This window comes from Falco punctatus (genome assembly GCF_963210335.1).
Source record: "Falco punctatus genome assembly, chromosome: 4".
NCBI lineage: Eukaryota > Metazoa > Chordata > Aves > Falconiformes > Falconidae > Falco > Falco punctatus.
The window spans coordinates 88083378-88227556 of NC_137583.1; the positions used below are offsets into that span (position 1 = coordinate 88083378).

A 144179-nucleotide genomic window follows, 5' to 3' on the forward strand; every position below is an offset into this window, starting at 1 on the left:
GACGGAGCTTTGACCAAGCTGATGTAGTGGAAAGTGTCCCTGCCTATGGCAGAGGGATTGGACTGGATGATCTTTAAATGTCTTTTCCAACCCAAACCATGCCATGGTTCCCTGATTCTATAATGCCTGTGTCTCTGCGCACACAGTGATGTGCCTCTTTCAGTATTCCGTTTTGGGGGAGAGGGACTCTGTCAAGGTGCATTTCTTCCCTGGCCATACAGTGGGTGTGGATGAATTGCCTTAGACTAAATGGCTTAGTTAAATGTTGAATATTCTTTGCTTTATCTCATGTCCTAATTTTTAGTAGTTTAATCAATTATGCAAATTAAAGACTGTGCTCTTTATCTTCACTTGTTTCACTTGCTGCATTAGTTAACTGTCTGGACCTTTTTAATCTCTCTTTTGCAGCACTGGAAGGGAAGAAATTAAGTATGACATTTCACTTGTGTGGAGACAATGTTATGTATGGGTTTCAAGGCAAAAATAATTGTGTGTTTCTGTGAAAATGTGTAAATCAAGTGTTTCTGATGTACAAGACAGATCTTCATAAATCAGAGCATGTCAAAGTTACTCATAAAGATAGTGCTTTAAAGGAGTAAGAGCCACAGGGATGAAACTTAAATAGGAAATTGAACATTTTAGAAGCTGCATTTAACACCTTCTGTTTAGACTTTCAATTTGCATATACAAGAGGAACTCACTCAGAGAGACTTTCAGCATTACCTTATGAAGCCTAGGTAGACCTGCAATCCTCTTCCACTAGTTTTGTTTTATGAGTACTAGGAATCCCTGTGAGTTTTCCAGTGATTAAGCTGAGATATTACTTTGAATTTAAACAATAAATTCCTAAATCTGTTCAGTGGTGTACCTTAAAGGAAGCAATTGATTTCAGATAAAATTTTTGCTTCAAAGCAATAACAATATAGAGAAAAAAAGACACATTCAAAGTTATCATTGAATAATTTGGGATACTTTGTTAATGATTCTTCAAAATTGGGTTTATCTTACATTCAGGGCTACCTCTTTGAAAAAAAAAATAATTTTGCTTTAAATCTTACCTAAAATAGTTACCAGCTTGTTGTAACTGTACTTCTCTTGTGTAAGAGTGGCATCTGCTGGTAAGCTTCATGCAGAAGCTGAGCCACAGGATAACAGCCACCTTATTTTGGTTATTCTGCAGCTGACAGGGTCTACAGGGTTTAATTAATTTGTTTGTAGAGGTAACCACCACGTCCTATAGAAATTACAGTTGTGTGGGGTGTGTGCAGTGTGGAGAAGTTCTCTCCTTCAGATTCAATTTATAAAGACATGTCTTCAAGTTAATGGAGTGTGATTTTAAATTGATCGCTGATTTTGCACTGCAGTTCCACAGTCTGCTTTCAGTCTTAGCTAGGATGCAATTTTTCACTGAAAATATCCTCTGAACAAGTGCAATAGGACTTGAAAATGCCAACAGATATTCAATGGATGGTCTGACATTTTCAGAGTACCCGTGCCCAGTGATTATGTCTAATGGGTGCCTCTTGGTTCAAGGTGCAATAAATCCCACATATGTATATCATATATCAAAAAATATATATGGAGTACCACGATTTAAAAAAAAAAAAATATCCTTTTTTTTCTACTGAATGTCAATTCATCCTACACTGGCCAGCTGAAATGAAGAGTCTCACATCGTTAGACATGTAGGGAGGAATGCTAGAATGCTGTCTTAGGCACATTTTTGGTCATTTTGTAAATCTGACTTGATATACTCATCTGCTTCTTCAGACATCGTAACACTTACAGAAGTGGTTCAAGATCTACGAACATAATCATGTCATTTGGTGAATCACAGAGTTGAGGTGACAACAAAATCCTCTAGTTTTGCAGTGATTAACTTGTTCGTCAGACCCGAAGTTCCAGGATTTACAGACTTGATCCAGAGGTGGAAATGAAGTTTAAAGCATTTGCATCTTGCCATGTATAAGGTACCACAGTGAACAACTGCAAATGCAAATTACAGCTAGGTGCTGACAGGCCAGCTCTGAATTTGATAGCTTACCCATCACATGTGTGCACTCATTTTGACTTTGAAATAATGAGAAAAAATGAAAGATGATCAGATTCAGTTTCTGCAGGTACTGTTTTGTCAGGTTGACCTTGGGTGGTTGCCACCACTCACCCAGCTGCTCTGTCAGTCCCCCTCCTCAACAGATCATGTGGACAAAATAGGTGAAGAAGCTTTAGGGTTGAGCTAAAGGCAGGGATCAGTTACTGATTACCATCATGATCAAAACAGATTTGATTTGAGGAAAATTAATTTAATTTTATGTCAATTAAAATAGGTTTGAATAGCAAGAAGCAGGCAACATTTACCGTCATAATCAAAGTAGGCAAAACCTCTGGAGAGAAGGAAGGATGGAGGCTGATGACCACATGAGGGCTTATGACTGCAAAACAGTTTCAACTGCCTTCAATGCTGAAGGGGAGCCAAATGTGTCTACAAGCAAAGAACCTGGTCTACCTAACCTTAAACTATGCAAGACTACCAGGAAGAAGTGAGTCATTGTAATGGGTGAATCCCTGCTGCAGGGGACAGAGGCACCCATCTGCTGGCTTGACCAACAGTCTAGAGGCTGGGCAGAGTCCAGGATCTGGGATGTTGTGGAAGGACTGCCAAAGTTTGTCTGGCCCTCTGACTATGAGTCCCTGCTGTTATCCTGTGGAGGTACCAATGATACTGCAAGGGGAAATCTGGACAGTATCAAAAGTAAGTACAGAACTCTGGAAGTGGTAGTCAAGGGTATGGGCTACCCAGGTGGTTTTCTTGTCAATCCTGCCAGTGAGGGGAAAGGGTGTGAGGAGAAGGGCACTAACAAGGCAGGACAGTAGATGGCTGTGGAACTGGTGCTAGCAACAGGGGTTTGGTTTCTGTGACCATCGGTCTCTGTTTGCAGATCAGTGTCTGCTTAGGAGAGATGGGATTCACCTCAACAAGCAGAGCAAAGCTATATTTGCCAGTAGGATGGCTGAACTTGTAAGGAGGGAGGAGGGAGAGAGTAACCAGCAGTCCTGTGAGGGAGTGATGAACAAGATGGCTGAGAGCAAAGGGCATGGGGTGATTTGACAGACAGGGATCACAAAACCAACAAACCAGGTCTTAAGTGGGGTCACCTCCAGCACTTCTGTGTAGGCAAAGAAGTGTCTACAAGGCACCATTATGGAGAAATCCCCCAAACCCTCTCCAGGCCCCCAACATGCCTGGGTGCCTCTCTAGAGCAACTGTATGCAAATGGACACAGGATGGGGGATAAGCATGATGAGTTCCAGGCCTGTGTGCGGTGGCAGGGCTATGATCCTGTTGGGAACCCAGCAAGACACGGTGAGATGGTTCCCATGACTACTGGAGTGGGATATAGCAGAGATACAGGCTCCTGAGGAAGGACAGGATGGGAAAATGGAGGTGGGGAAAAGGGTGCCCTTTATGAGACAGGGCAGCTGGAGAGCATAGAGCTCTGTCTGGGGATGGAGCCGAGCAAGAGCTTACATGCTAGGAGAGAACAGGGAAAGGTGACATTACAGTGGGTGTCTGCAGGCCACCTAACTGGGAGTGAATGAGGTCCAACAGGAGCAGCCTCATGTTCACAGGTCCTGGTCCTCCTAAGTATTACGAGGAAAAATTCCTTCACTGAAAGTGTATGAAGCATTGGGACAGGCTGCCCAGGGACGTGGTGGAGTCACCATCCCTGGAGGTGTTTAAAAAAATGTGCAGATGTGGTGCTTTGGGAGGTGGTTTAGTGATGGACTTGGCAGTTCTGAGTTAACAGTTGGACTTGATCATCTCAAAGATCTTTTCCAACCTAAATGATGCTATGATTCTATACATTAAATTACAAAGCTAATGCAAATGAGATTGTGTGCATTTTGAATACCTTCCACCCCTTTTCCCTCTGTCCCAGGACAGAGTTGTTCCTTTTGCTGTTTATTTTAATGAAATGTGTAGTGCTTAACTGAAATAACATGAGGTCAGTAGTGGGGGGTTTGTTTCTTTTTTATTCCCTTCAGAATCACGTAATTTACCTACCAAAATGCTAACTTCTTTGTTATCATCTTCTTGCTTAACCTGCCATGACACATCATATTCAGAGTTTTTGTAGATTCACTTATACTCTTTCCTTATTTTGGAATTTATCCAGCTTTAACACTGAGGCAATATTTTGTGCGTAGTAACCTGAAGGTACAAAAGCTTCATTTCCTAAGTGTGCACATTTTGCGAATGTTAATAAAGGCATGGTCAGGTGAATATTAGTGATCATTTCAGCATGGATTAAGTAACTGGCTTGTATCTGCTAGTTACCACCTCTCAGTCAGCATTCGATGCTTTCTTAGTTGAACATTATATGTGGTCATGCTTACAGTCCTGTTCTGTTGAAATGTAAAGTGAAATCAGATTAATTTTAGCCTCCTTGATCACAGATAAAATATTTCCTTTGAAGAGGTAAAACATTAAGCACTGCATGGTGATGAATAAGTGAAGGGTAATGATGGAGGGTCAAGTGCCTGTGAAAGGCAAATCATAAATCATACATAGATTAAAAGATAAAGCCTCTGAGATCCTTTAAAGCTGCCTGAATATTAGATAAAGTCTAGGAACTGTTGAAACTGAAATTCTTGGCAAAACATCCAGTGATTAAAGTGAAACTGGAGCCTGTGGCTCCAGGCAAGTAGTGGCTCCGAGAAGACTGGTCACAAGCTCAGAGAGAGGTGGCAAGGAGTACAGAGATTGAGGGACAATGTGGTTCTGCAGAAGCCCTCTGAACAGCATGGATTATAATGGTATGGGGTTTTTCTATTACGATCTATAGCTTTGTGTTTGCTAGGTCTAGGTACATCCATTTTTAAGACCTATGGTCCTTCAAATGAAATGTATGTAATGGTACAAATCATAGAGTGGATTCTGATGTTGTACCTGTGTTCACCATGCACAAGAGAGTCTGAAGTCACTTGATTTTTGCTATAGCAAAAAGGTGAAAATGAGGTGATTAACTTGGCATCCACTGCCACACTCTGGCCGTGAGGAAGCATTACCATGAGCCAAGGCACCATTCCAAATAATTCCCAGTTTTCTAGGTTCTTCATTTTCAGATAACTTAAGTTTTTCCAGTAGTGATTTTAAACCTCTTGATTATCGATATGTGTTCTCTGCCTAAGTTCTAATTCAGACGGTGGAGTGTTTGTCTGGAAATTATGAATGTCTGTACTTATGATAGAATAACCCCAAGGCAGCTTTTTTTGCAGTGATGCTATGAAAATAATTTTCTCATTTTAGTGCTTATTTATGTGGGGAATATATGTACTCATAATTTTCTTGAAAAGAAATACAATCACTTCAATTTCAGAATTTCACTGATACATGATTCTTATTCAGGAGCTTCTTAGAGAAAGAATAATCTATGGTCTTTCTTAGGCATTTCAATAAAGATTAAAAAAAAAATCCTACGTGACTATGACTGCAGTTTTAGGTGCATTTCCAAAGGTCAAGACCAGATGAGGTCTGATGTCAGGAGGTTATATTTTTATTACAGAAATCAAGACTGTTTAATAGTATCCATTAATGGGAATATGTCTGGGCTTACGAAGTTTTCAATAGGTACAGACATTAACATTTTACAAAAATAACTTTGGCTGTAAAATTATTTCCTCTCAAAGCTGTCTCAGAGACTTGAGCACTCACATTTGCGGGTGCTAATTTAATTCATAAAGGACAGGACATCAGTTTAAAAGCCTTCATAAGCTTTCTTTTGGCCAAGATCTCTCCCTGCTCCTTGTCCCCATCCCTTGTAGGGAATACATGCAAAGAAGGTAAAAATTGCCTCTTTTCAGGAGAAGGTAAAATTGAGGCTGAAGGGCAAAATATAATAGAGGCCACGTGTGAGAGCAAATTAGGTGCCTGGCTCTCGTGTTGGAAGCCATCTCTTGGGTCTGGGTGTCTAGGCTCCCTACATGCTGGTGAAAATGTTAGGTGTTTCAATTTAAGCAATGAGAACATAGAGATTTTATACTGGGTGGTACACCGAGGTTGCTAATGTCACATGCATATCACAACGCGTGTTTCCAAAATAGCAGTAGCAATAGTAGTAGTAGTAGTAGTAATAATAATAATTTTAATAAAATTAAAATTATTAAAATAATAAAAATAATACAGCTTGAATGACTGCTGTAAAAAAATACTAGTTGACTTCTTTTTTTTAATTTGAAAACATTTAAAGTGATTTTTGCTTCCTATTGGAATTTTCTTGTTTCCTTCAGAGGGTGCTGTGCAATTGTTGATTCAAGCCTGGTGTTGGAAGCCTCTGGTAGAGAGGTTCTGCCCAGACAACCTGTGCTCAGTAATTTCTTCCTGAGTTACTAAGCTATCCCCTGAAAAAAATGCTTAACACCTGCTTCTCCTGGTGGAGCTGGGGGGAGAGAGGCACCTGCTGAGTGTTACATGGCTGCTGGGTGAAGAGGTTTGTATCAAACTCCTGCAGTGAAGACCCCAGTGTCTGGAAAATCTTGTTTCAGGAGTTTGTGTGGATCTAGAGCCCAATTCCATGTCTTGGCTCTGTTTTTGTCTCTGCAGTAAATTACTGAGGGGAAAGAATAAAGCAAATGGTTTCAGGATAAGAAGGTCTGTTTCCAGTTATGAGAAAGGCATAGAGCTATATTCTTCTTGCTAATTATGCTAGCATTAGATGAGCTTAATTTCTGATCTTATGAAGGGAATCAGCTGGGAGAGAGTCAGAACAAAGGCTTATCTCGGGGAGTTTCAGGCAGATTTCCAGAGTTGCGGTGAAAAGCATTTATGGGAAGAACGAGAGTTCAGGCAGCTCAGAAGATCTGTGGTGGAGAAGAGGTGCAGTGCCACGTCGATGGAGGCCGAGCCAGCAGACTTCATCCCTTGGCCTGCATGAATGCTCCAAACCTCACCCAGCAGAGGCCTGGTGGTTCGGAGCTAAATCCACGTCCCCTGACCCAGCCTCTTCGTTCTGCATTGGCCAGGGAGTCCATCAGATTGCTAGGCTTCTCTTTGCCTCAGAAAGAGAGAAGGATGCAAAAATTCTACTTAAAAGTCTTTTTCTCCTCATTGTCCAAGGCTTCAGTATTCAGAAATTAATACTGAAGCTACTTTGCACAGATACCTTTGGAAATATCAATTGACAGCGGCCCACATCAATCCTTAGATGATTTCACAGGCTGCAAAGGTGTTTTCAGATTAGTATATGTCCCATGTGCTCTGCTGATCACTTTTTCGAACAAAGAAACTGCCCTGTAGGTTCAGCTTCTACAGTTCTTAAACATCTGATTAACCTGAGCATACGAGCAATAATAAGCTAATAATGTAGTTCAAACGTGTGCAACAGAGTAAAATTCATAGTGCTTATGTTTTCATGTAAGACTTAATGTTTCTTCCTGGGATAATGAACCTGATATTTCAGTAACAAATATCTATTTTACTCCTGAAAGACATTAGTTTAACTAAGCATATGTCACAAATAAAAAATATTAGACTGAAAGAAAAAAGACCCATTACCTTTATCAAGATCTCAGTTAGGGCTTCTCACTATCTTAGTTAACTGAAGTGAAATTTCACATAATGATGTACAAAAGGAAAGATTTAAGAAATAGATTTTCTTAAAAGAAGCTGACATTATGTCATGGTCTAATGAGCCTCTGCTGTTGCTTGTAAACTTCTCATAAGCTGTAAAAACACATTAGAATTATTGTAAGACAAACTTTCTTCTGTTAAGATACTTAAAGCAGAGATTGACTTGCATCATGTTGTGGTTTTCCATTTTGATTCTATCAAATTTAATTAAAAAAAAATAGTACAGGTTTTCTTTTCTTGTGCAATACATAACAATATTTTGAAAAATAGCTTTTCCTAACAATCATGGTTTTAAAGGCCAAGTTTTCTCTTTACTGATTCTCACAGATCCTATGCTCAAGATTCAAATCAACCTGAATTTGTTGAAAGTTTCTGAAAGGCAGTAATATCTCAGATTTTTTTCCCCTTACTTTGTAGGTGCTTTCCTACATGTTTGTTTTGGTGGGTCTACGTTTTTTGAGATGAGCCTTATCACCATTAAGTTTCATATGCTTACTTATGTTTACTTGGATACCCAGAATTTTTTCAATTTGGACTGCCTTAGATTTTCCCATGCATTTAATGCAAATTATCTGGCTGATTTTGTAGGCAGTATTTAATTGAATGTATTCCTTGTCAAAGAAGGTGGAGACTTGTCATTCAGTGTTAGGCTAGCTTATATCACAGACTTGCATTTCATCTTCTCTGAAAATGTGATTCTGGAACCGTACACTGCTGTATAAATATTCTAGCCTTCTGATTCTTTGGAAAGACTTTTATTGCAACTTGCGTAACAATCTGTGAAACACATAAAAATTCACGGTTGTTTTACTCCAATTTATATTTGTATTTATTTATTTTACTAGGCAGAAGGGATGACAGTGCCTAAATGCCTACTCACTTCTATGCAAATTTCTGAATGACTGGAATAATCTTGTTTTCAAGGATTTTAATATCTCTGAAATACTAGTTTTTTAGTGGAGGCTAACAGACTTGCATGATGCTTTCAGAGCAGGCAGGGAGTCTTTCAGAAATCCAAGCTCCTTAGACTAGTTACGATCCAAGTAAGATTTAAACAAGGAAAAGTAAGCAGTTCAGTGCTGCTGGTCTCATTTGTATCTTTGCAAGGCTTTTTTGTTAAGCAAATGACAAATTTTGGGATTTATCACATGAACCCAAGCATGTTGCTGCTGCTTTGTCATCAGCAACGGGCTGAAAGGTTTGGGGTTTTTTAATTGTTTTCTGCATGTAGGATGGTTGCTTTAGTGGAGTAAAATGATACAGTTGTTTTTCTGATCCAGGCACTTAGAGATATCCTCTCTAATGGAAATGTTTCATGTCCAGTGGAGAAGCACTGGAAAATGCCAGAGGAAACCTACCACTTTTCCAACTTTATTGATACTTCTTATATTATCTTCTTATATATAATCCTCTATCTCTGATAACCCATGCTCCTTTAAGTAAGGGCTTTATCAAAATAAGCTCTCAAATAACCTGTAACCTCATCTAAACTTCAGAAAATCAGACACGGTGAAGATTTGGCCAAAAGACTTAAAGTTCAGGGAAAGGCAGAGGCAGCCGGTCAGTGGTCTGTTCTGCAATCTGAAACACTATGCTCTGTTATTGCCACTCTTCCCATGCAGTTATCATTGTTGAATGAAGCAGAATTTCTTTACACATAACTGCTGTTATACACATCATAATATGATACTGCTCAGTGTATGCAATACCTGGAAAAAGTACTGCTTACCCTTGCTATCATACATGAAACATGACCATTTCAAGCTTTGGTGTTTGCATATGAAGTCTATGGGAGATTGGCTCTTTAGTATAAGTAAGAAGTATAGCTATAAAATAAATTAAAAAATTGGGAGGGAGGAGAATTCAGAGAGACACCAAATTTCTGCTATAACTCATATACACGTTCATGTTTAACTTTAATGTTCTGAGAAAAAAGAAACATAAAAAGCTAATAGTGCCATATATTTCTTTAAATTTTGGTAATGGTTTCTTTAAAAACTGTAGTGAAACCAGATTATTCATATCTACAATTATCTTTGAAATTAAAAAAATAAATCAGAATGTCTGGACCATTGAAAGAGAGGAGGGGAAATGCTATAAATGAACCTCAGTAGATGAAAGCTGGGATATTATACTGAGGAGCTTAATTGTGCTGTCTTACCCGTCCCTAGCCACCTGCTTTTGAAGGTAATATCTTGGTCTAACTGAACCTTTCAACATGACTACCTTCAGTTTCCATCATTTTAGTTCATCTTCTCATACACTATTTCTCAGTACGTGCCAGGCTTTAAACACTGCAGTAACCCCATTGGATCTAATGGGAATGCTTTTGTCCTTTAAATTTAGTGCATGGTTAAATTTTCGGAGAATCAAGATGGATATGTTTGCACAGGAAGAGAATTACTTGTTTAGATTTTTAAAGGCAGCATTCAGAGTGCAAAAGGAACAACACGAAACACTGCACCTCTCATTAAGTTTTTTTGAGGCTGCAAAACCTGCTACAGTGGTATTATTCCACAATTTAATCTGAAGAAAATGCTAGATTTAGTTGTAAAGTCATGGAATCCTTTCATATTATTGCCCAGACAGTTGTATATAAAACTGTTGAGACCAAAGATTAATTATTTGCAGCACAGGCTCTTAAGTTATTAAAAACAGAGATAAGCTGAAGCCAAATCTGTTCCATTGCACTTTTAAATGTAGAGAACCATTGCTATGAGCAGAACTTATTTCCCTTATTTTTCTTTGTACAGCTATAAATAGGAAATGTGATTTCATCCATTTATAAATGAAGACCTTCATTACTCATTTGTGGGTTTTTTTATACACACAAGCTAAATTTGTTCTTTCATATGGTGCAGAATGAAGATCCCTGTCAACTGTAATTGCTGTATGTGGAAGACAAGTGCTACATTATTTTTCCCCAGTGGAGTGAATATTTGCTGTATTTAATATCATGAAATTTGATTTCCTCATGAGCTAATCAATAATCTGAGGCTAAATACTGCCATATCTTTCTCATTCTTCTTTGATGATAGGTTAAAATCCCAAAGTGCTTATTTCTTTTTCTGGGTATTGTTTTTTGCAGCAGGAGCTGCACACAGAAATGCTAAATGAACTGATGCTAACTGAGAGAAGACCTGAGATTCTTACCAACACAAGCACAAGGAACTGACAGGGACCTGCAGCCCAGCTCTGGGTCACCCACTGGTAGTTGTGCAGTAGAGCTTTAATCAAGAAGGATCCATGGAACATCCTGTCTTCATGTCCTGACATTGTGCAGCTATGGAATGTTTAAAATCAAGCAACAAGAAACAATAGCCACACCTGAAATGTGCCAGAGGAAGAGAACAAGAAAGGTCAGGTTTCAATAGAATAGCAAGGAAATTGGGGACTTCAGATACCAAAAGTGGTGATGGGCCAAGCCTGAGGTAGTGAGCCCGATCTATCTGCTAAGCCTCTGACAGATCCATCATCTTTAATCCTGTCTCCGGTTGCACGTGATTTCCACAGAAAAGTCCCTTCCCACCCACCCCTCCTCCCCCCGCCCAAGAAAATAAATCTAGAAATTATAATTATATTATAATAAATATAATTATAATCAAAGGAACGTTATAGGAGGGATCTTTTCTGAACTCTGCAGACAGCTGAAAAGCACATGATTAACATAGTCTAAATATGGTGCAAATGGGCAGTGACCCAGTTTTGTCTTGATCCCCTGGGCTATGCCAAGGTAAAAAGCAAATGTCTTTCAAAGGAAAATGCAAGTCCTATATTTGATAAAGATCTCCTGAGGAAGACCAGTCTTTTGGGATCCAGATGAATATTACTGGAACCACATGGTTTCCAGGATGGGTTGCTAAAAGTTAATTAAATGCTTACTTCTGGAGTGAAGCCTTTGGTGATGCTGAAGATTTGTAACTCCCTGGAATGTTCTCCTTCATACAATTATTACTTTAGATTTTTCTGTATCTACAGTCATCAAATGAGCCAATTCTTATGAAACTGAGCTATATTAGAGGGCTTCTTGGACCCAGTACTGAACATCATCACTTAAAAAAGATCTCGGAGGCATGTTCTCTTATCAATGTGTTTTTTCTTCCTGCTAGCAGCTTCATTCTGGTTTCTGTGTCATTTATTCTCTGAGGCAATTTTCTCATGGGACGTCCTGCAAAAAGTAGTGCTTAAGCTTCCTTCTCATCTCTGTAGTCTTGTCTAAAATGAGCTGCATCGAGAAGTGCTGGAAGAAACGGAGAATTACCATTGCTTTTCCCTAAGGCTGAGATTAAAGCCATTTTGCTTTATGTTGTTCCTTCCAAAGGCAGGAAATAAGGCCATGTTCCTCTGTAATTCTGCTTTCTGTTGACAAGAATTTTGGCTTTTTCCAATATAATTCAGAGACTTCTTTTTTTTTTTTTTCTGAAAAAGTTGGTGGACTAAAAGCTTATTAATTTAACAATAGGCCTGACTCAAACTAGTGGTGTTTGCCTGCCAGTCTGCAAATGTTCATGCAACAGAAGACTTTGCACATTAATACATATGTCAGTTTCAGTGGGTTTCCTTTTTTGCTCTTAAGTAAGTATAGTATTTAATTTCCTAGCTAAATCACTGCCTGTACTCTAAAATATTCCTGTAAATGCTTCATGCTTTGGTTTTGTGGTTGTTGTTGTTGGTTTGTTTTTTGTTTTTGTTTTGTTTTGTTTTTAAATTTTGGGCATTGGGAATGAAAATATAAAATGAAATTTTGCACATCTTTTTATGAAGATCCAGTTTCCAGTATCTAATGTGTGAAACATCATTCTGTACAGACTCGGTATACACCATAAAGTGTCTGGTTTAACAAGTTTCAGGAAAGCATCTCCCTTTCCCTGTAGTATTTGAGTTTAGCTCCTTGATTAAACAACACGACAGGGTTCAAGTGCTTAGGAATACATCACTACCTCCGTGCCCACAAGATGTCAGTGTGGATTCTTAATTCACTTCTACTGTTACTCTCTGCCTTATAACATTGCTGAAAATAATGGTGACAAACTTGGGCAACCCTTTCTGCAGACATTTCCTTCGAAGCTGAAAGAGGAAGGAACAACATAAAGCAAAATGGTTTTAATCTCAGCCTTAGGGAAAAAAGTAAAAATCCCATTATTGACCTGCATCTGATCTTTGCCATTTCAAGGGACTTTTGGATCAGGCTGTTGTTTCTGATCCTTCCTTGGAGAAGTACTCTGGATGTGTCTGTTGCCCAGCATGGCGGTGCAGCTGGACACTAACAGGGCTGGTGGGTTTTGAGCAATACAAGACATTGCTGAGGGTCAGCTATCCGGTTTGGAGCAGAAACAAGATGGTAGTCATGTGGAGTTGTAAAATCTCACTACAACTGCTCAGAGACACAGCTTGTTGGGCTAGGATCATTGCACTGCTAACGTAGCATAATGATTTTTTAACCTGGCGTGATATTTCTGCAGTGGCTTGCATTGCATCTTATGGGTGCTGACACGTGGTTGGGATTAATCGGTTATCGCAGTCTAACTAATGTTGTTTGGCAATAGGTGCTGCATGTTCATCTTCTTCTGTTTAAAGCCTATTAAGCTCCATGATTTTAATTCATATTGTTTACTATATCTTGCTATATACACATCCCTGTAGTGGGGGAAAAAGTCAGCAGAATTTGGTAAGCTTTCAGTGCCCAAAGAGCTGTTGCTTAAATCCCACTGAATTTCATCTGAGTTGCCAGCTTTTGCTGAGGAGAATTCAATTGACCTTAATACTATGGATATGTAGCACAATAAGAGGCATTTAATCAAGTCTCGCACTCCACTGCTTTGAAAGCCTGCTTGCAAACTCTGAAGAGATCCTGATAAACATTTTATTAGAATGCATTTTTAATCAAAATAGTTTATTTCATGCAGCTGGATATAGGAGCCTTTTACAACATTTCTTGCTTTAGACAAGTGAACTAAAGTGAACTGCTTAGTAGACTACTTTATAAACAATATTCTTTAAGTGAGAGTTGAAAAGAAACAATGGTTTTGAACCAAGATTATGACAGAACTGCAGAAAACATTTTCTAGCAGCATGCATAAAAAGAATGTGAGTGATGTGCCTTGCATAGCAGAATGTGGTTTTATTTCAAATATGTCTCCCAGGGTAAGGTAAACAGCAGGGAATCTACATCTATCAAAGCCAAAGCTGCTATTTCTAGGCAATTAAAAAGAAGTTTAAAAACGTATCCTTTGCCTATCATTAGGAAGATTACTCCCCCCCCCCCCCCCCCCCCCCCAGTAAATGTGGAAGTGAAATAATACAATAAAAATGTTAAAGAAGAATTCAGGCTGCAAATGTGAATATATATTTTAACTGTGTTTCATAAAATGTATTTTTCTTGTACTATTGCAGTACATCCAAAAACCCCAGTATGTTCAGTATGTTCTTTAGTCGAATTTTTCTATCACACCTTTCTGTGTAATTACACTTGTGGTCATCCTTAAACATAGCTTACTGTATTAGTGGATAAGCTGGGAACTAGAGGTGTGAGAGTCCAAAGGAACAGTGTGTGCTTCCCATGTTTATTACAATGTGAAAAGCAGCACTATTACTTAAAATAAGATGGTGAGATATTAGATCTCAGATATTTGTGTGGGAAAATTATTTGTAAATGTTAAGACAGTATACCATTGTTCACAACCAATAATATGACTCTTTGAAGTTAATTTATTTATTTATTTGTTTACTTATTATATGCCTGGCATGTTTTCAATACTTGCGTTACAGAAGCCTTCTCTCATATACTCTTTGTCAGGGACCTTAGGAGTAGATATGATGGAAATTTCCCAATCTGGGAACATATCTAGGTGTTCTTGTGGGTCCCACTGACTCAAATGAAAGAAGAATGATCTAGGATTTCAGCCCATGCAAACATCTTTTGTTTCGTGCAAACATTATAGAAGAAAATGTCAAGTGTAGAATATAATTCTTGTCAGTACCATGTGTTCTGTTTACTCAGCTGAATAATTAGTCTGCCTTTGGTATAGATTCAGTCTTTGGTACTGAACATTTGTTTCTTGCTATTTTGAAACAAGATCCCAATTCCTGAAAAACATGATTCTGTGACGATACTGTTTGATGGCCCTTTATCATATAGATAAGTTCCCTATCTTTGGCAGGTGTATGTGTATATACTGCCTTTGGCTCTTTTTGAGCACTGTTTCTTTTTTTAGTGGATGTTACCAAGTAGGACTCTCCCATCAGTAAAACCATTGTTAATTTTCAGATGTAAAGAACAATGGCAGCTCAGAGAAATAGCCTTTAGCTTCTACAGCAAATAAGAGTATTCTTTTAAGATGCTGATATCAACAGTACCCAACTGGACTACCACGTGTTGGTGGATGTTAGCAGGACTAAAAGACAGATATATACTATATCCTGTACCTTTAACCTGGTCAGAATATATTGTCACTCCAGTGAGATTTTGCCTTATTCATCACTGAAGGAATTGCTGAAGGAAGGTAATGTCTTGTTGGCTGCTTCCTTGGCTCTGGGCTTGCACACCAGTAGCTGAAGAAGCTTTGATGACCTGTATAAGGACAAAATGATCCTTTTTAATAGGTATGGAATCCACAACCAAAATGCTATTTTGAGTGATAAACCTTTCAATGCATGTGACCATATTTTGAGATGGTCGAATGACCGTGTTTGAGCAGTACTGAATCTTCCTACATTTTCCATCTGGTCTCTTAAGTAAAAGAAGTTAAGTCTTTTGTCACCCTCTTAAGTCCTTCCTAATAATGTGAACCCTTTGGACAGTTTCAATAAAATTTGACAGATGTGAAAGAACACCTCCAGGATAATTAAATTCCTTCAAGTGCCACAAAAGTTAAGAGAAGAAAGGGTCAAATCACTTCCCCTTACAAAGAAGGCAGCAAGTGTTGTCTCATGGAGGGGCAACACAGAGGGCATGAGCTGTTCAGGATGTTTCTGGAGTGCATTGCTGATAGCTTCCTGACACAGGTGACCAAGGACCTGATGACAGGAGATGGACCTTATTCCTGCAAAAAAAAAAAAAAAAAAAAAAAAAAAAAAAAGAACTTGCCAGGGATGTGAAGGCTGAGGGAAGCCTTGGCTGCAGACATCATGAGTTCAGGAGTGGATTTCAGGATCTGAAAAGGAGGGAACAAAGCAAAAATCAAGATCACAGGCTTTGACATCAGGAGAGAAGACTTTGGTCTGTTCAGGGATCTACTTAGAGGAATGCCATGGGAGGCAGTTCTGGAGGAAAAAGGACTACAGGAGAGGGAGAGCAGGTAGATTTTCACAGATTGTCTCTGCCAAGCTAAAAAAATGTCCAACCCCACATACAAGAGGACGACAGGAGGCCTGCGTAGATGAACAAGCAGCTCCTAGCTAAACTCGCACTAAAGAAGAAACACAGGCGGTCGAAGCTGCTTCAGGTAACTGTGGCAAGAATACATATAGAAACATGGTTCAAGTGTGCAGAGATGTGGAGTTAAGAAAGCCAAAGCTCACTTGGAACTTAATCTGAAGAGGGTGGGAAGTACCATGAGGTTGGCTTCTACAAGTACACTGGCAGCAAAAGGAAGACTAGGGACAATCCCAGCCCTTTGCTGGACTCAGTGGGGAAGCTAGTGACAAAGTGGGTGGAAAAGGCTGAAGCACTCAATGCCACCTTTGTTCAGTCCCTACCTGTAGGATTTGCCTTCAGGAATATTAGGTCCCTGCACCAGTGGGGAAACTCAAATCAGTTAGAATTTAGCCTGCTGTCTTGGTTTCAGCTGGGATAATTTTTTTCTTAGTAACTGGTTCAGTGCTGTGGATTTTTATGTAGTACGAGAACAATGTTGATACCGTGCCGATATTTTGGTTGTTGCCAAGCAGTGCTTACCCTAAGTTATGGACTTTTCAGTTTCCCGTGCTCTGCCAGTGCAGAGGTGCACCAGAAGCTGGGAGGGAGCAGAGCCAGGACAGCTGACCCACACTAGCCAAAGGGATATTCCATACCATAGAATGACATGCTTAGTATAAAAACTGGGCAGAATTGGCCAAGAAGCCAACTGCTTGGGGTCTGGCTGGGCACCAGTCAGTAGGTGGTGAGCAGCTATACTGTGTATCACTTATGTTTTGGGGGGTTTATTCCTCTTTCTTTGTTCTTTCCTTTTCATGATATTATTATTATTATTCTTCTAATTGTTGTTGTTGTTGTCATCATATTATATTATATTTCAATTATTAAACTGTTCTTATCTCAACCCATGGGTTTTACCATTTTTCTGATCCTCCTCCCCATCCCACCAGTGGGGTGGGGAGGTGCGTGAGCAGGTGCGTGGGACTTAGCTGCTGGCTGGGATTAAACCATGACAGTCATTTTTGGCACCAAACATGGGGCCCACTGGGTTGAGATGATGAAAAATCTGACAGGAATGTGTTAGAAAAATTTGCTATAAGCCTTAATTATATTAGTTTAGTAGTTGCTGGTCACAGTGTTGATTTATTTGCTCTCAGAGTTGTTGCGCTTGCTCTTAGAGTTGCGTTACATAACACCTTACTCGCTGTACATGTTCCCTATCGTGCTGTTATCATCTCTGGGGGCTGGGCTGAGTTTTTTATTCTGTTGTAATTTATAACACTCATTTATGATACAGTAAAGTTACTGGTCATGAGACTATTCTGGTAGTCAGCATTGCTGTCATCTCCATTCTTTGAGAGCCATCTATTGGAAACGATTAATAATTACACCTTTTAACTTTTCCGCTCAGAGCCAACCTATGGAGGAGACACCTTACACATTTCCCCCTTCCCTGCCAGACTAATTACAGTAGCGTGAGAATTTAAAAAATTTGAATATCCATGGGATGTTGTAACAACATGGCCCTATTGCTAGCAACCAGCATGTTGCTGACTGTGTCCCAGATCTTGTTTAAGGTTAAAAAACTGTTTAGGAATGCCACTCAGAGATTTACCTGGATAGTTATGAGTTGCAGGGTGCATGGGATAGTATGGAGAAGTAAGGACAGTGTTTTGGAACTTCACCTCTGAATAAGTGCAGAATTTAAAACTAATAAAATATTTGGAAAAAGTATGCTGTCACCCTGGCAATTCCAGAGACACAAATCACTGCTGTGTGCTGGGCCTGGCCATGCCTGCTGAGCATAAGAAGGTCTCTGGATGTGATGACAAAGCGACAGGCACTGCAGCTACCCCAACCCAGGTGACAGACACCATGACTACTCCAACCCTGCAACAGGCACTGCAGCTGAACCAGAGAACCAAGCCATGCCAGCATCAGCTGCTCCTATACACATGGAAAAATGGACAGGAAAGCCAGCTCGTTTAGTTGAAGGAGCACAAAGCAGAACAGAAGGAAGAGACAGAACACGAGGTAATGACTCAATCTGTCGCTGAGTGAGTGACAAGTTATCTGAAAATATTTCTGCCATTGTCCAGGTGAACACATTATCACCTGGCTGCTCCAATGCTGGGATAATGGGGCTAGCAGCCTGGAATTAGAGGGTAGGAAAGCCAAGCAGCTAGGATCACTTTCTAGGGAAGGGGCCATTGACAAGGCAATTAGAAAAGGGACACAAGTCCTTGGCCTCTGCTGGCCAATGTCATTGCTAATTATCTTTGAAAGGTCATGGTGATCAGGGAAGGTTTATGAGGACTTGAAGTAAGCAGATGCCACTCCTACTTTGAAGAAGAGCTAGGAGGATCTGAGGAACTATAGGCTGGTCAGCTTCACCATGACTCTATGGAAAGTGGTGGAGCAAATGATCCTGAAAACCATTTAAAAATTTATAAAGGACACGAAGGTGATTTGGCATTGTCAGTATGGGTTTTGCGAGGAGGAAATCATGTTTACCCAACTTGATTGCGTTCTATGAGTAAATGACTGGCTAGGTGGATGAGGGGGGAGGGCTGGATATAGTTTACTCTGGCTTTAGCAAAGCTTTTGACACTTTATCTCATAACATACTTGCAGGCAAAGTATGAAGCACAAACTAGATAAGTGAACAGTGAGGCAGACAGAAAACTGGGCTCAAAGGGTTATGATAGGCCATCTGGAGGCCAGTCAGTTGTAGTGTACCCCAGTGTTGATTATACGGCCAACAGCGTTTCAATATTTTCATTAATGACTTGGTTGATGGGACAGACAACACCCTGAGCAGGTTTTTAGATGATATCAAACTGGAGGGATACACCAGATACCATGATGATATATCAGTTGGTTTTGTAGGCATCAGAGGAACAGCAACAGGCTGAAGTAATGGTCCAACAGGAATCTCATAAAGCTTAACAAAGGGAAATGCAAAGTCCTGCATCTGGGGAGGAATAACCCCAGGCACTGGTGCACACTGGGGGCTGACCAGCTGCAAGGCAGCCTTACAGAGAAGGCTCTGGGTGTCTCAGTGAACATCAGGTTTAATATCAGCCAGCAATGTGCCCTTGTGGCAAGGAAGTCCAACAGCCTCCTCGGCTGCATTAGGAAGTGTTGCTAGCAAGTCAAAGGAGATTATTCCCTTCTACTGGTGAGGACACATCTGGAGCATTGTGTCCAGTTCTGGGCTTCCCAGTACAAGAGAGACATGGGCTCAGTGGAGCAAGTTGACTGAAGGGCCATGAAGATGATGAAGGGACTGGAGCACCTGCCATGAGAGAGCTGTGACTTCAGCCTGGAGAGGAGGTGAGATAAGTGAGATCTTATTAATGTGGATTGATAATCTTGTCAGAGGGAGTAAAGAAGATGGAGCCAGAGCCTTTTCAGTGGTATCCAGTGGATGGACAAGAGGTGATGCGCATAGATTGCATTGCAGAATTTCCATTAAATCTAAGGAAAAGCAAATACTGTGTGGGTAGTCAAGCACTGGAACAGGTGGCTCACAGAGGTTGCAGAATTCCCTGTGTGGATCTCATCACATCATCGGGTTTTAGAGATCTCCTATCTGACTTCAGGAATGAATCCCACTTAAGAACTAAGAACATAATCTTCACTCAGGTTCAATGTTATGCTAATGACTCCTCTGTTAGCAAAGGAATCACCCACCACTAGTCTTGGTAGCTATTTTGATTGCATCAAAACACTTTTTTTTTTTTTTTTGTTTTGTTTGTTTGTTTGTTTCAGGTTGAGACACCTGATCAGTTTCACTCTGAAATGAGATTTAGAAGTACTTTCTGTTTATTTTAGATGTGGACTGCTTTGGAGAAGACTGACTCCATGTTTGCAATTAAAACCTCAGGTCTCTACTGTTTAGTCTCTGAACATATAAAGATGCCGAATGCCTGCAAACATATCTCCAAATTTATGAGTTTATTTCTCTAGAAGTTCAAGCTCTTCATGCTCAGTAGTTCAGTCTTTAAAAAGATGGCCATGTGACCTCTCTAATTCAGAGTTCTTGCCTTTTGCTGAAATAGTAATGACATCAACCCTTAAAAACATACACTTGGTCTAAAAATAAAGTAAGTGTTTTGTCAATATTGTCTAAACAAACTCCATAGCATTATCTCAAGTTGTTATCTAGGAGAAGAATTTATCACACTAAACTCATCCATGATTTTGTTTTTCTGAGATTTTAATATGATCCCCTACATCTATAATATGTCTTGGGGACTTAGAGTTGATGCTATGATGGAAACATGGTCTTATCTGAGAGGAAAGGGCAGGATGATCTTGTCATTACAGTGCTGCCCAGAGCTGGAAGAAATTTGGGATTAATTCTGGTGTTCTTCTTAAGCTTTCTGTATGAACATTGGCTAGTTGTTTTGGGTGAAAATCACCATAATAACGCCAGAGCTGAAGTGGTACCAAATGCTTCTAACTCACTTCCCCTGCTAATTTCTGTGATCTTTATTCTCAAGATGGGGTAGAAATTCTTCTCTACTGTTCTCTGTCTTCCTGAATATTTAGACTGTAAGATATTTGGCTTATGGGTTGACTCTTAATGCATGTTTTTATCATATTTACAATGTGGCACCACTCTCTGGAGAGGGAATTTTAATAGTAATAACTACACATTAAAAGTCATCCTAACAACTTGAAGAGGGTGAACTGGAATGACATATTCAGTAATACTGCCAAGCTATATACCTTTCATCTAATCTAATTATAAAGATACTGTGCCTACACAAACAGTGACTGCATTAGTAAGGATTGAGTTAATTTATTGAAAGGTGCTGCAAAAGACTTCTGAAGTAATATTACCTTGCTCTGAATGTTAGAATAATAACAAACACAAAAGTCCTCGTTCAACCCATGTAGCTTTGAGACCCACTTAACAGATGCCAATAAGCCTGTTGGAAGGGTTTATATAAATCAACACAAACCAAAACAAAATCCATAAGATAACCCTCAAGCAATTAGTTAATTCTTGTTATTCCCTATTGTCTGGGCCAGGAGTTTAATCAGGCTTCTCAAGAGACAACTATAGTCTGTGTCTCTGAAAATCAGAGTGACATTGACGTTGTGTTATTGGAACAATAATATACCTCTTGCTGCTGTAAATGACTATTTAATATCCAAAAATTGGTCTGGTTTCTGAAAGATCAATGAGAAGTAGTTTCTCCTTTGTCACAGGGGAATTTATGATTATGCCTTAATCTTATTATAGCTCTCAAGAAATCAAATAAAGTCTTATTACAGCAACACAGTTGCACAGAGATAGTGTAGTTTAGGGTCGTAAATTTTAAGTCGGCATGTCCATTATAGATCTTTTATTCCAAGGAAGTATAATTCAGTTGTATTCATGGGCTCAGAGCTAAAGCTTGGCAAAGTGATCTTATCACTGTGGAGATTATTTCCAAATACAGCTCAAATTAAATACTTTTTTAGTGTGTGAATGATAAGATTCAGGAGAATATAACTTTACCTGTGGCAGATGTCTATATTTAGGTTTCTGTTCATTAAAAAGAGGAAAGTAAAAAAACTTTTTTTGCAATTCTGAGGAGAAGCTATGTTCAGGATAGTTGAATTCAGAGTATCTTTGAGCACCTAAAAAAAGGAGGGCTAATCCTGGTCCCACTGAAGTCTACTAAAGATTTTCTATTGACTTCAGAAGGTAGAGATTTTAAGCTCAATCATTATATGCTCACTTAGAAACAGAACTTCTTTTGTACTCTCAGTCTGGCTAACTGAGAATTTTCCTCAAGATTTGTTTTTGTTATTGTTGGTGTCAATAGTGCAAATTTTCTTGGAGAGGACAGATTGCCTAGCAAGATACAAGCAGAACCTTGTCCTATACCACTGAATTCACTAGCAAATGTTCTGTTGACCTCAATATCTAGAAAAACTGGTGTTTAAATATTAAAACCAAGATATGCACAGATAATAACAAGAAAAAAAAAAAAAGAACCAGGATTTTTCAGTGATTTGGGATTATCTAATATTTTTGATTTTCACTGCTGATCTAAATCATATATCAACATTTTTTAGGGTAAAAACCCCAATACTGAGCACTTGCAGATTTGGGAAAATGGGGGTGGGGGGTGGGAAGGTAGAGATAAACCCAAGCCAGATACATTTGCCATTTCCAAACACTTTTGGCAACAATTAGAAGAAAAGTTTGTGGTTAAAAGATTACATTGAAAAATCAGGTTTAGAGTTATAGAATGGACATGGTAAAGTGCCTTCCTGGAAAGAAAGCTAATTACAAATGACTCTGTATTTAGTATCCTTTTAGCTTTTAGATCAATAAAATTCAAGTTCAGTGTTTATTTTACAGTAACAGTCAAGTAACAAGGAAAACCAAGCAATATGCTAAGGACATTTAGTTTAAACATCTACTATTTACCTCACTAAGACAGCAAAGATGATTTTATATAGAATTATGCATTATTCTATTGATGTATTCATCTTTGGTTCACAGCATTCTTGGACAGCTCATACACGCTGACTAGTCCTACTGACTAGTAACAGAAAAGGGAAACTTAGAAGATCTTTCAGGAGATTTGATAGTGAAGTGCCTAAATCTCGTTAACTTTAATGTCTTTTTAGCATCCTGACTCATTTCAGAGGAGAAAAATCATAGTGCTTGTATTCTCCTAAACCCTTTGAATAGGTACTTCTAATCTGTAAATCTTGGCTTTAGATTTTTGATGAAAAAACTGATATTAAACATTTTTAATTTAGAATCATCCCCAAATAAGTCATAAAAATATCAGTCTAGAAGGACTAGAGTAAGACTATGGATTCTGCTCCCTGCCTCATTTGTGTAACATTAGCTGTATTGTACTTCACAAGGGGCATCTAACACTGTTGCAACACAATCAAACTAGTAGACTGTAACAAGGCTTTATGCCATATCCCCTTCCTCCAGAGGTCACACCACACTGCCCCTCCTCCATCTGATCCCCTCTCCCACCATCCTCAGGGCTATTTAACCACTTAGCAGGAATGAGCTACACCTGCACATCATCCATGTCAATCAACTCACTGCCGCTGAGGCAAGGCCACAGCTGCATGTTATCAATGCTAATCAACCCACTGCCTTCATTCCTCTACATAACCCATCCCTAAAGATCAATGACGCTTAAAGACCCCAAAACTCCCCAAGAATGCAATGCCTTGTTTATCCTTCTTATGCTTACAGAATCATAGAATGGTTTGGGTTGGAAGGGACCTTAAGGATCATTTAGTTCCAAACCCCTTGCTGTAGGCAGGGACACCTCCCACCAGCCCAGGTTGCTCCCAGCCCCGTCCAACCTGGCCTTGGGCACTGCCAGGGATGGGGCATCCACAGCTGTTTTGGGCAACCTGTGCCCGCACCTCACCAGCATCACAGGAAAGAATTCCTTCTTAATATCTAATCAAAATCTACTCTCTTTTAGTTTAAAACCATCCCCCCTTGATCTATTGCTACATGCCCTACTAAAAAGTCTGTCCTGATCTTTCTTATAAGCCCCCTTTAAGTATTGAAGGGCTGCTATCAGGTTTCCCCAGAGCCTTCTCTTCTGCACCCTGAACAACTCCAACTCGCTCATCCTGTCTTCATAAGAGAGGTGCTCCAGCCCTTTGATCATCTTTGTAATCCTCCTCTGGATTTGCTCCAACAGGTCCACGTCCTCCTTATGCTGGAGGCCCCAGAGCCAAATGCAGCACTGCAGGTGGGGTCTCAGAAGAGCAGAGCAGAGGGGGAGAATCACCTCCTTTGACCTGATGGCCATCTTCTTTTGATGCAGCCCAGGATATGGTTGGCTTTCTGGGCTGCAAGTGCACATTGCCAGGTCATGTTGTTTCTTGACAACCATCGCTCCCAAGTCTTTCCCCTCAAGGCTGCTCTCAATTTGTTCTCTGTCCAGCCTGTACTTGTGTTTGGGATTGCCTGGACCCATGTGCAGGACCTTGCACTTGGCCTTGTTGAACTTCATGAGGTTCGCATAGGCCCACCTCTCAAGCCTGTCAAGGTCCCTCTGGATGGCATCCCTGCCCTCCAGTGTGTCGACCGCACCACACTTCCTGAGGGTGCATCCAATCGCAGTGTCCATGTTGCCAACAAAGATGCTGAATATCTCTGGACCCAGCATGGACCCCTGAGGAATGTCACTTGTTCTCCACTTGGACTTTGAGACATTGACCACAACTTTTTGACTGTGACCATCAAGCCAATTCCTTACCCATCAATTGGTTGACTCGAGAAATCCATGCCTCTCCAGTTTAGAGGCAAGGATGTCATGTGGCATACTGTCACAAGCTTTGCACAATTCCAGGTAAATGATGTCAATCACTCTTCCCTCATTCATCAGCACTGGAAACCCGTCATAGAAGGCCACCAGATTTGTCAGGCATCATGTACCCTTAGTGAAGCCATGTTGGCTGTCACCAGTCACCCCCTTATTTTCCATGTGCCTTAACATAGTTCCCAGAAGGATCCAAGTTGAGACTGACCAGCCTGTAGTTTCCCAGGTCTTCTTCATTTCCATTTTTTAAAATGGGGATTATGTTTCTTTTCCAGTCCATGGGAACTTTGCTTGACTGCCATGACTTCTCACATATGATGGATAGTGACTTGACCATTTCATCTGCCAATTCCCTCAGGACCCATGGATGCATCTCATCAGGTCCCATGGACTTATGCACCTTCAGGTTCCTTAGGTGGTCCCCAACCTGATCTTCACTTAGAGTGGGTGGTTCTTCATTGTCCCAGTCCCTGCCTTTCTCTTCTGCAACTTGGGTGGTGTGGCTGGAGGACTTGATAGTGAAGACTGAGGCAAAAAAGTCATGAGTAGCTCAGTTTTCTCCATGTCCCAGGTAACCAGGTCTCCCGTTTCCTTTCAGAGATGGCCCATGTTTTCCCTAGTCTTCCTTTTATCACTGACATACCTATAGAAGTTTTTCTTGTTGCCCTTGATGTCCCTGGCCAGACTTAATTCTCTTTGGCTTTGTTTTTTCTAATTTGATCCCTCACTGTTTGGACATTTTTCTGTATTCCTCCCAGGCTACCTTACTTACCTTACTTCCACCCTCTGTATGCTTCCTTTTTGTGTCTTATTTTGTCCAGGAGCTCCTTGTTCATCCATGCAGCCTCCTGGCATTTTTGCCTGACTTCCTTTTTGTGGGTTGCATTGCTCCTGAGCTTGGAGGAGGTGATCCTTGAATACTAACCAGCTTTCCTTGGTGCCTCTTCCCTCCAGGGCTCTATCCCATGGTACTCTACCAAGAAGATCCCTGAAGAGGCCAAAGTCAGCTCACCTGAAGCCCCAGGGTAGTGAACTTGCTGTGTACCATCCTTGCTGCCTTAAGGATCTTGAAATGCACCATTTTATGGTCACTGCAACAAAGGCTGTTCTTGAGCTTCACGTTGCCCACCAACCCCTCTTTGTTGGTGAGAACAAGGTCCAACATAGCACTTCTACTCATTGACTCCTCTATCACTTGAAGAAGGAAGGTATCATCTATGTATTCCAAGGACCTCCTGGATTGCTAATGCCCTGTTGTGTTGTCCCTCCAACAGATATCGAGGTGGCTGACATACCCCATGAGGACCAGGGCATGTTACGGTGAGGCAGCTCCAATCTGCCTATAGATGGCCTCATCTGCTCTGTTTTCCTTGTCAGGGGGCCTGTAGCACATCCCCACTATAATGTAACCTGCCCTTGCCCTCCGTTTGATACTGACCCATACACCCTCAGTAGGCTCCTCATCTATCCCCAGGCAGAGGTCCATGCACTCCAGCTGACTGTTGACATAAAGGGCGACACTTCCTCCTCTTTTCCCCTGCCCGCCCTTCCTAAAGAGCTTCTATCCTTCCCTTCATATCCTTATATTCCTGACAGGAAATCTGAATATTTCCTTGTGAATTTGACACTCCTCAACAACACAGAGAACAGACAATGCCACTCTTCTAGTAAGAGTTGTATAGAAACACATAAAAAACTGTTCTATTTTAATGACCCCTCCATTCCTTTCCCATCTCCACATTGAATTTTGAACAAATGAGAACATTTTGTAATTCAGTCCTTGTCCCCAGCTATCATTTTCTAGCTCTCTCTCTATAAAGGACTGAAGGCAGTGGGTCAATTAACATTGATAATATGCAGCTGTGGACTTGCTATGAAGGCAGTGGGTTGATTGACATGGATGATGTGCAGCTGTAGCTCGTTCCTGCAAAGTGGTTAAATAACACTGAGGATTGTAGGGGAGGGAGTCCCTGGATGAAAGGGGCTGGATGAAGCAGAGACAAGGAGCAGTGTGGTCTGGCCTCTGGAGGATGGCTAAACAGCATGGACAATAGAATCTGCCCAATGGTAAAGCCTTGTTGCAGACTACTAGTTTTGTTTGTGCTGTGACAGCTCTCTACTTGTCCAAAACTTGGCATGATACCAGCAGAGGCTTTGCCAAAGCTCTAGTGGCTTAAAGGTTTTTGTGTGTCCTATTGATATGTTTGTGTATACATATGTATTTGCTTTTTATACTGTTTGCATATTTTGCAACATTATTGCTTGGTTCTTGCTCAGCTTCCCATTTAAAACAATATCATTATTTCCCCTAAAGAAGTGTTATCTGACAGTTGTTTACCTGACTATTTTCTCTTTAGTAAGATAGGCTTTTTATCTTTAATGATATAGAAGTGTCTTCTTTTTTTTTTTTTTTTTCTGGGCAATCTTTATTTTTCCAGTTTAAGAAAATCTTTTTCTAAGCCTGTTCTTCAGATTCCTGATAGTCATTCTCAGCTTAGTATCTTCAGTTTTAAAAAGGATATTCTTTTTCACCATCCAAGTTTTCAATAAAGGTACTGAGAAGTGCCACATTTAGGGATTTCTAGAATAATGATGACCAGTAATCATTATAAGTAAGGGATGTTTTTCAACCAGTTTTGTACTTTTTTGTAACCTCTGTAATACTCCATTGCGTTGTTCACAGAAAGTCATATGAAACAGTCAAGAGCCTTAACAGAAGGCAAGGTATTTGGGTTAAATTGCTTTTCCTCTCACAGGAGGAACTGGATATTGTATTTGACAAACTCATATAAACTTGCTGCTCATCCTCTTGTAATCTACTAGATGGTTCTCAACTTGCCTGGCAAACTTTCCAGGGCCATCAAGATGCTGCCATTGTAAAAGTAGTTGCAGCTGTATGGCAACAGAGGAGCAGCTCCGAAGTTATTCTGGAGGCCAGATTAACATGGCCATTATTTAGGTCACATATAAGGAGACCCCACTATGCACTAAAGAGACATTGGAGTGCTGCAACAGTGACTGGGACGTGGCACATCTGCTCCTGCCTCTTCCATCAACCCTTGCAGCAAGGTCATGGCATTGGGCTCCATGTCACTTGATGGAAACACAGATGGGGTTTGTAGATATTCATCTCTTTGCAGACCTGAGCAGTGCTCCTCCCAGAAAAGTTGCAAGCTGCCCTCATCCTGAAGGCACTCTCTGTGCCATCATCCTCATTTCTGCCTGCCCCAGCCTGCTGTGTAGGTGCCTCTCCCACATGAGCACATTCTCTAAGGAAGGACCATATGCTCCTGTCTTCAATGGCTTCCCTCCCTGTTGAGATACCATTAAGAAAGATTAATCACTTTCTTTTGTTGAGCCATGTTTTTTTGAATAATTATAACTTAAAATTCACCCACAATAAGCTGAGAACAAACAAGTACAGCAGTTCCATCACTGGCACAGCCCACGAGGACAGTATGGGAAAGGGTTGTGTTGGCTTTCATGCTTCTCTTAGAACTGCACATGCAGCTTTGGCGCAAAATCAGGCATTATCAGACCACTCAAAACTAGGGTGAGCCTGTCTTAGAGCTTTGTGTCTAAATGCCATATGATGGATTTTCATTATGCAACCTGTAGTACAAGGAAAGCTGTAGCCCAGAAAAACTAAGGTCTGCACAAGCATTTTTTTTCCCCATAATATGAAGAATTAATAGTGGTCATTTCCCCTGTGCTTGACTTTAAATAGTATATCTTAATAAAATCTTCTTGGTCAATGTATAGTCATTGTCCAAATTTAAAAAGTGGAAAACCTTTCTTAAACATGGTGATGGTTTAAAAATGAATTATCTCAGTGTTTGAGTTTTGAATATTTCACTGTTTCCCCCTAGTATTTTGGAGAAGGGTGTGAAGGGAAGAAAGCTTTATGCTGTTTTATAAAATACTTGCTCCATCAGTCAGCATTCCTTTTAAAATGAAATGAAAAGAGATTAATCTCCTTTACATTCTTTCAGAATAAAGACAACACCTAGTGATTCTTCAGCATTAACCAAAACTAGCACCACTGTTCCCATGCTGTCTGTGAGTGGACCACAGCAGTTCATCACTGGCTGCAGTACAGTCTCTTTTTTTTCTATAATTTCACAGGAAGAGCCCTTGGTAACTCAGTAAAGTCTGAACTAAAGACTTACAGAACAATTCACGTTGCCTCCAGCCTGTGCTGCTCCTGCCTTTGCAAGGTTCACAAACAAAAAGCCTCTGTCTTTATATCACTGTTGATAGTTGACAGCGTTTTACTTTATCTTTAGCACTTGTCATACTATATGAGCATCCTGCTTTCACCTTCTGCACCAGCACCCAGTTAAGTACTGGCCGTTATGGAGACCTTCCCACCTGTATCTCAGGTCAGTGATTGTGGTATGACATGGTCTAGGAAAAGAAGTTGATTCTTTTGATGTCATGAAAAGGAAGTTTGTCCATTATTTAAGACACCTGGTAGGATTCTCTTCAGTGCTACTAATTCCTGTATTAGTCCTCCAGTAAGCTGTTAACAGCAGTACCCAATATTCTTCTTGCCATTGGTATTTTCACCAGTTAGGTAAAGCTGAGTAGTCACTAGTGTTTGTGCAGGATATTTTATATGGAAATTTCTTTTTTCTCTTTTCAATTTTTTCTTTTCTTTTCTTTTTTTTTCCAACCCAGAAAGAAATGTTAACAGTAGGAGTTGTGAGGTAGGCATGTGAGGGTTTTGCATTTGAGAAGGCAGAGCAGCCAGGTAAATTTATAGGATCCCTTTAAGTTTCCAAATCCTGTTGGAAACAGCTGGGACAGGAGCTCTGCTTCAGGAAAGTCAAAGAAAAGGGGTGGGGAGGATAGTGGAGTCCCTCTCCTTTTTCCCAAGGGGTAAAGGTTAAGTCACCCTGGAGGAAATGTCCCATCAGTTTGAAACACTAATGTGGTTACACAGCCTTAGGAGATATGTCAGACTTCAGTGCAATCTGAATAAGGATGTGGATTTGATAGCACTTATTAAAAGACCCTAACCTCTAAACAGAAAAGAAGGGGTTTGATCCTACTTATAGCAAAACTCATGCTACAGTGGTTTTAAAAGATATACTAGTGTCTGTATGTTGTGAACATAGCTTGGTAACTCTCAAGTACTTGCTGCATTTTTATTTGGGGGTCAATGGGGAGAAAAGGAACCAACCAGACAAGCATTTACTGCTTCACAGATTTTAAGGTGAGAAAGGATCATCACAGTCTACTCTGATCTGTAGCACAAACCCTTTTTTAGTGCCTTGTTTTCATACATACTGAGCTTAAAATAATGAAAATAATGCTTAGAGCTTATAAAGGAAAGCAATAAGCACATGAAATCTCCACTGCATAGCTTCACATAATGCATTGTATGTTTATTATTTATTCAATCAAGTTGATGGGCAGAAAACTGCCACCATGATCTGAAAATGTTCATCCTAAAGAAAAAATTAGTTTGAGGCTCTGAGCAAAACATCTGCTGTTGGGAATATGGGAAGGGCATACAGACACAGAGCTGCTATCAATCCATCCTTCCCTCCTTCCATTCATCAATCCACCCACCAGATTCCTTTGACATATACACTATTTCTTTTCATTGGAAGTTAGGTGGCTTGTGGAACCCACCAGCTGACTCGGGGACCAGTGTAATCAAACCTTCATAGCCAGTACAGCAGAGAATGGCTAAATAATGTAGGGACACAGCCCAGTTACATTTTTCTGATGTTTTTCCACTGTTCGTTTTTGGTTGGGTTTTTTTTCAGTATATGTTGTCAAATACAGTGAGATGTAGGACTTGCATAAGATGTGGCAATGAGATTCTTATTTTTAAAAAATTTAGTCTTGTAGATAAAAATAATTAGTTGTGGAATCATAATAATGCTTTTTAGCTTCATGCATGTGAGTGAATGTCTGATTAGCTACTCACTGCTACTTCTTACTGAGCTCCTTCAGCTTTAAGCAAAGACAGCCATGTCCTTTAGAAAGTACAGTGGAAAACATGTTTTCATTAGATTATTGTTACTGCCAACTGAATGGCTTCAACATCACTGGTTGACTACTAGGCTGCTAAATCATCTCAAAGAATTCAGAAGAAGTTAATGTTTTGTGAGGTTGGGTAAGACTAAGCTAGAATAAAGGTGAAATGACGAGTGAACTAAGGTGGATTCTTAGCTTTTCATGACAAATATTTCCTTAATCAATTAAAAAGATTGCTTCAAAATAGAATTTCTTCCCCAGTGCCTCATTTGATAACTTTCTGTAATTGTTCTCTAATTTCTTTAATTCTCTATTTCATTACTGAGTGAGGTATAAACTGCATTCATTGAACATTACTTGCTGCTATGGAAGACAAAGATTTTTTCCATAAAATCCATTGGTTACATGCTTTAAAGTAGTTTTGAATTAGCTTAAAATTATCAGTGTTACTTCATAATAATGAAGATGACATTAGACAGGGTTACGATAAACATTTTTAAATTCAGGGAGCTTTTGAATAATGAAAGCCAGTATCAGCTGAAGGGCATGTTGCTAGCTGTCAAGGGAATCAAAGCAGATCCTATTTCTAGTTCAGATATCTCATTTAGATGACTGAGTGAAAGTGAGACAACTTCAGTCTGGAGAGTCTTGAGTACAGAGGAATGGATGGGTAGGAAAAATGTAGATAGTCTACAGCAATGAGGTTGAGTTAAGCATTTTTTAAACTTACCAAAATAGATTTTAAAAGTATTTTTCAGATGTCTTCACTAGTTTTTCTAATGTTTTGCTTTTTCCCTAAGGCATTAGAGGAGCAATATTAGAAGTACAAAGTATTAACCCTTTAAAGGTGTGTTGGGTAGATGCTGACAAGAATATTGTTTTATTCTTGGCTGATATCCTGTTGCTTACTTAGAAAATATCTAGTTTATCAAGAATATTGAATCTAATAAGCTGAAAATTGTTGGGAAGATATTATCTTTATTTTTCCTGATTTATGATGTTTTTAGATCTCCTTTTCTCACAATTTAGAAATTAATGAAAACACTGAGAAGTCTATTAACTTTCTAGGGAATGGACTGTGGTTCCTTAATTCACACCAGTGAGTAGTTTCTTCAGATGACTTGCTAAAAATGCACTCAGCGGATAAAGGAATTATTTATGAGTATAGGTTGCTGAGATGTGAGGGAAAAAAAGGGATTCATTGCCTGTTTCTATCCTCACAGAACTACCCAGAGATAACCAGCTAGCTAGTTTCACTCAAAAGTGTGGCAATGTCCCAGACTGCTCTAGTCATCTGGGTTTGGTTGAGTTAGTGCTGTGGATCACAGGGAAACAGCTCAGTATAATAGTAAACATTCTGTTAAATTTGGGAAATATTTCCCATATAAGAATTTTTTCTAGTCCTCTATAGTTTTTTACCAAATCAACCAGAGAAGTGTTTGCTTTGAAATGAACCCTTCATCACAGATTTAGACTAAGGGTAGCAGGCAGAACATTTAGGTGAACTTGCTTTGAATGCATGATTCCTTGCAAGATCTTCATACTGCTTTTGTCAACTCTGTCAATAAGTAATTGTTGAATGTAATGTTGGGTCTCTATGAATCTTTATGATGTCATTTCTATTTATCAAATCGCCATGCATAGTTAGTATTCAGACAGGACAGACATACTCCTCTTTTCCATGGGTGAAATTCCACAGCCAGGTAATTCACGCCCCTACTACAGATTTTAAAAGCGTTTCAGCAAGTATAAACTTTCTGGAGAGCAGAAGGGACTGAGCAAACATCTCAGTTTGCAGGTCTTATAGATTCACATATTTGCTGCACTGATATTGGCGCTCTTCACAGTCATGATTCATCTTCAAAATGGATTTGTTGCTCGGGGGTTTCAAGGACTGAGATTGAGCTCCAGTGAAGATTGACTGCTATTGGCTGCAGCTTATCACTGTCTAAATTGCGTGAATAATCATCACTTTTTATTCTTTAACATTATCTTCTTTGAAAACTACTCATTTGGTTTTTAAATCTCTTTGGGGACAGCCCTATGAAATGGAGATGCCATCTGTCATCCTGTCTGAGACCATCCCTGCAAATGCAATGCCATCATTGTGTTACTGTCACAATCAGAGAACATAATATGTTGATGGGATAATTGCCTTGAATGCCATCAGCTTCCGCTTTGAAGGTAACAGATTCCAGGGCTAAATTAGTATTTAAACACAATTGTTCTTTTGTCTCTTGTATTACTTTCTCTTCACAGCCTGCCCCTCTATAAAAGGGATACAAATGCAAACAATTTAACATTAATTAATTTCATAATGGTTTGACATACATTTTTTCTAGCTTTATGGAGGTTTAGAAAGGCATGAAGTGGTGGCAGCACTATTGAACCTGTACACCTGTATGAGGCATTTCCTCAGTTTGCTTAGAGTTTGGAAGGAAGGACCTATCCAGAAGATGATTCAGCCCATCTAAAATATGGATTACCAGAAGAGCACGTCTCACCACTAATTGCAAAGGAAATTAAGGAATATTCCTAATTTAGCTGCCCTGGGTGGGGCAAATCCAGAATGGAGAGTCTGGCTTATGGGAGGAGGGGGAAACTTATTCTGTGACCCTTACTATTATGACACCACATTTTGAAACAGTCTTTCTTCATCCCTCTTTCCTCTTTATTATTTTGGTGCAAACTTAAAATGCACTCTGGTTCTAAAACAGCAAGTAGAAGAGATTAAATCCCTGTAACGGTAACAAAAATGTATTTATCTTTACTGAGTTCAAGCTCAGTTTAATGCAGCTCTGAGTGGCTTTCCATGAATTTACTGGTATCAGATAAGCATCTCAACTGCACTGCAGAGGAGCCGCCTTTTGCAGTTAGTCAGGCAACCATCATGATGGTTGTGGTTTCAGGGAAAAATTCCTGAATTATTAGTAGAATTTTTCATGGGCAATGATAATGCTGTATGGTATTTACTTTCCACATTTAGAATCAGTGAAATAAGTAAGCACACAAGAGATGCTGCTGGTCAAGTTTGTTTTGCAGTGCAAAATGCTAGAACAGTTTGGCAATAGACGGCTGATTCTGATTAGTACTTTTGTTTTATATCCAGTTGCTGTAGATTCTTTAGAATAAGACCCCTCTAGGTCCTAGAGATGTTGTGAGGCTTCCATGAAACATTGATGGGAACAACATAAATTAATAGATGGATATAGATCAACACAGAAGGAAGTGTTGCCCCCTTTGCAGGTATACATAGAGTAAGGAAAATTCGCTGTAAAACCAAAATACCTTAGAAAGCCAAAATTATTTTCATTGTGAGAAGGTGTTTTCACTCCAGCCTGGTGTCAGGCAAGCCATCTCTGATTTAAAAACTCTGGGGTTGTCTTTAAGAGGCACAAGGGTCCAAACTAATATATCTGGTGAGCAATACTTACTCATTAGAGTTTGGCATTGTGCTCAGTGCAGTTGATGCACTTGGTCTGCATTGTGGCTGTTGTGGAGTGCCTTCAGATCTGTCTGTTATGCCATGTAAACCTTGCTAATTGATGTGTGGTAGCTCCACAACTTCTGAGCACCAAGTCGGAGGCTTAAGTAAGGTCCAACTTTCTGTAAGCAAATAACCCAGATTTTTTCTGAAAGATTTTGCCCCTTGAAGCTTCAACCAGGTGCACAACTTTCTCAGAGAGTGTTTTCTTAAACATTTTTAAGGAGAATGTGGCTGGGAAACATCAGCTACATTTTAAATGAGTCTCTTTTATAAGCGCAATAGGCTTCTGATCTACAGACTGTGGTGGTGAGCCACCAGTAATTTGATGAAGGTATGGAAAGTTGTCAGCACATTCCTGCTCCCTGTTGCTAGGGAAACCACTCTGTGGGTATCTATGCTCACAGTGCCTCTCTTCCTTTGCAATTTCATTGCATAGTGAAATTATAACTGAATATTTTATATTGTTAGCCACACTATGATTAAAAAAAATATACTAAAACTGCATGGGTAAACTGAATTAAAATAATGATATAAATTTTCTTCACTGTTTTTAGGGGATTTCCCAAGTAAAACATCCCCAATTTTGCTATGAGTAAAGTTGATGCCATGTTTGATTTTTATCAGAACCTGGAGAACTAATCTATTTTTATTCTGCTTTTTGTGATTCAGCTTTTATTTGATTTTTGCACATGGGTCATTAAAAATAAAGTATAAATGCTGGCAAATAATGTCAGAAATGAGTTGTGGAGATAATTTTGGTGTAAGTACGTGTAACTTGTAAAAGGTAAAGTAAATGTTTTATCATGTTGTACTTTCTGTAGCAATAGTTTATTAGCTAAAAATAAATGCTTACATTTACATACTAAAATAGTCACCACTTTTTAAACCTGTAAAGACATTACAGCAGTATCAGAAGAGTCGGGGAGCCCAGGATGTGCAATACATTGGCAGGAAGGCTGTAAAAAATTATGCTATACAATGACATAATATTAACCAAGAGACTGCTTTGAGGGCTCTAGCATTTTTTTAGTCTTCAGAAGCATTTGTCTTTACAATCATGGTTGTTCTTTTAGTGTGCTATAAGATACATATTAACCTTCTGTATTCTTATATATAATTTTCTGCACTGCAAAAAAGCAATCTAACATTCTTTTCTTTCTCCATTTTGTTTTGAATGCACTCTTCCTTCAGAGTTCTTTAGAAGATTTGGCACCCTTAATCTGAATCAATAAATTCCTACTACTGAAGCTGAGTATATAAAGTTCAGCTATTGCTAATATAAAGTCTCCATTTGGATTAATGATAAATGTCATGCTTTGACAGTGGTTTCAGAGAGATTTGTAGACAGGAGGTGTAGGAATTTCTGATCCCTTTTTGCAATCTGAAAAGTAGTGAGCTGTAGATTTTTTTTAAGGATATACATTTGTTTTCTGCCATTTCTTGCCAAAGGCTTTTCTGCCTCAGTCCTGCCTCTGTCCTCCTACTGGCTTCTTAACCCAGTTCACTTTTCAAAGTCCACTTTGTGGGTTTGCCATATCATTCCTAGTTTCCTTCTTAATTAATTGCCATTCAGGGCTTTGTTCATTCTCCTTCTCTTTTAAAACCTCAGCTCCTTGTTGCTGGCTTCCCCTCTTCTCATCCATCTTGCCCTGTCAGTGTCTGACCTCCCTCCTATCCTACCTAGCAGCTTTTCCTGCCATGAATTCCCATCTTTTAGCCCCTTATTTTCTTTTTCATACCACCAGCCTGTCTGTACCACACCCTTAGTCCTTTCCTAGTATCTGAAATAAATTACTTCCTCCTGTGGACCTGCCTGAGTGTTGATGAAGCATCTAATTCCCTTGCAGCCAGGCGCAGTTGTTGCGGAGAAGGGCCCCGGCTTCCCTCAGCAGTACTATCATCTCTTATATTTCCTTTTCCCTGGTACAATCCCTGCAGCCCTCTTTAACTGCCCCTAACCTTTTGTTTTCTCCTGATGATGTTTTCTGTCTTGATGCTTCAAAATGTCAATTCTGATAACATATTCTATTCCCATTTTTTACAGTGGGAAACATCTGACTCCTTGCTGAATTTATGAAGGCTCCTTCTAGGGTGGGTTAGCCCAGAGTAGGCCAAGAGTGGAAGACCCTTGTATCTATTATTTCTTGACCAGTGCCTCGTGTCTGATGAAGGCAAGAACCATTCCTGGTCAGAAGCAAGGTAGGTTAAAGGAACTGGAACTTTTAAGAAATGGTACAAAGGGCTAAAGTCCCTTTTCTAATCCCTGGTAAACAGCTTGCTGAATGTTTTTCTCAGTGATAAGTGACGTTGAACATGCTCTTTCTCCCTGAGAAATGGACTCTATTTTAGGGAAGAAAAGGATTCCACATGCCACAACGGACTCTTAGTACAGAATGAGAAAACACAGCAGAAAATCTTTGGGGCAGGAATTGGAACTGGAGAGGGTTTGCTCACAAGGTATTAAAATCCCAAAAACTAAAAAGGGCCAACAACTGAATTTTTGCTACTCAGTGATGCTGGGTTTCCAAACAATTAAAGTTAGCGTTTTATATTTATGCAAATGTATGTTTTACTAAAGTGAACAGCTGGGTGCTATTGCTTTTAGTTTCTGACAGATGCCAAAGGAGGTCAGTTACAGAGTTTGAGCTGATTCATGTGGGGTGAGTACTAGAACTAAGTCCTCTGTACAGAGTGCTTAGATTATGGGGCCATATGTAACTTTAAGAGGATTTGATCCTCTTTGCAGTAGGAGCTGCTGTTTTAATTGTCCACAGTCCAGGCCGGCAGCATGATTAATGTGCAAATAAAAGTGTGCAAATGGGGTGCTGGTGGGAGTGTGTGTATTTGTGTGGTTGGCTGGTTGAGGTTTTTGTTTGTGTTTTATTTTTTACCTACACATGTGGAATCACTTGACTTAAAATTTTGGAAGTTGTTGAAATCAAACTTGTGACAGGGAAATCTCCATTAAGATCTTCATCAACATTCACACAAATGCATAAGTTGTCCTGCCAATATGAAGATTTTACTCTCTTTTTGAGGAAGAGGGGGAACTTCAAGAGATGAAAATGTGGGGATTTTTATGGTATTTTCCCATGGATGTACATTTTGTTGAAAGAAATCAATGCTGGAAGCTCAGCCCTTGAGATCCATACCAAGAATGACTCAAAATTATTTTCTTCTCTTTAGAGAACTGTTGCCAGTATTGCCCTTTTATTGGGTCTCTTCTAAAACATTTCTGTATGACTTCTTGTTACTTCTTCTTCCTCTAAGAGGAGAAACGGAATAAAATGCTCTAGGTATGGTTACTAGTTGATCCACAGCATTAACTGGGAAAAGAATTGCCTTACAGCTGTTTTTGTCTGCACTTACAGTCCTCTTCCCTGTGGTAGTCCCCAGGCTGTAGTGAGTACCAAAGAGTCAAATCCGTTACAGCAAATGCTACTTTCTGTAATCTGGAGTCCTAACAGTGTTTTTTTTAGCATACCAGGCTAAGAGATCTCAGTTTCAGTGTTCCTTCCTAAGGGGTATTTCCTTGTGAGATTCCAGAAAGGTAGATCTTGGAAGCTGTCTGTCTCCTCTGCTGGGAGGCATGAATGAGTATACTTAAGGTATTGGTGGGATGCCAAATAAACTGCATGAGAGAATCTGGTCAAAAGACATGTAGGCATAGGAAATGTATATTGAGACATATATCCTTTCCTCCTGCTTCTGTTCATAGCTACACTTCATTGAATGCACATTGGGATCACTCTGATCCAAGGATTGTGACCCTCAAAATCTTGGCCATGTTATTCATATGCTGGCTGGCATTGGACAAATAATTTCTTTATGCCTCAGTCTAACACAAAAAATGACAATTCTGTCTTTCCTTATGTTGTCGTTTAAATCCAGCCAGCAATGCAGCACCACACAACCATTCTCTCATCCCTCCCATGGTGGGATGGGAGAGAGAACTGGAGAAGTGAGAAAACTTGTGGGCTGAGATAAATAGTTTAAGAATAAAGACAGGTAAAGCAGAAGCCATGCATGCAAGCAAAGCAAAAGGTGGGGTTCACGCATCACCTCCCATGGGCACCAGGGGCTCAGCCCCCCTCCTGGCAGCAGGGCTCCCACATGCCCAGCAGGGGCTTGGGAAGGCAAATGCCATCACTCTGAATGTCCCCCCCTTCCCTCTTCTTCCCCCAGCTTTATATGCTGAGGATGAAGTCATACGGTATGGGATGTCCGTGTGGTCAGTTGGGGGCAGCTGTTCCAGCTGTGTCCCCTCCCAGCTTATTGTGCCCCCCAGCCTGCTTGCTGTGGGATGGGGTGAGGAGCAGAGAAGGCCTTGATGCTGTGCAAGCACCCCTCAACAATAACTGAAACATTCCTGAATTACCAACACTGTTTTCAGCACAAATCCAAAGCATAGTCCCATACCAGCTACCATGAAGAAAATTAACTACCCTAGCCAAAACCAGTGCACCTTATAAAATGTTTTGGGCCAAGAGAGAAAAAAACTGATAGTAAGAGAGATATTGATGTTGTCATTATGCTTCCCATAAGTTAATCATGCTCCTGTAGTTATGCAAAAGAATTTCTTGCTCTCTGAGGTGTTTCACATAATCTGCTTTGGTCAGATCTGTTTGTCTTTACAATGTTACAGTTCCTTCTCATCTAATATGGCTCAAGATGCCTGAGAGACTCGTGGAAATGGTGCAGTGATAATGTTGGTGGTGAGAGCTGGACAAATGCTGCTTCTGTAGTCCAGTATGATTTATTTGAAAACAACCACATCCTGAGGTCTAAAAAAGTGCAAGGTCAGAGCCAACTGAACCAGGCTCTCAGCAGGTATATATGCTTGTAATTCTGCTTAAAGCAAGCTGTCCCAAAGTCTCCTTAACTAGCTTATTGAATGAGCAAGATATATAGCTGGATATAGGGCGTACTTCTCCCTGTTCTCAGTATTATCAGTCAAATTTATATTTCTTCTTGCATCTTTGCTGAAATACTGGTGCTCTTGAATTGTATGTGGTATGGTCCTAAGAAAGTCTGCAAGACTAGTTGCCTCTGCACAGGTAACATTTAGGTTTACCAGTTTTTATCTTCATTTCTTATTCTAACATTGTTTTATTAATGAATCAATAATTTACTCTGTGGCATAAGCCATTAGCAATTACAGAAGAGTTGTTATAAGAAAAGTACTTCTGAATGTTTTTGTCTATTGGTGGCAAATATGATTGAAATTTCCTATTGTAGCATCTGCTTATTCTGTTGTAAAAATGCATCAATTTGATGTTCAGCAACTGCAATTCACAAAATCAGGACGTGTTTTCTTGATTGGTACAGACTACTAACCATTAGCAAGAAAGTTTGAGAAAAGCATTAGGCAATAGTTGGAAGAGAGTTTGGTTTGCCTTTGAGTACTATTAAGCTAAACATGAGATTGATTTTTTAAGGCTTGCTGGGCAAACCTTGTCTCTTCTTGTCACTGTATTTACTTCACGTTTACTTTCTCGTGCTATTTTTGTTTCTTTGCTCTCATTTAATGCCATCGTGCTGCCTCACCTAATGAAACGAGCTAACAACGTGGCAAGAGAACTTTCTTATCTAATTTACATCAAGCTGCATTAGGATTCTGGTTACAAATGTCTTAACAGTTTTGGAGAATGAGGTGTCAGAGTAATCCTCACAGGGGCTGAGTAACCAAACATAATTATTAATGAGTGTAAGACTGCTATTGTAGCATAAATGTTTGTGTGCATAATTTCAGGGTACACTGTACATAATCAGATGTTCAGGATTATTTCTATTTCAATGAGTTTCTTCTTCCTTAACATACAGATAAGAAAGACAGGAAGTTCTTTAAGAACATGAAATAGCAGAAGTCTGCTGTACCAGAACATATTTCACTGGAATAGAGCTATTTTCTGTGAATTGAAGGCAGGGGGAAGTCTATGGAGATAATTAGATGTATTATTATTGTCATGAATGAATCAATATCTGTAATGGCCTCTGCCCTTCTCAATACAGTTTTCAAATTTCAAAGGAGATTATACAGGCAAGGGCAGAAAATATCCCTAATTCATTCATGATGCAAGTTATTGATTATGGAGACTTCAGGCTAGGAACAAATCTGAGCAAACTGCAGCTGAACTGGAGCATAGGGGGCAATGTTAGATTAGATATGATGATTTTTCAGAAAGGCTGGCTCTCAACAAGCATGTTAAAATACTTCCCTGGGGAGGTATTAACCTCTTTTCTCCTCATTTTCAATAATTTTTAGTGTATGTTAGGCGTGATGGTTCTGAAGAATATGTTAATTTTTGCAGCAATTAAAAATAAAGGAAAGAGTAAGAAGAGAAATACACTGAGCAGATAATAAACTAATACTGTATTAACTTCCATGGTCTTTTTTGGGTTTGGCCCTGTTAAAAACTCTGCTGTAGTAATTACCCAGTTGTAGAGAAGCTAGATTAAGTCTAAGAAAGGGATTTGATTGAAAATTATCTTTTTCTGCCCTAACTTCCAAAAGCACACAACTACAAACTATATCAATTGTTGTCCAATTAGCCAGTATCAAAAACTGAAATACCTTTTCACAAGATATATGTAATGTTGTTAAGTAGCTTGTTTTTAAACTCATTTGATTATGGATACTTGGACAGTGTTGGGTTTTGGTTTCTGGTGGGGCCCAAAAACTTGTGTAGAGACAAAACCAGTTGATAGATTTAAATATAGTATAAATTAGAAAAGACATCTTTGCCTATGTGGAATTTTTGTACATGGTTGGATGTTATTTTTCTTTTAATTTTTAGAAGGGAAAGTTGTTTTGATTACTAAAAATGTTCCAGGGAGCTGTGAGGGGTGGGGTGGGAAATCAAACCCTCCTTTTTAAGCAATTTTTTTGCCAAGAATGTCCTGTATTTTCTGACGTAACTACTAAATCTGTACTTACACATTTGTAGAATACTAGATTACTCTTTTTCTCAGTATTAAGCAGTCAGGCACTGACAAAGTTATGCCAGCTAGCATGGGAGCAGGTGCAGAATATGTTGATAAAGGTGATTTGGAAGGGGTGGGTAAGCATGTACATAGGGCTAGACAGCGGCCAGAGACATGTGAAAGAGGTCTAGGGCAAGGGACTGAGGTATGTGGGGCTTGGCCCACTACAATAACAAAGAGACACTGGATTTGGCTTGAAAATAAACAACTTTTTTTTTAAAAAAAAAGATATTTATCATAAGCTATTACAATCACAAGTTCAGTTATTTGCAGTAGAAAATTGATTTGCTTATACTTCACTGGATCTGTTATTTGACCTACAGTTTGTCATTATGTTCACATCAATGATAATTGTATCAAGACTGATGGCCATTATCAGACTAACATAGGAGGAACAGGAGTATGTTTGTATGTGTGAGTTTATAAACACTATGCAAAATATATTCTTTTAGGACTGTGAGAGGGGAAAAAAAGGAAATGTGTTTTAGGGTAGTTATTTTGAATGTTTCAGGAATCTATAACCAGTGCTACCAAAATCTCAAAACACATCACAGTCCATAAGATCTTCTACGTAGACTCAGGAAGTTTCATATCACAGTGTGATATTTCTTACAGTGAAAAATAGTATGAGATTTTGGTGGTTTTCTACAGTGACTTTTGTTTCTTGTGCTGAGTGGCTTAGCATTACTTGCAAAATTAAGGATTAGTTTGTATTATGCTAGTGCTCCTGATGAAAAGCTCCTGAGTTGGAAAAGAGAAGGTAAGAATGGTGAAGCTTTTCTTCTCTGCAGTGTTTTCCTCCTTTCAGTTCTTTATAACGCTGTTGAAGAAGTTGAGTGCCCACCTGTAGCTCCCCAAGCTTTGGCTTCCCTGCTCCTCTGTTCTGGGAGTGACTGACCCAATGTAGGTGAATGATAAAACTGCTTTTGAATCAGATCAGATAGACAAAAGACCAAAGACAGCAATACCACATCGTGAATAGTTTGGGCTTGGCAGTAAGATACCATGGTCTAGAAGAAAGACTGTGTGATCTGAGGCCAGTACCTTGCTCCTTCCATATATGAACCTTAAAATAGACACCTAGTAGGGTCTATTAAGAATTCAAAGAATGGCTGTTACAGTTCCCCAAATCAAGAGCTGCTGCTGTTAAGAGATGCTTAATGGTACCATGGAAAACTGCACAGTGTGAAATTTGTTGTCCTGGTTTTCATATGGGAAAATACTGTGTTTTGGCAAATACTAGTGTGCGTAATATTGATTTAAATGGCAATATATCATCTTTTGCTCAGTCTTCTGTTCTTTTATAAAAATATCGTGTATACTAATCAACTGATTACAAAAAAACTGTAGTGATGAAGGAAGAATGTAGCAAAGAATTTCTAATGTCTTGGCAGTCAGGACTCATCTGTTTGAGAATGTGATTTACACCATATTTAATTTGGGGAACTGGGTCTGAGATGCATGTCTATGCATCTGGTTCTACTTATTTACCACCTTCTAGTTCTACCTAGTTTCATTACCTAATTTTATTGCAGATGAACCAGCTCTGATGTTAAAAATTACATAAAAGAAAGTTACTATGCTGTCATATCCAATCAAGTGCATTCCTTGAGAAATTTATTCCCATTCTACATGTTCTGAACTAAAAGTCTGCATGGTAGTTCCACGTAATCTTTAATTAGTACTGCTAAGCATGAGCCATCTTTCTGTCACTTCTTGATGGCGCTTTAGTCTCCTTACTTATTTAATCTCCTAAAACCTTAACGTAGTTCTGTTTCAGGCAACTTCTAGTAAAAATCAGGTAGAATGATAAACTAATGCACTAAAATTTATCTAATCCATTGGCAAATTTTCAGCAAGGGTAGTGAATACAGAGCAGCAACAGTAGAGCAATCACACCTCAAAAGACTATGCTGATAAGTGTGAATATCAAGAGCTTATGATACACATAGAAAGGTATTTTCAAAAGCTTAAAACCAAGTCCAAATTGTGGTTTTGATTCTGAAAAGTAACTATTATAAAACTAGGCAGATGTATGGATTTTAATGGAATTAAATCACAATAGTAAATCAATTTTGGAATTTTCATATTTTGGGATGTAAAGAGCTCTCAAAATCATATTATCCTAGGTTATTTGTATAACCATTATTAGTGTTTTCTCTGAAGAGCACAAAAGCAGTGCTCTGAGCCAGCTGTTACGCTGCCCAACCACCCAGTCTGAGGGTTTTCTCATGCTAAAACCCTCTGTAAGCTAAGCTGCAAATTGAGAGGCATTTTTCAACCACCAAAGTCTTTTCTATTTTTGTCCCTTTTAAGCTCTTTAACCTTCTACTGCCTTAATTCCAACCAATAAAAATAAGCTTGATTGACACAACCAGCTTTAATTTGGCGGGGGGTGGGGGGCAGAGAAAGGGAGCAATTTCTAGATAATCTGCAAACTCACTGTAGTAAATTGGCAGTTACTGTGGCAAATGGTGTTAGCAAAAAAAAAAAAAAAGGGAGAAATATTGCAGTGTGATCTCACTCACTCAAGGCATTTGTTCATCTTTCTCCAGGAAGAAAAAGGGGTTAAGCTTAAAATAAAAATAACCTTTTCCTGGTCAGGTAGACTAGCTGAGGTACCCCTGGATATGAGTTTGTTTATTGTCTGGAAATTATTGGCATAGGAACCAGTTTCAAATGTTGGAAAAAAATAGCAGAAAGCTGAGCCCAACAACCATGATTTAAATAAAACTTCTCTGCACTTGGATAGCATTCATTTTAATTTGTTCAGTTCAAGAGCATTAAATCTTTAACTGATCAAGACTCTGCTAGGCTGTACTTAATGTAAACTAGTGATTTTGATTTTCTTAGAGCTGAAGATTTCTACTCGACTTTGTTTAAAAATGTAATTGTATTTTGAAATTAAAACCAAATCTTAAAAGCTCTGACATGCTTTCAAAAGCCTCTTTATGTGTTCTTCAAACTTAAATATCTTTTTTTGGGGGGGAGGGGGAGACAAAATTGAAAAGGAAGAAATCACTGAATTGCCATTATCTTTTTATTTTCTTAGTCCGCTTTAGTTTTAATCCTTATTGACATACTCAGACAGCAATATGACACAGGTTTGGATGCTTGAGTGGAAAGGTAAAATTCAACTGGAAATTAATTCTAGAGAAACTGAAAGTATAACTACATATAAATACAGATATGCTGTATCAGGGATTTAAGCATGAGCAAAATCAATTTGAAAAATGTTTGAAGTATTCTTTACACCAGAGAATCATCTAATTCTCTATCTGAATGATTTTTATTTTTTTATAAAGGAGGAGTGAAAGGGATGCAGAGGAAAAAGGAGATACTTATTCACAGCACACATGCATTTTATTTTTTCTTCTCACAGAGTAAAAATAATACTAATGATTGCTGTGACCATTGTCTGCATTGAAATTGGGCTCTGGAGTCCCAGTCATGGATCAGGATCCAGTAGTCACTGGACACATGAAGCATTTTTTTATTCTCAAATTGCATACTTTGTCTCATTATCTGCAGTTGAAGTCAGTGGAAGTACACCAGTGAAAAATCTGGCTCCATGTGATGCCAAAGATACCATATTGTGTTCATCGTGTTGCCATAGAGTCACAGAATCCTAGGGCAGCCCAGGCTGGAAAGGACTTGAAAGATCATCTTGTACAACCTTTCATGGGACAGGGAGCCCAGGTGAGAGGTGTATTTCCCAGCCTAATGCTTGATGCTCTGCAGCATGTGTTGGTCCAGTCATACTGCCTGCTAGCTATTAGTCAAAAGATTGATAACAGCAGGATGGACACTTAGAGAAACAGGGTGGAAAACAGCAGGATGCCACAGAGAAGTGAAATATGTTTTTGACAATTAATTTAAATGAAAAGCTCAAGAGTTTAATGGGAGATGCACTCTTTCAACATCTGCTACTTCAACTATCGGTTTCAGCTCTGTATATAAAAGCATCTAGTGGCAAAGACTTTCTTCAGAATCAAACCATCCGCGGTAAAGAGCAGTGCAAGGCATATTTTTTTTAAGTGGGAATGTCTAGTCTGACAACATGATGTCACCTACTAAAAGGACAAATATCTAGCAATTATCAATAGTGTTTGGAATTGAATAGGGAACATTTATCTTGCAGAATATTAATAAAACCATAAGGACTGAGAGAACATGGTGGTATACAAATACAAAAGTACTGATCAGAGAAGGGGAGAAAGTATAAATTAAAAAATCCATACTGATAATCAGATTTACACCATTGAAGCTATTCTCAAATGTAGGATTTTCTAAAAAGTATCAAACTAAAAATTAGAACAGCACAGATTTGGGGAAAAAATGAAGGTTTAGTTTTGTCATTTAAAACTAAAGATTTTTTTATTTTAGTTGTAAATGTTAAAAGAAGATTGTCATTTGAACAATTTTCATTTGTATTCACAGTAATGTTTTAAAACATCACAGAATTCAATTAAATTTATTTTGAATGAGTAACCATTCTTAAAAAAAAAATCCACAAAATGTTTAATCCTATGAAGAGTGGCAAAAATTAAGCAAACATTCTTTCCATATAATTGAAATGGATTTTCCAAAGGTTATGACAAAGAGCAAACTGCCAGTCTCTGACGGTTGGCTCTCATGTACTGACACTGCTCCTCTCCACCCACTCAGCTGGTGCCTTGAAGGAACACACTTGGTCCCATTGCAAGTTTGTTCTTCAAGGAGGTGGGCAGTGAAACACATGCTGTTTCAAGACACGAACAGAGCAATAGTCTTTACAAGATGTATCAATTAAGGGTGCCTGCTACCATAAAATAATCAAGATCTGATCACAACTAAAACCACCCTGTAAGGACCTTAATTACAGTGCTTTCCTGATGTTACTTGATGTTATGCAGCTCCTTGATAAGGCTGGGATATGACCTTAAATTATTTTCTGCTCTTCAGTCTCCCACCTCACCAGTCATTCACCATAACCTCTTAGATGCTCTGCAGAAAACAGATTTTTTTTCTATCTAATCAGGGGTTTATCAGATCTGCCATAGACTGTTGACTGTCAGTTTGCCATTCTTACCCACTTGTTACAGTTTAAGGAACATCTTCAAATTAGCTTTTGTTCTAATTCGGGTTTTTTTTTTTCAAGTATACATGATCCTTTATATGCATATACATATGTTTGATATTAATATTTGCTTTCTACCTCTAACCTTTGTATCCTCACTCTAGGCTTCCTAGGTGGGTTGCATCACTTAGGGTGTGACTGATTTCTGCTTCTTGGGTTAAGGGACAACAAGATGCATCAGTGGGTCTATTTCATCATCCAGGTGGATCACTAAGTTTTTGTAAAGATACAGAACATTAAAAGCTGGTTTTCTTCATATTATTTTAGCAGACGTGTTGTGAAGCTGCCCAGCTGATCTTCAGATGTATTGTTAGGAAGTGGCTGTAAAAAGTAATGTTGTTTGGTTTATAAACAAATTAACTTTACCTTGAATTCTATACAGTGAGTTGTCTAGGACCATAAGATCCTTGGCTGCTGTTGTTTTGTATTAGAAGGGATATTCAGGTATGCTTGCTGATGGGAAGGATATTCTTAAAGCCAAAATTTATCAATAGGAAAAAATTTTCATATAATTAAACTTGCCTAAGAATCAGACTTGCTACTGGCAGACAAATTTACTGATAGACATTAACTGTACGCTAATTTATCCTCACTAAAGATTTTTGGTGATGATAATTAAGAAGTCAAAACAGGCTTTCAACTCTTCATCTGCACAAAAGCTTTAATGGATGTGTTTTCAGACCATTATGGTGTGTTATTAATATGAGTCAGAATACATAGACTTTATTCATAGGAAATAACACTTTATTCTCAAAGCCATCTCCACTAGACATGGCAGATTATTTAGGGTGCTGCAAGATATGAAGCACTGTGTCTGAAAAATCAGTGACCTATTTAAAATCAAAAATATAATACCTAAGCCAGGTCAATGGCATAAATTGCATAAAATTTAGTTAATCCTATTACAAGAATCACTAGCTTGCTTTCTTAATCTAGACCCTTATAGTCTTTACATCACTTTCGCTGTAACTCTGCGGTATGCAGTGTTTATACTTATGCAGATAACGCATATTAGTAAGATCTGTCATTAGGCGGTAATACAGCAAATGGAGCTGATTGATAAGGCCACCTGTTATTAAGATTGCCTGACATTTCCTGTTCTGATTGCTAAACCTTTTTTATTATTATTTTTTACAAGTTTAGCTATTTTGGAATCTGGAATTACCATTACCCCAGAAATAATTCACCTGGGAAGTCTTCAAATGCAGTGAGCACATAGTATTATCGTTGACTGGCATGTTCACTGTAAAGAAACAGAAGAAACTGCATGCATGAGGAGTTGGGAAAAAAAAGTAGGGGGAAAAAAGTCATTATTTGCATGGCAGCCAGATGCTTCTTCCCCTTTTCTCCAGGTTTGCGTTCCTGTATTTTAATATTAAAGATAAGATTTTAAGCACTGAATAAACATCTAATTATGGGGTTGTCTTAATTCAGAATTAAACCTATGTATTTTAACAGAACTCAGTGTAAGGCATTCTTTATAGATATTTCAGAAACTGATCCCAAGAATGGAGAACTCTTAATGCTACTTAAACGCAGTAATAAGGGGATACAATTAAGAAGATAATGTGTTCAATCTGCAGTAATTTTCTATCAAGATTTTTTTTTCAATGTGAAAAAGTAAAAGAAGTTGTGGATAGTCATTAAAATTTTGACTGGACAATTCTTTAGAGAATGTTGCATAGGAGGCAAATGAATGCACAATTGAACAATCTTTTTCTACCTCTAATTTCTCTGGGTCTTTCACCTTCATGCTAAGTGAAGAAATTTTAAATTAATCTATTTTTGCCTCCCAATTACCCTTTTTCAATTTCCTTATGCTAATGCATCTTCAGATATTACAGCTTCCAAATGGAGAAGACTATTACCAATGGATGGCTACGAAGTCTGTAGTTGACAGGGTCTGCACCCTTTGGTTAACGCTTTACTCTTCAGTGTCGCAGCACTGAAGAACAGGGATTTTTAGGGTTTTGGAGAAGCTGAAGTGGCAGGACTGTTTTGTACAGTTAAGCTCTGTTAATTTCAGCACTTCCTTGGCTAACTGAAAATGTCTCTGGCTGAGCAATAATGCTAGGTTTCAATAGATGGAATTGTGACCGCCACGATACAAATAAAAACACCTTCCTTTGAAGTCATAACATCAGATTATTTCTAGCTGAACAAAATGATCTGTGAAGCTGCTGTGGTGCTTGATTCTGATGTAGAACTCCAGGAGTTTAAAAGGGTCCATCTCATAATGGCCATGAATTATTCAGACCCTGGGATTAGTCAGGCATGCAACACAGTATGTCCTAAAATGTCTTTTTCAAGCTAAAATGGATATTAGTGATGAATTTTCCCCTAGGATATGTGTTACCATCAAGATTTACTGAGATTGCCACTCGAATGATCAGACTTGAACTACCACAGCCAAAAAGCTTTCTACATGCATAACTTGCACATCAGTGTTCCCAGCTAAATGACAAGGCAAACCCCAAGTTATATTGTTTACAGGTAGGGCTTTCCAACATTTTTGCTCTTTTTGCTTCTCTGGTGTCTTTTATTAATGACAGTTTTCTTCTCTCTCCTATTGTAAGTATATAAACAATTATTTTATAGGCTTTCAACAAGATTTCTCACCAAGTTGATTGTTTTCTGGTTACCTCCTTGAACTTTCCAGAAAAATCTGTTTTTTCCCCATGTGCAAATTTGCCTCCACTTAGCTTTCTTTCATACACCAAGATCTTTATAAATATAGATATATATACTCATCAGAGTGTGCGTATTTGAATGAAGGAGAGAAGTGAGAAGGTAACTGTGAAACTCTGAAACTGTGAAAACATGTATGTAAGAAATATTTAAAAGACAGACTAACCTTTTTGGACCTAAAAAGGAATCCTTCTCAATCCCAGCATTGTTCATAGCCCAAATTAAGCTAATCAATTAAGCTCATGAAAATAAAACTGAACAGTATTATTTGAATTGCACAAAAGGATTAGTTTGTGTCTTGGGTGGTTCACATTTAATTGCATCTATTCAGCAGTGGGTTTATGTATCCTGTAAGGCAACGTGCTATTTTTGCTTAGCTCTACGTGCAACTTGAGACCAAGATCAGGACTTGATTTGGAAAAGCGTTGTGGCTGTCTCATTTTAGGCAATTTTGATGACATTCTACACAGTGTGTACTTTAAGATTTGTCAAGGTATTTTTTTTTAATATTTATTTAAAATGATGTTTGGTGTGTTTTTCCAGGTAGAAAATATATTCAGTGCAAAAGCCACCTTTCCTAGTTCATAAAAGTGACATTCTGCTGAGATACAGAAAATATTTCTCTTTACTGATTGTGATAGTAGTGAAAGTTCGAAGTGGGTGATAGCATAGTAAGATTTTCCTCTGTATCAAACATAGGGATATAAGCATGACATAATACATGTTCTTGAATATATTCAGCATAATAAAAGCTGTGAGGAGGCTATTCTCAGTAACGGAACACGTTAAGTTTGTTGAAAATTACAGTTTGTGTTGATTTCCTCACAAAAATTTGTTCGTGGGCTTGTAAATCAAGACACAACAATAATTTTTTTTAGTTCTAGCATTTGTGTTTACAGACTTGCTTGAGAGAATTAAAGTAACCTCTCTTACCCCCGGTAACTTCCGCAAGGCACGTAAAAGTTCAAAAAATGCTCTGACCTGGAAAACACAATATATTCCCAGGAGTATATCTAAAGATTTAATTTATTTCTGAAACTATAGAAATCTTCTTGCAGTTCATGCAGGAACTAGCAGCAATTGTTCCTTTTGTTTAAATGAATCACTGTTTTTCTTTATCCTAAAATACTGAAATGGTAAAATACTCTGGTTCCCTATCACATAAAAACGTGAATACCCAAAGCTGTAGAGGTCCACAGAAATACCGATGACTCTAGCCAAACAATGCAATGGAGAGAAATGCAGGTTTGGCACGACAGTGGAAGCCTTGAAATGGGGTGACACAAGAGGCAGCACAGGTGGGGTGACAAGAAACAAGACACAGGCTGACACAGGGAACTTCACAGCTACGAACAACTCACCAGTAGTCAATGAAAGAAATGCAGGCCTGGAGCTGAGCAAAACCCGTTTCAGGGGTACAAAGAGAACAAAATAAAAACCTCTACTGCACATTAAATGCATCATAAATAGTAAATCCATATGTGATGTGAACTTGCCAGCCAAAAAAGAAAGAGCATGGTGCCCGAGTATGCTGGCAAACACTGAAAGCAACCCTAAGCAGACTGCATGTTGAGGGAGAAAGAGCCATCAGCATCCCCAGCAAGGCCCTTGAGATGCTGATAACATGCTGTACCTGCCAACTTGCTGTACGCTCCACCTGCTCAGGCAGGCTGAAGCTGTGCTTCCAGCCCTACTCAGACCGGTGCTCTTAACCTTGTGAGCAGGGCGCAGGGAAGGACAGGCTTTGCTATGTTCATATTATTAATTTAATTAACACTAAATAAAAGGGAATATACTGTGAAGTATAAAAAGTTTATTATGGATGAGAATTTTTATGAATAATGATGTTGTGTGTTCATTATCTCGTATATTCATTTTCTGTAATATTTAGGCCTTTAGTAGTAGCAGTAGTAATAATAATGTTGTTGTCATTATTGTTATTATTTTATTGGATTGCAATTACACTAGGTTCTTGCCTTTATGTGGTACGTTTCTTTTTCACCCATAAGAAGATTTTGAGTGTAACAAAAGCACACATCTTAATGTTTCAGTATCTTTTCCTTTGTCATGTGAGTTCTGATCATCCTCATCCTGTAGTGAGTGTATTCCCAATAGAAAAATTGTGGTTTAAGTCTTAAACCCATTGTTCACCCTGAAATGTTCATCGCTTATCTCATGTTGAATGACTAATTGTACAAATGGATAACCAACTGTAAAGAGCAATCTTCCTTGGGGCAGCCAAAGGATACCATTACAGATAGTCTTCCTGGTAGCTGTCTCTACTTTTAGCAAGACAAAATGTGGATGGACAATTTAAATTGAGAACAACTTGGAGATATCAAGCGGTTCCTAAGAGCTTAGTTTACCTAATAAGCCAGAAAATGCAAATAAAGTGAGCCAGATCCATCTATTTTAGTACTGGAAATGTACAAGACTCCCTTAAAGTGTTTTCTGTTCCTTCAGGCAAAGCTATACATCAGAGGATCTTTTATGTGTCTTTGTTCATTGGTGTTCCTCTCCATTAGACAAAAAAGACACTCTTCTGGCATCTTGATTAAGGCCTTCACTTAGCAGTCCAACTTTGTAAATCGGGTAAGCTACTGAATAGGGGTGGACAAAGCATAGATGCAAAAATCATCAAGTAAAGTGAAGCTTTATATCCAATCAATGGCATTAAAGCTGCTGTGTTACAGCATTGAATTATTTTTCAAAAATTCTAAATTAAGATTAGAAACAGAGACACGTTTATGCTTAATAAATTACACATTTGCTTGACACCTCTTCATTTCATCCCACATTTACTGTTCCCTCTTCTTTACAAATTGATGGGTCTTAAGTAGGTTGGGTGGCTGAGGAGGCCAGCTGCAATATGCTGTACACTGATTTATTTAAATTAATAATCTGAACATAGCAAACCCACTCAGGCACTCTTGCATGATTGAATGCATGGGGGGGCAGGTGGGGGGGGGAAGGTTCCAGGCTGGAGAAGAGGTTATCAGAGGTCATACAGAGAGCTCTGCAGGGTCTGTAAATAAGCCCACTACCCACTGCTTTCTGTTGTGGCTTTTAAGAGTAGTGAAAATGTGTTTTACAAAGCTTCTTTATTTGGCATTTAATTTATGATCTCTGCTGTGTTTACAGCCACAGCTGTCTGTAGCCGTGACTCCTCCTCCTATTTATGATGAATCTTTTCTTGCTAATTTCATTATATTTACTCTTGTGTTAAATATAACCTTGGCTAATTGTACTCCTAAATAAATTTTAAATCATAAAAGATTTACATACAAGTCTACAAAACCATCAGTGAAGATGCAGAAGCAGTCAGCTCTCCTCTTTGAGAGTTTTCTGGAGGCGGCTTGAGAATAACTGTGAAGGTTGAGTAGTTTCAATGATATTTTGGTTGACTTTGCAACCTGTCAGCTAAAGATTTGCTGGTAACTTATTCACTTCAGCACTGGTCCTTTTCAGAAATGTATACCTATGTCTTGGCATGTATCTAAATTTTTCTTCAGTGAAAACTTTTTTCCAAGCTTTTTTGCAGTGATGGAAAATTCTGCAGAAATTCTCTCTACAGAAAGCTTATTCAGTTGCTTTGTTGTCCTTACTTTGTTTGTAATGTAAACTCTGTTCATGATATCAGAATGTCCTGTACTTTCAACTCCCTGTTTCTTACTCATATAGGGATAGAAAAATGGTAGTTTTCTCTGTTGCTGTGAAGGAGAATGCTATAAGAACAACTCCTTAGGACAGGAGGAGTTCAACAACTTATCATATTTGTTCTAGGGTAAACAGCTCTGTTCTTCAGCCTTTTCTCATACACAGCCATTCCTGTTCTCTCCTAGACTCCTTATAGTTTCACACCTTTTCTGAGTCCAAGAGAACTGCATAACTGTTACTCAACCATGTGCTACCTGTTTTCTTGTGGTGCTTACTACAGAATCTTGATCTTGTCCTTACTGAATAGTGGTATATCTTTTTCCATACAGTTTATCTAGCCTGGCAAGATTCAGTTTTTGTCCTCATTCCCATTGCACTGCCAGTCCTTTCTGGCATGATGATCACTGTATGGGAGGCTGAGATTTTCTTTGTGGTTGACAGTCTTTGTTTCTAGACTTACAGATATCCAGAAAAGAACTTTATGTTAAAGTGATTATGAATACATGAAATCTTTAATAAATATGTAGTAGCACAAATTTATCTGGAAATCTGTGAGATTTCAAGGGGTGTCTTCCCTGTGCATGGGGAAAAGTGGCTCAGGGTGTTGGTCCCTGCCATATTATCCATGAAATACAGTTTTATTGTTGATTCTGATATTAGACAGGTACCTTGTAACCCAGATTGCTTCAATTTATCTGTTGGAGGGGGACATGAGAATGACTTCTTTTGTAATGTGCTTTCAAACAAACTGACAGAGCTATGTAAAAATGAACAACTGTTGTTGTATGTTAGTATGATTGATATGGTAACGTTAGTCTGATTAATCACTTTCAATAGCCCCCATTTTCACCGTCTAGCTATTTCCAACCCCCCCAAAAAAGACTCAGACCAACAAGGAATGATAACTCTCTCAATACCCTCCCAAGGATGTGCCTTCTCTTCTGTACCTTTTGCGCTGGAGAAGTAGGACACCAGTCTGAATCTGGACACCGCAATCTGTTTTCATGTCCTTCAGTGATCTTTGACAATCACTCAGAAATAAAGCAACATGGAGTACTTTGTGTAAAGAAAGAGGGAAGGAAATTCTGGGAAGATTATTGGGATTTTTTTTTTAGTGTGCACAGGCACTAAAATTAATTTGCTGGCATAGGGTGAAAAAAATGAGTCTGAATAGTGCAGCTGATTATGTTTTAGTTTGGCTGTAAATATTTCAAATTACATCATAATACTGGAAAAAATGCAATTTGTGAAATGTCTTTAGTCCAGTTAGTTTTAGGTTTTGTTTAAAAATTTTAACTCACAGCAAGATGTATATTGTTTGTGGTAAGTGAAACATCTGTGCAAGAACATCACCTCAGCCTTATGCATCCTTGTGTTTAGATATTCCGTGTTTCTCTGCTGACCGTATAGCCACAAAATGCATAGGCAGGAATCTGTTGGAAGAGGTGTAATATCATGGAGTGTTTGGTTTCTGCATCTTCACTGTTGAGGTGGGGGAAACCTTCTCATCAGATCATCTTTAAATTTTAACCTAGCCAGAAGCACACAGACTTTTATAGATTAAATCCAGCATTGTAACTGGAGATCTGTAGGTTCCTAAGAAGCAAATCAAATTCCTTTTGAAATTAGCTAGAAAGTATTGAGGGACACTTGCAAAACCGAAGAGCAAAAGCTGAGGTTTTGACCTGATTGTCACCACACAGCAACCTAAACAAGCTGTGCTGCTGGCAAGCCATCTGTTGACATTACTGTACTGAACATGAGCAGCTAAAAATGTAATTATACGAGGGAGTGATGACAGCATTTTATTCATAATATATCCATCAAATGTATAATTCTCAGTCTAATGTATTTCTCTTTTTTTTTTTTTTTTTTTTTCCCCTGCGGTGGTATGTTAGACCAACTACCTACCCTTTTGCTTTCTGGGAAGGCAAGCTGACCCTTCAGAAGATGGCTAGGGAAAAGCCACGGGCAACTGAAAATGAGTTGCAGAGTGACTGAGGGCTCTTAAGGAAGTTGCATGGTCTAATTCCCTCCTGAGTCCTGGTGTCAGGGTGCTGCAAGGGGTGGGGGGGTCCCAGGGGCCAGGAGCATGGCACAGCGCAGGGTCTGGACAGCCAGAGCCCATCCCACCAATCCGACCAGCAGCAGGGCAACCAGGGAGCGGATTCCCACATTGCTGATCCGCTCTGGGACTTGTGATGGTAAGTCGAAAGGGAGCTGAACAGTTGGGTGACAAATTCTGCTGATGTTACACAGTTATTTAATCACAGCTGAAACAGAGTGTGCGGAGTGGCAGCAGGTTTGCATGGTAGTTATGACTCAGTTCAGTTGCAAAACATGGATGTCTTGTGCCATTTGAGACATCCACACGTAGCTGGTACATTTCCGTGTGACTTTGGGAGCTCTGTATCCTTCCAAACAGGCAGCTGGAGGCAAAGCATCTCCAAGGTTGCTGTGCACCTCTATTTTATCAACTAGTAGTAAAGGCATAGTTATATACAATGAAAAAATACTAAAAAAAGTATGTGGAAATGGTTTCTAGATGAGTTACTACCCCTCAGGAGAGAGATTTTTAAATCATAGCAAATTTTAGCTATATGTGAAAGTATTTTTGGTAGGTAATTGAGGAAAAAAAATAGGAAGTATCATCCTTTTCTGTAGACACCTTACTTCTTCAATACTTTGTGCAATTTTGGTCAATTATCTTAAATCAGATATATTAGCTGAAGAAGAAAAACAAAATAACAGAGGAGGGTGGTCAGGACAAATAAAGATCAAACCCTGTATCTTTACCAGTGGAGGTGAAATAAATTAGGACTCATGCTTTGGAAAAGAAAAAGTTGAGGAAGGACAGAGATTTTGAATGGCACTGAAGAATTAAAGAGGGAATGATTTTTTACTAATCCCCGCATACCACAGGAACTAGGATACTTCCAGGGAATTCTTCTAAATTTTGAGACAGACAGACGGAAGCAATTTTTCATACAACATATACAATAATTTATTTCTGGAGTTCATTTGTCACAAAGATTAAAATTATCAATGGTTTGAAAAAGGAGTGAGACAAGATCTTAGAGGAGGAAATTCTTCAAATTCTTCTCCATGAGAAACAATGGTGTCAGCATCACTCTGGCTGAGGAGTTTCCAATCCATTGATTAATGGGTGCTGGGAAGGTAAAGGAAAACGTTTGCTCCATGCTTCCCTTGTTTTCACATCTTGATTTTTTTGGTTTGTTTTGTTTTTTGTTGTATTTTTTTCTCCTAAGAATCTCACCTGGGCCATCAGACACAAAGTGTCTAAAAGACATCCTTTGCCTTATCCAGAATAACCATTTTTATATTACAAGGAAGAAATTCTTGTGCAGCTGTTTCAGTTTCATTTGCAGTCCTAGAAAACAAACTTGTTGCTGTTTTCTAGTTTGTATGATGTAGGTGTGCAGCAGGAGGACAGCTCCCCCGTGCTGCTGATAGAGCTTGGCCGGGCCGGGGGCCAAGACTTGGAAATTAATTCCTTCCAGCAATGAAGAGTCACCAGTAACCCCATTATACTTCTTTCAGGGCATAAAGCTAGTAGATCTAATTTTGTATCTTGCAACTTGAATATACATATAGAAATGGAAACATACGGTAACTAATTTTGCATGCATATGATTCTTTGCAGACTGGCTGGGGAGAAAAAAAATATTCAAAATCCATGTGATAAATGCTATTTATATTGCTTATCCATTTGTTCAGAAAGTGTGGTGAGAAGGATGATACAATAATCTAGAAAAAATAGATGGAAGCCAGGTGTTGTTTTTGCAACATGTTTCTAGTCATCTCTTTTTCTTAGAGAGGGGGAATAGCTGCATCATCATTGACTGTAAAAGCCAAGTAAGGCCCTTGTTATTCTTACTGCTATGACAGTTGTGACAGTGAAAAGCAATGGTTGCTCCTGGGGTAGAGCTCTTGGTTAATGTCTGGATTCTTCAACTATTTGACAACATTCCTATTCTATAATGGGAGCATTACTCTTTAGTCTGGAGCCTGGTTTGCTTGGGTTCAACCATCTCCAACACATCATTATGTGGTAGGAAACTGAAAATTCCTAAGAGATACTTTTGCATACAATTTTCATCACACTGACATGTACACTATAATCATAGAAACACAGAATCATTTAGGTTGGAAAAGACCCTTAAGATCATTAAGTCCAACTGTTAACCTAACACTGCCAAGTCCAACACTAAACCATGTCCCTAAGCACCAGTCTACATGTCTTTCAAATATCTCCAGGGATGGTGACTCAACCACTTCCCTGGGTAGCCCGTTCCAATGCTTGACCACCTCTTTCAGTTAAGAAATTTTTCCTAATATCCAATCTAAACCTCCTCTGGTGCAACTTAAGGCTGTTTCCTCTTGTTGTAATCACTTCTTATCTGGGAGAAGAGACCAACACCCACCTCACTACAACCTTCTGTCAGGCAGCTGTAGAGAGCAATAAGGTCCCCCCTGAGCCTCCTCCCCTCCAGGCTAAACACCCCCAGTTCCCTCAGCTGCTCCTAATCAGACTTGTGCTCCAGACCCTTCTCCAGCTCCGTTGTCTGTCTCTGGACATGCTCATGTATTTCTTGTAGTGAGGGGCTCAAAACTGAACCCAGGATTTAAGGTGTAGCCTCACCAGTGTGAGTACAGTGGATCACTGCCCTGGTCCTGCTGGCCATACTGTTTCGGGTACAAGCCAGGATGCTGTTGGCTGCCTTGGCCACCTGGGCATGCTGCTGGCTCATGTTCAGCTGTGTGGCAACCGATACCCCGTGGTCCTTTCCCACCGGGCAGATTTCCAGCCACTCTTCCCCAAGCCTGTAGCATTGTGCGGGGCTGTTGTGACCCGTGTGCAGGACTCAGCACTGAGCCTACTTATACAACTGGCCTTGGCCCATTGACACATACAGTCCAGATCCCTCTGTAGAGCCTTCCTGCCCTCACGCAGATCAACATTTCTGCCCAACTGGGTGGAAGGAGCAAGAGTTACTGCTTTCAGATCACATGGCACAGGATAACCAGGTGATCAGGTCCAGTCAGGATCAGTTTATGAAAGGCAGGTCCTGCTCGACTAACCTGACCTCCTTCTATGACACACTTAGTGGCTAAGGGAAAGGCTGTGGATGTATACATATAGAAACATTTTTTATTGTCTTTGACTGCAGTAACCAAATTAAGTTCTAGTTGGGCTTTGGCTCTTCTAATTTTCTCACTGTATAGCTCACATCATCCTTATAGTCCTCCTGAGTTGCCTGCCCCTTCTTCCAAAGGTCATAAACTCTCCTTTTTTCTCTGAGTTCCAGCCAAAGCTCTCTGTTCAACCAGGCAGACCTTTTTCCCTATGGGCTAGTCTTTTTGGCACATAGGAATGGCCTGTTCCTGCTCCTTTAAGTTTTCCTTCTTGAAGAATGTCCAGTGTTCCTGGACCCCTTGGCCCTTCAGGACTGCCTTTTGGAGATTCATCCGGAGGTTCTTCCAAAAGAAGGTTTTATTACACCATTTTCCTATTTCCTCTGTTTCTGTGCTAATATAAAATTAAATAGACTTGCAATGGTGTGAAAATAAAAATATTTAGCTGATTTTCAAGATGAGCGATCAGCTTCAGCAGGTTATTCACAAGCACCTCGGCTGCGCATGCACAGATGATCACAGTGGTGATCTTGTTAGTCAACTGTCCGTCTACACCACTTTCTGGAGATGCCCTTCTTCCTATCAAATAAATACGTGTCATCTCTGATATAAATCTGGGCAAATCAGCCAGGTGGCAGAGCTGCCTGGGACAACACAGGGGCCTGTGGAAACAGCTGTGCAGAATTGCAAAGGATTATCAGTCACTAGTGTCTAGGAAGGCTTATATTTTGGCATATGTTATTTTGGATCTTTAGGCAATTCTTCTCATTATTCTTTTGATGTGTGATCTAGCCTTTAGCGTAAATGTGATGGCTTTTTTGAGCTACAAAAAAACCTAGAATGTCTTAATATGAGGGTTTTTTTCCTGAATTTCATAGAGATCAGTGCATCATACTAGTAATTAAAAAAAACCCCACCTGACAGTGTTTCCAAACAACAATACTCTATTCCATATAAAAGCAAAATTCATGTTCATTTTGGATAATTTTTTAGTCTCAGCAAAAAAAAGAACAACTCGGAGGTTAAAAAATTTAGCACATTTTCTTTTACAAATTTATCCAACTGCTAGCTGTAGTTAGATACCATAAAAATAAAAAATAAAAAAAAGCAAAATCTGTACCAAATTGCAGAACATTTGCATGTAGCAATTTTAGGTTCTTTAAAAAAAAAAAATGAGAAAGCTAAAAACATGCCTTGTAAAGGGGATTAACAGAAGGATTAACTGTGAAGATTAAATTTAGCTTTCCATCAGTGACCTAAAATAGTATCTCATAATTTAAATAATTTCTCTTAAAAAGGAGGCAGAGAGAGCGAAAAAGAGAGAGAACACTTTTTTTTTTTTTACTTTGATTTGTTTGCATCTCTAAGGACTTGGATCTAGTTTAGGTTACTAGAGAAATTAATTAGACAATCTTAGCATGCTCCCCAGTGGACAATAACTCTCCTGTACTATTTAGCAAATACTTAGTTCAAAGGAAGGCAGGTATAAATGCTTTTGGAAGCTGAATCACTTCTCAAATTTCCCAGGAGACTTAACCTCAAAACTGGCCTGACTGGTAGTTCTGAAGAGTAAATTTTTTTTCATCCTTTCACAACCTGACAATCTTGAATAATCGTGGTTGAAAATCATTTTGTGTCATCTTCTGTTTGGACTAAGAGCTCATTAAAATTACATTTCTGCCTCCTGGGAGGGCAAGACCTTTCATACTGAGTTTCAACAGGTGCTTTTCAGATTTCTCCAAGGAGAGTTTGTGTACAGCCCCTGAACACTGTACCTGAACTGTGTAGTGTCAAAATCATTTAAGCTGCATGTCTCTGCATGGACTGTGGGAAATGCATTAGCAGAAATTTATGAGCCATTTAAACCCAGGACATGCTGTAAATCTTATGAAGGAAATGATTTATCAACCTGGTGTCTGGATCAGAGAAGTCTGAATTTTCAGCATTGTGTCTGAATTAATCTGAACCAAATATGTAACCTCTTTGAAGTTCACCTATCATAAACTGTATACAGCATTACAGTGCAACTGCAGCATGCTGGAGGGAACATGTGTTCCAGCCTGTGAAATGGCAAATTTAAGAACGCTGCCTGTTTTCAGGAACAACTCTGTATTTATTGCATTATCAAAGAGGTACGGACCCTGAAAATTACTCTGGGTTTTCAATTCAGTTCTTTTACATTTTCCCAAATGTAGGGTAACTGGGCCAAAACCCAAGAAAGATACTGTAGCAACTGCTTTCTACCTAACTACCTTTCCCCTACAGTAAGTTTGTTTTGCAAGATGTTCCCAAGAAAAAATACTTTTTGTCATGCCAAAATCTTCTTAATATTAAAAATTCTGCATTGAAAAAGTATACATTTTTGTGGGGAGGAAAAATCCAAATAATGTCCAAAGCCTTGTATTTTTCCTTTTTCGTGATACATTTATTCATTTATTTATTTATTTATTTATTTAATCCATTAAAAAGAGAATACAGAGAAAGCGTACATTGATTAGGTTCCTGGACTCCCAGCTATGCATTTTTTGCAGAAGGTAACATGGAAGATTTTCCCAGCTATACAGATTTCAGTAAGTTGTGAGTAGTGGAAAAAAGATAACTGAGGATGAAAAGTGGAGGAGTATATGGTTAATGTGATCCATCACCTGCTATGGCCATAATGTGATGCTTGTATGCAACAGCCATAACATTAGCACATGTACAATGTGGCTAAAAAGCTGGTGTGCTTACAAGCTGATCAGCACATGTTTAGATTTTTGTGTTTTCTGGATCACATACTAATCCCTTTTATGTTAAGACAATGCTTAAACAGAGCTTTTTATTAGCTTATAAAACTGCAGCAAGAACATTCAACATGAAAGAGATATTAATTTGGTTTCAATTGTCCTCAGAACAGACCAATCCTTTCTGGTAATGTTTCTATGAATAGCTGAATATTCATCTCAAATGTAAGTATTTTTCTTTCTTTTGTCTTACATCATGGAGTTAACATGTCAGCAGAAATTACAGCGATCAATCACTATAGCCTTACTTAAACTCTTACTGTCTCAAGTCTTGCTCTGCTTGTGGGATCCTGTTTTATCACTGCTATTCTGTGTTTATGACCACACAAAATCACTGCATCACTGCATGGCTCTGATCTGCTTCTCTGCTCAATCCCTTTTTATCTGAAATAAGAATTATATTGAGTATAGCGTTTGGGATTTTGTGAGACATTGGCTATTATTTGCGTGACCTACTTGTAGTATTTATCTGCTGTTAATGGTATTACTGAAACCATAATTAATTGCAGATTTTTGATTCACCGTTGATAGTTGGCTTTTCAGGTCCTAGTACTCACTACGGTTCCATGAATTGGCACTCTGACAGTTTTTCAATAGTGCTGTATCCTGCCTTTGCAATAGAGAAGCTGGGCACAGACAATATAATTGAGCAGCCCCAGATTATATCCTAAATTAATGATCAAGGCAGAAACCTTACCCTCTAGAATTCTAGTTAAGTGTTGGCCTTCAATGTCAACTATCATATAATGACCAAACACATGTGGTTCATGTCATCTCAGCCAGACAATCATCATAGTAAACAATAATATCTAGAGGGGACAGAGTACTTATGACTAATCAGTCACTTAGTGACATCAGGTCAAAAATGATTAAAAAAAAAAAAAAAGTAACACAAGGACATGGCTAATTATGTAAGTGGTATGACTGTGTGTGCATGCAGACTTTTAAATATATGCAGGCAATGTATATGTATTGAGAAAAAATGTTACTATTAGTGTATTGCTGTGAGTATTGCTACCCACTAAAATTTCCTGGGTCTGTTTTTTCCACCTAAGTTATTTCAGTGTATTTCCTGACACAGTGTCTGTCAAAAGAGAAAGAAATAGGAAATTTTAGACTCTAACCAAAGTAGAAGTACACAGAGAACATCCTGGTTATTTTTGAAAGTACATACATGAGGATGCTGTCCCCTTAGCAATACCTCTAGTGTAACTGAAAATAATTCAGGGGAAATTCTAAATGAATTAAGTCAAGGGCTGAAATTATCTTACTAGTATTTTCAAGTATACTTGGAAGTCTTAGGTATAATTTCAGTGTAAAAGTCACAGAATGAAGTTATTAAAATTTCCATTCCACCTTGTCAGTGCCTACCTTTTCATCAGCTGGGTTCCTCCAGACTTGTTCTGCTGTCCTTAGAAGCTTGTCAGTCTTCAAGCCTATCTATTGCTTGTACCCATTCTGTTTCTGGAAATCAGGCAGTGCTGTACCTAAAGGGCTCCAGTTGGCAAGTCTGGTTGGAGCATCCCTGATGTATCTCTGCAAGTTTGGAGCTGACATGAAACAGTAGCACTTTTATCCAAAAGCAGGGCCAGAGAGGCAATGCATCAGGTTTGTTGGGGAGGAGGTTGGATTTTCATGTGGCATAGTGAGAGTTTTGAGTCTGGCTTGAGTAGTAAGGTCATGGCAAAAGAGAATTAGAAAGCCCTTGAGCCAGGAAGTGTGTTTGCAGCCAGTGGTGAGAATCACCTCCTGCAGGAAAGGCAATTTGGTTCCAGTAACATTTCCATGAAGTCATTCTATATGTATTCAACAGCTTTCATCTAAAATGCATAAAGAGTGCTTGCAGCAAACCTGGTATCTGTCTTTGCGTTTCTGTAACACGTGTGCTAAGGTATACAGGTGGGGTTTATCTACCAAGGGATGGGAAAGTAGGAGGACCTTAATCCTATCTCCTGCTTTTCCATGTAGCACTGAAGTCATTAGTATTCCCAGTACTTTTAGAGAAGGCTTATTTATGTGCTGGGAACACTGGTACTGTCTCTTTTTTTTCAGAAGTATGCTGGGTTAAGGTTTCTCACAAACAGAAATGCTATGGCCTGGTACAAACCTTCTCATGACCCAGTACTGCAGAGAGATGTTCCAGCTATGACATGCAAACACTGTGGCTGCAATTTAATAATCTCATGCATGTACCCATATCGCGTTAGCAGCTATTTAGAATGAACTATGAGTCTTTCCTTTAAGTGTACCTGACTGGCATTTCTTTCATAGCTGAAGGCAACGAGGGTTTTGAAAATCAGTGGAGGTGTGTACAAAAAAGTTTGAACATTAGAATTCACAATATAAAAGTTCAATATGTTGTGTTCTGGCTCTTAGCTAACTCCATGAGTTGGGTCTGATTTCTTTTAAAACTATACCTGCTTCTTTCGGTAACTGCTTGCCCATCCAGGCCTGGGTGTATCTTCATATGAGATCGCATGAGGTGAAATAATACTCAGCCTCATATTTTGTTAAAAGTTGCATTATTATTTTTTTTAAAAAGGTGTCTATCAAAGCAATATATTATGTGCTTTTTACTGTCTACAATAATTGATTGCCTGTACTCTGGAAGCTATATTCTCTCTTTCTGGACACTGTATATTTATTAGACACTCAGAGAGTTAGCGGTGCCTGCAGAAGATAATGCTTCTGTGTTGCTTGTACTAAATTGGATCCTCGGGTCTTGTACAGTAGTTGCTGACCAGTAACAAAATTATTAAACTATTAGCATATCACTAAGTTTTAAATCTCTCATCATGTTTAATACAGCTATAATAACAGCCTGTGCCTTTCTACTGTTCATTTCTGACAGAATCCTTCAAAAATTGTTCTCAAAAGGCTACTCTGTCTGCTGTCTGCTGCACCAGCCTTGTTTACAAGGCTGTCTACCTCAGCTATCATGTATTAATTGAGAAAATGATGCTAGGCCCCATTGGCATCATATTCAGAATAAAAAAACCCATGTGTCCCTATTGTATAAGGGAACAGATTTCTAGTACATTACTGCAGGAAGAAAATAAAAAAGAAAGGTTGTCAAATGCAATATTATTGATGCCTGAGCTTCTGTCAGAAATATTAGCAAGGTCATAGTGAAATAGAAGTAAATGTGTTATGGCTAAGTCAAAGGGATCCAGATAGTCAGCTGCTAAGGTGTGTTAACAGACATGATATTTCAGGAAGTTCACCGCAGAATGCCACACCAGAAAGCTGCAAGCCTGCGTTTACCCAATATGACAACAAAATTCTCTTTGTGGCTCACTGCACACAGGGCACAGCTACGTAACACACTGCTAAGCAGGTCTATGACAACAGTTTGTATATAAGCCACATATAGTACTTGTCAAAAGCTAAGAAAGCACTGAGGAATCTAAGTTACACATGTGTGCAGGCAATACTGTTCAATGCATGGGCTGCTTGTTATAGTATACAAAATATTTAAACCTTCAAGAAATCTTCCTTAAACGTTCTGGAAATCCTTAGTGTGCTTTCCCAAGCAGGTTGGTAGATGCATGGTAGGACAGACAACAGAAGAAGTGATGTCTGTAACACCATCCAAGTAAAAATTTTGATCCATCAAGGGTTCATTTGATATTAAAAAGAAGGAAAATGGTAAGTGAATATAACTGAAGATTAAAAAATTAGCAAAGTTAACTATAATTGCACTGGTTTCCATAGGGTAAAAAGCATGTGTAAAATATGAGCATTTTCCAAACAAAACCAAAGCCTAAAGCCTCAAAGGGTTATAAACAAGATACCTTTGAAGGAAGCGCACATTACACATAGCTGGGTGTATGCCACAATCACTTTTGTATTGGTTTTCCTTATAGCCTGTTGCTTCCAGCCCATTATGTTAAGACTAAAGAGGTGAAGAAGTTTTTTCATTCTTCTGCTTTTCACATCTGTCAGGTGGTAGAGTCAGAGTGTGAATCAGGTGAACTTAGCAAATACTACTTGCATGGAAACAATGAATCAGAAGAAAAAAGTCTCCAGAGAGACTCCTGGGAACTCTGCATGTGCTTACAGAGCCCTGGTGATGCAAAGTGCTTCTTGTCAGTCTGCAAGACAGTGGGGTTGGAGTTACTGCAGGATCTTTGAGGGCAGACACCCCTCCACAGGCACAGCTGAAGACTCCTTGGCAAGAAGTAGATGAAAGACACCTGCCAGTGGAATACGTGGGTGAAGCTAAGGTTTATTTTATTGTAGCATTTCGGTATATAAAGGGGACTTAAAAGAAAGGGTGGTGAAAGATGTTTTACAAAGGCCTGTAGTGATGGGGCAAGAGGTGACTGTTTTAAACTGAAAGAGGGTAGATTTAGATTGGGCATAAGGAGGAATTTTTTTACAATGAGAGTGATGAGACAGTGGAACAGGCTGCCCAGTTGTGGATGTTGTGGATGCCCCATCATTGGAAATGTTCAAGGTCAGACTGGATGGGGCTTTGAGCAACTTGATCTAGTGGAAGGTGTCCCTGCCCATGGCAGGAGGGTCGGACTAGATGATCTTTAAAGGTCCCTTCCAACATAAACCTGCTATGGTTCTATGATTCTATGATTTTCCTCTGGTGCAAAACCCAGATCATTATGAATAACACTATGTTGTCTCATGTAGGCATACTCATGCAATTGCATCCTCAGGGCTTTACTTAAACAGTCCTTTCTCAAGTTTCACTTTCATTAGTTTCATTGGGATTTATGGATTCTGAATGCTTTTCCAGCCTTGAGTAGTGCTAGCTTTGGCTGAAAAAGAACAAAAAGATATGAAAGTCTTACAGCTTTACCCCTAAAGGAATTTAATATTTAATGACAAGTAGTTTGTTTTTATGTTGACTGGGTGTTATAGATGTTGTGAACTCAGGATGAAAATAAAACCTTTAAGCACATCAAAGATGAAAGACAAAATTGACCAAGTTACAAGCTTCATTTTTATGCGTCTCATAATGCTCAGCTTTTGTTAGCTGTCCCCCTCTCAGCTACTCTGTGTCTGACACAGATATTTTATGTAGATGTCATGTATTGCCCAGCTTTTCAGAATACATGCTTAAGAGGAACACAGTATCACTGTCTTTGTTCTGGAGTATATTCCAGAGTAATCTGCTATGGAGATTCATTATGTTATTTGAGGACTGTGGATGCACACAGGGCAGAAGGTCATCTTGGGGAATGGTCAAAGTTTGGTCTTTAAATAAGACTCTAATAAATGTGAATTCAACCTCCAAATTGTTGATGACTTTTGATGAATCTAGTCAAACAGTAGGATCTGGAAGCTATTATTTACAGAATTGCTGAAGGTTTCTGAAAAGGAGGTATCGCCCTTTTCTTGCCCTTTTTATTACATTTAAACTCTCTCTGGACAATTAAAAAAGAGGCAGGGCTGGTCAGGACTGAGAACTGCATAGAGGAAATAATCTAGAATCATGACAGATCGAATTGAAACATAGATTTTACAATTGTACTTTAAATGCTCTCTGTTTCTGTCAGGCATCAACTTAATCAGGCATCAGCTTAATCAGGCATCTTCTCCGTCCACAGCGCATTCAACATTACGATACACTATAAGCTATTTTTAATGTAGTTATTGATAGTATTGGGAAAATCACAGTAGTTTTTCTTTCCTTTTTTTTTTTTTTTTTTTTAAGAGTAAGCTGAATTAGACCAATAATGAATAAATTTGAAAATTTTAACCTTAAAGTTGGGTTTCATTTTATAGATCAGATACTCATTTCACTTCAAGCAATGAACCATATAGGTTATGTTTTTACTTTCTGATTTGCAGTTGAAAAAGCATTTTATCTTGTAACACAACATGCATACGTAAGCAGTGATACAAAGGACAAAAGGTAAAAGATCAGGTAATGTAGTGAAAATTATGTCCTCAGTACTACACTATTTTTCTAAGTGCTATTGTTACCATGAAAGTGAACAGAAATTTGCTTGACTAGCGAGAAACTGTTAGGGGAATATTTAGAACACTAATCCAAGCGCCCAATCCTCCAGGACTGATTTAGAAAGGTACTTGTGAAGTGAGTAGTCTATTGACCTCAGCAAAGATGACCGTATTGGAAATAAAGCACATGTTTTGCTGCAGCAGACACATAGTGCATAGAATGGAGTTTGCAAGTTGCTGTTGAGGAATAATCAAGCAGCCTGGGATCAATACCTATGCCACTACAGTTCCAGTGCCAGATACTTTAAATTCAGGTCAGCAGTGTCTTTATACATCCTGCCTGTTTAATTATAATTTGAAAATTGCTCATGCATCACTATTTTCTGACTCTACAGAACCATAGCTTAATCATGTTAGCAACTGTCTTTGATTTCTCTTTTATAATGGGTACAATTTTGCATGATAGGACAGTTAAATCAGCTTAGATTGCTGGTTGGTTTAGCTGTTGTCACCATATTATCCTTAATGTAGACGTAGTTTTAAAATTGTATCTGCGTGTCCTTGTGCAAGTGTGCATTGGTTCCTCCCATCTTTTCTCAGATGAGAATATTTTCTGTTGGCACATTCAGAGGCACAAAGATTCTATTGACTACATTATGACATTGCTAAAAAAATATCCATTATTGGGAATACTACAGAGAGGAGATATGTGTATTAGAGAAATCACTTTTGAAAAATGTTTCTTTTTTACAGAAGTCTTGTGTATGTGTGTGGACAATGACTACATATATGTACTCATTTTTTGTTGATAACAGGAATATGCTAAGTGTTTAATCACTAGGGAAATAATGCAATATCTGTGGGCAGTTTATTAATGTAATTTTTTTGCATCCCACACCTCTGCTTCTTATGGCTAGGCCAACTGAGTATTCTGTGTCGCTATTACTGCATTAACTCTATTACATCTTTCTACAACAGTCAAGCAAGGCTGCTGGTAATATTTAATGTATTATTTTGTTTACGCGTCCCTCTTACAATGAGGTGTCCCTCTTATGCATGTGTAGAAGAAAAACTAAATGTGTATTACTTTTGAAGAAAGATACAGTTAAAAGTCATTTTAAGAAATGCATTTGTTTTCAGAAGAAGGGGCATAATCAGCCTTAATGGTTCAATGAGGCAGAAGTCATTGGTCGGGGAGATTTTTGGGAAGGGAAGCTACGCATTATTAATTTTCTAGTCTATTTTACTTCCAGAATTTATGTGTAATCTATCAGCATCACATTATTTGTGCTTGTTGAACTTTGATGCTGGAGACTCAGATTGGTCATTGATAGAATGGAAGGGCTCCTTGGGGAGTGGAAGCGCATAGCATGCGTGTGATTGCTTTTCAAGACATAGCTGGGAGCAGTTAAGTCAATCTGAAGTTGCTGCTTAGCATCTTATTAACTAAACGGTCAGAAAGGAGTAATAAAGCATATTTCATAAACCTAAAGTTTAAATTAGAGGCCACTCTTGTGTGTTGCTGCAGGATTCAGGTTACATGTGTAGATTAGTCTGATGCTCTTCTCCTGACTAAGGAGAAGTTGTGCCAGTCTTTTTTTCTGAACTGCAGTGTTTTCCCTAAGGATGCAGGCCAATATTTTAGGCCATGTTTTATCTTTTCCTGGAGAACATGTTGTTTCCATAGGTTATTTTCCCCTAGAGCTAAAATCTGAGTATCTCGTGCAAGGTGTAAAGGTTTATTTGACAATGTACTTAATTTTAGGAAGGAATGCATACAAGTCATATAGCATTTACTCAGTTGCGATTTCTAATGTTATTTGAAATAATCCAGGAGGATCCACATGAAGAATACACCCTGTAGCAATGACAAACAACGCAGGATGTATCTTCAAGTAGGAATTAATTTCCATGTTGCTCCTCATGGATGGAAAATAATGAGCTATATTTAATAAAGCTCTTTGACAAATAAAATAATAGAAGTAGTCATATCATTTTATGGAGTTTTGTTTTGGTTTTGAGTAGTTGGATTTTTTTGTGGGTTTTTTTTGTTGTTGTTTTGGGTTTTTTTGTTTTGACTCTTTTGTTTGTTTGCTCATTATTATGTCTGTTATTCCACCAGTTTTCCAGCTTTCCTACACAATCTGGCCTTGGAATTCCATATTGATTAACTAATCCGTTTCTGAGAGGCTACAGTCTACAATGTGGTTCAGGTATTATTTTTTAGTAATTTTTTTTTTAAAAAATTGACTTTGCTCAGTACGTTTCTTTTTAAACTTTGCTTAGATACAATCCCAGCTGATACTGATAAGCAAAATAAGACAAAGTCTTTGTGACTTTGGAGAACTAAATCAGAATCAAAAGATACCACATAAGATTTCACGATAGGCCAAAACAAGAGGCCCTTTGGGTCCTTAACTTAACTGGGTCTACGCCAGGATTATCACACTGTGCTATGACATCCTGACTGTCCCTGTACTTAAATAGATTTTAGAAAAAGTTTTGTTTTTTGTTCTTACACAGTACAAGCAAGGGAAACAGCATGATCTCCTCACTTCCACTACTATGTCCTCCTTTACCACCTTCCCAAATGCATTTTTTCTATATTTGTATTGATGGGCATTTAGAATTAGTTAATGAATTAGCAACCGAGAGCAAGAAGTTAATTGTAAGCATGTATTTTGAGGTTATTTTTTATCCCATTGAAAACTCATTAAGAATCTCACCACTAATGTCTTGCAGTAGAATCCTAATTACTCAGAATAACATCACTAGCATATCATATTAATCATGAAACACATACGTAATCAAAAAAATGTAAATGAAAGTGGATATTTAAGGTCAGCCTTCATTCCTGTAATCACTTATGTACCATGATTATGGTGTTTGTTTACTCTGGAATTATGCTTGGTTTCTACAGATGTAAAAGGAAAAGCCTGTGGATTGTTTTTTTCCCATAACTTCTATTTCCAATTTACACAGACAAAGAGTAAATATCGTTAATGCTCTGTGGCTGTAGTAAGATTTCATGCCCCATATATCCAGTTGTATCCTGTAGGCATTTCTCACCATCATCACCTCCTGCTACAACACAGAACCAGAAGCCTCCACAAAGCTGGATAAAGTGCAACACCTTTTGGAGAGACTCAGCCTGTCTCTGCCTCCTTAGGGGTGGTCATGCTGCGGGCAGAATTGCTGAAGCCCTCTTTTCCCTGATATTCAGCTTCTGTCCCCATTCTGAGCACCCTGGGAGAAGTTTAGGTAAAGCAGGAGCTGCAAGGTACTGTGTCCTTGCTCCACGTAGGCTCCACCTGAGACAATTAAGGCCTTGTGATGTACATCTGAGATGCAGAATAGCTTTCACCCACATGAAAAGACCAGCATTAGAGCATGTGTTAAAACATTAATACCTGGTATATTTAAAATATTTATATTTTTTTAAAAAAAATCTTTTCCCCCACATTGGTTTATAGGTTAAAATTATACTGAGGAGTGTGGTTAATGAAGTTTAAGCCAAGCTAAGAGCTCCAGAACCAGCCTTAACCCAAGGAATATTTAAACAATTCTACTAATAACAATTAATAAGATGCTTTATGCAACACACACACATATGCACACTCCAAAAAAAAGTGTGCTGGCTTATGCAGGCAGAAAAAAATTACTAAAATCTGTTTGAAAGTTCCATATATGCATGGGTTATGATGGACTGTCAAAAGGAATAATTTCCAGGGAGCCCTCCAGGTAAGAGAGAGTAGTTGGGGATGCTGAAGTTGCCTCAGGGTGCAATTGCTTTTCTCAGAGCCTCTATACTTGCAGAGAATCTTTCTTCAACAGCCCATCTGAGACCCATAAATTCTATTATGTTGATGAGGCTCATTTATCCTGACACCAGTATTCACCTGTGCTATGAAACTACAGAAATCCAAGGTATTTTAAAGGCCAAGGATAAGAAAAACAGAAGATATTTCATTTGACAGAATTATACCTTTTCCATTTTTGAAGGTTGCTGTATGTATATTATGGGAAGTTCTCCAGAGGTTAATTTTTTGTTCAGGAATTTGTTCAAGACCTATATAAAATGGATTCTGCAATTATTAATCACAGCAAGAAGCAGATATTCATTGAGAGGGGTTCTTTGGAATCTCATGAGACCACTGAAACAAGTTTGTGGGTGAATATCATCCACTGGAAAACTAATAGCTTGCAGAATTTTATTCATAGCCCATGAAACTGCTCTTATTACTAATTAAATGGGGCCTTTTTTAGGTACATATTAGAGGTGTGGGATTTTGGCCATGTTGAGAATGTGCAAGGAATTTATGGTAAGGTTTAAGCTGAACTAAGATAATTTTAATAATGTGAACATACATGTGCTTGGGTCTATTAAAAAATAATCTCAACATGGTATTAAATATGTTAGGCTTTTTCAGTATTTAGGTTTTGAAAACATTTCCATTCCTAGAAACTGGAAGACAACTTTGAAATAAGAGCCATTATTCTGAAACGGGAGGCTAAAAAGGAGGAGGTACTTGCTTTGGTTCAAAATTACCTACAGAACAGAGCAAAGCATTGCTGAAGACATAATTAAATCAAACATGTTAACATCTTTGGGATTTTTTGTCCAAGAATATTTGCAATGTTTGATCTGATTTCTTACAAAAATCTCTGTTCAACAAAACTCTCTTTTTCAGCAGTCTTACTGTTTGTGAAAAAGTCATCCAGTTCTGGTGCATCTTCCTCATACAGCTTTCCTTTCAGACAAGGACTGAAGGCCTGGTTCTCAAATAGGATAAAAGTTCAGAATCAGATTTCCCAAAGTGGTTACCTATTTAACAATGGCAAAATTGTGTTCAAGCAAGAATAGACAATGTTTCTGAAACATAGTTTTCTATAACTAAATTGGCTAAGCAGAAACTATTGCCACCATTTGCTTTCTGAAGTATCCGTGTAGTTGCCAGTTTATGCTGACTTGGGGAAATTCCACTGTCAGCCATGCAGTCCTTAAGCATCCTGCACAGCTTGTGAGACCTCCTTAAACCTCACAGCTTTGCATCCCTGCAATTTTTGTGGCACACATGTTAAGTTTGCCTCCTGCAGAAAAAGACTTTCATGAGAATAAACACATCTTTTGGATGAAATAAGTCCAGCTGGTTTTGCGTGTTGTTTTTAAATAGCCCCAAGGACTACCTAGGACTGTGCTTGTACAGAGAACAGTCCTGTCATAGCAGTGGAAGTGGTGCAAAGAAACAAGGATTTCTTCTTTAGTCTGCATCTGAATCATCTTGGGTCACTTTAAAACATTGTTTTTCTATGTTGCTTTTGAAAATGTGTGTAGTTTAGGACAGTGGTCTCCATGTTTTTTTGCTCATACATCCCTATGAGCACCCCCAATATAAGTATATTTATTTATTAATTATACACATGCACTACTGTACTGATACATCATGTACATTTTAGAACATACATAACAATATAAATTTAAAAGGATGAGATAAATATTAACTAAACACTATTTACAATTTTTACTTACTTATTTATTAATGGTACAACAAATATTTTCCTCTGACACCCCAATGGATTGTCTTGCACATTCCCTAGGTTGTGTGCACCCAACTTTGGAGATCACTGATCTAGGACATGAAAGAGAGCCAAGGCAAAATTTAGACTGGGGTCTTAAAGCTTTGTGACTTCTCATGTTCCCAGGTTTTCCAGCCCCACTAAGGATTCTGTGATGGCTTCTCCTTGCTAATGTTGCATCAGGGGAGCAGTATAGACAGAGTTTTAAAGCATCATAGTGTGACATTGGACTTGGTTAAATGTCTTTAGCACTCTTAATGCAAAATAAGAATATCCACATAGGGAATTGTGGAATTGCTACAGCATTTTAAATTCAGAATCTCACTAATTTCCCAGTAGTCTCCCCTTATGTAAGGCACTATTTTCTTCCAGTTTGAGCTCCTAATTTTCTCATGCTTCTGAGAAAGTGCCAACTGTAGTTGATGAAATACAGTTCTTTGCTCCCAATGCTTTCCATTTTTTTCCTTAATGCACCTTTCTAATCTATAATAATGAAAAGCACATTAGAAACAATGACTTAGGCTCTAGATGTTGTATACTTGATGTTACAAGTCACACAGGTTCTTTCAGGTTCTGATATGCTCTCAGTCCAGGTTGATACTGAATTTCATTAACCAATTGAGTGAGCATGCAAAATCATATAGTGATTTTATAGCAAAATAGGCAGTCCCTGTCATCTCCTCTGAAGGAGATGCTCCTTTAAACAATTAAAAGAAAATTTTTCTAAACACGAGGACAAGAAGAAGGTTGAGAAGATTATCTGTCAGCATCTGGAATGCACATAGCATGCATTATTTTAGACAAATTACATATTGTGTGCGAAGGATTATAGTTACTATAGTAACAAAATGTGCTTTGATTACTTAAATATTGTACGCTATAAATCTTTGTGAGGAATTCTCTTATTACAAGACCTATCCCACGCTGAGTTTCACTGCACTAAAATGGAGAGGAAGGGGTGCTTCCATGAGCATTTGGGTATGCTGTCCTTAGACATTATCTAACCCTCCCATCATCATCACTCAATACTCCATCTAAAGCAGGAGATCTATGATCAAAGCTATCAAACTGAAACTATTTGCAAGAGTTAAACAAAACCACAAACAACAAACCAGTCATGACCTGATTCTTACAGATATAGACAAAACTTCATCCTTGGTCCCTTAATAATATTACCCTCCTTTTTAATCTCTCATTGTGAGATTTTGGCTCTAGCTTCTTTATTGTACAGCACCAGAATTAAAGAATGAATGATTCAAATACATATTTTATGTTGTTCTAATAATGTACACTTGATTATACTATAAGACAGTTCAAAATCATGTAGAAATCAATGAGTTTGTTGTTTTGTATAGAGGGTCTGTATATTTTGTATGTAATTTTTGTCTGATTTTTCCTTCTGGATCCATTTCAGTTCCTGAAAATCAAGTCAAACTCTCTTTTAAGTTAGAAAAAAAAAAAATCATTTTGATTTCAAAGGCAGTTGGTTCTGCTGTAATGATGAATTTGGTCAGCTTTCAGGGCACATACAGCCCTGATCTAATGGACATGGAGACTGCATGGATCAATAGTTTCGATATGCTCAGGAAACTGGAACTCCAGGGAATCCTTAAAAAAGTAACAGCCTTTCTGCCCACGCAGAACTGTGTACCTTTGTATGTTAAAACCTGATACACACTGCCAAAATAATAATGCCAAATTTCAAATCATATTGGTATAAGAATTTCAGTGTTTGCAGCTGAATGCTTTGATTAACTGCAAAATAGTACATGCACTGTTTTTGTAATCTGTCCCATAAAGGCAAATATTTTGATATGTATGTGTATACATTTGCAAGAATTAACAAAGCAAACCATTTATGGTTCCTTTATTTTTCTTAATTGAAATGCTTCAGGAGATTAAACAACCCTTGCATAACCTCTTCACCTGTTAGTATTGCAACAAACTGCTTGCCCCACAGATAAACTGTAACTAACAGCTTTTTCATGGCTTGAAAGTTGACTTGCCTAGCATAACTGTGGTGTTTTGGCAAGGCTGGCATGTATCCAATAGCCCTGCCAAAAGGAACAAGGCTAAAGGAAGTGCTGAAAGTTAGAGTTTCCTGAATGAGAGGAAATTTTTACATTTTAGAAACCGGATCCTACAGTGCTGACAAAATTAAATGTCACTTCTAGGCTAAGATCTATCTCAAATGTGAGTTGAACATATATTTTTGTGAGGGTAGTAGGGGTTCTTCTAAATTGGGCTGGAAGAAAAAACGGACCTTCAAATGAGTGTGTGTGTGTGTTGAAAATGGGTGGGAGGGGAAAGGGTAAAAGCAACCAAGAAATTCCTAGAAAGTGTGAGGAAAGGGAGGAAGGATGCATGGGCCGATTATGGAATCTTCCATTCCTGAGGCAATTTAGGCATGCAGGAGTACTTGGTTCCTTTAACTATGTGCAAATGCTGATTTTGAATAGACTCTGTAGCCTCTGCGGTGTGGATGTGACTTGGCCTGAGAAACTCAGGGGCACTGAGGTCCTACCAAATACTGTTTAAATACAGCCTTATGGGTTCTGAGGTTTGTAACAATGACAGACTGCAAAAAATCTTGTGCTCCCTAGTTTGCATGGAGGTGAAAAGAACACTCTCATATGACCCTGCTTCTATTGCCCATCCTCATGTTCCATTTTTTTATTTTTCTGGAGCTGAGGCTTGATGTCCAGACTCACTTTTCTGACTTTCTGCCTCAGATAAATCTTTCTCTGAGGGTCATTTTCTTGTTGGTTTGTTGTTTTTTTTTATTTCTCCCGAAGAAGAACCAAGTAAAGTTAAAAAATAAAAACTTTAGGACTTGGCTTCTGGTGTTTTCTAAATATATTATTAACAGTTCTGTTAATACTCCTAATTGGGTGCTTAAAGTGGTCTGACATACTCCATGAAAGCCCACATGGAGAAAAAAAACTCTTTAGAGACTTGAGATGCCTCATCTTGTTTGTTTGAAACTTAATTTTGATTTGGCAGCCTATCTCTTCACTGCTGAAAGATTGTGTGTGCAGTTGTGATATACTATATTTAATGTGTGTTACATGGATACATTTCTGCAGAGGTTTGGTTGTATCGTGGTGATACCATGTCTTAAACTACCATAAGGGCTGAATCTCATTTTACTGAACTCTTCTACTGTAGTATACAGGGCATGGTCTTATAGATTAATAGAGAAAAGGGGGGGGGGGAAATGACAGCAAACAAAATATAAAAATTACTTTGTCCTGACTTAGGGAAGTCTATTCATGATTTAAAGGTGATATTCCCAAAACAAGGTGCTTGTTATTTGGATGGGTATTACATTTTTGTATTTGAATGTTTCTAGCAATGTGTGGTAAGGAAGTCTGGTATCTGCAGAGGAACCAGGAGCTCACATCACACTTGTAGTCTCACACACATTAACAAGGGAAAGGGTTTCTTCAGTAACACAAATGCCTCATAAGGGCTCTCAGTTACCATGCATAAAGTGAAAATGTCATTCTGTGTGTGCATCAACAGGCCAGTGTACATTGTGTATTTATTATATGTAGTGTACCATATCATAAAGCATACAACAATGTGCATTTATTGTGCATTACAGGAATGACTGTAATATTTAAAACTTTTGAGATTGTTTTTTAAATACATGATAAATCAGTGGAAGAGGCCAAACACACAAACCTTTAACAAATGTAATGTCATCACAAGATGTAATCTCAGTGAGACCCCCAGGGAACCTATTAGTGGTAGTGCACAAAGGGCACCCATCACTCTGGAGTGTGGGAGGGTTAATTCTGGGCACTTTGGGAGTGAGGTTTGGCATTGGTTGAAAGGACCATGGTAGATATGTGTTCCAAAGAACACACAACACCCCTTGGTCCCTGGCCTCCATAAACTCCACCAGTAGTACTTTTTATAAACAAAGACAGGTAATTGTCTACTCATCTATTGCCTATCATTTGCAAGCTGGTTTCTCAATATTCCCATGTAGGAAGACACAGTAAGGGAGAGGTCCTTCCAAGAGTCTGCTCAGTGCAGAAGCCACTCATGATTGCTGGGAACTGCCTGCTAGTGTTGCCTTTCTCCAGCAGGCCACAGGAAAAGCTAAAATGATTGACTGCATAGTCTCTCTTAAGCTTAAACCTAAGTGTAAGGCATGATTTGATTGGTCATTATTATTCAGTGTCTCCTGTCTTTTTGAAGGAGATAAAAATTGGCAGTTGCTCTTATTTTAAATATTAAATCCTTTTTGAATAAAGTTGTTCAGTTAAATGGCCAAGTTCCTACCCAGGAGTAATCTGTAATAAGCACTCTGCTGAGAAACAAAACCATGGCACGTTTCCATTTGTGAAGGGTTTGCAGCATCTATTATAAATCAGACACTACCAACATTGAGGAGGTTAGCTTTTCCATTTTCGGAGTCTTTTTGAAATATTTAAGAATAACTTCTTAGGAAAAGTGGATTGCGCTGCCTGTTAGCGTTAGCTCCCTAAATTTAGTGCATGCTCTTACCATTGAAATCTCCACACCTACTACACACTTCCACTAGCTCTTATTGCTTACTGCTGAAGTCTAGCATCCACTGACAGCTTGTCCAGCAGCTTGAAGACTCTCTGGAGTTGTAAAGTGTATTTTAAATACATCAGGACTGAATATTACGGTCAGCAGTCATCATTTAGGGATAAGGCAGATACCAAACTTCAGGCTGAAAACGCAAAGATGTCCTTCTCAGTCTCCATGTGACCAGGATTGTCACAGTGTCTAGTAGTTTAAAAAAAAAAAAAAAATCTCCCTAGAATATTTCAATGGATTTCTAGCATTACCCTGTCTGTTTAAAAGGCTATTTGTTTACAGCATCTCAAGGAAGATATCTCAGTGTTTGTTGCTAATGGGATTAGGTAGCCGAGATTTGCCCATAGAGGAAGAGTTGTAAGCTTTTTAAAGCTGTTGTGCAACCATCTGTGAGCCCCTCTAGCAAATCTGGGTCTTCTGTAGTATTCAAATTACTGGGTCAATTTTTAAATACAGGTGTGTTCACTGAGCATAAAAGCTGAGGAACTCTTAGCTGAGGAAATCTCTTCCCTTCTTCACATGTCAAAAACTGATTTGGTGACTTCATTTTCCACCATAACATCCATGCATTTAAATATCTGTGCTTTCTATTTTAAAAATAGACAACCAGGAGGGAAAAGGACAGTTGATGCACTAATGGTAGTGAGAAGTCGAGCTTTAACATCACATGCTTTTCCTTTTTTGTGGGTTTGTGGTGTTTGTTTTTTCTGTTTTCCTCCTCTCTTTCCAGACTCCTGCCCATCTTTGTAAGTTTAGAAGATGTAAGAATCATGCTTAAGTAAAATAAAGAGCAATAAATAGGAGCGAATTATTGCAGTTGAGCCTGGAAGTTCTTTTTTTGAGATTTTTTGCATGTGGATGTCTGTGTACAAGTACATTTCTGTGTGTCACCTCAGGGTAACTTAGAGATGAGCATAGCAGATGCATAGCAGGACTTCACACAGACATTTAAACAGAAAAATTGTTTGGTAACTGTTCAACAGCCTTAAAAGTGAAGAAGCTCAATTTGACACATCAAAGCAATTGGCAGCATTTTCCTTCATGTATTTGCTGCTAACTCATGGGAAGAACTGCCTCCACTGAACTGTTGCAGTCTCGGATAGACTGCATTTATTGAGATAAATGGTAGTGATGAGTGGTGTTTCTCAGGGGCTGGGACTGGCACTGGCACTGTTTAACATCTTTGTTGGTGACATGGACAGTGGGATTGAGTGCACCCTCAGCAAGATTGCTGATGATACCAAGCTGCGTGGTGCAGTTGACACACTGGAGGGTAGGGATGCCATCCAGTAGGATCTTGACAGGCTTGAGAGGTGGGCCTGTGTGAACCTCCTGAGGTTCAACAAGGCCAAGTACAAGGTCCATGCATCCCTTCCAACCAAAACCACTCTATGATTCTATGATTCTATGATTCTGTGTCTTAGGGTAAGCTTGTGACATGGCCTGCAAAGACGCTTAGACTTGCCCATGGGTTGGGGCAATACCAAACACAAGTACAAGCTGGGTGGGGAATGGATTAAGAGCAGCTGTGAAGGAGGAGGACTTGGGGGTGTTGGTTGCCAAGAAGCAAAACATGACATGGCAATGTGTATTTGCAGCCCAGAAAGCCAACCGTATACTGGGTTGCATCAAAAGAAGATGGCCAGCAGGTCAAAGGAGGTGATTCTCCCCCTCTGCTCTGCTCTCCTGAGACCCCACCTGCAGTGCTGCATTCAGCTCTAGGTCCCCAACATGAGGACATGGACCTGTTGAAATGAGTCTAGAGGAGGACCACAAAGATGATAGGAGGGCTGGAGCACCTCTCTTACAAAGACAGGCTGAGAGAGTTGGGGTTGTTCAGGGTGCAGAAGAGAAGGCTCCAGGGAGACCCCAGAGCACCTTCCAGTACCTAAAGAGGACCTACAAGAAAGCTGGACTGACTTTTTACTTGGGTATGTAGTGATAGGACAAGGGGGAATGGCTTTACACTGACAGAGGGTAGATTTAGATTAGGTATTAGAAAGAAATTCTTCACTATCAGGGTGGTGAGGCACTGGTGTGGGTTGCCCAGCTGTGACTGCCCCATCCCTGGAATTGTTCAAGGACAGGCTGGATGGGGCTTTGGGCAACCTGGATCTAGTGGAAGGTGTCCCTGCCCATGGCAAGGGGATTGGAACTAGATGGTCTTTAAGGTCCCTTCCAACCCAAACTATTTTGTGATTCTATGATTCTATGACTTAGAGTAGGCTTGTGACATGGCCCTGCACAGACACTCATGCTGCCCATCAGTGACCTAGTTCAGGCATTCTCAATAAAACAAATTTAGGTATCTTTCCACTATGTCTTGCAGGCAGACTTCCAGAGTAGGCTAAGAGAGACGCTGTGGAAAATGTGGAAAATTTGTATAATTCAACCAGTTGACATTATTTGATAAAAGAAACACAAAGATCTTCCAGAAGGTTAGAACTGAGATAGCTGTAATGCCAAAAGAGCACTGCCACATATGGGCCCTAGCCTTATAAATCAGCAGCTGGTAGCTTTTTGCTGTCAATTATCTAAAATTCAATATGCTACTATATGAAAAAGAATGTTTTCTTCTGAGGCTCTTGAACACATATTGCTCCTCCTGCTTGGAAAGAAGCACCCAGAAGTGTGTGTTAAGTTTAACATGCATTAATTCATAATCCATTATTTTAGTATCAATGAATGCATGTATTGAGAAAAAGTATAATGAGAGTTGAAAAAAAAAAAAAAAGATGAGGATGAGATCCACATTTTCTGCTTTTCCATTTTCTTCCTTGACTGTATTTCCTCTCTCTGCCTCAGAGCCTTTACTACAACCACATCTTTCATTTCTTCTGCTTCCCTCCACATCTCAGGTTCACGTGGACGGCTTCTCCCTGTTTCTTCAGCTGTGCCACAGTCCAATAGCTTAATTTGTCCTACTCATAATTTTCGGGGGAACCTCATACCCCATGTTGCCCCGCTCCAGCCTGACTCCTGCCCCATCCACCTAGCCCTTCTCTCTCAGGCTCCACATCACCTTAGTAAACCATATCTTATTTTCTTTACTTTTTTGTGTTACCCTCTTCTTTTTTGAGATTAAATAACACATTTTTTTCCATTTTCCTTTTTAGAATGAGATTTCAAACCTTTGCTATACATATGTGTGTATACACACACACACACAGAGATATAGATATAGATAGCTATAGCTATATACACACACACACATATTTTTTTTATTTATCAGGTCTTTGCTCCTGGACCTTAACAGCTTAAATGGGTGGCTCTGGAACACCTGTTCTCTAGAGGCAGACCCTGGCATTTAGCAGTTCCTTTGCTCAATGTACCATTTAAAGTAAGGTGAGTAAGTAGGACTTTCATATGCACACCATCTGTGTTTCCCTCCTCTCTGGTCAAAAAATCCCAACCATTTTCCACCTGCCCTCTCCAGCATAAAGTGATCTTAACTTCTTTTTCAGAACCAAGGAGAATTAACTCCTCCAGTGGTTTGTAGAAAATTTTGCACCTGTATTTTAAGAATCATTCAATGTATATTTGTACTTATTTTCATATTTATGCCATAATTTACCCTATAATACTCTTGGAAGAGTAGGTTCCATTTCACACAACCTTCAGAACTGTGTTCATTATAAATTCTGTTCTTACATTCAGCTTTAATGGTGTTATGCAGTCTTACAGTTAAATTCTGAATTTATGCTATTAATGAATCCTTTTTAATTAACTAATGTAAAAATTCAAATATATCTTATAAAAAAGAAATACACATTGCTCAGAATCTGAAAGTGATTTCTGGAAAATGGTTGTTCCTGTCACTTTTCCTCTTGACAAAATACTAACAGAGTCTCATAAGACAAAAAGAAGATCTTTCTGCCAGATTTCAACACCTACTGCAAATAATGGAAGTATGAAGAGAATAAAAAGAAAAAACAGGCAGAAAGAACTCCGGGTATGGTAAAAAACTGATCACCTTAATCTATATTTCAGCATCCCTTCTTTCCTCTCTTATGACAGTGATCCCCCTTCTTGCAGTGTGGGTTTTGGGTTTTATGTATAGTATGGCCTATGATAAATGTAACATACGGTACATATAAGTACATGCACGAGTGTGCCACATATACTTCCTGTACTATATATGTATGTAGCACATAGTATGACCCAATATAATTTTATAGTACTGACTGTGACTGATGTTTTCAGGCCTTCTCAGTAGGTAGAAAGCAAACAGATGCACATACTACATGCATCTGCATGAAAACTAGCATTTTGCAGTAGGGATACAGGAAGAATTAGGACAAACCCTGACCGTGCTACTAACACACAGTAGCCACCTTTAAAATGGTAAGTGCTATAGAAGATCCACAGTGCCTGTCGTGTTCTGCAACCACATTTTCATAGCTTAGTTCTTGCATTTAGTAGCCTTCTTACTCACCTTGCCTTTTCAGCAGTCTGGAGTAAGACGTGCAAGCAAATGTATGACAATAAATATTGTCAGACCAGAAAAATGGTTCCTCTCACCAGGATTAGAACTTCCGAGGCAAGATTTTATAGTGACTTAGCTGCTGAAGGAAAGTGGGGAAGAGATACATTCTTCTCTGATAACAGAAAGGCACCTGTTAACTATCTGAGAAACTCAGTAAGGTCTATAAACTATCTCAAGTAGATGTTGGTGTGTCTCAGTAGCACACATCCATGTAGGCAATCACGGCACTCATAGGAGTTCAGTTCTCTGCTAAAGCAAAGACACTGGCGCTTTGAAGTAAGCAACCTGGAAAGCTGGCAACTATCTGGAACAGTAAAGAAATAGTCCCCCTGAGAAATGAACGGGGATCGGATTTAGGAAGGCAGTGAACTGACACCAGACAGAAATGAAATGAAAGAATGCCTCAGCCTGGGGTTCAGTTGGAATTTCAGCGTAGATCTCTTGGATCCTGGCACACTTGCATGACAACTATGCCTTACATAAAAATTACCACTCCTTGCAGTCCCACTGTTGAAGCATCAAAATGGATTCTGCATAACACTTCTTAGATCTATTCTCTTGCGAGAGCACATTGAATGAAGGTATAGAGAGGAAAAAGGACATTCCCAGGATCTGGTTACCCCTTAATATTGGTTCACAGGTGATGAAGTCTAACACACAGCTGACATGATAACGCATGAGACTCAGGAGGTACCTGCATTAACAAGCCAATGCTCTGTTAAAATAAAACCCCCATTTTTTATTTTTTCCACATTTTTTTTTCAGTAAACACATATAATTAGTTAAAAAAGAAGAAAATTGAGTGAAAAATAACAAATGGACTTTGAATGCAGAGGGAAATGATGACAGTTTTCATATTAAGTTGCCTGTTACTTCCCATAATTAAAGCATCATGAAAACTTTTCTCATTTATATATAAACAGAATACATCACACTTCTAATGAGAAACGGGAAGCTATCTCTAGTGCCAAACTGAACAAATTGGCTTTGATTTTCAAAACCACTGAAGAGACTCAGAAGCCTAATTAAAATGAATAGAAACAAGACATCCACCTCAGTGTGTGGCTCTAAAAAAGTCCCTCCACCTATTTGAATTTATTTTCTAAGAAACCATGAATTCCAGTACTTCAGAGAAGAACCTAATTCACTCTCTAGGCAATTCATAGGAGTCAAATCTAAAAGGCTATATCTACATTTATGAAAACGAAAGTGAGCCATAACATATTTTTGAACACTGGCATGCAGTTGTCCCTTACTGTTAAATTACTGGCATATGCCCCAGCAAGGTTCTGGTCCAGGCTAGCCTGAGTCGCCAAAACAATTTCCAGGCAGGGTCGGGGGAATAGCATGATCCTTGTTAGTCAAGGCTCTGCCCATTTGGTGGGCTTTCTCTGGCCCAGGTGTCAAGCATTATCCTGTTAAACTGTTGGCCCATATATATACCAGCAAGCCACACTTCAACCTCCTCTTCCCCATCCAAGTGCTTGAAACCTTGGGTTTTTTGAGGGTTGGTGAGGAAGGTTTGCAAATGATGAATGTCCTAAGTAGTTGTATGCTGTGCTAGTGTGAACATGCTTCTGTGTATTCTGCTAAGGCTAGACTAAAGGTGGTCTCAGAGGTTGTCAAAGGCTGTCTGGCACCAACACAAGCAGTGGAAGAGCAAGCAGGAGAGGTGCCAGGAGCCACTGGATTTGGGACTGTGGCAGGAGCTGCATGGGACATGCAGGATCACCTAGCAATCCCCATGGAGGCTGAAGGACTTGGGGAGAAGGGGCTGAATGTGATACCTACAACAAAATGGGTTATGTGAGGTATTGCACATGAAGCAGTAGTGAGAAGAGTGTGGCATGTGTACTGGTTTAGAAAAACAACGAGTAGGAAGATGCAAAGGCCTGCAGGATGAATTTGAGTCAGGGCTTTGCCCACTACCTTGCAGTTGGTATATGACCACTGTGTCTTCGAGGAAGGAGAGTTCAAGTGTGTAAATGCAGGCCGTGTCATGCCATGTGGCCTCAGGCTAAAAAAGTATTCCTAGACCCATTTCTGTTACTCAGGCAGATGTAACAAAAGCCACTTAGGAGGATAAATCAAGAACCACAGTAGAACTCTTTGGTGAAGCAAGAAGACCAATGCTGGTCCACAGGATGACAGGAAGGTCATAACAATGTAAAAATTATGCGTGGAAAGAGGGAACATATATGAAAGGAAAATGAAGACAGAAAAACAGAATGAACAATAGAATGAAGGGAGAGAGGAAGAAGAGGGAAGGAAATAGAGGCAGAGAAAGGAATTAAAGGCAAGTGCATATTTCCAGGTTAATCAGCTTTAGTTTATTTAGTCATGTGCATTTATTATATTTCCTTGGTACATGGCCTACTTTCTTATTTAGAGAGAAGGGAATGACAAAATACTGTGCAGCAGGGATTTGCACATTACTTCATCCATTACTGGGCATGTTATTGTTTCTCAGAGGTTTATGCATTTTTTAAAACAGCATGCCCCAGCAGCAGGAAATTCAGTATTTAAATTTTAAACAGAAGGTTTGAGTGAACTTAGGCCTCTGCAGTCTTGACACTTTCTTGTTCCTCTCTGTATACAAGCTCAGTCTGCTGTGCCTGGGTCAGGAACCAAACGGGAGATTTTCAGAAAAACATCGAGGGAGAATGAAGATATTAAAGGATGTTGTCATGCTGTTGAAGAACGTTTTCATGCTTTTTCTGAAACTGCTTACAGTACCATCTCTCAGTGATCATTGTGCTGTCATTAGGGTTAAAAAGCTTGACTGTAATTCTCTCACAGAAGGGGCATCTGGCTGTAATTCAGGAGACTGGATTTCTACTATAGCTTCTCTGTGTGACCATTAGAAGGGAGCTAATTGCTCTGCAGCTTAGGACCAGTGGATAATAATCGGTGAATACAGTTGGAAAATGTATTGATATATACTTACAACAAGTGTTTTAGATGTGCTGAGTATTATTTGCATAGTAAAATATTTTTCAGAGTACCTTGGACCCTTTTGGCAGAAAATAAATGACAGTCATAAGACAAATACTGTCCACAGATCTATCTTCCCTTAACATTTGAATGTTTGTATCATTTTACCCTTTAGTTCCTTAAAAATAATATGGTTTATGACACAGGGGTCAAATATCATCCCAGAGGTAACCCATGTTTCAGAGATGAGTGAAGCTATCCATGGCTTTACAGCAGTTCCTGGAATCCTTCCGAATCAGAGTGAGTTGACAGCACACAGTATGTAACAGCACTTCTCACCTTTTTTAAGAGGTTTTAGAACAATAACTAAAGTGATAAGATGAATGCCAATAAATTAATCAAATTAACTTAGCAGTTAGCAGGTTTAAAATTAAAGACACTGGCATTTCACACAGAGTATGACTGAAATGTGGCACAAGGGATTGTGTGTGCTAAAACTTCCCCGGGATTGATGGACAGAATCAAGGAAGAAAAACCTATGGTTCTGTGAAGCAGCCCGAGGTGAGCTGTAGAACTTCTTTTTAAGTAGCTGTTCAGTCTCTTTGATTCCGAGATACATTTCTGTGAAACTGTGTCAGAATGCAGTATCTATTTTAAATACGAGGTTCATTTTCCTTCTGTACCATTTTCTTTGCTGCCCTGAAAAATCCAAAAGATAATGCTACAAAGATAAGAGTAGAAATTCCCTAATGTAGTGAATTTTAAAATTCTTGTGGAATATTTGCTTCAGACAAGTAGCTAGGTCTTGTCAAAATCCTGCCCTTTTTTTTTTTTTCAACAGCTGGAATGGGAGGAGGTGGGGATTAAGCCAAGCTTTTGATTACTTGATAGGAGCTGAGAAAATCAGCCAGGATGATCATCTTAGAATGGAAACTGTAGTATATAAAAGAAACAGTCTTTCACTAGCTGCTAGTTTCCTTGCCCACATAACAAGACTCTGCCTCTGTGCTGTGGGTGAAGAGAGATGCCATAGTTCAGAATAGATGTTCTGCCATTAAATGTAGGGAAAAAGATATTTCTGTTTTCTTACTCTAAGCCCTCTGATTACAAGTAAATTAATTTTGATGCTTCTCTCTTCTTCTTGTCCCTTTTCTAAAAAGCAGTTACCTTCAAGTCTCCTTACCAAGAAAATGAGCCTCTTAATGCTCACTGTAGTGTTTCCAAGAGGTGAAGCGCAGCAAAAATCTGATGCTACTAGAAATAGTACCATGGACTGTTCAGACTGAGAGATGCTTCTGATATATACATCTTACTTGTTGTTGCCCAAACATAGTAGGATGATGAGAATCTGGTGAAGAGAGCTTTACCAAGCTTGTGACTTTAAAGCACCTCCCACTCAGCAAACTTTTATGGAGCTTGCTTTAATTCCCATTGAGATTGTTGGAACATGGTCTACCACACATTTACAGAAGAGAGGCCTGAGTAAAGAAGTACAAACCAGGATAATAAAGAACTTGAATTCCCCATAAGTATTTATATCTATTACATCTGTCCTATCAGTGTTATTTATAGCAAAAAATATTTTTAACAGAAATGTATTTATGTCAGGATGAAACTAAGGGCGAGTAAAGATTTTGTATGAGTAGATTTGCCAACTAGCATGTCTTTGGATCAGTATAGATGAATTTGAGTGCATGCAGAGAAACAGTTTTGACAATACAAAGACAGAAAATCTAAAATCAGTGTTTTCTAAACAAAATTATTTTTTTTTTCTTTAAAGAGTCTGTTGGAGCAACATTTTGGTGTTTAGATAAAAGTTAAGACAAAAAGCTGAACAAAAGAAACTTTTACTATTTTGGATAGAGAAACAGAACATGTTTTTGATCTTTCTCAAGTGAAATAGTTTTCAAATTTTTCACAAAGTGGCTGGTACAGTAAAGGAAAGTCAGCGCAAGGATTTTCTTCAAGGATGTAGTCTGAAATGAATGTAATTAAAAAAAGGAGAAAAAGCACCTATTTGCTATATGATAAATTAAGACATATAAGAGAACTTAAGAATAGACAGATTTACTGGTTTTGTTAAATGGGTCAACCGAAAAAAAACACCAAACCCAAGCACAAAAATCTGTTAGAATTAAATATGTGCCATGTTAAGTTGCTGTGTATATCTTGGCTCCATAAACAGAGGTCATCACTGCCAAAAAAAGGGTACAAGTGCTTTCATTAACTTTAAAATTAATCATGCATGGTAACTACAGATGTGTAAAAATTGTCAAATAAAATAATTTTTATGAAATGTTTACCTAGCCCCCATCTTACCTACTTCTTACTGATTTTTTTGAAGAAATCTACATTGGTTACTACCGTGGTTTAAAATAGTTTTATATTAAAAATACCTTTTCCACAGCATACTGTATTCTCCACAGCTGCACAGAAGAGGTATTTCATCAATGTAAAATTTAAAATATATTGCTAATTCAGATATATGTTATATTTTTGTATAATTTAAAAGATGTTATATACAGCATATAAGGAAACGATTGTGAAGAGTTGCTGTCACATGTTAGGTATTTAGTATTGTTTTCTTCACTTGCTGTATATTTTAGTAGACTGAGGGAAAGAATACAGCATTTAAAAAATACCCCCAGTCTGTTGGGAATGCTGGTGGATTCCCAAACATCTAAATAAAATGTATTCCGTATGAAGAATTGGTAATATATTATCACATAGTATTCTGTAGAATTGAAAATTGAAAAATAAAAATGTTGACCACAGAAATGAGCTTTGTTCTAACTATGATTTGGGAGAATGTATTTTGGTCTATATGCTCCTGATACCATCTTTCCCAAAATAGGATTTCCCATTTGCTTTAAAATAATTGTTCAGATTATTTGAGGTTTTTTCAGCTAAATCATAAACGCTGATTAACATTACAGGAATCCTCAGGTAGATGCCCTGGGCATTGTATTATTCCCTGTACATGGATAGATCTCTGATGCTGTAAAGAATTTTAGGCAGGAATGTGTTCATATATTAATAAAAATTATCTCCCCTGAATACTAACATGAAACTAATAACCTGGGTCTCCAGATTTCCATGCAGTTTGATATGTACTTGATTCAGCTGGGTACAGAAAAAGTCACATTTTAAAAGATTTTTTCAAAAATGTGCTTCATTCTTATGCTTGTGAGAAAGAAGTGATAATATTAGCTATTTATCTGGCAAATCATAAAAAAAAAAAAAAAAAAGATGTTTCTTTCATGGTCAGTAATTATGTAATTAATATGTAATTAATATGATTAAGGGAAAATTTTAATAAAAAATTCAGGAAGCTTCCAATAAAAGTTGTTGTCACTAGGTACATGTAGCTATTTCTAAAATATTTTTTTACACAGAAAATATGAAGAATAGGTACAATTTGAATACTTGTAGACTTAATAATAAAATATTTACTTTTTAATATAATTATTATTTAAATGCTGTCTGATAAATGTTGAAACTCAGCTATTGAAGGGTTGCTATGTGCTGTACTAAGCCACAGGCAGAATCATTGTATTACTGTTAGCAGGTAGATTACTAGAATAGCTACTTATCTTTGAAATTTGTCATTGTCTGTTGACAGTAATGAATGGAAATATGCTGAACCACTCTAGACTGGACTCTAGCCATGCTGGCAGAATTTCTTCATGTCTGCTTCCAGCCCTAAACTTCCCGTCTCCAGCTCTAACTCCCACCTCTTCACCCCAGGAAGGGTGGAAAATTCCCTGACTCTCACTTTTGAACCAACTAGGTAAGCTCTTCAGTCCTCATTTTGACTTAATTTTAAAAAACAGAATTTTGTGTGTATAAAATGTATCCCTTAAATGTTGCTTTTTTAGGGTCCTTTTCTCCCATTAAACCTTAAAGAGATTTTTATTTTCCTCAATATTCACCTTTTTCTTGTTAATCTTGTGATTGCTCTAAATTTTCTTGATGGCCTACTTCTTCATTCTCTCTGTCCAAACCACAGACCATCAAACCTGTGAAGCTACAATTCCTCCTAGTGGCCACAACCATTTTTTGTTCTCCTTGTGGGACCACCATGCGGTTAATAAATATTTCAATTGCAGTGTTGTAAAAGAGGGATGGAGATGAAGCAAAAGATCTTTCCATGCCCTCTTGCAGATCCCATGGTCTTATACCTGGCCCCAGTGGCTCTAGTTTAACCCTTCTGGGTGGCAGATCTATTGGAGAAGAAGATGGCAATTTCAAGGTACAAAGCCAGTTCCAGGGGTGGGTCACTGATCCAGTCACACAGCAAACAATTTCTCCCCTACCCCACCACCTGGCAAACTCCAAATCCTCTGGGCCCTTCTCTGGGGAAGAGTGTTCTTCAAATTACTACTACCCCACCAGAGAGCTCATCTAGAATTAATGGGCATTGGTTGAAATTTCTTAGGGTTTGTGAAAATGTGACAAGCTGTACTGACATTTTTCAAGACCCCACCCAGTAGACTTGGTGCTTTCTCAGGATAATGGTTTTTACTTAGAGCCATATAGCATCATGTGAGTATGGGAGCTCTACAGAGAGAATGATTTATGGGGACTGGAATTTCTTTAACACGGTGTGCATTCACAGCCCAGCCTCCACCCCATCTGTACCAGTGTGTCATTAATAAATGCAGCAATACTGAGGGCAAAAGATCTGCTGACAGCTGGTTCCACAAAGCTGTGGAACCAGGAAACAATTAGAAAACCTGATCTTGTAGATAAGCACCTACCCATGAAGTTCAGAAGTGCTGCTAAAGCAGTATTTTGTGTTCCTTCTAGGTGTTTCAGATGCAGAGCATTTCTGGTGTATGTTGAACTGAACTGCTACAGGGCTTAGGATGCTTTAATAAAAATTACTATCAAGATGATGCTTCCAGAATGTTGGGGTTTTTTTCTTGCTGTAGTAATACTTTAGGCATTTGACACAAATTGCTTCAAAAACCACACCCACACCAATTTCTCAATGTGGTATAGAAACAGGTTCAGTTATAATTCAGGAATGGAAAAAAATTAAGTGATGAATCATGAAATATTTTCAGGTGAACCACTGTTCTAGATTAAAGTTGAGTTTAATTACAGTATTTCCACAGAAAATATTTCTACAGATGAGATAGTCAAAGTAGGTAGCTTCTAAATAATAAAATTGATACCCTTGCTAACATTTCCAACAGGAAAAGCATTTTTTTAATAAGTGAGTAACATTAAACACTATTGTTATTCAGGAAACTAAAACACTGTTTTAGCCTTTTGCACCAGGAGCTGCTGGTTTGTTATGATCCTGCTAAGAAAAGCACCCAGACTTTGTAAAGCATTCCTTAAAATGCTATTTATTAGAGGTAAAACTATGAAGAAGGAGAGGATTGGGAGCTCTGAGCTGAGTGGCAATGCCCAGGCCTCCAGTGAGGGTGCAGCTCACTATACAGATCTTGTCTGTGGAAAGGTTACCCCATTTTGGTTATCCAAGATCTCACAGGATTTTCTTAAAACAAAACAACTTTAATAATCATTTTAAATAAAGGGGATGTTCACGTGAGAACTTCTAGATAAAGGCAAGGATGTGCAGGTGGTGCAGTGCTTGGCGTGGAGCAGGAGCTGCCTGCAGGCTCCCCTGATGCAACCAGGCAGATGAGGTGTCCCCTACACAGCACAGTGCAGGGCTGCGCCTGCCCGTGTGAACTGCAGTGTGGACCACCAGCTCCTCCATGCACAACAGTCTCCTGGTCAGGACTGCTGCAACGAGGAACACTATCTGAAGAATATAAGGCAATGGCGTTGATGGTCTCTATGAAAATTAAACCATTTTGTATATGCAAAGTGGAGAGTATATGAGTACCATGGTACATGATAGATTTGTCTAAGTTGCAAATACAAGGACAGGTCTTGAGAGTGCCTTTGGGTTATCCAAGGCTGATAGACAGCATTCATGCGATAGACAGCATTCATGCGATGTAAGTGGTAATGATAACCACCAGCTAAAGATCTAGCCCTGTGACTGAGGCTGCTTTACCTTGTGCATACACTAATGAAAAACTGACCCAAGCAAAAGGAGTCCTTAATCTATGCTTTCACAAGAGTTTAAATTTTAAACTAGGAGCAAGAAGTGGAATACAAAGACTCTCAGAATGTATTATAAATGATTTTGTTATTGCTGGTTCAACTCTAGCCCTTTTTGGTAAATTCCATACCAGGAATGGAGGTGAGGGAGAGAGAGGATACAAGAATTGAACGCCTGCAGGATCTATATGGGTTCGTGTGGCAGTGACAAAAATCTCTTCTTGGATATGAAGACTCACTGCAGTCTCTGGTGGTTTTTTGCTTGTCTGATGTTTTCCCTTTCTGGGAAGGAAGGTAGTTTCTCTTTTCTCAGGCTTGACACACTGAAATTCTCTGCAGCTTGAGAGAGGTGAAGTTTAAGAAGGGTTATAAGCTGTCTTCTCTCATAAGGTTTAGGAAGCTGAGGCAGATGTTCAGCCTGACTGCTGGCAGAGGAAGGAAATGACCAGATGGATGTTCTCTCTCCTCTACCTCCTCTGTCACCTTTGTCCTAAGCAGGCTGCAGTAAAGCTGTGTGCTCTATAACACAATCCTTAGGGCTCCCCTATGGCAGCACTTGCCGCAGCCTTCCAAGCCAGATGCAGAAAGCACTCTCACTTGGTAATGCAGAAAGTTAAGGTCTTTTGGGAAAAGATATTCCTTCTTGGGGGATTTGTTTATCTTAAGCAGCAAAAACTGCTCCAGTATATGCAGTTGTAATGGTTGAGAGCAGATTTTGCCACATGCTGAAAAGCTATGTATGGGATAAGAAACTATGTTCACATCCTGAGCAGGCCCATCTGACCTTAGGCGGTCAGTAGTGAACTGGCATATTATACCTTGTAAATCTCTCTTCATCCTGAGGATTTACTGCTTCTATAACCTCCCTGCTGCAGGGAAACAGGCCTTTTCCCCAGTAGTTCCTGGTGGATCAAACTCTTATCTCTCCTCAGACATCATCTTTTCTAGTGACTACTGTGGGAAAAGAAAACTTACTTGCTCCTTAGTGGAGCCAAGCTATTCATTGTGGCAATAAAATGTACTTTTGAAACAGAAATCTCAAGGTTTGATTCTCACTGATGAGACAAATATTAGGTAGCCAAACTTCTTTCACTAATTTTACACTGAGGAATAGACACAAACTGGCACATGGAAGAGACAGGTTGTTCAGTGCAGAGTACCATGAACAGTGGGTTTTCTCAGTCCAAGAAGGTAACAGAAATAGTGCAATTTATCCCTCCATAATATGCTATCTTAATTATGAGGAACATATTCTGACCAAAGCCTTCAGAAAATTTACTTCTCTCTAGTATTTTACTTTTTGTTTAGTCACACAAAACATGCATAGAATATTGCTTACATTTGTGGTTAAGAACAAACATCTGTAGGTATATATATGGTGCATATTGATCTATACAGCATAAACTATAATCTACATTCATCATTCCTGTCAGTGTGACTGCTACAAGGTGGAACTTGCTGTCAAAATTCCCATGTTAGTTTTAAGTATAAAGCAAGATAACACTACTGCAATAGATACAATACCTGCAGACTGACAAAAAAGTAACTGACTATGAGATCACCAGAAGTGAAGTGGTATTGGAAAGCAGGTGGAGGGATGCAGTAATTTTGGAAAATACCTTAATAGGCAATCAGTCACATGTCTCATTATGTTGTGTACACTGCCCATGAAGAGCTAGAACAAAATGCATATCCAGGTATGAGGTAAGTATCACTTGGCATTAAGCTTTCTAAAAGCTATGAATTTAAGTCCAATGCTATGATGCCAGTTTTCTAATGCCATGTTAGAGCTGCAGGCTGAACATGTTTGGAGTTACTCATCTACACCACAGAAACTGCAAACAGAATTGCACCCCACACCCAGAGTACTGTGTCCAGTTTTGTGCTCCCCAGTTCAAGACAGACACTTTTTTACTGTGAGGGTGACTGAGAACCAACACTGCTTGCCCAGAGAGGTTGTCTCCATCCTTGGACATGTTCAAAAGACATTTGGACATGTCCCTTGGCAAATGGCTCTAGGTACCCTGCTTGAGTGAGAGGCTGGATGAGATGAATTCCAGAGGTTCTCTTCCAGTGTCAACACTTCTGTGATGCTGTGATTCTTTAACTGGACTCAAAAACTTAGGAGCTGACACAATATTATGTTGTGGACTGCTCAGTCATATCAAATTATGACTGTGTCAGCTGTCATTAAAAACATCTTTACCTCCATTAGCCAATGCCTCACCCCATTTCTTCTTGGAATTTTTTTGTGTGTGTGTGTGTGTGAGGTGGGTTTTTTTGTTCTTTCACAGGCACAGACTAAATCTGCAAAGCAGGAAATCTTAAGCTTATATAGCAGAGCAAAAATCTGTTTCTAAAATTGTTCTTCATAAAAAACATTATGCTAATTTAGAAGAGACTTTTCCAGGGACTTGTCTTTATATGCTTGGAGTTGGCAGTGAAAGCTTAGGGCATGGCACCAAGCTGTTGTTCTTGAGGCGGTTGCTAATCAGCAGTGCAGCTTAGGAAACTATGGAGCAGCTATGAAACAGTAATGAAATAGTGGTTCTCTTGTGGCATGGAGGCAGCTGTAACAAAATGAATGATCAAAGGATATGGCTGTCCTTGACAGTGTACCCTTACACTCAATTAAATAGCTTTAAAACAAAAATATTAAAGAGTCTAGAGAACAGATTCTTTGTTTCTTGGTTTTACCATTGATGAGACTGAGGAAATAGAATTAAAGAGCTCTCTGAAAAATGAGTTTATGTGAACCAATTAGCAGACAAGGCAGTTCAATTTTTAAATGACAGAGTACCAGAACAGGAGCTCACACTTCAGTTACATTATACTTGGACAGTCTGTAGCCGTGAGCTGGAATGTGGTTGAAGGGCAACTGAGAAGCATCTTTCTTTGCAGCTGGCTGTTCAGTAACTTGCACAGAAGACGACAGCAGGCTCTAGGGCCTCCTTTCCTTTTGCATTCAGTAAGATTTCGTAGAAAGGTAATAAAAAGTGACAATAGTTCCCTTGGAGATTTGTGTTCAGTATGACCATTTATGATATGCAGGGGGTAGGCTTAAAACAGCACAGCTATTCTGGTTTAAACTCAGGTTTTGGGGAGTATCTTGACCTTCATAGCTCTCCCCACAATCTTGGACTTCACCAGGGCTACAGTGACTGAGCTGCAGTACTCTCCTAACTCTGCAGGTACTGATGCTGTAATGGATTTCCCTGACCTCATCTCAGGTACTCTCTTGTGGCCTCAGCTTTCTGGACATTAAGGGTTTGATAAGAGTATTTTCTATGTGTTGGGCACCCATACTACTATTTCCTTTTTCTGTACTACTAAGACTCTCACAGCTATCTAGATTTTTCCTCCCATTGCTACCAGAGAAACTCAAACCCCATGACTACAGCTACACAGTAACAACAAGACTGCTCTGAAAAATTAGGTAGGCATTTCAGACTTGTCCAGGCTCAATTAGAGCACACAGGCACCTGTACCCTGCCACTGGCTACTCTACATGTACTCTGCCTGCTAGCACAGCAGAACTCCAACAAATAAGGTGGAGAGAAGGTAAGGCTTAGTAACTCCTGGTTTTTAGTGATAAAATTGATAAAAGTATCTTTGATGAAGGCCCTTCAGTTTGTATTGAGTCCAGATGAAGAGAATAACTGGAAGAACTCAGATTAAATAGTTCACAATATAGTTAAAAAAAAAAAAAAAAAGGAAGTAAAAAACCGACCCCAAAGAAAACACACATAAGTGTAGATTTTGACAAGCTGCACATGACAGCATCCTTTTGTACAGGGAGCAGGAGTCCCTACTCTCCAGCGTGACAAATGCTTACTAGAAGGAAAACAACCTTTTGTGCTACCTTTAGCTCTTTGTAACAGAGTATCGGTAGCTGGTTGGTGTGCCCTCAATTCCACACATTTTTGTTGGTTTTTTTTATATGAATTTACTAGTTCCCTCTGTGGGAATAACGTAGCTGCTGCTTGATTCACAAGCTGATTCAGTCTGTGGAAATATTGCACTGGGTGGTAAAGGCCTTGGAATTTAAATCTCTTTAATACAAATGTCTGAGCCTGAATGTGAAGCAGTACAGTCAAGAAGTTTAAAATTAGCAACTTCTACTTTAACACTTTATTGCCCACCCAAATCAAATTAAATATGTTTCAGGATGAGTAGCAAAAATATGTATGCTGTTTCATGTTTCTTTGTCTAGCTATAAAAGGTGTGAGTCTGGGCACCTGAGAGGAAGCCTGACTGCTTTATGCTCTTATTGATGTAGGAAGACTCTGTGACAAGAGAAGGGGTTGTGCCAACAGAGAGCTACTGAATACGTGTGGCTGAAAGGAGCTTCAGGAGATGGGGAAGAAACCTGCCATATATCTACAGACCTGAACATCCTTCATTGTGGTAGAAGCAGGGAGCAAAGTGAAACACCAGGCCTCAGAGAAAATTGAATATTTTCTGTGGACCCGAATTTTATATCTACACTAATTAACTGGAAAAGGCCAGAGTGTGATCCAAAGTGTTGTCATATGAAGCCATGTTGCTTAACTGCTACACATCTCCCTGGCATGATTTGATCTGTGTCATCTAGCACACTCTCCAGTGACATTCAAAGGATATCATTGGTCCTAAGACTGTGCTCCTGATAGGCAAAACAGGCGAGGTTTCCCTTTAGTGGGGTGAGAAGAAAGTTTAACTATGTGAATGCATGCCATGCTCTGCCATTTGCCACACAGAAGAGGAAGATGTAAGGTGACCTAGTTGAGTAGTGAAGGCCTAATCACACTCTCAGCTACTGGGAAATGACTGGGCCCAGGAAGAGCAGTGCTAATTACTAAGCTGGAAGAGCAAGTTCTTTTGCAGCTCATATATTCAAAATCTCTGCCTGATCCAACAATTAGGCCCCTGAAATTTCTTATTAAAAATCTAGTAGACAAGGAAATTTAATGAAGTAAAATTAGACCCTTTTGCATTCTTTTAAATTAGTATTTGGGATTATTGATGGAAATCTTAATTAGATGCTATAATTACTTTGGAAAATTGCATAGTTTGAACTAGACCCATGCATTATGTCCATTTGCCAGAGAGAAACCGAAACTGCTTCAGTATTTCCTCTGTTGTAGCTGAGAGCGTTTTGGCAGGCATTTGAAAGGAGTGTTCTCATCACATATTTTAGACTCAGAAGTCACCATTATGACTGTCTGATCTAACTTCCCGCAGCCTCACAATGTGAAATACCATTCGTAGCACTTACTGATTTTGTCAGAGCCCTGAGTGCACTGGTAGGCCTTACGGCCCTAGCCAGCCTCACCTGAGGCCCCTCCCCAGGCATACCCACAGGCCAGGGAGCCAATTCCAGCTCTGCTCAGCATGGTGCTGTTAGTCCCTCCCCTGTTGACGCTGTAGGAGTGCCGGTATCCAGCTCAGCCAGGGACATGCCCTCACTGATCCTAGCCCTGACCAACAGGCTGATGACCCAGCTTGATCTCAGATGTTCCCTGTCGCCACAAACTTGTCTGGTGACCCAGACTGCTGGCCACCCCTGGCTTCCACCCTTGGGCCTTCCTGGCTTGTTTCACCCTGGAGGCTGTGGGATGGGGCCCTGGCAGATGAGACCCAAGTTCACGTTTTCATGCTTGGTCCTCAGGGCCCTGTCCCTCAGTGAGCAGGCAGCTGTTGCTGTGCCCTGACAATTTTCACTAGTTTGCTTGTAAATCACAACATAGATTGAATTTTCCTTCAGTTATTGCAGCATAAATCAGGAGTAATATCATAGAAGATGATGTGATTTTCACCTCTGTGAAATTAGAATGTGCTCTACATGAAGTCTCAGATGTCCGATTTTTTATTACTTGTGTAACGTTCTGGTCTAGCTACCATAGGACTTATTTCTCCCTTGATACAAACACCTCAAGGAGAGGGCATGCACCACACTTTATTAAGTAATCTTTAAAGGTTTTGAATTCCTTGATGCTGCACAGTAGAGAAGGAGAAAAAATAATAACATGGCATAAACTTCAAAAGTTGAACCTTAAATTTTGAATCATGCCTGCAAGGAGAATAAGGTGGTTGAGGAACTGTGTGATCAAGTTAAGAAACGGTGGGAGAAGGTGAGCAGACTACGCAGTGTCAGAGAAGATGAAAGAGAGCTTGATAGGATGATCAGAGGGATCCTGCAGAGACAAGAGCCGAAGCCAGTCTCACATCAGTCCCACTTCTATCCTGGTAATCCACATGCACAAATATTCTTTAGAGGTCCTTTCCAACCCAATCAGTTCCATGATTCTAAGATCATGAGGAACAAACAGTATCTGCCTTTACCGAAGCAAAGATGAGTATATCTGTCTAACTGCATTTTAACACTTCATTTCATAGGCTATATACTTTGGAACTAAATGCCTGCAGCTCCTAAATTTTGAAACCCTGTATTGAATACAGGTAAGTTGCTTTGTGGGCATACGGAAACTAATTATACCATTTGTAAATCCTGAATCCTACTAAAGATTTTTGGTATATTTATTACTGATCAAATGGGTAATATGTAGCACTATTTCACAGCAACTGTTCTGATGGCCACCATTACAGGACTGGTTTTTATCCAGGTACTTGCATTCTATATCAACAAGGATATTTCCTATATGCAATTCTTGTTTGCCATGTTGGGAGATATATACCTTAGGTATTAATCCTAAAACTGTAAGTTGCCTGATTTGAAAGATGAAAGTATGTAACTTCTTCCTCCAAATATAGTAGTACAAATGAGTTCTTTCTAAACCTTTAAAATTTTCTCTTCAGCTGCTCACTCCTACACTGTACTTGCTGTAATGAATAAGCCATTAAAATCAATGGGCCATTAGAACAACCCCACAGTCAGATGAATTGGTCTGTTCCAAATAATTACTTCAGTGAGTTTTCTTGTTTTTCTTTTAACTTGATTGCCATTCTTTATAACAGGTTTGAAAAGTCTTCGTTTACTGATGAAAGCTCTCTATGGGAAAGGCAACTAGGCTATGTGCTGTTTTTCAGCTCCCAGAAGCTCTTCATCTTCTGGTCTACTTCACCCCTTCTCTCTGCTGGAATGCCAAATACTCTGAGCAAGTGGGTTTTTTGTCTAAACCCAACCCTCAGCATACTTAGCAATTCAGGTGGCTCTTGTCTTCATTAGTAGTCCAAGTTACACTTTGCTTTTACAGTTCTTCAAGAAAGTAACTATTTTTTTCATTCTCCAGGTCAAATAATACATGGATTCTCAACTAGCTTTCATTAGATGCACTGGTTTTTATTCAGAACTGTATGTATGAGGCTGAGATTTTTATGACTACTCATTCAGATACAACAGAAACATCCCCGTGAGCCATCCCAAGACAATTGTGTCTCCTGACGAAGAAGATGAGGCCCAGACCATTATGTACACTTTGGGTACCTCATTAGTGACTGAGACTTGTTTAGACAAGCCAATGGTGAAGTCTCCTCCAAGAACAAAAGGTAAGGTAGAAAAGAAGTAGAAGGTTCTCTGCTCTCATTTTTCCAGCAACAAAGAGATTATCAGAAAATCATAGATACAAATACTCATTGCCCTGACCGTGTGACGTCCTGTTCAAATGCACCAGTGGTGCTATGTTCTGTTAAGACTAGTGGGTCCGAGGATTTAGACTGAGGGCTAGGTAAACTGCCTAACAAGCTACTATTACTGCACTTGAGCAAATACAGGACTGGTACCAGAGGGCCACCTTTTCACAGCTGGGGTTTGCTGAATTTAGCTCAGTTCTTACTCTAATCAAGAAGTCTGCTACCTTTTTTCCTACCACACAGTAAAATCTAAGGGGATTTTAATCTAGATTATAATCTTAGATTATAATATAACTTCACTTTTTATTTTTTCATTTTGTTTTATATTAATTTTATTTTAGATTCATATTCTTATCCATTTTTATAATCTAAGATTATAATCTTAGATTATCATCTAAGGGGACATTTTTATGAGGGATACAGCATAAATACTTGAAATCAGCTACTTAGGAAGAAAAAGAAACTTTCCATCCTATGTACCAGAAGAATTCTGCAAAGAGGGAAAAATTAAATTATGCACTTTTCCACTGCAGCCAGAAAACAAAATTTAAAATCAAAATATAGCAATAAAGAAGTGATACAGGGTATTCCATTTTCTAGTCTAAAATATGAAATGCAATGTTTGTGAAGAAAAAACATTTAACTTAGATTTTTTTCTTTCAAAAGTTGAGTTATAGCAAGTACTGGAAAAGTTTAGATAATAATGAATAATTTCTACCAAATTGAACTTTGTAATAATAAAACATAAAAATAAAAATACATAATATGTAAATAATGTATCTTTCCATTCTGTTTGCTTTTGCCTATTTATTCCAACTTGGCTTTATCTGTGAATCCTACTGCCCATATCTCCTACTGTCTGTTTCTTTCCACCTTCTTTTCCTGTCCTTTTCCTTCCTCATTTTCCTTCTTTTTGTTTTATTATTTTTAAGAGCCTGTTATGAAGCTTTCTCTTTTTGCTTCAACTTTCAATTTCCTGACACGCATCAGTTTTTTAAAATGATCAAAACATCCATAACTCAGACTAAACACAGAAAAAAACAGATGCTGTCTGCATTTGCTTTTCATTTTCCCTGTATTTCACATATATGAAAATATATATGAATAATATATTTTACATAGATTAGATAAACATATATTTTTACATACATTATAATATATATTAATATTCAATACAAATAATTCTTATGGCAGAACATTACAAATGTGATTAGAATTGACGATTTTACTAAAAAGGGAAAAAGATCCATTGAAAATACATTTTTCTGTTTATGCATTATTTCTTTTGATGTCAAAAGTTGAAGGACCATTCCCTTTAACCAGCTGGAGCGGTGGCTGGCAGCTCAGCTGTGAGCTTTCCAGGCCCAAAAGACTCAAGAGAATCTGAACAGTTACTGTCTCAAATGAGACTTTGACCTGGGCTGCCCAAGAGCAGTTTCCTCACCTGAAACCTTTTATGAATTACAGATTTATGCATAAGTCTGGGTGTTTCCTATTTCTGTTTTTTGAAGAAGAAACCTGTGAGTTGTTCAGCTCCTAATTCTCCAAAGTCCATGATTTTTTGCTTTGTCAGGACTTTCTAGACTTATGTAGAACATTATCATTTTGGACTCCTAGGATCAGTAGCATTTTGAAACCTGCCAAAAGAAATAGTTGGGGGGTTTTTTTGGGGTTTTTTTGGTTTTTTTTTTTTTTCCAAATGAGATATTTGGGGATTTCTCTTTGTGGAAAATATTTTAATCATGTATTTCTCAATTATATTTCTCAATAATAGATGAGTGATTATTTTTTTTAAATTTTGCTATCATCCCTCTGGAAAGTAAATTCTGAATTCTGCTATGTCCTTTTGCCTCTATGATCAACTTCTCTGTAGTTCTAATTGATTCTTTGCTTTGATCTTAAAAGGTGCATTGGTTCAATAATTGATTTGTTCTTTGCATATACTCTCAAAACATCTTCACAGCTTTGGATGAATTTTGATGAGCATTCAAAAGAGCAAAGTTGAGATGGTTACTTGAAAAGAAGATTCTGAACTTAAAACTGCCGTACCAAAAGATAAAGCAAAACTGAGTCCTTTAAAGTATTCAAAATGGGTGGAAAGATAATTTCTATGTAACAAATCTGAGAGAAAGAGTAGCTAGGACAGATATCTAGTACAAAATAATTTTAATACCTGTAATTTTAGTATGGCTGCATACTTAGCAACTGGTTACAGAATGTGTATATTTGGCAGAATGCCTTTTAGTTTGAACTTGGTGATAGTTCAAATTTGATAACAAGGTAAGCAAAAAGAGAAGAAAAATACTTTTGCCTTTATGAGTATTGGGAAATACATTTAAACTCAATGCAAGCAGGAAGGAGGAATCCAGACTTTCAACAGTTTATAAGTGGTTTATTACCACATTTAGAAAAAAACTCTTCAGCATACAAATAGTTGTAACTCTTGGGCTCAAGGTGGTGATTGTTAATGGGGTAAAAAAATATTAAATCAGTAGCTAGGAGAAAACAAACAAGGAAAGTATAAGAATTATTCAGGAGAAAGCTGAGGGGCTATTCTGAAGTGTTAGGAAATGAGCTACATGACTCAGGCATGCCTGAATTTTATCCTTGCTTCTTCTTTGATGACTGTATTCCAGTAGACAGAAAAAAGAAAACGGGGAACACTTCATATATACACATGTATAAAATCACAAATTATATCTGCAAACATATTATATATATATATATATATATATATAGTATGTTGTATATGTATTATATATATGTATATGAAAATAATACAATCCCAGAATATCTCAAGTTGGAAGGAAGCGTAAGGATCATCAAGTTCAACTCCCTGATCCTCACAGGACTACCTAAAACTAAACCACATGGCTAAGAGAGTCATCCAGATGCTCCTTGAACTCTGACAAGCTTGATGCTGTGACCACTTCTCTGCAGAACCTGTTCCAGTGACTGACCACCCTCTCAGTGAAGAACCTTTTCCTAATGTCCAATCTGAAATTCTGCTGATGCAGCTTCATTCCATTTCCTCATGTTCTATCAGTGGTCTCCAGAGAGAGGTCAATACCCCCCCCTCCACTGCCCCCCTAGAGGAAGTTGTAGACTTCAATAAGGTCACCCCTCAGCCTTCTCTTCTCTAAACTGAACAAACCAAGTGACCTCAGCCGCTCCTCGTAAGTTTTGCCCTCAAGACCTTTCACCATTTTGGTCACCCTCCTCTGGACACACTCTAATGGTTTCATATCCTTCTTATATTGGGGCACTAAACCTGCACACAGTAATCAATGTGGGGCTGCATAAGTGCTGTGGAGAGTGGGACAATCAACCTGCTAGCCATGCTGTGTTTGATGCACCCCAGGATGCAGTTGGCCCTTTTGACTGCCAAGTCATACTTTTGACTCATATTCAACTTCCATCAGCCAGACCCCCAGATGTTTCTCCACAGAGCTGCTTTCCAGCCTCTTGTCCCCCAACTTCCATCAGCCAGACCCCCAGATGTTTCTCCATAGAGCTTCTTTCCAGCCTCTTGCCCCCCACTTTGTATGTATAACCAAGATTATCTCATCCCAGTTGGAGTATCTGGCACTTGCTTTTGTTAAATTTCCTAGGGTTTGTGATTGCCCAGCTCTCTACTCTATCCAGATCTCTCTGTAAGGCCTCTCTTACCTCAAGGAAGTCTACAGATCCATTTAGCATCAATTTAGCATCAATTTAATCAACCTAGCACCATCATCAAACTTCATGTATATTCAACTCCTGCCTCCAGATCATTTGTAAAAACATTAGAGAGCACTGGCCCTAAAATTGATACCTGGGAACCACATTGGTGACTGGCTGCTAGCCTGATGCAACCCCATTTACTATAACTCTTTGAGCCCAACCTGTCCACCAATTTCTTACACAATGTGTTATGGACTTGTCTAGCTGTGTGCTGGGCATTTTGTCCGGAAGGATGTACAGTTACTGGAGGCACCCTGTGTGTATATATATATATATATATATATATGTATATGTATATAAAGACTTATTTATATATATAAAGAGTAACTGGGAACCTCCTCTTTTGAAAGCTGAAAAGATATTCCTGCTTATTTTATGAATTTGTGATATTTTTTTCCTGCTTATGTTTATTTTCAGCTATAAGTGCAGATCATAAGTTTGTACTGGCTTATACCACTCATATTCTCCAAAGCAAACAAGCAAATTTTGACTGACCAGAAGAGGAGCAATCTGTTTTGGTACAACTCCAGGTTTTGCCAGCACTAGGATTAAAATGAAAACTTTAGAATTCTTTTCTCTTTGTATTGTTTATATCCATATGTTAAGTCTTTTCTAACTGAACAATTATGTTTTCCATTTGGATGTCTCCATAGCTTGTGCTGGGCAAGTTAAAGTAGGCAGCAGTTAAGGCTGATAAGTCTCCTAGAAGTGGCAAAATGGTCTTGGCCCCATTGACAGTTTCGTCCAGAAGAGCCTCATAAAGCCAGATATATTGCTAAGGGAGGTGTTGGACAGACACAGTAAGCACTGGGTAATACTGGGGAGGCAGCCAGCAGGACTAATTATTATGTCTCCCATCTTGGACCGCAGCAGGAACAGCAGTACTCTAGCTCTCCATACCTTCTGCTCCTCCCTGGAGCAACATATTTAAAATGTGCCATTGCTGCTGAAAATTTATGCCAGCTTTGATTCTCTCTTCTATGATAGGAGAATGCAACAAGGGATTCAGAAATGGATCCCTTAAAAATAGTGTCCTAATTAAATTTGTACAAAACATTTTGGCTTGTCTGAACAATGTTGTCTGATAGAAGGGAAGTGTTGCCAAACAACTCTAATCTACTAGAAAGGAAAAAACCCTTCATCTGATGTAGTAGTGTCATAAAAGTTAGCAAGATGAGTGAATCCTTCCTACGTAAAAATTGTGTATTTAAAAACAAGCAGTATCACTCCTTGCCTCAGTGTCTTGTGATTGATGTAGGAACTTACAGAGGGAAACAAGGCAATACATCGAGTCTTTGACACCTTCCAGCATGAGGCTCATAGCATTGATCCAGTCTCCTGCAGTTAATGGGATAACTGCTTACAGATTATCATGGTTTAACCCCAGCCGGCAACTAAGCCCCACACAGCCACTTGCTCACTCTCTCCACGGTGGGATGGGGGAGAGAATCGGAAGAGTAGAAGTGAGAAAAATAATTGCTTGAGATAAAAACAATTTAACAAGTAAAGCAAAAGCTGTGCACACAAGCAAAGCAAAAGAAGGAATTCATTCACCACTTCCCATGGGCAAGCAGGGGTTCAGCCATACCTGGGCAGCAGGGCTCCAGCATGTAGGGGAAGACAAATGCCATAACTCCAAATGTCCCCCCCTTCCTTCTTCCCCCAGCTTTATATACTGAGCATGATGTTATATGGTATGGAATATCCCTCTGGCTAGTTTGGATCAGCTGTCCTGGCTCTGCTCCCTCCCAACTTCTTCTGCACCTCCTCACTGGCAGAGCACGGGAAACTTCAAAAGCCCTTGATTTAGAGTAAGCACTGCTTGGCAACAACTAAAACATCAGAGTGTTATCAACATTATTGTCATACCAAAACCAAATACCAGATATTGAGAAGAAAATTAACTCTGTCTCAGCCCAAACCAGGACACATTAACTGCAGTGGTTTCTTGTTAGATTGGACTGAATACACTTGAAGTTGTAAGAATATCCACGTAATCATTATATAACCAAATTATTTCATTAACTTTAGTATTATACTAGATCAACAACCAAAGCAATCTAGAGCATATTGCATGTCTGTTTATCATTACTTATGTTAGTTCAGGAACCAAATTAATGACTTCAGGATTTTGGCAGTTTATGTATTCTTTAAATCTTAGGTTAATTACAGTGACTTATTTATTATTTATTTCTCAAAAAGTTAGTGCCTGTTCTGTGTCTCTGAGTGATTTATAATGGCCAGTATATGGGTCCTGGATGCATAAGGCTCAAAATATCTCTGCAGTTCATACACAATATATCTGCCATGTTTGTGTTATATAGAGAAACATAGAATAGAATTGTTTAGACTGGAAAAGACCTTTAAGACCATTGAGTCCGACCACTAACCTAACACGGCCAAGTCCACCACTAAACCATGTCCCTAAGCAACACATCTACATGTCTTTTAAATATCTCCAGGGATGATGATTCCACCACTTCCCTGAGCAGCCTATCCCAATGCTTGACAACCCTTTTCAGTGAAGGAATTTTTCCTAATAACCCATCTAAACCTCCTCTGGTGCAACCTGACATTAGTTCATCTTCTCCTATTGCTTGTTACTTGGGAGTAGAGACCAACCCCTACCTTGCTACATCCTCCTTTCAAGTAGCTGTAGGGAGCGAGAAGGCCTCCCCTGAACCTCCTCCTCTCCAGGTTGAACACCCTCAGTTCCCTCAACTGCTCCTTACTAAGACTTGTGCTCCAGGCCCTTCCAACAGCTCCGTTGCCCATCTCTGGACACACTCTAGCACCTCTGCATTTTTGATACAGTGAGTGGGCCCAAACTGAACACAGTATTTGAGGTGTGGTCTCACCAGTGCCAAGTACAGGGGGAACAATCACTGCCCTGGACCTGCTGGCCACTGTTTTGGATACAAGCCAGGCTGCTGTTGGCTGCCTTGGCCACCTGTGCACACTGCTGGGTCACATTCAGCCAGATGACAAACAGCAGCCCCAGGTCTTTTCCTGCCAGGCAGCTTTCCAGCCACTCTGCCCCAAGCCTGTAGCATTGCATGGGGCTGTTGTGACCCAAGTACAGGACTTGGCACTGAGCCTTCTTGAACCTCATACAGTTGGCCTTGGCCCATCAATCCAGATCCCTCTGCAGAGCCTCTTTCCCTCCAGAAAACACTCACCCTTAGTTAAGCAAACTTAGTGAGAGTGCACTTGAATCTCTTGTCTACATCATTCCTAAACCATTCCTAAGGATATTAAATAGGACAGTCCCCAAATCTGAGCCGTGGGGAACACCACTTGTGACCGGCCACCAACTGGATTTGACTGCATTCACTACCACTCTTTGGGCATGGTCATCCAGCCAGATTTTTACCCAGTGAAGAGAAGCCATGTCCAAGCCATGAGCAGCCAGTTTCTCCAGGAGAATGCTGTGGGACAGTGTCAAAGACTTTACTAAGGTCCAGGTAGACAACATCTACAGCCTTTCCCTCATCCACTAGGTGGGTCACCTTGCCATAGAAGGAGGTCAGGTTAGTCAAGCAGGACCTGCCTTTCATAAACCCATGGTGGCTGGGCCCCATGACCTGGTTGTCCTGTACATGCCACATGATGGTGCTCTGGATGATCTGCTCCATAACCTTCCCCAGAACTGAGGTCAGACTGACAGGCCTGTTGTTCCCCAGATCCTCCTACTGTTCCTTCTTGTAGATGGGTGTCACGTTTGCTAACCTCCAGGCAACTGGGACCTCCCCAGTTAGCCAGGACTGTTGATAAAGGATAGAAAGTGGCTCAGTGAGCACCTCCACCAGCTCCCTCAGCACCCTTGGGTGGATCCCATCCAGCTTCATAGACTTGTGTGTGTCTAAGTGTTGTAGCAGGTCACTGAGCATTTCCCCTTGGATTATGGGGGCTTCATTCTGCTCCCTGTCCCTGTCTTCCAGCTCAGAGGACAGTGTACACTGAGAACAATTGCTCTTAGCATTAAAGACTGAGGCAAAGAAGGCACTAAGTACCTCAGCCTTTTATCATACTTTGTCATTATGTTTACCTCTGCATCCAACAAAGGATGGAGATTCTCCTTAACCCTCCTCTTGTTGCTAAGGTATTTATAGAAACAATTTTTATTTTCTTTTACTGCAATAGCCAGATTAAGTTCTACTTGGGCTTTGGCCCTTCTAATTTGCTCCCTGCATAACCTCATGTCATCCTTGTACTCCTGAGTTGCCTTTCCCTTCTGCCAAACATCATAAACTCTCCTTTTTCCACTGAGTTCCAACCAAAGCTCTCTGTTCAGCCAGGCTGGTCTTCCCCGCCGGCGCGTCTTTCAGCACATGGGGACAGCCTGCTCCTGCTCTTTGAAGATTTCCTTCTTGAAGACTGTCCAGCCTTCCTGGGCTGCTTTGCCCCTCAGGACTGCCGCCCAAGGGACTCTGTCACCCAGGCTCCTAGACAGGCCAAAGTCTGCCCTCTGCAGCCCCAAGGTGGCAGTTCTGCTGATTCCCCTGCTTACTTCCCTGTGAATTGAAAACTCTTATCACAAAAGTGATCGCTATGCTCATGACAGCCTCCAACCATCATGTCACCAACCAGCCCTTCTCTGTTCACAAACAGGTCCATATGAGGAATATCTACTCTGTAGAGGTCTTACATTTCCTCTGTACAGGTTCAGAGGATTTGTCTGGAGTTTCAACATACCAGACTGCCAGATTCCATGGGAATTTTGAGCATCTTTGGCAAATGGTCAAAATTCTCTTTTTTCACCATGCAGAGAAAATGTCCAACGGGGGAAAAGAACAAACACAAGTAAATCTGATGATTGGATGGGTTGTGATCCCATTCTATTTAGGGCAATAATCAGGGAGAACAATCTCACCCCATATTTCCTGTACCATATTTTAGGTTTGTTTACCTTCTTTCATTTTGATGTTTTGAAGTTCAGCGGGTTTTGTCCACATTTTTTATTTTAAATAAAAAAACCCGTGTTTCAAATCTCAAGTTACTGAGAGCTAAGGGGCTTTGACAGCTTGCAGATTGAGCTTATATTTAGGCAAAAAATAAAGCTGCTTTTATTTTAGCTTGCTTAAAATTGTACTGCCACTAACCATTGTTCTCAAGCAGCCTTTGTTCTGCTAAAGCTTAGCATCAGAAAGTTGATATAAAGGGTATTCTTCCTTGGAACATTCAGCTATTTGAACTAAGATTGTACCTGTATTAGTCCCACAATACTCTCAAAGAATATTAGAGATTTTATATAAAGAGCCTTTCACAATCATTGATACAGTATCTTGATGAGAACAAGTTACTGGATTGCTTATAATTGCATATTTCAGTGTGCATTGATAGAATTTATTTTGATAGAGAACTTCATAATGTCTCAAGCGTCTACTTTTTTGGGGTTTTTTTGTTGGTTTTTTTGTTGTTGTTGTTGTATTTTTTTTTTATTTGTTCAGATGCAGTAAACCTAGCTGGCCAAAGAGGATTTATATTAGTTGGTTTAAAACATGAATGCATTAAGAGTGACAAAGAGTGTTTTCTTTGTAAGGTAGTATTATTTTTTTTTTTATACAGAGAACTGTTCTGTGTGAACTCAAAGCCAAGTCAATTAAGAGCATTTCTTTTCTTGGTACACCACTGCCTTCATATAAGTCATTAATTCTGGCTACCACAGACACATCTGGAATGAGATGTGGCAATCTGAGCAAAATCAAAATTCATTTGCCTTCAGTAATATACAAGCTTAATTGCTCACATGTTGCTGCTTATATAGCAATCAAAAGGCAGAATCCATCTGATTAGGAAAGTCACAGAATGGGTATTTGATTATTTTTATTATTGTAAACTTATTTTTCTGTAAACAGTCATGTTTTCATCCACTGTAAATAAGCCTGTTTTTCAATGTGCTTTTATTGATAGATATCGACTAAAATAGAGTGTCAGCAGCTCCTGTGACTTTAACATGTGTTTTGCAGCATTTGCTATTTTTTCTTAAAGCCTCAGCTCCTAGAGATATGAGGTTGCCGAGCAATCTTAGCCTTCATTATGAAAAATATGAACGCTAAGACTTCATAGTTGTAGAGAAAAAGCCTGAAAATGAGAAACCTAAGGCTTATAAAACATTCAGCATAACAACAACCAAAAGAAGGATCTAAATTGTATTATTTTTTACAATCTCATAATTTTAAAATGTTGCTCAGTATTTCAGGTTGGGGTGGAGGGTAAAGAAGAAGGAAGTATGACTCATTGATTTGCATGAAAGAGGTTTATAGTACTGAAAATACAGACACAATTGTAAAATGGTTTCATGCTCAGCTTTCTTCTCTGATGTTTCTGATACATTGCTGATATAATTTTTGAACAGACCTTCAACAGTGAAACAGTCTGGGTAAAAGTGTGGTGGATTCTTGATCACAGAAAGCCTTTAACTCCTAGAGAATCTCTTTCTAAAATATTTTGAATAGGTTAAACTGGATTTAAGAGCTTTCTGCATGAGTTTTCAAGCACATCTTTGCATTATCTAGAAGGTCAAAAGAAACACTGCATATGACCTCTTCTGGCTACAAAATCTGTTAGTTGGGAAATGTAAACAGTGATACCTATAGTTGTTGCTTTTAGGAGCATTATTCAAACGTGACATAAAAAGGCAGTGATTTCATTAAATCCAAGGGAATCCTGCTTGCATGTTTACAGCACTGAAGTAACCATCAGGAAATTGAGATCTTTATCCTTATTACAATTAACATATTATTTTCCAACAAGAAGAACACATTTTATATTCACACCCATTAGGTATGTACCTTAATAGTCTAAGTTTATCCAGAAAACAAAAATACATGAGAACAGCACTGTTATAGAAGACAGGATGTATGTTTTATGGAGCTGTTAAGTAGAAGTGTTGTAGTCTGTAGGTGAATGTCCTTTACAAATATTTTAGCTTTAAGCATGCTGTTTTCAGATGACACTTTGTGTAGTTTCCAATTACAGATGGAAATGTTAGTGGAACCTATTACCTGAGGAGCTGATCCAGGTTCAATATTGACTTCAAAGAGGGATCAGACACGAGAAGCAGCAGTAGCTTTGAAAAGATCCTGCAATTCCATTGTATATTTATTTATGCTGTTGAGCTTGTTATGTGACCCATCTAACAGTCTTAAAGAAACTGTAGACATTCTTCCACCTCTGATTGTGTGGTTAAGCATGAGATCAGACTATTTTAGATTTTGATATGAAAATCTAAATTGACAGCTCTTCAGTTCTTCAGTCACAAAATATACTTAGGCAACTTCTGAATTTCAAAACTAGTTATGAGAAACTTGTCATAACGTTGTCTTGAGAAGTTGTTTAGGGGCACACAGTAAAGAAAAATGTCTGGACCTGAGATCTAAAGCAGAAACCACTGGCGTTTTTCATTACACTCATTGTGGAATGGAAGTTTACCTTGGAGTACAAGAATGGTTACAGCACCTTACCTAAGAGGGGCCACACACAAGGAACTGGTAAAATGGATAGGTTTCTGTTTTTCTTAGCTAGCTGGTTGCTCACATTCAACGTAGTGCCCATGAAAGTGCGCCAGACTGAGTTCACTCCTTCTTATTTGTTGAGGCTCCACTCCTGAAAAGTGCAGAGCAGCAATAGCTGAAGCTGTTCACCAGGTACTGCTTGGTACCTTGCAGGTTTAAGCAGTAAGAATCAGCAAGGTAAATTTTTCCGTATTAATTTTCATTTCTCAAAGCTGGAACTTTCAAATCTTGCTTAGACAAGGACTTCTTGGAATAATTGTACATACCATATTTCTTTCCTCTCTTGTTTTCTCCTCTTGGCTGCCACCAGGTGTTCTGTGACAATCTAGCCTTGGCTATTGAAGATTAACAATATTTGTGTTAGAAACGAAGCCAAACATAACGTAACATTTATATACTGACTATTTGCTGCTAATGGAATCACAGAAACAGAGAACACATTATTGGGGGGGAAGAGGGGCACATATTTAATAGTTTAAAAACATTCTTACAAAGGAAAACTCTCAACATATTCATTTCCACAAAAAAACCCTCCACACCAACCCAACCCACCCCCCAAAAAAAACCCCACCCAACACCCAAAAAACCACAGTGGGACCCAAAATTAAGAAAAAAACAACACTGTGAAAAATGTGGCCTGGCAGACCACAGCCATGGGATGCTCCATTTTTAGGACATGTTAAGAGCTATTCCAGGGCCTAACCCAGTTGCTTTAGTAGTTACCTCATTTTCAGTATGATTCAGTACTCTGGACATTGATTAGTACTGTAAAAATTATGATAAAGCACTCTGGCTATTTAAATACAATTTTCATCAGAGATATTATTAAACTTTGCTTGATTTATTCCACTTCAGAATACGACAGTGATTCTGCACATTAATATTGTATAATGGCTGCCACATTATCTTGGATGACTTCTCACCATATATCTGCTACTCTACAGTCCCCTTACTGAAGCTTGTGATCATATTTATAAGAAGTGCAATAAATTTTGGTGTAATTTCTAAATCACAAAACTGTTAAGGGAATTGGGCCAGATCTGGCAGCGCAAGAAGGCGATGCTGCCACTGCTGCATGCCCCCAGGTCCAGCTACTTGTGGGGTTGAACATGTTGCCAGTGGGCGGATACATAGACCACCTGTATACAACACAAAGATATGTATAGGATCATAGCCACAGAATCACAGGTTTTGGGTTGGAAGGAACCTTTAAAGATCATCTAGTTCCAACCTCCCTGCTGTGAGCAAGGGCATCTTTCACTGGATCAAGTTTCTCAAAGCCCCATCTAACCTGATCTTCGATACTTCTAATGATGGTGTGTGGCTACGCAAGTCAAGACGGACATAAAAACACTCTTATCTATGTGGCTGGGTTTGGACAAAAATGGCCAAAATGGTGTTTATTATTTTTACATATTGCTTATATATCTTAGACAGTAAATGTGTCAGACCCTGACACGCTTTCTGTCTTCTTCTTCTTGCTTGCTATTTGCTGTTGCTGTATGTGCTTGTATGCTGTTCTTCACATCCTGTTTACATACTTGACATTTTTGTGGCTGTCTTAAAGGAACACGACTAAGTCTTTAAAGTCAACTAACTCGTCTGCAGACCTGCTGCAGACACCAACTTTGGGGCATCGGCAGCCTCTCTGGGCAACCTGGTCCAGTGTCTCAACACCCTCACCATGAAGAATTTCTTCTCATATCCAACCTAAATCTCCCCTCTTTCAGTTTAAAATAGTTGTCCCTTGTCCTGTCACTACAGGCCTTGGTAAAAAGTCTCCATCTTATAAAAGCCCTTTAAGTACTGAAAGGCCACAATAAGGTCTCCTGGGAGCCTTCTCCAGGCTGAACCACCCCACCCTCTCAGCCTCCCTCATAGGAGGGGTGCTCCTGCCCCCTGGTCAGTTTTATTACCCCCTTCTGGACCTACACCAACATGTCAGCCTTGTACCACCTGGCCTGCTGGGCATAGCGCTCCGGTGGGGTCTGAGAGACCAGAGCTGAGGGGAGAATCCTCTCCCTCACCCTGCTGGCCTCGCTGCTGGTGATGCAGCCCAGGATACAGTTGTCCAGTCAAGCATACTGACCAGCAGGCTGGTTATATCCCTTACTCTTTATACTAGGAAATAAGCACTATTATTTCCATGACGTATATGAAGCAATCGAGACTCAAGGACTAAAAACTTACCCAGAAGTATATGCTGGAAATAGAACCAAGAATGAAAGCTTCATTATTTGTCTCCTCATGTAATATTTTAGTTGCCTCCCATATGTAACCCATACAGATGAAGTTTAACCAGTCATTTTGGTTAGTGCTGTACAACTGACCACTAATCAATTAGTTGGTTTATTGGGTTTGCCTGGCAAGGTGTTGGGTGGTGGGGGTGGCTGCTGTGAGAAGCTGCTGGAAGCTGCCCCCATGCCCGATGGAGCCCGTGCCCGCCGGCCCTGGGGGGGACCCAGGGCTGAGCCCACCAGCCGTGGGGGCAGCGGATTTAAGGGGATAACCCCCCCCCCCCCAAACCTGCACAACTGCAGCTGGAGAGAGGAGTGAGGAGGTGCGAGAGGCGCAGCCCTGCAGCCCCCGGGGCTGGGCCGCAGGGGGCCGGGGGGGTCCCGGCGCCGCAGCAGAGGCTCCCCCCAGCCCGGGGAGCCCCTGGCCGGGCAGCTCCCCCCCCCCGCACCGGGGGCAGGGGGTGCCCCAGGGTCCGTGACCCGCGGGCAGCCCGCGCTGGGGCAGCTGCCGGCAGGGCCGGGGCCCCGCGGGGAGAGGGGCCGGGCCGGGCCGGGGACCCCACACTGGGCCCGGCTGTGCCCGGGGGGCCGCACCCGCGGGGCCCCACGCTGGGGCCGGGCAGGGTGTGAAGGGGAAGGGGCGGCAGAAGCCCCGCGGGACGGACCGGCCGTAACCCCCATGGCCCGGCCCCCGCCCGCTCGGGGGAGGGAGAGAAACCAGGAATTGGTGGAGCCCGGGAAGAAGGGAGGGGCGGGGGGAGGGTGTTTTTTCTGATTTGAATCGCGATAAATCACAGTAATTTCCCCAAGTCGAGTCTGGTTTGCCCGTGACGGCAATTGCTGAGCCACCCCCCTGCCCTCCCGCTCCCCTGCCCGGCGGAGGGGGGGACAATGACAGAGGCGCTGCTGGGCGCCTGGGGTTCAGCCAGGGGCAAATCACCATGGCTGGTTTCGTCAAAATGCATCAATTAAGAACGTGTTGGTACATCCACAACCATCCACAACAAAAAGGAAATAAAATTATTAAGTCTAAAAATCTTTGAAGAATGGTTTGACTTTGACTGGAGAAACTTACCTTTATTTTGTTTTAGGACTAGGGAAGAAGAGTTGTTTGGTTTTTTGTTTGGTTTTTTTGTTTGGTGGGTTTTTTGGGCCTTTTTTTTGGGTGGGTATATGTGTGTTTTTTAAAGTACTGGGTAAAAATACTTGGCATTTAAAAGAACAAATTCAGCTGTATTGGGCAGATCATTTCAGTCACTGTAATTTTCCATGTATGGGGGAAAAAATATGTCTGAAAAAAATTGCTATGCTCTGAATAATATCCTATAAGTAAAAGCCTGTAAAGCATTTCAGTGTTACACCAGTTTGGCACAGTATAGGTTTGCTAACTGTTGCACATGGTTTGCTCCCACTGTTGGGGAATTCCTATCTTGATGTAGATATTAAAACTTTCTGTTGGCGCAAAGGAAGACTGAGCAAGGTCATAGAGGAGAAAGGTTACCAGATACAGACCAAATACATCAAGCTCAGTATATACCTTCAGTGAACAAAGATTTTGTCTGGGAGAGTAATGTGTTGCTTCCCTGCTTTTAACCATGTTGCTTTTGCCTGTTGTCAGAGACATGGTACTGGACTAGATGGACACCTGGTCTGATGCAGGACAGCCGTTCTTATGTCCCAGAAACATTAATGTCCTTCAATTTCCTTGTTACTTTGCTTAAAATTTAGCGTGCATAAGCATTTGTGTGATTGGAATTTTATACCATTTCTCTTTAGGAAAGATAACTTTATTTGGTGTGGTGCAGTTTACTAAATGTATTAATATTGATGGATGAATATAAATAAACTGTAGCAACAGAGTCAAGGAATACATTGCTTATACATGAAAACGAACATAGAAAATGTCCTTGCTTGCTTGTTCCCAAGAAGGCTTATGATTGATTCACTGAATATGGACAGCTGTGGGGAAAAGAGGATCCCATAGTGTCTGGCCAGTGCCTTTGTTAAAACCTGTCATATAAGAATCCAGGAGTGAGAAGAAATTTTTGATATTTTCACAGTTAAACCCAGAGTATCTTGGTTCTACATCTCTGTTCTATCTTAACTATCTTAAAATAAAAGTAATTATAACTATGTGCATGTCTATGTGTAGAGAGGACAAATCCAGAAGATGAAATCTGAAAACTGTTGTGGAGGTGGGAGAGAAATTCTGCTCTTGAATTCACGCCCATGCTGTATGTTTCAGGGCGAGAGCCGTAAAGGCATTTGCACAATTTTCAGACAGATACATGTTGCCAGACAATACAAAAAGAATCTGCTTAATCTCTTACAAATTTTATTTTTCCATACAAAAGATCCTGTGCATTCAAACATTATTATTCGACGTGTGCAAAAAACCCAGCTGTTTGTAACTTTGTGGAGCCTGCCTTGTGCGGTGTCCCCTACCTCCTGCATGCCGATTTAATTGTCTACTCGCTTTTGTGACTTTCTTCACCGCTGCCTGGTTGGCGCACAGACTGGAAAGGGACTAGCTGCCAGTTCAGTCTGGGATGTCTGTCTGTCATATTTCCCTCTGATGTCTGGAGGGGGCCTCAATTCCAGAACCTCTCTCAGGGATAACCCCCTTACTAATCCAATGACATGGTCGTTATTGGTTTCTGTTTTGTCTCTGCACACCAACAATATAACTGAATTTGAAAAGACTAGCTATGTTCAGGTAACGGAGGAAATAGAGAATTGTTGAACTAATAATAGCTTTGTGTTGAGAAATGGACAGAGTTTGGAAGATACATAACATTGGTCTCCTGAGGCATTTCAGATGATTGGGTTGAAGAATGGGGGAAATCAGAGCTAGGAAGATTTTACTTCTGCTGTTCATTAAGCATAATATTGTAAGGCACAAAGGCTACTAAAAATTACTATTTTAGTAATTTAATTTTTTTTTCATTCCTTATTACTCGTGCTGTGGTAGCACTTGACAGCCACCTGCCATAGACTAGGGAGCTGCTAGAAGCCACTTTTAAACAGAAACAGAAGGTAGCTCCTGCTCCACGAGAATGCAAGGAATATAACCAAGTTGTGGGCTTCGTCCTTCAAGAAATTGCACATTCACACAGAAAGCATTTGTTGTCTCAGTAGAAGACAGAGTATAACAGATGGGGAACTGAAGCACACAGCGTCTCACTGATTTAGGTAACATCTTAGGGAAAGTCTGCCAGAACCTAACCTACTAGTTTCCTGAAACCAAGCCAGTATCACAGCCTCAAGAGCATGGGAAATCTTAAGGCAACTTCCTCCCTAAAGCAGGAATGTCATCAGATTTCATGCCATGGGAAGTCAGATAATACTAAAGACTAAGGGTTAAAATTTATCAGAAGTAGTTTCTGTGTTGGAATGTTCAAAAGATAGGTGGCATGACAACTATACTCACAGCTTTTCTTTAGGAAATTTCTTTAAATATCACCAACCAATCAGCAGTTTTTAAGGTGACGAATAAGCTAAGTCTGAAATAAATCTGAAATTATTGTAGCTGAGCAAAAGGAATGCTTTACATTTTTTACTATTTACCCACAAATATAACATTTGACCATGTTATTGAGTCAGGAAGTTTCTATTAATTTTCCATAGCTTAGGAAAAGCACACTGTTCAGAAAATCAGCTGACTTTTAATCAGGCACTGCCACTTACTTTTTATGTAATTAAAAAATCAAATAAGAATTTATGCTTGAATCATGTTAGTACTTAAGTACAGCTTTTTATTCATAGACATGCAGTACATTTACAGGAAATTAACATAACAAAGATGAAAACTATATTAATATATAAATAATTAATATGATGTTAATAAAATATAATTGCCTTTCAGGATATGGTGGATGAAGTAGAAATGTTGGATTTTTCCATATCAGGACTAATTTTCATACCGAATATAGATATGCTGAAGATAAATGGGGGAAATAATACTTTGAAATAGCTGAAATGTCTGCAAAATGTGATAAAGGAATAGAAATAGCAATAAAAATATTTTCTTCTTGTTCACAACAGAAAATACAGCTTGCTGTGGAATTATGCAGTGTGATTTCAGCTGGAACAGTAAATGAATAAACAATGAGGCAAAACTCTTCACCACCAGCAAATTCTTTGAAATGCTACCTCTAACACAAGCATAGGGTTAAGAACCCAGTGCTTGGGTCATGAGATATAGGTTGTAATAAACCTGTCAAAAGCTGTTCCTTCTGTGGGAAATGAGATGAATTGTAAGTCCACTATGTATGGAATGAAAATTCAGAGAGGATTGATAGAAAAGTTTGTCATAACGAATACAGAACTTATGCTGGGCCAAAAGAGAGGTTAGAGTCTGCTACGGTTGTATGCAGTTTGACCTAAAGCGTTAGTGGTTTGGCTGGATGGAGGGGAGGAGGGCAAACTTTTAGCCTGCCCTTCCTTTATGGTAGTTTGATTGGAGCCAGAAATACATGAAAGCCAGCTGCTCATTATTTGTCCTCCCCTGGGGAAGTAGTCCTAATGGGGATGCATTCTTTGTGGATTCCTTGCTACTGCTGACCCACAGCACTGCAGGTAATGCTTTGATGGAAAAGGAATAACAACTGATTACAAATCTGTCTTTTGGCACCAGACTTCGTATTAATACATCCGTGGTTTGGGAGCAATGTAGTCACACATATTACAAACCCTGCAAAATCCAGGCACACTGGTGCTTCTTAGGATGTAGACCTACGTCCTAAAGTATAGCTGCTGAAAATTGGACAGCTAGTGCAAGAGCACTTGTTCCCTTTCATGTTCATCACAAGATGATGAGAAATTAGTTTACTAGGGCCTCAGGCCAAACCTCCATGCCAAGGAGTCTTACAAAAAGGAGCCCTAAACCTGGCCCTATGGTGATCTTACTGATTGCAAAGCTGGTCACAATGACTTCTTGAGCAGTGAGCCAGCCTGTTGATTGCTTGTTTGACAAGAGGCTTCTTGCCAGGAACCTGATATAGAGACAATCTAGGATTATAGCCAGATTAAAGCAGCCATTTGGGGATGTTTAGATACTACACTAGAGATTGACCCCTAATGATTTGGAAGCCTCCAAAGACTGCAAATGAAAAGCATGTGGGGGGCAGGGAAAAAAATGCCTGGCTTGGTGAACGATCTTCATACTTTGCTTAGAAAGAAACAGGAATGCTGAAACAGCTTTCCTTGCTAGGAAGTGTCTGGCAGAGAACTAAGTCTTGGTAGAAACCCTTCTTTCCAGGGACAGTCAGGCTGATATTTCTGTAGATGCCCAAGGCTTCCTTACCAAGAGTAATCCTTAAGTATTAGGGATAGCCTAAAGCAGAAGGCTGAGCACAAGGCTGTGCCTTACAAAAGCAACTAATTGCTTGCATACCTTCAGAATTGATAGATGTGATTATCTCACAATAAGGTAACAATGTTTTTGAAAAAAGCATAATTTACAGGGCTAGAAATTGTAGCATCCAAAGGCATATGCTTTTAGCTTGTACTTGAGAAGGAAGACTCTTCTGTGACATACAGCATAAATAACTTTTGCTATTATCTCTGTTATCTCCCTAGGGTTTTACCACCCTAAGCCTAGCTCTTGCACCACTGGAAAAGGAAAACAACTTGAAAGTTACAGACATCTGAAAAGCATGGCTTTGTTGTAGAGGATATAACAAGACAGGTAGGAAAATGCATGGAATCATGAACTGCTAATGAAAAGAGGTTGAAGCAGTACTAGCAGTTAAATGAGAAAGAGTGGTTGGGGTGCACAAAATTCAAATTAGCGACAAGATCTTTAGCGCACTGCAATCAGGTTTAGCCAGACTTGATGTATCACAGCTCTACTCAAACTGCAGCTGGAGGGAGCGCTTAAAAGTGAGAAGCTGATAGCGGCTGTGATGAGTGGGTGTGTGAGCAGATCTTAAAAACTTGGCTGAAACAAGCTAGAGAATTTCCTTTTTAGAGCTAGTTTGAAGGAAGGCAAATCTGACTGGTGCTTTTTATTTGCTATGAAATACTTTCTTACTGTGATTAGCTTAGATGACCAACTTGAAGAAGTAAATCACAGCTGAGTGGAAATAATTAAAAAATTCTTTGTTGTTTGTAATTTTTTTTAGCAACTTTTGATGACTTGTCATAAGCTTAGGAGTAAGAGATTTAGCATGGTTAAACAGAGTGGCAGTATATTAACCTTTAATTTATATTTAAATTGAAGTAAGACATGTGGGTTGAATGAATGAGATACAAAGCATAATGAGTGGTGTGACCTATGTATGTGCTTATAATTTCTGTAAATGTTTTTAATGTTTTTAATATAAATAAATATCAAATACATATTCCAGTTTTATTGGTACATCAGAAAAATTAACTTATTGTGAACTTGAAATTTCATTCTTGTAGTCTGTCCTTTATTATGGGTTGTGATTAAAAGCTAGGAAATTAGTGATGCAGTCTCTTACTACTGTATTTCTCCCCCCGCCCCCCCCCCCCCCGAAGCAAATACAACCTCCTCATAATAATAGGTCATAGAATGGTTTGGGTTGGAAGGGACCTTACAGATCAGCTAGTTCTAACCCCCTGCCACGGGCAGGGACACCTCCCACCAGCCCAGGCTGCTCCCGGCCCCGTCCAGCCTGGCCTTGGGCACTGCCAGGGATGGGGCATCCACAATTTCTTTGGGCAACCTGATCCAGTGCCTCACGACACTCACAGTGAAGAAGTTCTTCCATATACCTAAAATAAATCTACCCTCTTTCAGCTTAAAGCTATTAATCGTTGTCCTACACTACACCTTTGATAAAAAAGAACAAGTTTTGCTTTCTGAATGTTGCAAATAGCCATTAATAAGTATCTTCCAGTGCTGTGTTTTGCTGCTGTCATTTCAATCTGCACTTCTGAGTTCATCATGTGAATTGTAAAGAAGTTTGTCTTTGAGTTGCAGTACATGCAACACTTCTGTTTCTTCAGTCAAAAACTGAGAAGTAACATGTTTTTCTTCTGGGATTTAAAAAAGCGCCATGACATCATGTGCTTACAAATACATCGCTAAATTTAAATTTTGCTCTATCTTGTGAGACTACAGATATAAAAAATAGATAAATATTTACGAAAAGAAGTCCCTATGAGTAGCATTTCAGTTTTTCAGACAGGATCAGCAATGCATCCTATGTAACATGTGCTTGAGATCTCCTTAACTACTTAGTGGCTTTTTCTGCCCTCCCTCACTGGCCCCAAACTAATGGCTTTTCACTGATCAAAAAACCGTATTCCTCTCCTCATAGTTCTGTGGGTCTCAGTGACAGCTGCTCAGCATTAAACCCAGAAGAACAATGAAAATAAAGTCTATCTGGAAATACATAACCTCCATGTAGCCTTTATTGTCGTTGCCCTTATGGGTTGAATATATTGGTCTCTTCAAACATAATATCAAATATTTCAATTCTGAGGAGAAAAAATATTTTGTAATAATGCAATGGCTGATGATGGTAATGTCAGTGTGTAAATGAAGAGCTACAGAGGAGGAGGGCTTGGTCTTCAGTGTTCTGAGTCAGAGTTGCCTTTAAAGCTGACAGACAATACAGTTTAGTGTGTGTGTGTGTGTTTCTTTTTTTTGGGGGGGTGGGCTTTTTTAAAATGTAGATTCATAAGGATTTGTGGAAGAAATGAGTAACCATGACAAAATCTGTGTTTTATTTTCAGCAGCATGCTGATAATATCACAAATGGCTTAAGATGGTTAGTAGCCTCCTGTTGTAAGAATAATGGACTACTGGCACAGATGTGCATTGCTCCTGTGAGACTTTTCAATCCCTTCCTGTCTTACAGGTTTACCACTGTTTGCCTGCATGCTCATGTCTGTCAGAAATATATTTGGCTTTTCCAAAACCCAGGAGAGATTTTATCTCAGTGTAAGAAAGAAATTTTTTTACAGTGGGAACGATCATTCACTGGAACAACCTCCCCAGGGACATGGTAGAGCTCTCATCACTGGAGGTTTTCAAGATGTAATTGGACAGAGTTCTAGGTAATTTCATCCAAGGTTCCTTTCCCAGAAAAGTTTGGACCAGATAATTTTTCAAGGTCCCTTCCAACCTGGCCTATTCTACAATTCCATAGTTCTAATGAAAACATTCCACTTTGTGAGTTTCCATCTGCAGTCTTGCCTGTTGCTCCTGTACAGCCACCAGTCAGCTGAGATGTCTGAAGAGCTGTAAGCTTCAACTGGGCACAGTAAGCCCCTCTTGCTGAAAGGAACAGGTTGGTGTTGCAAGCTAAAGATGTTCCTCTGCAAAACCAACTGACTTCTCAAGGCAGGCATGGAATGAATTTATGGATCTTTTTTCTTAAAAAAAAAAAAAATGAAATGTTTTTCTTTGACCAATTATGGGGGGAAAGGGAGGGGGGATGAGGGGTGGGAGTGGGGTGGGGAGCAACACACGCACATAATTCTGCTTTTCCTGTTAAGGAAATCATCAAATATTTCTCACCAAATCTTCTGAGTATGTTTATATAAAATGCGGGTTTTACAAAGATGAAAAAAAGATTCTAAACATAGAATCCAAAAGCAAAGCTTGCCTTTTTCAGAGCAAACTACCTTAGCAAAATTCTTCTGAGAGTAACATCCATTGCTCACTTCACTTGGAATTTCTGTTCTATAAGCCTTTTTTTTCTCAACAGAATGTAAATGAGTGATATATCCAAAGTAAATTGAGTTACACTGTTTCAAAAGAAATAGCAGCAAGCTGAGAACGGTACCTATCGCTTTTATAGTATCAAAATCTTTTTAAGCTGTCATTTGTCTGAAATATTGATGAGGAATTTATAATAAATATGGCTGAGTATGAAAATTTTAAAGACAAAAGACTGCAACAGTCTGATAATGGTCACCGATATGAAACTGGGAAAGATTTTTCATGTTAGATGAGTGATTAGAAAATAAATAATCTCTGATGTAAATACATAATTAATTATTAAGAGACCTTTCTGCTAGCTCTAAAACTGAGGACAAATAAAGACCTACTTACTTTTAAATCCAAAAAGATGTGCAAATGTAGTTTGAGAAACCTTTTGGAATAAGCAGTAGGCAATTCAAGGACATTGCAACAATCCACTTTGAAGGCCTTATCCAAAATCTGTGAAAATTTTAGGGGTTCTTCTCTTGGCTTTACATTCAAGTTAAAGAATCTGGTGATTCTCTAGATATGTTATTGGCTCTTGAATTAACTTTGGCAACTCTCTTTCATCCAAGGTTTGAAATATCAGAAAAAATAGACCCTTCAAAAATATTTCTTCAAATGCTCATATATATGCTGAGGTAGACAGTGCCTAATTTGTGACATACCTACCTAGGAAACACTGAAATCAGTGTTAAACTTAGTTGTCCCAAAGCTGCTAGACATCTAACTGTTTTCTCACATAAAGGGCAACTCCTTCTCCATCCCATCCTTTCGTTCCTAAGGAGTCTGTATCCCATCATTGCAACACTGCAGTCATAAAGTTGTTAATGAAGATACTATCAGCAGAAGTCCCAGGACTGATTTAAAGAGCCCCACTGGTTATTGACTGCTGGACTTTAAACCACTGATCAAAACTCTTTGAACCTGGCAATGCAGCCAATCTTTCATTCATTGTCCACCTATCCAGCCCATATTGCACCAATTTGATGATACAGACTACAAAACAGTGTCAAAGGCCTTGCTAAGTCAAGTTACACAACATGCACATCCCTCCCTTTATCCACACCACCAGTTGCCTTGTCCCAGAAGGCAAGGAGGCAAGTCAAGCATGATTTCCTCTTGTTAAACCCATGCTACTACTATCAATTTTTTGTTTGTTTGTTTGTTTGTCTGTTTGTTTGTTTGTTTGTTTTGTTGGGTTTTTTTTTATGCATTGAAGGAATAGCTTCTAATAAGATTTGCTTCACAACCCTCCCAGGAATTGAGGGGGGGTTGACTCACCCATAGTTCCCTGAATTCCCCTTCTTGCCCTTCCTAAAGGTGGGTGTGATATCTGTCCTTCTCCAGGCATCAAGAACATTCCCAACTCCCATGATCTTTCAAAGACCATAGACAATGGCCAGCTCCTTCAGCACTCTCAAGTGCACCTCATCTGGTCCCGTGGACTGCTGTACACCCAAGTGGATTAAGTGGTCCCTAACTCTTTCTTTCTTTATTGTGAGTAATGCTTCATTAATTGAGGGCAGCCTTACTTTTGAAAACTGAGGCAAAGAAGGCTTTAAGTAGCTGTAGCTGTCACAGTCATTAACTATGAGTGTTACCTGACCTGCCAGTATAGATTGTAACTGTGGGTTTCTCAGGATCGTGCAATACACAAGGATATGGATGTCTGGGTTTCTGAGAATTTCTATTTTAAAAAATTATATGAAACTATCCTTTTTACTATTAGTAAATGCATATACACACACACAGAGACAACTAACAGTAGTAAATATATATTACAACTCACTAAAAATTACCACTAGGAAAACAAGTATATATTTGAAGAGTAAAGCAAATATATGTTTATTGGGAGTTAGTGCAGAATTCCAGCTAGTGAAGCAAGTGTATATTTATGAACCTTTACCTGTGTACCAATAAATATATTATGTGAAGTGTTACTGGTATGACACTCACCAAACCACTCCCAGGAGTGGGGCTAATCAATGATGGAAAAGTGTCACTTCAAAGATGATCAGTGTTACAGAATCCGAAGTCAGCCAGGTGTCCCTGGCAAGGGTCTGGTCTATCCAGGAGATCTAATGTATGGAAGGTTTCTCAGAGAAGCTCATTTTAGGTAGGTAGCAAGTTTCTTTTGGTGTAGATATGTAAGCAGGCATAGGACAACAGTTTCTGGAATAGTTGTTGCTGACTCCTGTTTTCCTGAAAGTTCAGTCTTCCAGTTTCTTTGTTCTGCACCCATCAAAGTTTCTTTGTCCTGCCAATTACTTCCCTTCAAAGGAGATTTTGGCAGAGTTAAGCAGGCATGACTCAGGGCTCCTGACTGAGGAGATATCCTTCTTTGTCAGTATGTTTAGCCGGTGGTCTTTGTGGCTGCTCCATCAGTACCTCGGCTTTTTCCCTATTGCTTTTCACTAGGTCCTCTGGCCCACTAAGCAATGGGCTCACACTCTCCTTAACCTTCCTTTAACCACCCATGTATTAGCATGCACTCTGCTTTTTGTGACTATTCATCTCCCTTGCTAGCTTTGACTTTGAAATCTTTGGGTTTCCTTGCTCCTTTCCTACATGTGCTAGCAACATCTGTGTATTCCTCTGAAGCAGTCTATCCCTGCTACAGCCTTCTGAGAACTTTCTTTCTGTGTTTAAGCCCAGTCAAAAGCAATGTGTTCACCCATGCTGGCCTTCTGCCATGCTTGCTCCGTTTTCTGCATACAGGAATTGACCGTTTTGTGGGCTGAGGCAGCTGTCCTTGATTAGCTAGCTAATTCTGGGCCCCGTTACCCTCTAGAGCAGTTTTCTGTGGGATCCTGCCAAGCAGATCCTAAAATAAGTATCTTCTAAAGTTTACAGGATTGATTTTGCTGTTTATCTTTCTTCAGCTCAGGACCTTAAACTCCACAGCTTCAGTCACTGCAGCCAAGGCTGCCTTCAGTCTTTCCACCATCCAACATATATTCTTTCTTGGTGGCAACAGGTCCAATACAGCATCTGCACTAGTCAGTTCAATGATCACCTGTATCAAGGAATTACCTTCTAGAAGTCTCCCAGATTGCTTGTGCTCAGCTGTATTCCTCTTTCAGCAGATAATAGGGTGGCTAAAGTTTCCCATGATGTATTGGGTATGTCTGAGATGGAATTAATTTTCCCCACAGCAGCCTTCATAGCGCTGTGCTTTGTATTGGTAGCTAGAAAGGTTTATAGCACACCAGTGTTTTGGTTACCACTGAGCAGTGCTCGCACAGCATCAGGGCTGTCTCTCCAACTTTTTCCCCCTCACCAGTAGGCTGGAGGTGGGCAAGAACTTGGGAGGGGACATAGCCAGGACAGCTGACCCAAATTGACCAAATGGATGTTCCATACCATATGACATCTGCTCAGCAATAAAAGCTACGAGAAAGGAGGAGGGGTGGGGGCATTCATTATTTATCATGTTTGTCTTCTGGAGCAAGCTCTGCTTCCCAGGAAGTGGCTGAACATCGCCTGCAGATGCAAAGTAGAGAATAAATCTTTTATTTTCCTTCACTTCCGCATGCAGCTTTTGCTTTATTAAACTGCCTTTACCTTGGGCCATGAGTTTTTTTCCATCTTATTTTCTCCTCCATGCATCCTGCTGAGGAGGGGAGTGATAAAGCAGTTTGGTGGGCACCTGTCATCCAGCTAGGGTCAACCCACCAGGCATGAGTACCACAGGTTCTGACTGTGGCACTGTGTCCAGCTGCTGGAAGAATGTTTCATCTGCCCCCTCTTCTTAAGCAGGAAACCTATAGTGGACATCAACTACCACATCACCTCTGCTGGTCTGTTCTCTAACCCTTTACCCACAAGCTCTCAACTGCTTTGTTACCTACCCCAATGCAAAGCTCCATGCATTCAAGAGTGTGCAACTTCATCTCTACCTGCCCACTCTCTTTCCTAAAGAGTCTGCGCCCCTCCACTGCAGCACTCCATTCATGTAGGCTATCTCACCATGCCTTTATAATCCAAATAAATTTACAGCTGTGCAACTGCAGATTTCTAATTCCTTCTGCTTGTTCACCATGCTATATGCGTTGGTGGCAGGCCCAAGTTGTGTTCTCACACAGAAAACGTGAGACCCTTCCTCTTCTGCTGTCCCTCAGATGCATGTACTCTATCCCTAGTCTCCTCACTTCTCTTCCAGTTATAGTAACCTTCCCCTAGCATATGTAGTTAAACTCTTTTCTCAATGGATTAGGAAACCTGTTTGCAAAAACACTCATGTTTTGCTGTAAGATGTGTCCCATCTCTGCTCAGTAGCCCTTGCTCCTCAGGGAAGGTCCTGTGATCACTGAAGCCTGAAATCCTTCAATCACAGCCCTGCCTGAAAAAACAGACTGTGTAGAGGAATTATAGAGGAATGAAGCTGGGTTAATTAACATTGATAACATACAGCTGTGGGCTCGCTTCAGGGGCAGTGGGCTGGCTGATGTGGATAAGGTGCAGGTGTGGCTGGTTCCTGCTAAGTAGTTAAATAGCTCTAAGGGGTATGGAAGAAGAGCACCAGATGAAGGGAGATCTGGAAGTAGAGGGAGGACAGAGAATATGTGTGCTCTGGATGGAGGAGAGACAAGGAGAAGGATACAGCAGAGGCAAGAAGCAGGGTGGAATGGCCTGAAGGGGATGGAGAAACAGCACAGGCAGTCAATGAACTTTTGAAACCTTGTGAGGGATTGGTGGCTGTGCTGAGGCAAGACATGAGAACTACTTATTGAGGTTAATCTGGTATGGGATGGTAAAAGCCTTGTCACAGCTGCCTAGTTCTGAGGCTGCTGCAACAGTCATGCAGCTAGTTGTTGGCTTGCTGGATGAGTCTGCTTCTCCTCTTGCCTCAAAGGCCCATGAGGTCTAAACCAGATTTTGGGCTTGTTATGTAAATTATTGTTGTCCCTGTAATTAAATGGAGTTCTACATAAATGTCCATGACACAAAGTACTTATCTGAAAATGCTGTGTAGTTACATGAAAAACAACAACAAAAAACCCCCAGCAGCTTAAATGTCTGCATTCCTTGTGCAGAAGTGCAGCCTAAGTATGGATATGGGTAGAAGAATGGCTATAAGTTTAGGCATAAATAATTAATCTGAGTAATTTAACTGCATCAGTTACACATATGCAAGTATGTCTTAAGAGCCCTACAGTTTAAATTTATTGTCTTGGATTACTAGTAAGTAATAAATTTATTACTCTTTTCCCTTCTGTTTCATAATTGAGCAATTCATGCATTTAATTCTTGCTTCTAGTTAAATGAGTAATTTTAATTACAAAATAATTGATTGAACAGTGTAAATACACTTCAGTTCTAATTAATATGGATGTATTATGTGGTGTATTCTATTAATGTGTCTTTTGTTAATGTTTCTGTAGCTTCTCATCCTCTATTCACTACAATGAATGGGAGTTTCTGGATGCCTTTTTGTTTTTTCAGGAAACATGGTGTTAGAGCTCTACAAAGTGGTATTGTAGCAAAATTTTTAGAAGGATATGTTTGAAAATCTTTTAACAAGATGAGATCCTTTTACAAGAAAAAGCCCTGAAATTGACTAATACATTACGTGATACTCTCCAATGCATATCAGCTAGTCATAACATTATTACTGGGTGTGCTATAACACTTCCACCTTGGGCTGAGGAATTCCACCCACCTCGCCCCCCGGGATTAATATGTCTACTTGTCTTGATGCTTCTGTGAACAAGGCTATGTTTAAGATTAACTCTTATAACCAACCTCTGCTCATATTGCCAGTACTCTGTGAATTTGTCAGCATTCCTCCCAACTCTACTGGAATTTTTTGTGCTTGCACATGCCAATCATTGTATGCTGGCCTCTATGTATGAGTGAGGAAATGGTGAGCTGCAATGACTGTTGCTTGCATTTCACCACTTGAATGACCCTGTTTTCCCCTGCTGTCTCCAAACTGATTCTTTCCTCTTTTCCCAGTCACTTGAATGATACCACAGTTATTCTTGTGTTAACTACTTTCATCTTCCTTTTACCAGAAGGAATAAAACCTGGTTTCCAGATGTTCATATAAAAGAAAAGGAAGTTCACTATTAACAGATATTGAGAATAAACAGCACCACCAAGTTGCTCTCTCTCTGTCTCTACAGAACACTATTACTTTTTACCTGGCATACATATGCCTGCTTTTCTATTTTTGTCATCATATACTGAGGTATTTTAGTGTTTTGATGCTAATTTTCAGATTCAGCTTTAGGGGAAGAATTTGATGCCTGGTAGGTAGGATATTACAAGCCTGACTGTCACATTTGGATGCTACAGTTACACAAATAACTGACCAATATCATGTTGACAGATATGTATTTGGATTCTGTGTTGGGCATGCTTTCTGAAGATAATAGCTACCAAAGAAGTCCTACAAGCAAACATGCAGCAGTCTTACAGAGATTATAATCACTCTGTTTCATATGAAGGTGGAAATTTAAATTTGAGTAGATGGCAAATGTCCTGTCATTTTCCTTTAATCATTCACATGAGGTAGACAGCTGTTCGGATAGTGCTTATTGGTAATGCTGAAATTACTAGTTCAGCAACTGTCTTACAGCATGCAGGTAATTGCAGATGGTTTTCAGTGTAATTCCTTTTCTAAAAGAGAAATGGAGAAACCAAAAGAGTAGTATCTTCCATAAAGACCTACCTGCTTATTTTCTATGAAGAGGAGTCCTAGTATAAGTAAATCTCTTCCATTTTGACTAAGATTAGTTGCTTTCAGAGTTGGTGTGGTAAGCATGTAAGATAGACTTATGTAAACTGAAGTCCCCAGTTCTAAATTGGGCCCTAATTGGCAAATCTCAGTGGCTGCTCAGGAGCTTACCCATTTTTGTCTGTAAGAATCAGGTCAAGATTTACTCTAGGAAATGCAGACTGTCATGGAGTCTCCCCATGCCAGTTTTAGAGGATGTAGATAACTTATGCTTCTTTTGATTCTGCATTTATCAATTTGTCTGGATATGTCTATGTACTTAATGTCACATGCATGTTACAAGCCATAAGTGATGAAGAGGTAAAGCTGAATGATACCCTACCAATATAGGAAGGCAGGTATGCCTCACTTGATTGGAGGCTCAGACCAGCTGAGCCATTTATTTCCCATTTTCTTAATTTTTTTACTTGTTGCCTTTTGTAGTATATTAGCCTAAACTCTAACAAAAAGGTTTGAAAATTGGATACTGTCAGTGTGAAAGTCTATTATAACCTGATCATTGGTTTATGAGTTTGATGTTCTAAGCATTGTCAATATCTCTTGCACAAAATATTGAGGATTATTCTTTACTTCAACTACAAGCAGCATTTTCTAGCCACATGACTTAGAAATTTTATTTCTGCTGAGGTCTTTGAAAACTCTTATTTCCCCATTAAATGCACAACAGTAATAGACTATGAGATCTTCGATTATGAGTTATCTTTAAACTGTAGAAAGAAGTACACACATCAGCAGTTTATTTCCATGAATAAGAACCCAGAATAACAGACATTTTAGAATACCATAAAACAAAATAATAAAGATAAAAATCCAGCCAAACAAAAAGATTAAGTATATTTTCTTCTTTGCTTTATGTGTGTTCAACTATTTTCATGTAGTCTTGAATTAGGATGTTGCAAATGCTGCAGACCAGAGCCTGTGAAATGTGACTGTCATATTTTTATTTGACTTAATGTCTTCTGCAGCATTATTTTGGCATGGCTCTAGAAAGTTCACTGAAGAGCAGCCTTAGCAAAGTGGCTGTGTCCTGATTTGATGTCAAGTGCTATTATTGAAAGGATAACAGGAAACTATCTGCTGGTGACATCTATTCTCTGTCGGTGGCAACTTAATACAGTTGTTTAACTGCAGCCTGGATTGCAGTTTAAATGTATGCCAGAGCACATACAAAGGTCTGGGAAGGTTCTTCAGTGAAAGGGGAGTTCACAGAGAATTTTGTGATACTCAAACTGTAGAGCTAAAGAAATTGATTTCCCTTTCTCTTCCCTGCCTTGCTTAAACACACACTATTCCCAGTTCTGTCAGTACACATGCCTGGGATTTGCTTTTCCAGTGAAGATGGCATATGCTTGTTTGATGTAGGTGTTAGAATCTGCCTCCACAATTACATAATGTGACAATGAATTGAAAATAAGGCTATTAATATTCAGGGAACTAAAAAATGCTGCCATCGTATTTCCTTAAACTGCTGTCGTTCCTTGGTACAATACAAACCTTTACATTAATATTCAAGGAAATCATTACTGCTGTTTTCCATGTCCAGCTTCCCCCCTTCCACACAAAAAAATGTAGCTGGAATTGTCTCTTATGCAATCTTTCTATTTAGCACCTGGTATGAGATTGATGCTATATAATCGCATCTCACTTAAAAGTATAATTAAATCCTGTAATTTCCATATAAATATTTCCTCTAAAATAGCTCAGAGGTATCAGTCAGCGGAACTACTGAATATATACAATAAATGGTCTTGATTTTCTGTTAATTGGTGTTTTTTGGTCTGTAAACTGTTTTCCATCTGTTAAAAAGAAATAAATTCCCTCATTATTCAATGAACAGAAACAAATGCTTTATATCATGATAACAAAAAACATCTGAAATTACTTGCTCTGTTGCAGTTTCTATGATTTCAATAAGCATGACAAGTATAAAGGGGACAAAAGAAGGTGTCATTTCCACTACTGAGATAACTCACAGAATACAATGACAGTATGATAGTTGAGAGCTTTACATAGCACATACTGGTGGACACAGCATAGCAATAATGTCAATATTGTGAAATGGCCAAACATGAACCCTCCTTTAATAGCAAAAGGACACTATATGAGAAACTTCATAAATCCTTTCTTCTAATCTCTTTACCTTCCTTGTCAACTATGTATTGGTATTGTTATATAAAACACACAATTTGGTTTCTATTTATTACATTGGGATTCTAAGCCACAAATGGAATTTGGTCCCTTCCTCATCCCTGTTTTCATCGCCCGGTCTTCTGGAAAGAGGTAGGTTTATTGCCTTTGAGAAGTATCAGTTTTCTAACATTGCTGCGAAGTGAACGACTGTGGTGGGAAAAAGCAAGGCAGAAATGGGATGTTTCTGCTTTGTTCAAAGGAGTGTCTGACCAGTATTGTAGTTGGCTTCAACCCTCATGCTGGGGCTTCCTGCTGATAGAATGTTAACAAAGATCAGGAAAACCTCCGTTAAGAAGTGATAAAGAAAAGAAAGAGCATAGAAGAGAGGGAAACAAGGAAGAACATACAATAAATAATAGTTTAAATGAAAAAGAAAAGATCCTGCCAGAGCAATGCAAAAGAAAGACAAGAAGGTTATGTGACTATTTGTGAGGATGGGAAACAGAAATAAGAAATGTAAAAAACAGCGTACAGGATTTTTTACCTGATCCCTATGGTAATTTAACTACACGCCAGTCACTGAATTCTGTTTGTGATAAGTAACTCAGCTGAGTTTACAAGAGAGTTATGCAATGACAGTTTTGCATTCAACTGTAGCCTGCTGAGAACTCCAAAAGTCAGGGCAGCGTTTCACTCTGTTTTTGTGATGGTTGGGGTGGGAGGCAGGGGTGTGGCTTTAAAAGCCCTGGGGGTTTCAGTTACTGTGGTGGTGAAAACAACCTTGGACAGAATAAAGAAATTGGCTTCTGATTTACAACAAAGCTGCAGAGGAGGAACAGCTTTGATCCTTGGCATCCATTCTTGACCAGCACTGCTTAAAGCTGAGGACTTGCACTGTCACGACAGGCAAACAGCGTGGGTGTGCTGCACAAGTTTCGCCTTGGTTGTTTTGGGGAAGTAATCTCTGTAACAGGCGTGGAACTCCTGCACAGCTGATGGTGCAAAAGAATTGCCTTGTCATGGGTTGTTTATTTGGGACCAGTAAAAAGTGAAGAGCATGGAAGAAGTATGCACGGGGGAAATATTCACCTAGATTAGCTACGCTGATTTAAAAGGGAGTAAAGAAAAGGTCATGAGCAGAAATCAGAACATAGAAGTAGATATATGGGATAAAAAATGTAGTGCTGGCAAAAGTTAATGAATTATGATTAGATAATAAAAGACAAAGCATGGCAGATCTGTGAAGCCAATGGGCAGTGAAACTTCTGCAGTTTTGGAAATGCAGCTGTAGGCTTTAAAGGGCAGGAGTTGATACATTATAATGCAAATAATTTAGTAGGAAATCAAGTTTACATTACTCTTACGAAGTTCTGTGGAATGAATGGCACTGGAATGGATGTCAGAAGGAAATAAGCAGATGTCAGCTCTTTTTAAGGATAACACAAATTATATTGATCAAAGAATAAGTACTGTGGAATTTCAAGTCAATATTTTTCTCTGTATGCGTAAAGTTGAGGGAGATACTATATTCTTAAATAATAGCACAACTAGTCATAGGGGAATTTGTCTTAGCAAGTTTTACTGCTTCTGCTTTTTATTTCTGTTGTTCAGGATCTTAAATAGTAGGCAAATTGTCCTTAAATTATCAGTGTCTAACCTTGAACTAAAGGGGCTGCTTCAGCTCACAAATTTCCTCATGCAATCTGATGGGCTTACATTCCTCAAGAGCTTGGTATTTTTACACACCTGAAAGGTAAACAGAAAATCTATATAGCTGCTTTCAGAAAGCAATGAGTTGCTGTTTCTTGAGTCCAGTAATCATGAGCATTGTCACTGTTTCTTTATTGCTTGCCTTGTTCATAAGACAGCTGAAATAAGTCTTGGGTTTCAAAGTGGGAGAAAGGAGGAAGGAGGCAAACAGACACCAGAAGCCTAACTTTTGGGTTCATTTGAAAAAAATTGTGTTCAAGATAAATTCAATATTTTTCCGGGGTTTCAAGTGATCACTCAAGCATACATTTCAATCTATTTAAATATTCTCAGATCAAGAATTATGTAAATTTCTTCTGGTATGCATCTGTTTTTTCTCTTTGAGTACATCTGATTTTATCAGGAGGCAGCACATCAGGCCACACGACTCATCATAATTGCAATTAGAATGCTAATTACGAGGAAAAGTGTAACTTAGTATTTCAAAGGCACTGTCCTGGGAAAGGATGGAGTTACTATTTCAGAGTATGAGGAGGAAGAATCTCCAAGACAGTGGTGTCAATGAGATATCATAAAATATCCAGTATTTTTTAACTAATATGTATATGCTGCGTACCCATGATAATGTAAGAGATTTCAATATAGAAAGAAATTTCAGTAGAGTGGTTTGAGATGCATCTAGCAACCTGTTCTTCAGGTGTTTTTAGAAATTTGCTCAGATGAGATGATCAGTGAATTGATCACATGAAACCGAAGAAGCTTGTAGGGACAGAAGTCCTTGAAGTTACTCAAAAAACCTGACAAACTTCTGAAAGTTTGGGGGATTTTTCTGCCCCCTGAGGACTATAAATAGGGTACAAGTGCATTTGCAAGTGCTTTTACAGAATTCAAATGGATGGAATGTGTCACTGCACTACTGCTAAAACACTGTCAGCAGAGAGCACACATCTGCAGATTTTGGGCAAAATTTTGTACCATGTACAGACTAAACATCTTTCTTTAGTGTGTGTGGCATACTTGATAGATGGAAATGGGCGCATTTGTACATTAGTGGGTTTCTTCTTATCTTCAAAAACCTCCAAAGTCATGAGGTGGAAATAAAATCAAAAAAACATGAAGATTCTCACTCGTTTGTGGGGTAAGGGAGGTATTTTTTTCCTCTAGTACCTATTTTGCTCTGAAATGCATCCATGTTTATCTTGACAGTTTTTCTGATTTTTAATGCGTGCTTTACAGAGAATGAACCAATAGAAAAATTCTTTCACTAACTTATTTCTCAGAGTGTTTGAAGAAAACATTTTATGAATGCTAAAGATACTGACATTTTGTTTGAATGAATATCAAGACTTAGAAAATTTCTGACAGTCTCATCTGTAATGTCGTATGTTACTGGTGGGGATGTATTCTTCAGGACTTTTTGTGGTTCATTACTGTTTGGGATGTCTAGAAGCCGAGAGACGTGAAGGGTGTTGTAATCTTAGAGTCTGGTTTGTACTGTGTGAATGTCTGGGCCTCAGGTGGCCACCCTGGTGTAAATAACGTGCTCCATCCATGGTGTTAAAGTATTCAAGTTGGTCCCAGACCACTTGGCATGGATCAGGGAAGTATGGATGAAGCTGAATAAGGAAAAAATCTCCAGTGTATTCTCTATAGAGAGCAGAGAAAACAGACACTGTTGGCTATATTTTAAAGTTATCCCTGCTATTGTGCTTTCTTTGTGTTAACTTGGACACTTCTTGAGTTGGGGAGAAAGAAATACTTTGGGGACATTGCACTGTGGGAAATAGACGAACACTAGAGATTTGGTAGTTGGATGCTTATCTGTATTTGCACATGTCCTTCTCTGTTTTTTCCCAATGTTTTTCTTGCTCAGCAGCCTTCATGTGAAATTTTTCAACTTAGTTATGGTGTGTTCTGGCTGACTGGAAATAGGCATATTTTGTCCTTTATTTGCCTCTGATCTTCACAAATGTCCTTCAGATGTGAAAAGGCTTCCCTAAGGCACGAGCAAACTCCGTGACCTTTTCAATGTACTGAGCCTGTTCATGAGACAGAGACACCAACCTGACGTTGATGAGCAATTAGGTACTTCGTTAAAATCAAAACAGATCACTGGTACTCTTCTTCCACCCCCACTCCCTACCCCCTGCATCTTAGCACTATGGAATTTCTATTTTAGTGCAGGTTATTCTTGCTATTTTGCACATTGCAAAAGGATTTCTTCACTAAAAAAGGTAAATTTTTTTTTGGTATTAGTCTTCATTATATTTTCTAATAAAGGAACTGATGGCATCATGCAGCCAAAGGTTTTTCTATTAACTATGTTTTTTATTTAGACTGTTCTTTCAAATCTTACTGTAAGTTTTTCTTTCTCCATCTGTTCACTCCCCTGATGCATTTTTGGTTTTAATTTTTTTCATTCTTTCATGATTTAAAATTATAAAATGATCCAGCCTTGAGATACGATTTTTAAATCTACATATTGAGGTAGAAACCTTCTAATTTTAACCTTTCCTAAAGCTTTTGAGGTTTGATGTCCGGTTGCATATATGTGTGTACTGAGCGATTGTAATCTGTGTATCACTCTAAACTTACTGTTCAGCTTTTTGTTTCAGTTCAGGCAGAAAAAGAAAAAAAAAAAAGGTGGGTGGGTGGGTGTTTGTTTTATTTTTTCCCAAGTGCAAGAGTGCTTATAGACCTGGTCATATTTCACTTACACCATTTTGTCATCATTTTGCCAATAGATTGGCCAATATCTCCAATCATTGTCTGTAGTTGTGAAATCCATAAAAAATAACCATGATCCACTAACTCTGTGGGTTTCAGTATCAAATGTCATTGCCATAGAACGATACTGCAGTGAGACATCTTTAATCATGATCCCTGTAGGTAAAATGTATTATTTTGCATTATATCTCGAGCTGGGGAGGTGTTAGGTTTTATTTGCTTGTACAGAAAACCTTCCTTGCTTTTTAAAGGACCTGGTGTGTTCTCAGTCTAACTGACATAGAGGAACTTACTTCAGCTGTAGGCAAGCAAAATAAATAGGAATGAAAGAAGCATTCTTGTTAACAATCAGGCCTCCTCTGTACAGCATTTCCTTATTACTTTGTCTTTTAGACCGAGTACACCCTGACTTTGTCATCTCACTAGAACAAAAAGAAGGAAAAGGAGCATTTCTTTTCTTCTTTTTGAGAACTTTCAGTTAATTTCATCACTCAGATTGGTTAGGGGTCCTTTTCTTCAGCTAGGTTTATTTGGACAGATAAAGCTCTTTTCCGGTGCAATTTCTGGAATAGTTAAATTTAACAAAATAAAACCCAGCTTACTCAAGGAGACTCCTCTTTCTCTTTTAAAAAATCATTGACAGATCAAGGTGATAGTAACTTATGTTAAATATGCAGCTTTTTTAGAGCTTTTAAGTGTTAGTAAGATTGTTACAGTTTGTGTTTGCATTTTTGCATTGCAGGTTGAATACAAAGATTGCTGCATGGTAGATTCCCTATTTTTAGCACATGCACTTGTGCTTACTCTAGCATACCTTTAATATTTTCATGTCTACAATTCTCTTCTATTTGAGTCCTTAAAATATGCTTTTTGTCAGCATATCTGCATGCCATGTGGTAGTAGATTTTGTAACCAATTTTATATGTATGTGTATACATACCTACATATCTTTTTATATTAATAAAAAAAGAATCTTTATATTTTCCCAGTTCAGGCCTGATGTGACTTAGAAGTGGCTTAGAAGTCTGAGTATGAGTAGGCAAGTAAAAAGGGCTTGAGGGGATAAGTGTACTGTGTTATGCCTGTGCAAGAATGACATTAATAGAGATGTGAATGAATGGACTATGTCGTGTTCCACTACTTACAAGTCCCAGTGAGCAGTTAGTGAACAGCAATAGCTCCCTGTTATAGCTGAGGGAATCAAAGAGCACGTAGAAAAATGATGGGCCACTGCCTCTTTGGCAGGCACAGGAAAAGAATGTGGCTTCCTGGTTAGCTGCAGAAAGTGCTAGGGAAGAGAAATAGCAAATAAAGCATATTGTGCCACTCTGAAATCAGATGTCAGATATATGCATGCCTGAGCAGAAGAAACTTTTTAAATGTATGTGTGTCTTACTAATTATTTATATCCTTCATCAAACATTTAGCACATTTAGCTATGGTGAATATACAATTCAGCACATTTGGCCACCGATTCCCTTCTTATATTTATTTAATACTCTTTTCAATAGAAGTAGCTGAAAACTGTAAATGAAAACATTGCTCTACTGAAGTCAGTGGAGTTGAGAATTTACTGCTGGCTTCTTAAACCACTGCCTTGAGCTTCACGTAACTGTAGTTTAGCATAAGGCTATATAGGGTACTCTGTAGGCGCTGCTGGACTGTCTTTCAGATACCAAACAGAAAACCAAACATATATGATGTAATTGCCTTCTAAACAGAGTGTTTGATGCTTAGTCTATTAAATATGAACTTCTGGTGAGGCTAAGAGAGTTTTTTCTTTTTCTGCAAATCCTTCTCTGGAAATGACTAACAAATTTTCTAATATAGAAGGTGAGTGATTGATAGTTGCTGCTTTACTTGTAGTGGTTTTATCTGTCCCTCTCTCTTCTCTGCATTGTCAGGGTGCTCCTTTAGGTATCCAGTTGGTACAATGCATCCACAACAATCACCAGCTGTTGTATTCTACTCATCTGAGCAACACTGTTGGAAACACAACTGTACAACATTGTACAAGTGAAAGGAATTTGCTTTGAAGAGATGCAAATGTATATGTGAACTATTCCCCTCTTAAGACCAATCATTAAAGTCCTTATGCTTCCTCTAGAGACATGTCGCGTAAATGCAATACCATTAAATGTGAAAAATTATCAGCAGACCAAGTGTCAGTTGGGAAATTGTTGTTATAAGATTGTGGTTCTTGTTTTACTATTTTTGTCTAAAAAAACATTCTCCAGAAGAAAAATTATGTTCTTTGAAGTGGTTTTGCATTTGTTGAATGAGAGCATGGATATTTTTATTTTGTTTTTCTTCATACTCATATCCCTCTCTGTAGTCTTTGCTGTCCTGTTGAAAAAAAACACCACAATTCAGTGAGATGTGTCAGATACGTAAAGTGAAGCATCTTGCAGATTCCATTATTACATTTGACAGTCTTAGACAAAGTCAAGAGTAAAACATAACAGAAGGGAGAAATTTGCCATTTCATCACTTACAGCTTGTTTTTTTCTTTCTCTCTTGCAAACAGAACTTAATTGCTATATGATCTTTATATATTTTTTTAAGCAGCTGGATGTGCATTAGGTGTTAGAATTTCTACCCAGCATTTGGTAATAGACATATTTCATATTCCATTGCCTATTTTCTGTTGGTCTTTGATGGAAAGCTACTAAAAGAAATTAACTGGACATGTTACTGAGATTCAAAATCTGCTTTTTACATAATCCATAATTTTGCATTAGTAGATAAAAAGTAGCAGAAATGCAGTCCATCTGGAATACTGTTTTGACTTTTTTCTGTTCTTGCAAACATGGTCATCCTAACTGGTGATTTTTTTCTTTTTCCTTTTGCTTTAAAAAATCATTCTCATAATGTTCTTGTAGAAACAGATTAGGCACATTGTGATAATTCTTGCCATATCCCCCTCTCTACCCCTGCAGAGTAGGTTGCTGAGCAGACCACAGCACAGAAGTGCTGTTCCTTCCCAGAGGATGAAACACAGGCAAATTAACCAACAGAAAACATAATGATGCTAAACTGGTTAGGTGAAAAGCTGCAGACTTGGCCTACTATTTCACTGTTCTGAAGTAATTCCTTTATGAACACTTTTTTGAAGGAGAATTTTTAGGTGGGGCTTGAAGGGGTTTTTTTCATCAGTAGTACTGAAAATGATTGGACTTTCTCTTGTTTCCTAAGGCCTTATTTTCTTGTCTTTTCCTACTTGTATTCAAACGCAAGCTACAAAAGTGTTTTTCATGGCACAGGAATGTCCTCCTGGTAGTCTTTTTCCTCTGATCTGAAACTAAGAATATAACTGGAATTTATTTCAGATGGAGAACAAACTCCATCAAGGGAATCTACTGTAACTGTAAAAAAATGAGAGCTTCTCTACAATATTGCTAAGCAACAGGGAGACGGAAGGAGCCTTTGCTGTCTTTAACAGCGGTTTAGACGATGAACACTTCCTCCCTGCAACAGAGGTGAGCAGAGCCTTGTGAGAGGGTTCAAGTCTGTACTGAATTTACTGTTCATGTCTTTACTATTCAAAATAAAACTGATGAGTGCAGAAAAAAGTTGTATAGAGGGAACAGAGTTGTTACTAAATGAACCTTCACATGTCCCTGGATTTGCTCCTTTCTGAAATAGGTTAAGTGCAACATGGGAATAAATGGAAAAAATATGACATGAAGTGCCTGTTCACTGAAGAAATTAGTTAACAGAGAGAAGGAACATTCTAAAGGAACAAAGATGAAGGATGAAAACAAACAGAATATTGCAAGAAGCTTAGATCAGTCCCATAACCACATTTTTTTCTCCATCAGTCTATTCATCACATGCCATCTTTGGTGCTGTTTCATGGTCTCCTGGAGAAGGAAGATGTATGCTTGGAAAAGGAGAGTGATGGTGCAGACATGAAAGAAGATGCAATTGCATTAAATCCCACAGCCAGGACCTCTTGTGCTGCATTTGTTAAGGTCGAGGGAGCAGAATAGTATGGGCATGTGTGAATTTCCCAAGAAATATCAGAAGTCGTCTCCTTTCTTATCCCTTCACCAGTGTGGTGATTGGCACCTCCATGATACCTATTATGCCATGAAATTACTAGAAGTAGCCTGATTTCCCATATTGCATTAACAAGTTAACTAGGATTTATTAATTCAGCATAACTGTCCATGAGCATAATACACTACTAAATGTTGTTTACCTCTGAGGTCTGTGCTGTGGTTTTACAGCTGCCCTTTCTAGAAACTTCTGAAGCAGGTTTTAGAACAACACCCAGAAAAAAACCCACAAATATTTGGACTCACTTCCATTTTATTTGCCTGTGGCAGGTCCTGGAGGAGGGGAAAAAAATTCCCCTTTTACTAAAATAAATCCTCTTCAGTATGTGTGAGCATAAAGGAAAATGACCTGGTGCAAAATTCAGGAAAGGGCCCATTTCAAATGACACTTTTCTGGCTAGTTCGTGGTTCCTACCTGCTGCTCATGACAGTAAAAGCAGCTGTCAGACCTTTGTCTTTCACTTAGAAACTTTGCTGAAAGTCTGCAGCTTGCTCCTTGAATAGAATAAGCCTTCAGAGGAATGACAAATTCATGTGATCAGGCAGGAAGGCTTTGACTTCTTAGAGGCAAACACCTCTATTTTATCTTATGGGTTATTTAATTTTTGCTTTCCATTGAAAGGCCTGACAACATAAAAGTTATTAAGAATAGGCCTGATTAATCATGTGCTGGGTCCCAGATTAGGTCCTTGTAATGATCCTTCTGAGCAACAGATGACACCCCATGAGAAAACAGAAGTACTTGAATTTTAGCCTGTAAATCTCGTCCTAGTGAGATCAAGTCTTTGGATTTAGATAGCAGAGTATATATTTTGTCTACAGGGTCTGCAACCACTCTCTAAGCCCTTTGAAGCACTAGGAGGTAGAAGGGGCTGGCAGCAGTCATGCTCCAAAGGGATGGACACAGTAGCCCGTTGCCTCCTTGTTGCTGGATGCTGTACGTGGTAGAAATCGCACACATTTGCGTTTATATCCCTGAGAAATCCACAGAAGAGCCATTTGAGGGCTGCTGGGTGGGGAAGCCTTGGAAGGGCCCTGATGTGAAAATGCCTGGAGATTGGAATGGTATTAGTGGCAGGTATCGTAATTTTTTTCCCTGGATTTTACTTGTCCTTTGTCAGCCATTTGTGTCATGGTACAATATAGAGTTAGATGGACCTTTGGTCTGACCGAGCCTGGCTGTTCTTTACCCTGCCCTGAGGGTAAAGGTCTGAGAGAAATATTTGGATATGTAAGACCAGGATGCTCGTGTGTTTTGGGCGAAAAAGCAGAAAATATCTGATAGCTTTTACAAGAAATATGGTGAAAGAATAAATAAACTTTTTGAAACATGTAAAAGGCAAAGTTAAGACTGTATTTCACTATTGATCTGGGAAGAAACACGAGAGATGTGAGGACTTAAAATGAACTTAAACTCTTCTGACAGGATATTTCTTCTCGCTTGTCATGCACTGAAAGCAGAAGTTGCTTATGGAGTCTGGTGTTCAGCAGTCTCAAAATATAATGACAAGTCCATTTGCAAAATAATTTAAAAATCAGATATCATGAACAGTTTAATTTAAAGGCTGCGTCTTCTGAAAATTTTCAGGCTGTTGAATACTGAGGAGGACTAAGACACATCGATGCTGTCCTTGATGCCGTTTATCAGTTTCCCCTCTCTCAGGCTAGCAGCCTGATCACTGTACAAAAAAGCTATGTACATGTTCTTCGCTTTGGTCAAATGAGCATTTAATTTTGCTGTCATTAACAGTAACCCATTTGAAGCACAGATAAAAACATCTGCAGTAATTTCCATTAATATGTCAGCATTTATCTTGTCACTACACGGTAACATCTTAGACTCTGCAGTTATTTACTTCCCTAAGTATAAAAAGAGAAAAAGCTTTGCTGCTGATGACAAGGAAGGTAATTAGAGGGAAAAAGACACTCATCTGTTAATATGTATGAAAAATGGGGTTTTGAAAATAATATTGTGTGGCACAAGAATGTGCAATATCTTCTACATGCACCTAAATTGTGGAGAGATGAAGACCTTTAAAAATAATTTTGCAGGAGTCCAGTTTTAGAAAAGTGAGAGAACAGAGCTGCAGTGGTTTAATGAGTTGTCAAAGAAAGTTGAGCTGTTCAATGGCTATTAATTGGAAATAATTTTTTTGCAGAACACTGAGGTATAGTGGTAAAATTAAATGGCTCATCTGTACCATAGAGTTTTTTAAAAATGCAACTGGGTTTTAATATCCTTAAGAAGCTGAAGCTAGAGAGCTCACAAGCACTAAAATCATAGTTACAGAGATTTGAATATATGTTTTTAGACAGTAAAGTCAATGTCATGAAAGCAAGTCTTGATGACAGTTGCAAGCATAGTCCTGGTTTTTTTTGCTTGAGCTGAACCTGGTGGTATGTGGGTTTTTTGAGTGCATATCCATTGAAAACCCCACTAGGCATTTCCTGACTGAGTTATATATTGCAATCTTTTATCTAAGGTTGGATAAGTGTGTTCAGCTAAAGTAAGAGTGGACCAACATTTTGCTGGAAAAACCTCTAAAAGTCATCATGCATACCCTGTCCCTCTCAGGTGCATACAGTATTGCATTTACTTCTTTTATGAAAGCTACTTGTTTCCACAAATGTTCTGTAGTGAGGCTGGAACATATCTTGTTTCATCAGAAGGAAAGCCAGAGCTTCAGCAATAGGTCCAACACTGCAGTTTTGAGACATGCTATTTAGTAAGCCTATTGCATGCTGTGGAGCTCTTGCAATAAGGGTCTTTCCTATGACTCATTTAAGACAAATACTATACCATGTAAAGAGTATTTATTTCCTGACAGCAAAGTGTAGCCTCTTTACTCATGGTGAATGGTATCTTGTCATGGTTTAACCCCATCTGGCAACTAAGCACCACTCAGCCACCTGCCTCCTCCCCCTCTGTGGGATAGGGGAGAGGATCAGAAAAGTAAAAGTTAGACTTGTGGGCTGAGATAAACACAGTTTAATGGGTAAAGCAAGAGCTACGCGTGCAAGCAAAGCAAAACGTGGGGTTCACCCACCGCCTCCTATGGGCACCAGGGGCTCAGACCCCCGGGCAGCAGGGCTCCCGCATGCCCAGCAGGGGCTTGGTAAGGCAAATGCCATCACTCTGAACATCCCCCCCTCCCCTTCCCTCTTCTTCCCCCAGCTTAATATGCTGAGCCTGATGCCATATGGTATGGTCTGTCTGTTGGGGGCAGCTGTCCCAGCCGTGCCCCTCAGCCTGCTCGCTGCGGGTGGGGTGAGAGGCAGAACAGCCCTCGGCTCTGTGCAAGTGCTGCTCAACAATAATGAAAAACTGTCTGCATTGTCAACAAAATGTAGCCTCTCTACTCATGGTGAATGGTATTTTCATATTTCAACAGGAAAAGATTAGGGCTAACAAAATAGGTAAAGTCCTTAGTAGCACTGGGTGACTTGTAGAATTTAATAGGAATCAAATGTGCAACAGCTACAGAGTTGACACTTATGTAACAGGAGCTTGAGGATGCATCAGTAACAGCAGGAATAAATTTTTTTAAAAAGTTTGGCTGGTTGGTTGGTTTTTCACCATAGGAGTAGAATACAATAACCCAGGGCTGAAAACAGCTACGGGTGGCACCTGGAAAGGAATGACTTTATATTAAAAAGGGATAATAGGACTGATAGTATTTGGTGCATCATATGCGGAATGTAACACATGCCACCTAGTGCCTAAAGAAAGGACAGCATCTAGTGGCCCAAGGCAGATGGAACTGCAGGGACTCTTGGTCATCCAGCCACAGCGACAGCTTTGAGCAACCCAGAAAGGTGGATGTTGCGTTGTAGTTAATGACAGGAGTGAATAAGGAGCAGAACCTTTCCAGCCAAGAGGAGGAGTCGAATTATCTGCATTTCATCCTTCTTGCCTTGATATGGGCTGGAAGGGAGTTCACATCTGAAGAAATCATAGCTACCTGTGTCACTTGATAAAGGACCCAGTTGCCACTTTGATGCAGTAACCGAAATAGAGCTTGACAGCCATTTATTTCACAACATATGGTATTTCCTGTTTCACTTTTTTTTTTTTTTTTTAATGTTCAGAATTCTTTTATGCTCCAGGGATTTTTTTTTTTTTTTTAAATAAAATTATTGGGGCGTCTCCAACATAGAAGAATAGTTCTAGTAGTAGCAGTAGTACTCTAAAGGTACAATTTCAAGAAATAACCTGTAATGTAGAGGCTAGCCCATGAGAGAACAAGGAGGTGTGTACTACTTAAGTGCATCCCACCTCTTGATTTTCTTCAGTTCATCTTTAGATAAGCTAAAGATGAAAGTACAAAAAAGAAAACTCCAAGAGGAAAAGGCATTGGTATGATCCATCTGGAAGACAGAGGAAAATAAAATTTAACCTTATAGCTAGAAAGAATAAACCAAAATAATTAAGACTATTTTTGACTCTCTACACATTTCAATATTTATTGTTGTTTTCCTTCTCCTGATTGAACAGAAAAAAAACAATTGGGCGGAGACCTTTTATACCTTGCCTGTACAAAAGATACGTGTGCTAAAACATCTACAACTATGCAGCTCTCCAGTGAGTTGTAAACGCTCTTTCTGGAATCTGTGCAGGCTTTTCCTGCTTGCTTCTGAGCCCTGGATGTGGAGATAAGAAAAGTCTTTATTCATTGTCTGGGTGCCAGGCTGCAGAGTGATTATGCCTTAAAATGTAGTGAGGAAACAATTAGCACTACATCTGGCTCTCTGAGCTCACCTGCAATGAGTGGTGTGTCCAAAGCCTCCCACAGCTCAAATCCTGATCTGGGAAGAAGGGCTCTCCTCAGATGAGCATGGAGGGAGTAAACAGCTCAGTGAAGTGTGAACTGGCTGCAAAGGTCCTTTGCTGTACATAGGCACATTCTGGGGCAGAACTTGCATGGATAAGCCATTGTATATAACCAGCATTTATGTATGCAATAAAGGATCTGACTTGGGGTCTGTACCTTCATATGCTACAGCGAGTAAATAAAGTCCGTCTTTACAAATGAGGCTATACAATGTGGTAGAAAGTGTAAGTAATTATTAACTGAGTTACATATTATCTTAACTCTGGAAGTCATTAATTCCTTTGAGCATGGCAGATCAACAATAAAGTCACCACAGATAATCTTCAATGTGTTGGAGTATTGGAGAATTAGAGGAGTATTTAGTCTTTCCTTTGAAACTAGTCTAGTATCATGTTCATGATTTTAAAAGGATTAATTCTGCCTCTTCTTTCTCATTCCCTCCTCATATCAACAGGACCAAGATATTTTTTTTTCTTTTTTTTTTTTTTTTTTTTCCTCATGGCATATCTCATCCTGCTAACAAACAGTGCTGATTATAGCATGCTTCCAGAGAATGCTAAGGAATTTAGTTGGATGACAATGTGGGATTTTGAAGAAGTTGCATGTTGGAAAGCACACTAGTTGCAATTCTTGTTGCTAATGGAAATCAGGAAAACATTTGAGATTGTTACCGTACAAGGAGAGAGAGTTGGTGAATATATGTTTCAGGTAGACAGTCTGAAGTTACATTTCTTCTATTCTTCTAGTGACTTGTTAAAGGGATATTGGTTCTCTAAATCCAAAAAATGTTATTTGCTTTTTACTGTTATCAAGCTGGTCCTAGTCAGGAGGGGAAGGAAGAAGGTGTGTCATCACAGTATGTACAACCTTTGCTCAGTGGTCGGAGGAACTAACTAGCTAGTACATAGGTGCCAGCAGACTTTTAGAAACATTATTTGGGCTTAGAAAGAGTACTACATATCATCTTCACAAGAGATCTGACAGTGATAACACAACCATTTGGGTGTGTGCTTTAAGATGTTGCTGGTATTTTAACAAAATAATAGTAATAAAAAAATACAAAATGGAAGGAAGACGATGATGAGATAACACAGCAAACTATCAAAAATTTTAAGGTACCTAAAAACTTCAATGAGTGGGAAACTGTCTGGTCAGATTTTCACTTTCTAGGAACAGCTTAGGGAAATGTGGAGATAGGCATGGTATCTGAGAGAGTGCTTCTGCTTAAAAAAAAAAAAAATTAAAAACTTCAGACAGCCACATCATGCTTTGGTTATTCAATTTGTATTTCATGACAATAACAATGAATATTGCAGAATATCTGTGATGGCTTTATTGCTGATCTTTCACACTCAAAGGGTATAAGTCCTGTTATTTCTCCATTATTGTAGGAAATCTCTTTTAGTTAGAGCCTTGCATTTGGCTGCTGCTATGGAATGTTTTTAGGCTTAGCTAAGAATGAAGAATTTATCCTCTTTGGAGAATAAAGATGGACAGCAGTTACCAATTCTTCAGCATCTTCGCTTTAGAAGTAATTTCAACATAAGTAAACTATGATAGTAATATCATTGGAAACCAGAATACTGTAAGAGTTGCTGGAGCTCACAGCTAGTCATCCTTTGTTGTTCCTTCCTCATACTCTGTGGTTATGTTTATGTTAGTAAGGAGTGCCATCCAGGTGGAGCAGATCTCTAGAGTAAAACAGCTTGTGTGTGATGGTAACACCATATGCACTGCTAGAGTTGTACCTCAACCTAGCTCTTGTCTGGACCCATGAACTGAAGGTAGCAACTGAAGCAGGTCCATTTCTGGAGTGCATGTTCTGATTTGGTTTCATTAAAAAACCAAAAAAAACCACCAAAAAAACCAATTAGTCCATGCAGTCTGAGACTTCACTGCAATGTGAAACAAAATGCAGTAAGTGCAGACAAGCAGGACTGTTGTTAGAATTGGGAACTCCTGTTATTAGGGGGTCCTGAACTCAAACACAGGTTCCTGGCTGAAATAGCAAACAACTTGGAAGTATTCATATGTGTTTGTGTTGAAAAATACATGAATGCCTGAATGTGCAGTTTCTTTAGGCATGCTGTGAGACGATGGTTGGTGACTTTGTCATAACATGCTGATGCAACTTCCTCTGCAAGATGCTGGAACTTGTGGCCAACAAACCTCTTCTCTTCTTGAGCCCAGAGAAATTAGATTCAGGATGAAGTGGGGCTTGTCATTCTATGCCGTTTTGCCTTTCCTTGGGAAGTAATCCTCTTTTATTACCTGTCAAAATATGTGGGAAAGCAATTTGATCTGCTTTGATTTTAAAAAGAATGTAGCTGCTTTTTTTCATTCAACAAGCAAATTGACTTTAAAGTAAATGAATAGCTAAACAGAGCTTTGCTTCTTCTGACATACCTGTGAGTTTCTTCAGTTTTTGTTTCTTTGGGGTTTTTTGTTTGGGTTTGGTTTGGTTTTTTTTGGTTTTTTTTTGGTTTTTTTT

General features: G+C 39.1%; 2 long non-coding RNA genes across 3 annotated transcripts; both read left to right on the top strand.

Moving 5' to 3' along the window:
* The first annotated feature begins 24081 nt into the window (after positions 1-24081).
* Positions 24082-43290, top strand: LOC308063324. Its single transcript, XR_013927923.1, has 2 exons — positions 24082-32482; positions 35830-43290. It is a non-coding gene; the product is annotated as an uncharacterized lncRNA (long non-coding RNA).
* A 7819-nt stretch (positions 43291-51109) lies between these two features.
* Positions 51110-120569, top strand: LOC308062401. 2 transcript variants are annotated; one of them, XR_013927558.1, is made up of 5 exons: positions 51110-80202; positions 87293-87460; positions 94034-97242; positions 116384-116492; positions 118636-120569. It is a non-coding gene; the product is annotated as an uncharacterized lncRNA (long non-coding RNA). The 2 variants fall into 2 exon arrangements; XR_013927559.1 differs by lacking the exons at positions 116384-116492; positions 118636-120569 and having other exon boundaries at positions 94034-98978.
* Positions 120570-144179: the final 23610 nt, after the last annotated feature.